General features: G+C 38.2%; 4 protein-coding genes, 9 non-coding genes and 1 pseudogene across 17 annotated transcripts; 8 read left to right on the top strand and 6 right to left on the bottom strand.

The window, feature by feature from the left end:
• Positions 1-4474: 4474 nt before the first annotated feature.
• Trim27 (tripartite motif containing 27) lies at positions 4475-22223 on the bottom strand. The gene is made up of 8 exons (XM_005341919.4): positions 21410-22223; positions 20124-20219; positions 17640-17870; positions 12217-12239; positions 10249-10364; positions 9977-10009; positions 8512-8538; positions 4475-6103 (listed from the first exon to the last, which is right to left on the bottom strand). Exons 1-8 carry the CDS (start codon positions 21827-21829, stop codon positions 5508-5510), a joined length of 1542 nt encoding a protein of 513 aa, XP_005341976.1. The 5' UTR covers positions 21830-22223; the 3' UTR covers positions 4475-5507.
• LOC120889435 (U6 spliceosomal RNA) lies at positions 15334-15437 on the top strand. The gene has a single exon (XR_005733324.2). It is a non-coding gene; the product is annotated as a U6 spliceosomal RNA (small nuclear RNA).
• An 8959-nt stretch (positions 22224-31182) lies between the features above and the next one.
• Trnal-caa (transfer RNA leucine (anticodon CAA)) lies at positions 31183-31288 on the top strand. Its single transcript has 2 exons — positions 31183-31220; positions 31243-31288. It is a non-coding gene; the product is annotated as a tRNA-Leu (tRNA).
• A 445-nt stretch (positions 31289-31733) lies between these two features.
• Positions 31734-31805, bottom strand: Trnaq-cug (transfer RNA glutamine (anticodon CUG)). Its single transcript has one exon. It is a non-coding gene; the product is annotated as a tRNA-Gln (tRNA).
• A 4511-nt stretch (positions 31806-36316) lies between these two features.
• Trnam-cau (transfer RNA methionine (anticodon CAU)) lies at positions 36317-36389 on the top strand. Its single transcript has one exon. It is a non-coding gene; the product is annotated as a tRNA-Met (tRNA).
• Positions 36390-38862: 2473 nt separating this feature from the next.
• Trnak-uuu (transfer RNA lysine (anticodon UUU)) lies at positions 38863-38935 on the top strand. The gene has a single exon. It is a non-coding gene; the product is annotated as a tRNA-Lys (tRNA).
• Positions 38936-43238: 4303 nt separating this feature from the next.
• Positions 43239-43311, bottom strand: Trnam-cau (transfer RNA methionine (anticodon CAU)). Its single transcript has one exon. It is a non-coding gene; the product is annotated as a tRNA-Met (tRNA).
• A 7057-nt stretch (positions 43312-50368) lies between these two features.
• Positions 50369-50441, bottom strand: Trnaf-gaa (transfer RNA phenylalanine (anticodon GAA)). The gene has a single exon. It is a non-coding gene; the product is annotated as a tRNA-Phe (tRNA).
• Positions 50442-50893: 452 nt separating this feature from the next.
• On the top strand, positions 50894-50965 carry Trnae-cuc (transfer RNA glutamic acid (anticodon CUC)). Its single transcript has one exon. It is a non-coding gene; the product is annotated as a tRNA-Glu (tRNA).
• A 3056-nt stretch (positions 50966-54021) lies between these two features.
• On the top strand, positions 54022-54103 carry Trnal-aag (transfer RNA leucine (anticodon AAG)). The gene has a single exon. It is a non-coding gene; the product is annotated as a tRNA-Leu (tRNA).
• A 6846-nt stretch (positions 54104-60949) lies between these two features.
• LOC101971108 (RAD9, HUS1, RAD1-interacting nuclear orphan protein 1 pseudogene) lies at positions 60950-61820 on the bottom strand (annotated as a pseudogene).
• A 4797-nt stretch (positions 61821-66617) lies between these two features.
• On the top strand, positions 66618-68734 carry LOC101966793 (cell division cycle-associated protein 4). The gene has a single exon (XM_005341918.5). The coding sequence runs from the start codon at positions 66686-66688 to the stop codon at positions 67409-67411; it is 726 nt and encodes a 241-aa protein (XP_005341975.2). The 5' UTR covers positions 66618-66685; the 3' UTR covers positions 67412-68734.
• A 10989-nt stretch (positions 68735-79723) lies between these two features.
• Positions 79724-91339, bottom strand: Znf311 (zinc finger protein 311). Its single transcript, XM_040282227.2, is given in 9 exon segments — positions 79724-81209; positions 81211-82700; positions 84499-84603; positions 85148-85274; positions 85795-85886; positions 89334-89415; positions 89771-89844; positions 89949-90043; positions 91218-91339. Coding segments are annotated over 7 exon segments (2013 nt in total). The 5' UTR covers positions 89780-89844; positions 89949-90043; positions 91218-91339; the 3' UTR covers positions 79724-81101.
• Positions 91340-96125: 4786 nt separating this feature from the next.
• Positions 96126-108945, top strand: LOC101970533 (uncharacterized). Of its 5 annotated transcripts, none has more exons than XM_021721189.3 (7): positions 96126-96228; positions 97204-97367; positions 97645-97792; positions 102361-102449; positions 102767-102893; positions 104024-104140; positions 105930-108945. In XM_021721189.3, exons 2-7 carry the CDS (start codon positions 97260-97262, stop codon positions 107426-107428), a joined length of 2088 nt encoding a protein of 695 aa, XP_021576864.1. In that variant the 5' UTR covers positions 96126-96228; positions 97204-97259; the 3' UTR covers positions 107429-108945. The 5 variants fall into 5 exon arrangements, with proteins under 5 accessions (XP_021576864.1, XP_040138149.1, XP_040138148.1 ...); XM_040282215.2 differs by lacking the exon at positions 96126-96228 and adding an exon at positions 96235-96369; XM_040282214.2 differs by lacking the exon at positions 96126-96228 and adding an exon at positions 96235-96424.
• The last annotated feature ends 6859 nt before the right edge of the window (positions 108946-115804 follow it).

The following is a 115804-nucleotide window of genomic DNA, read 5'->3' as shown; positions in this document are numbered from 1 at the left end:
AACAGAATATTTTAATAGGTTAAAAATGATAATACATATTTTACAGATTATTAAGTTCAACATTCAGGTTGAAAGGATTTTTATACTTCCTCAGTAAACTGCTTATCAAATTTTTATTGAGGTGTTCACCTTTTCTTACTGGCTCATAACTCACTTTATGAAAAATAAACTCTGTGACATAGTTTCTACTTACCAAGAACATAAGGAGAAATTCCCCTCATATATACTAACAAGAATTTCTTTAAGTTCCTTTGAACATTTAGTTTATTTCTATCTCATGGAAATTATGAGCTATAAAATAAAACAGGGTCCATCTTTAAAACCAAATTGTGGCCTACATTTAGCTTCCTTGGAATGTTAAGCTGTGCATTTACTTTTGTTCGTAGTATTTTTTTTTTTTTTTTTTAATTTGGTGCCACCCTGAGTCTTTCTTCCTTTATGGCATGTTAGGCTGTGGCTCTCTTGATTTTGCTGTAAATGGCTTTACATCTTCTTTGGAATAAGATGAGATATAATAAAATATGTAATTGTTTTTACTATTGACTAATAAATAATATTTATTATACAGTAGGACTCCCCCAGAGGCCATCCTATAATTTTATGAAAATGTCTTCTACAAGAGGAAATTTAAAGGCCTAACAAATTATTTAAAGATGGTGGTGGAGACTAAAAAGGAAACAAGCTGAAAGTGGTGGTCTACATAAAAACAAAACAAAAAAACACATATAGTAAGGGGATTGAACCTAGGGCCTCATGCATGTGTTTAACACTCTACCACTGAGCTATACTCCTAGTCCCTGGAGTGTCTTATATGAAATTCATAAAATTATCTTGCTTTCTGATATCTTGTCTAGGATTCACTTTTTCTCTTCTCTTCTCTTTTTTTTTTTTTTTTTTTTTGTGGTGCTGGGGATTGAACCTGTGCGTGTGGGGAAAGAACTTTACCAACTGCACTATATCCCTAGTCACCAGGATTCACTTTAGAATTGGGGAGGGAGAGAGTATCAAAATTGAGATGAGGTTATATTATTGATCATAAATTGATAGTTGAAGTTGGGAGATAGGATGGTGGTTTCATTATACATTTTCCCCATTTTTGTGTATACTTAAAAGGTCTCTATCAGGAAAGGTTCAATACAGAAGTAAAACAGTTGTGGACGGTAGAACACTTGTTTGCATCTAGAAGCACCAGGTTCAATTCCCAGCATTTCAAAACTGCAGAGGGAAAAAAGAAATGATGTATTATCTTATCAAAAGCATCTATGCAAGTTGTTTTGGCATATTATTAAAAAAATATGTTGTCCTAGTGACTTGGGAGGCTGAGGCAGGAGGATTTCAAGTTTGGAGCTAGCCTCAGCAACTTGGCAAGGCCCTAAGCAATTTAGCAAGACACTGTCTCAAGATAAAAAAAAAAAAAAAATTTAAAAAGGTGTGGTAGGGGGTAATAATCAGTGGTTAAAAAACCCTGGGTTCAATCCCCAGTACCAAAAATATGAAAAAATAATAATATTTAGGTTAAAAATGTGAAATCTTTCTAGACTAAAATTCATTCTCTTCACTTTTTCTATTACATTCTTTCGTACCACAAACTGAACTGGGTTTGGCATCACAGCCCATAAAAATCCAAATTCTATATGCGCTTTGAATGAAGAATCTGGTAGAGACATGAGTGTAACCAAAAGGGTTATCTTAACATGCTCTGCTTACATTTCAAATGGTCAAATGCAAAATTAAGGCAACAACTGAGCCAGGTATGTTTAATTTACACTTCTTCAACACAAAAAAAAGGAAATATAACTGGGGCAATACTGTCAAATACAAGTATTGTTTGCATGTCTTAATATTTAAAATACTTACTTGGCAGATCCAATTAATTCCCTTATAAAAATCCCACCAACTCTGGTTTGGTTTGGGGCTTTCTCATTATTCTTTGTGGAGACCTCATAGCAGGAATTTCTGGGATAAACAAGGTTCAGGATATTAACTCAGTAAATTAATTGCATAGTTAATATTTATTGCTGGACCAAGCTAGTGGGCATCAGGTCCTCACCCTCAAGAAAAAAAAGAGTACTAAGGAACCCATAGTGGTACACTGCTTGCTTTGCAGATTCAAGGACCCGAGTTCAATCCCTAACATAGTGCAGGATTTGGAATTTGGGGTGGGACTAAGGTACTAAGAAACGTAGACCTAGCATTTCAGCTTCCTCTTAAGATTACTGTGGTACACAGGGTCCTGAGATAATCTTTTGTTTACTTCTTTTTGTTATTTTTCCTTATTGACTTTTATTTTTCCAAGGACAGAAGCCATGTTATCTTGTATTCTCCCCCATAGTCAGGTTCAACTAGGATACCCAACACTGGTTTATTGTGTATTTGAATCAAAGGATCATTGTCTTCCATTTGTTGAACCTTTTGAGCTTTGTTTTATTTTTCTGGGAGATGTGATTTTCTCCTTCATATACCCTTTGTTAGAGACAATCAATGACCATAATAAATGTTAATAGATAACAGTAACAAATGACTTTCATTTACCATCTGACAGCAATTTGCTCTTAATTTCATAGTGTGCCTTTAAGTGGTAGGCAATTTTGACATAATCTCTCATCTTCTCTAAAATGTACATGGTAGAGGATAGGAAGCATACTCAGGTTCCTTAGTTTCTGAACATCTCTTCTAGGCCTCATCCGCTCTTGGGAAAGGTGCTCCTCTCTGCATTCTGGGCTATACCAGGAAAAATAAGAGCAGCTCAAGACCCAAGTGTGTGTGCACATGCATATAAACACACACATACAAAATTCTCCTCCATTAGTAAAAAGTTGTTGTTGTAACCCCAATTAAAAAATTTAGATGTTCCAAAGAAAGAAATAAAGAAGAGCCAGAAGAATCCTACTGAGTCCCATGTTTGTCTTTAGTGGCCCATATCCTCACTCAATTAATTCAAAGGTTTCTTATTTTTCTGCAGATGAGTAAAATTAGAATTATTTACAAGTTTATTTATCCCCAAACTAGCATTTAAAAACAAAACTTAAATACCTATAAACACACACCCCCAAATTAGAAGCTAATAACACATTATCAACCAATATCCTCTTCTTTTCCTCCCTTCCCCACATGATTTTTTTGTTCATTTAAGAAGGGTATCATAAGTATATAGTCTTTGAAGACTTTTTTCACCCAGCATTAAGATTTACCCTTATAGATATGTCCATAGCCTCATCACTGGGACAGTAAAAACCAGGAGTCCATTTCAAGGGCATATTTCCTTGAAAGCATACAAGTTATCTTTATTCTTCCTTCCTGCTCCAAGGGACTAAGTGAAAGTGGAATGTGATTTTTTGAATGAAAGTCTTGACTCCATTTTCCAGTTACAGAACCTGAAGTCTACAGTAAATAGTCATAGGCAGGCATCTCAGATTGATGAACTGGCACGTCAAGGTGTCCAGTCTCTGCTCTGCCTTTCCCATGTAAAAAGCATAATCTATGTATATATATACTATGTGTAAGAATCTGAAGTATGTGGTCATGTGTTCCATATCAGTTTGAATCCTGGCTCTGCTGCTTCCTAGCTATACACCTAGAGTAAGTCATTTACCCTGTTTCGGTTTCTTTATCTGTAAAATAAGGGCAACAATACACACTTCATGAGGTTGTTGTGTTAAGTCTGTTACTCTTCACACTATGTTCCAAGCATTGCTCTGTGAGTCATAATTTATATGCATGTATCTGTTATTCTATGCATTTATATCTCAGAATTAAATGGTAAAAGCTGATCTAGCCTCATGGAATCCCTTTTCTGTAATCTCTGAATTATTTCTCATAAAGCCTGATGAATAAATAAATGATACATTATCAACAACTCATGATAGCAATCAAACATCAATGAAAGGATATATAGCTAACAGAATCTTGTCTTCAGAAGCCATGTTCAGAAGTAGAAAAGATCAAATTCCTGGAAATAGAGCCTCGCTGCCTCATATTTCCTCCTCAGTACATGGTGACCAGGTACCCCAAGGGTTTGGGATGGTGGTTCTGTTAGGAAGCAAAATCTGGGCCTTCTGACATATTCCAAGCCAGTAATATCCAATATTACTTTTTTTTTTCTTTTTTGGTACAGGGGATTGAACATAGAGGGGCTCAACCACTAAACCACATCCCCAGCCCTTTCATTATATTTTATTTTGAGACAGGGTCTCAGTGAGTTGTTCAGGGCTTTACTAAATTGCTGAGGCTGGCTTTGAACTTCTCAGCTTCCCAAGCTGCTGGGATTATGGCCATGCACCACAGTGCCTGGCCCTAACATTACTTTCTCAGCACCATTAGAGTCAGTGTCAGGGCACTAAGAAACTAGTTTTATCACCCAGATGTAAGAAAAACATTGGCCAGAACAGGATTCTGAAACCATAGTGGAAGTTGACACCCTACTTGCTCCATGTGTGAACCCAATCTGACCAAGACCCACAACACAACAGCAATGTCAACATCCATATTTACTTTATTTTTTAAACAGAGGAGCATATTCCCAAAGAGAAGTAAGACCAAGAACCACCATGGGGCTTGCTCAAAGTAACCTGCTTTAGCCTTCTGATTCCAGAATGTCTCAAGATCCAGTGGCCATTTGGGATGGAGTTGCCCCTTGATGATACACACATTATGAAGGTGAATTTCCCCATCCCCCAGAGGAGATAGAAGAAGGAGGTAAAAAGGCAACAAATTTCTGGAATACTAGAATTCTTCCAGAGATAGTGTTTAACTGACCACCAGTCCATAGATGTGCCTGGGAGAGGATCTAGAAATAGTAGATGGTGACCTAAAATGATGTGCACCCAGCACTAGGAGACACTTGTCATTAGTATGAAGGGAACAAATAAAGCCCCAGAAAAGATTTAGAGGCAGAAACACTGATTAGAATATCCTCTCATGGTAGAGGTGGGACCATTTTTCACCATTATTGTAAAATACTGTAACTAACCCGAACACATACAGACCCTTGTTAGTAAAAAACTGGCAGACTGAAAATCAAGGGTAGACGTACTTTTCCAAGAAAAAATTGGAGTAAAGGAAGCCATGCTAACAGGGCCTTGCAGTTCCATTCTAGGTTCTCAGAAAGGATCCCTAGTCAAGAAATGGCAGTAAATTCCCATGATTATTATGTGGGCTGAGCCAGAGGAAGCCAGGCTAAGCCAAGATGGTTTAAGTAACTTGAGTGGCTCTCCAAATCCAAAGATTAATTTGCTGTTTATCTGGTTTCTATGTAAAACCAAAAAATGTGAAACACTGAAGGAGGACACCTGGTTTTTATTTTTGGGAAATATTGATACTTCTTGTTACATCTCACAATTTGCAGGGGAAGGAAAAGGATAGTAGAGAACATGGACATCCTGTCTGCCTCTGCAAGGGCATGGAAAATGGTACCCAGCTGTGACAGACAGGAATCGGCAAGGCAACAAGATGCCTTGTGCCTGGGGTACAATTATAGCCAACAGCCCTTTTAGTCTGCGTTCACTACTTCAAGGGGATGTCTCCATGGAATGACCATGACTCCCAACATGGCCAGAAAACCCATCGATCCCACTCATGGGGCAGATGATCAGAGGAGCTGCGCTCTTCCCTCCCGAGTAACTCAGACTGAAGTAGGGCCGGACAGGCCCACAGAAGGTAGCATGAGAGAAAGTAAAGGTGTGACACCTCTCTGTCACATTGTAGAAGGAGACCTCACCAGCATCATAGTCCAAGAAAATTCCTACCCGCTGGAGAGGGGTCCGCAGGGGAAGGGCAGTCATTGGGGACGTAAGTGCCCAGTATTCTTTCCCATACCACAATGACACTGCCCAGAATCCATTCTGGGGGGCTGAGGTTACTCCACCTTTTCTGCATACAGAGTCTTCACAGACACCTATGGTCCACTTGGCTTTATCTCCCACCTCTACCTCCCAATAATGTCTCCCAGCGATGAAACATGGAGAGCCCAAGACACAGGGAAAAAGATTGAACCGCTCAGGGTTGTCAGGCAAATCCTGTTGGAGGTAACTATATCGCACTTGCCGCAGATTATCAGAAAGGATCAGGCTGGGGTAAGCTGTATCTGGATCCAGAGTCACGTCCACTGCAGAAACACAAAGGGGAGAGTCAGCCTGAAGTCCAGGAGAGCCCACTCAAGAACCCCTAGCCTTTCTTCTATCTCCCTGGGTATAGAATAAGAGCTCCGTACTAAGAGGATACATTTATCTTATGAAATACATCTTAAAATTCACATTTCAAAAAACTACTGTTGGATTAGGTGGTTGCCTTCTATAATGATGATATAGTGAAATACTAAAATTTTACCTCCATTCCCACTTTTTTTTTTTTTTTTTTTTTTTTGGTACTAGGAAAAGAACTCAGGGGTACTCAACTACTGAGCCACATTCCCAGGCCTACTTTGTATTTTATTTAGAGACAGAGTCTCACTGAGTTGCTTAGCACCTTGCTTTTATACTGAGGTTGGCTTTGAACTAGCAATCCTCCTGCCTCAGCCTCCTAAGTCACTGGGATTACAGGCATGTGCCACTGCACTCTGCCCCCTTCCCTTTCTTTTACATCCTAAGCCACAACATCCATTATTTACCAAATTTGACTTTTTTTTATATTTTCACAATCACTTAATTTGAAAGCTATAGGGGTCAAAAGTTCCAAAGAATTGAGATTACAACAGTTAAGGTCTCGCACGCACCCTATAATCAAATATTAACATATCTGCTGTGAAACATCAAATGTTCACATGATATAGGATAAAAGCTCTAAAGAGTCTCACATAAATTCAGGTTTTGGTACCTTAATTAATTGGCTGCAAAACAATATAGGGGGGGGTAACAAAACTTTGGCTTTCAAAGAATTTGGAACTGTTGGTAAGGAACTGAGGAATCTGGACCAATTTGCCTACCTTCCCATTCACTCTTATTCATTCCATTAGGGCTTAACCCTGTACATCTGAATCATTCATTCTATTTTCTTCTAAGGCCCTTATCTTCCTCAGTTTTTCTTATTTACTTATTTATTTATGGTACTGGGAATTGAACCAGGGTCTCGATCACTGAGCTACATTCCCAGCATTTTTAATTTTTTTAAGACAGGTTCTTAAGTTGCCCAGCCTGGCCTGGAATTTTTGATCCTCCTGCCTTAGCCTCATCTGAGAGGCTGGGATTACAAGCATGTGCTATTGTTCCTAGCTCCCCAGTTTTTCTTAACCAGCCCACACCAGTACTCTTCTTGCTTTTAAATTTAAAACTGTATAATTCATGTCATCTCTTCTGTTATTTAGCACTACTGCCTCTTGCACCATATGGTACCTTCTTGCTTCAAAAGCACTGATGTAGTCTCTCATTTGCTCTTCACATCTTGTTTATGAGAAGGATTCCCAAACATTACCTCTCAGAAATCAAAACACAGTCAGACTAAGTGACTCCCAACAAAGGTTCATGACAGGATACCAGTAGAGTGACCAGAACCCTTGGTTCTTCAATCTGTTCACAATATACAATATCCACCCGTCCTTCCCTTTTTGGTGCTAAGTATTTAACCCAAGGCCTCACCCAGCTACCTGCTCTACCACTGAGCTATATACCCAGTCTTGGGCCTACCTCTTTCTTATGTCATGAGTATACCTCATATCTTCAACCAGACAATGTAAACTACAAGAACAGGGCAGTTAGTGTCTTACACTCTTTTGTTTCCTTTAAAGTACACAATGTTAAACTGTATGGTATAAAAGCAAAGGATTCAGTTAATACTTATTTAAAGAACCAAATATGGCTCACAATCAGTGCAGCACCAAAGATCTTTTTATATGTAGAACCCTTCTCTTCATGAAGAAGATTCCATTCAGCTTCTCTGAATTATAGGATAAAGGTGATTGTCAAGGGGAAGGGAAGTTTCAATCTTTTCCCATAAGTAGTGATGGAGGGCTGGGGTTGTGGCTCAGCAGTAGAGCGCTCACCTAGCACATGCGAGGCCCCAGGTTCGATCCTTAGCACCACATAAAAATAAATAAATAAATAAAGATACTGTGTCCAACTAAAAAATAAATATTAAAAAAATAAAAAATAAAAAAAATAAGTAGTGATGGAATGACCAAGATTCCTAGACTGTCTCTAGCACTAGAGTTAACAGCTGAGCTCAATCACTCCTGCTTATTGCAAACAGCATGTTGCCCCTGAGGCTGGGAGGCAGAGCAGTGCATTATAGTAGATGCACAGAAGTGTTCTAGTTTGGGGAACTGCAGTTGACACTCTATGATCCTTCTTATCACCTGAAATTGAGCCCATCCCACCACCACCACCAATGGTTTTAGCTCTGAAGCACCTCAGGTTGCAAAGATAACTGTAATCACACAGAAATATAGTGGATTGTTGTTATATGCCATGTTTACATATGTAACCTAAAGAATCCAAATTACGTTAATTCTCCAACAAATCATTCACAATAGTAGTTAGGTTCACTGAATTTTTATTCCTTTCTCCTGTATGTATCACCTACCTGAATATAACTGAGCCTCTCGCAATTCTGAAAAAACAAACAGAGAAGTTGTTATGAAAGCCATTTGAGTATTTCCAAGGAATACCTAACTCAAAAGATCTTTGGTTAGTGCACTCCACTAAAAATCTCAGAAATCCTGTTGTCAGCCATGCAGATTTCCTCATACAATGTATGACTTCATCATCTAGCTAAAGACGTTAAGAGAAGGGGGATTGAGAATCTTTGGTAGAAGGAAAACAACATGCCTAAGACTGGTAGAATATGAAATCAAATTGAACCAAGCAAGAATTCCAACCTGAAGTAAGCTGGCTAGCTCTGTAGAGCAAAACACAGTTCAAATCCCAAGTCATACACAACTCCTTACTTTCATAAGCCGTCTGTGCTCTAGGGGCTGAGTGGCTCAAGTGACTACTACTGTGGGGCAAACAAGACCATTCCCTTATATGGCATTTTAAAGTCATTTTCACATATGTTCTTATTGAGCCTTTTAAGTAGAAAAAGAACCAGACATTAATAAGAACCACATCAAGAAAAGCTATGTCTAAACCATCCACTGTATTATGGAGTTTCTCCCTAGCTGTCTTGCTTGTGAAAGACATTCCTAAATCTATATTGCTAGAGGCCCCAAATAAATATATAGCTAAAATGCAATAAGGATTCAGCATACATGATATGAGATTATCAAAGATTATGGGGGTTAGTACTTTTTAATAAATAAGAATCTACCTACTTGTAAGAATTTCCGACTCTACCAGACTGCCTAAAAATTTTAATATTCAGCATTTGGCCAACTCCTAAGTGAAAATGGTTCATGGGCAGAAAATTTTAGATTTAGAATACTAGGGATTGAACTCAGGTGCTCTATTATTGAAGTACATCCCCAGTCTTTTTTATTTAAGACAGGGTCTCACATAGAGGCTAGCCTAGAACTTGAGATCCTCTAGCTTTAGTCTCCCAAGTCCCTGAGATTATAGACAAGTACTACCATGCTCAGCAACATTGTAAACATTAAGTGACATAGGTGGGCCCACAACCTTAGCAGTCTGATTCCTGAATGCTGGCTCAAAAATCACTTCCTTGGTGTTATCTCAGTCAGTGCTGCTCATTCCTCCTGGCCTAGTGGGTCTCTGTGTCTACAGCTAAAAGAAATCAGTCAATTACAATTATAAATACTGGCTCATATGAAATGGATAGTGTATGTTCACTCTTTTTCCTAATTAAAAATTTTTTTAAAATAATCAATTTAATTCTGGATTACATTTTAAGTTGCCTATTTTTCTCTTCCATATAGACTGAGAACTGATTAGATATAGTTAACCGACTTCAAATGAGAACAAGAGGCTATTAAATGAAAAATTTAAGACTAAAAGGAAGATGTAAAATATTAGAGATCAACCATCTTATTTTCCCACATTATAAGTTCAGATGCTCTTCCTCTTGTCCAGTATGTAATAGGTGAATTTACCTTGGATTTTCTCCATATCTGACTGCATTTTTTCTGAGGAGAGAAAAGGAGAAGATATTCAGTTTGCATCCCACTATTTGGTTTTCTCTTTTTTTTGTGTGGTGATAGGGATGAACCCAGGGTCTTGTTCATGTGAGGCAAGCTCTCTACCAACTGAGCTATATACCCAGGCCCCACTATTTGGTTTTCTGAGAAAAATATAACCTTTTAGGCAATACATAGATTATAATAGTATAAATTAATTCCTCTCATGACCCTTCTCCTCACATTACCTGTGAATTGCTTCAGACTCTCCGTTAAGAATAGACATTTTTGGGCAAAAATGTGGATTTTCTCTTGCAGATCTGGAGGTGTGATCCAAGGTTCAGGGATCCTGATTCTTTCAGCCCTAAATTTAAAAAACACAAGTGAATCCCTCCCCAATTATATAGCCTATCATGGGCCAGAACAGATCCTGAATCAAACTTTTCAACATAGGCAGACAGTCTTTAGAAACAGCTACTGTAGCTTTTTATGTCTTCTCTTACAACTATAATCCTCTAAACCAAAACAAGGGAGATAATCTTACCCATTTTCATTTTCTGAGAAGAACCTAGCTCACAATTAGCAAGTCTTCAAAAAGGTTTACTGAACTAAATGCATTACAAAACTGATTATCAAAGGTGTAGATTCCATGATGAAGTCCTTGATATTTACAGTGGGCAACTATCCATAATCTGCAGGTTCCCAAATACAGGAGGAATAACATCTTTAGACAGACAGACATTATATGGAGGACAACACCCAATTTTCTCACATCTAAAAGGAAGTCTATGGCAAAGACTGTTAGTTGCCCACCCAGTGCCTCTTCTCCTTTTTTCTAAATTTAACGGCTCATGGGTCTCCCTCATAGATGGATATGACTTTATAACTGAGGTGGCCAATGAGAGATAAGTATCTCATATTTTGAAAATAAATTTGCTTAAAAAAAAATGTGATTTTCTTTCTCTTGGCTGGCATTCTAGCAGCTACTTGGTCAATATGAAGACCATACTTCAGAGATGATATAACAGCAAATGGGAAGAAATCAGAATTTATGAGGATCACTGGAGCCACTCTACCAGCCCTCAGGCTACCTACCTGCATATTTCTTATACGGCAACATATTTTTAAAATTATGTTGGAACCTTAAGCCAATGGAATTTTGGATATCCTATTTCATACAGCTAATCCCAGTCCTTAATATCACATACTATTAGGTCTGTGCGATCTAGGCCCTTATGATGGGTCAGAACTGGTTATTATCAAAAAGTACCAGATAGAGGCAATATTTTCTTGGAACATCTATCTGGGTCTGGTATAAGTTCCAACTTATCACCATCCTGAGGGCCCTCAACAACCTTATTCCTATCAACATGTTTCTATAACCATAGTCCTCCTAGCCAACCTACCCCTTATATGGAACCCTTCTCAATCTCCTCAATAGTAGCTTTCCATATAATTTCCACTGGAAGATTTTTCACCAAAAATTTAGGATTTTTAAATCAACTTCAAAGTTTTGTAAATGTTAGCTTCCTGAGGCCTATTAGATTCGCTCCTACCATCAATCCTACAAATAAAACTCTGCCCTGGTTTCTTGCCCTCTTCAAGTTCTCCCTTCCTTTTTGGTCATGTCCCCAGGAAGCTCTTCCTCATATTCCTCTTGGTGCTGGGGATTTGTGCATGCCAACCAGGTATTATACCACTGAGCTACATCCCCAGGCCTCCTCATCTTCCATTTGGTAGTATTATAGAGAAATAATGAGAAAAGTCAGAATTCAAGTGGTTCATCAGTAATTTTATACCTCTAGGCTCATTATACTTTCTTTAGGCCCAATTTCCCCCATTATAGCAAGAGAGAAAGAGAATGATAAATAAATTCTAAAATTCATATTAAGTAACAGCCATAATGTGTCCTTGTAATGTCCAACTCCTGTAAGTTCCCAACCTCTCCATGGAAGTGTCCTCACACCCACAAACACCAACACTCTCAAATGTGAATCTCTATCTTACCCCACCTCCACAATTTGCCAATAATTCCAAAGTTTTACAGAGAACAGTTGTGGTTAATCTAGTTCTTAGCACACCGGTGACTCTTCAAAGATAGGTAGCAATTCAGGAAGATGTCCATCTGGGGCCCTGGGCTCCTTTCAGGATTTACAAATGTGAGTGAGACAGTCTTCTTGTGCTTGGTTTAGCACTAGGAGGAGAGAAAACTATACCTGCTTAATGTATCCCCGATGTCCTATAAGAGAAAGGAAAAGGATACTATGAGAAGCTATTTATAATTTGAGTTTTCTTTCACGAATGTTCATTAAAAACCCAACTATGGGCTAGTCTTCCTGGGAAAAGCCAGAGAAAAGAATCATTGGAACATAACTCAGTTTAAAGGATCTAAAAATCAGGCAGAAGAAACTGAGATTTATTAACTCTGTCATTCTACTCTTGGATGTCAATAACTTACACCCATCTGCCTTGCTTTCTTTTTATTGTGAATTAGTTTCAAATACACAGAATAGTTGGCAGTGCAAAGTACTCTTCTACAGTCTTTTACCAGGTTTGCCAACCTTTAACTATTCACATAATTATTTAACCTTTCTCTTCTCACATATATTTATGACATATACATCTTCAGAACCACTTGAGGTAACTGTTTACATTCTATCCCTTTATTCTTTCATGTGTAGTTCCTAAGAACAACTACTTTTTAAAATAACTATAGCACTGTTATAAAATTCAGGAAATTGAACGTTGATACATTTATTCTATCCACAGCCGTAGGCTAATTTAATCAATTATTGCAATAATGTTCTTTATAGCTCCAACACCCCTACCCACATTCCACGTAATCCAGGATCATTCATTGCACTTAATTACAACTGATGTGTATTTAACTGGAAAAGATTCTCACAATTGACTTACCTTTCACATTACCATTATTTGATGTAAACTAGTTATTTTATAGAATGTCCCTCCATTTCAGTTTAAGACATTTCCCTCATGATTAATTCCAGTTATACCATCTTTAACTAGGGTATGTTATATCCTTCGAGAGTAGATATTTGCTTGTCTCTCACTGGCAATACTGATTTTTTTTTTTTCTCCCAGTACTAGCAATTGAACCCAGGGACACTTTTTATTTTGAGACAGTGTCTCACTAAGTTGCTGAGGCTGGCCTTGAAATTGTGATTCTCCTGTTTCAGCCTCCTAAGTCACTGGGACTACAGGCAAGCACCAGCATGCCCAGTGGCAAAACTGATTTTGATCATTGTACAGTTACTGTTTTTTCCTCTTGCAATTAATAAGTATCTATAAAATACTTTTCATTCTCATCAAACTTTTCCCCTTAGAGTTAGCATTCACTGACAAGTCTTATTAATTTTTACTATGATGGTTGCCAAAAGGTCATTTTTTAACTTCAAAATTCCTTCTATGTTTAATTGACATTCTATTAGAAAAAAAATTGCCCTTCCTATTTATTATTAGTGTGGACTCACAGATTATTTTATTCAATGTGCTATAATATATTACTGTTCTTATTTATTTTGGTGCTCAAAAAGTCTCTGAGACTTGGCAAGAAAGTCCTTTTTACTCCCTTCTCTGTCCCCTCCCATCTCATCTCTCCATCTCTATTAGTGTCTAGTTATCCTTTCAGATTCCTCTGCAAAAATAGCATTCACATGTACTTTCCAATCCCTCTTCCTTTCTTACACAAAAAGCAACATAATCTATGTTTTACATTTTTATTTTTTCCACTTACCAACATGTCCTGGCTTTTTAGTTCATAAGTATCATTCTTATGCTTTTTTACAGTTGCATAGCATTTTGCTGTGTATATATTCATAATTGACTAAAAAATCCTCTAAATTTAGAAGACAGACTATATCCAATATTTTGCATTTACACACATTGCTGCAGCAAGTATTCTTGCTGTGTATTTTCAAATATATTTTCATACTTAGGTATATCTTCAAGGTAAATTTCTAGCACAGATTTTTACATAGAGTTTAACTGCCTGTGTGTGTGTGTGTGTGTGTGTGTGTGTGTGTGTGTGTGTGTGTTGTTAAATATTGCCAAATTTTCCTCTGAAATGGTTTCATGATTTTGCATTTCCACCAATAATATATCTCTCCCACATATTTGCCAATGGCATATTATGCTAAAACTATATTGTTGCCAGGTGTGGTGGCGCACGTCTTGTAATTCCAGCAGCTTGGGAGGCTGAGGTAGGAAGACTGCAAGTTCAAGGCCAAGGCCAAGGCCAGTCTCAGCAACTTACCAAGGCTCTAAGCAATTTAGGAAGACCCTGTCTCCAAAAAAAAATCTATATATATCTCTATGCTAACTGGTAAGGGGTATCTTAGCATTTTAATGTGCATTTTCTTTTCTTTCTTTTTTTTTTTTGTGTGTGTGTGCTGGGGATTGAACCCAGGGCCTTGTGCTTGCAAGACAAGTACTCTACCAACTGAGCTACAGCCCCAGCCCCAATGTGCATTTTCTTATTACAAATGCAGTTGAGTATTTTTTCCTATATGTTCATGGGCCAACTTCTGTCCATTTTCCTAGAAAATTTTGATTCCCACCCCCACCTCAATTTTAGTAAGTTCTTTATATATTGGAGCTTTGGTACTATTCGTTGCAGACATTTTCTTTGAATCTGACACTGACTTCTGACTGGTTACAATGCCTGTGACTTTTTTTCTCTTATGCTAATACCAACTACTTTAATTTTACAGACCTTTGTATTATACTTTAATATCTAATAGGGCTAGTACCCGCTGGTCTGCTCAGTGTATCCCAGAATCTTTCTAAATTCAGAGAAAAAGCTTCTTGGTCTTTTTATTGAAATTACATTAAACATAAAAAACTTTAGAACTGACAACTTGATGCTGAGATGTCTTATGAAGAATATCTTTTTATTTCTTCACTTCTATTTTGTGTTTTTGAGAGGTGTTCCCTTCCACATAGGTTTTTATATAGATTTTCTCAGTGTATTTCCAAGTACTTTATCTATTTTCTTTCTCTTCTTGCTATGGGAAATGGTGTCCTCTTCCAATACATAATATATTTTCTAGTGGTTGTTATATACGCATATGGAGGCTGCTGATTTCTGTATGTTAACTTCTTTTCCTATTCTTATAACTTCAGCTTGTTTTCCACAGAATTCCATCATAAACACACTTGATTGTCATCATCAATCATTAGGTCCATGATGATCCCTCTTTCTTTTTCCACTTTCCTTATCACCCAGCTTTGGTTTCATTATCTGTATATTCAAAAATATTCTCATAAAAACCTTCTGCTTTAAAAAAAAAGTTTTAAAATTTTGAGTATGGTGTCTGCTTCAACAGCAGATGTAGAAAAACTGAAATAACATAGCAAAGATTAGCATGGTCCCTGCACAAGGATGACACAATTTATGAATTACTTTATAAACATTTAATGTTCCCAGAACCATTATTCACAATATTCACTAGTCTACAATGTGGATACATCCCAAATGTTCATTAAATGATGAGTAAACAAAATATAGTATATATCCATGCAATGGAATATCATTCAGCTATAGAAAGAAATAAAATATTGAATATGTACTACAATATAGATATAAACTTGAATAAATTATGCCAAGTGAAAGAAGCTAAAGGCTATTATGTGATTTTACTTATATAAAATATCCAGAATAGATAAATGCATGGAGCAAGGGGTAGGAGGCAGAAGGGAAAAGGAATGACTGCTTAATTATATGTGGTTTCTTTTTGGAGTGATGAAAATGTTCTGGATCTAGATAGTTATTGACAATTGCACAACATTGTAAATTTACTGAATGCTATTTTGTGCCACAGAGTTACACAAAGAGTGAAATTTATATTCTGTATATTTTACAAACATTTCTTAAAAGAAAAAAACAAACAAAAAACTCCAATTATCTTAGGCCTAACTTCTTTCTCAGTGTTTGCACCAGATCTGACACAAAAGCACAAAAGAAAATCACAACAGGGCAGAATGGTTCTACTATAAATGACTGGTTTAAATCATATCATTTAAATCATTCTATTATAAATTATCCTATGTCTCATGGACCAACTGGCTTTCCCATATTTTGAAATAATAATTTCTTCCCACGCAAGAGAGGACCTTCTGAAACTAACTTCTGAACATATGCTTTAATTCCCATTCCCCCTGCTTTCTCAGGGACAGCACGCTATCCTGAAACCCATCATAGCTTCGGTATCTTCCCTCACATCTGGATCCTTATAACAGACTTCCTCCCCACACAGACTTTGAAAATAAGTTTAACTGGTTTCTTTAAGCATCTCCTCCAGATAAAGCCCCACAAATCTACTTCATCTCTAAGTTTTTCTTTCATTGTCATTTTTTAAATAGTCACCTACTCTCTCATAGTCTCCATTCACCATTTAACTCTGGCCCAAAATTGTTCTACTGTGGCATTTCTACATAAGGTCATCAATGGCAGTCATATTTTAAACCAAATGGATATCAGCTCTGATATTATCGGACATCAAATGCATCGGACCCTGTTGTCCATTCCCTCCTTCCCAAAACAGTCTTTCTTCCTGATTACATTCTGCCTCTCTGGTCAACTGTCCTCTTTGCAAGCTCTGCCTGACAATTAAATAGCAATGTATGTTAAGAATTAAGCTTTTCTTTTTTTCTTATTATTTTAAAGTGAGAGTCAATAAATTTTTTCTTAAAGGCCCATAGTAAATATTTTAGGCTTTGTAAGTCTTTCAGTCTCTGTGAGCCATTCAGTCTGTCACCACTACTCAACACTGCTGTTATAATGAAAAAGCAATGATAGAGGATACATACCTGAATAATCATGGCTGTGTGCCAATTAAAAATGTATGGTCACTGAATCTTGATTTCATATAATTTTACCTATTGCAAAGTATATTCTTTTTCCAATTATCTTAAGTATTTGCTGATACTTGGTCTATCTCATCATCCCTTTTTATGGCCTTTGTCAACAACTGTAATAATTATTCACTTAACTAGCTTCCACACTGGAATATAACTCAGGGAAGCTTACTCACCACTTAATCCCAGTGGTGCTTAGAGCAGTGCCTGATCCACAGCAGACAATTAGTATGCACTGAATGAGCGAACACATGGGCAATAGCTCATTGCCTGCAGTCTTACACCTGGCTAGATCTACTGCAGCTCTCTCACTACATTAACACAGTAAAATCACAGGACTACCCAACTCCTGCTCAAGTGCTTACTATTTTGTAGCTATGGTAATATACATGTATACGTTAAAATTATAGGATAATGGAATGAGGCGCTCTCCAAATGGCATGTGATCCAAGCCTCTCTTATTGAAGTCACTAAGACCCAAAGATATGAAGAACTTTGCCCATGATCAGAACATTTATCAGGGCAGGCCAGGGCACCAGGTCTTCCCTTTGCCTTTTCTGAAACAATGTAACTGATAATCCAAGTTGTGTCAACCACAGCTTCTGGTGTATGTTTCTTTTCCAACATACTCAGTACAGAGTTTGGCACCTGTGCAACTCCTGCACAGTTAACCAGGAAACAGGAGGTCCTGGATACTACTTGGCAAAGGAAAAAAGAGGCTATTTTTATTGGAGGTGTCGTAGCAGGATTCTTCATGTCTTACCTGCAGGAGCTCCCTGGTGGGCTGCTGCTGCTTCTCTTCTAGCTGGGCAATCAGGCTGCTGAGGTGGGAGATGTTGCAAGAGAACTGGGTGATGGCACCATTGATACTGTTATAGATGGCCAAGTCTAGTTCCTCAAGGCGGGCCAGAAGGCGATACTCATGCTCCTTCAAGGAGTGATACAGTTGCTCAAACTCCCAAACAATCTTTTCCCTTTCCATCTGGGTTAGGCTCTGTGCAGATGATAGACAAGGGCAGTGAAGAGAAAAGGCTCATTTCTAGAGCTCTTTTCACAATTCTCCCCTGGTGACTCACCCCAAGTCAGTTTATCCAAAGATACTAAAACTTATTCATTATTTCACTGTGTTCACTTACTCGTTATTTATGGTCTTTACCATAATGGCAAGGAACTGAGTTATCCTAGTGATTATTAAAACACAGTTCCTGCTCTCATGTGCTACACAGAGTCATAGATGGGTAAAAACAGAGTAACAGGCTGCCGTGGAAGGAGGTAACACAGTCTTCACAGAATCAGTGTTCACAAAGGAATTCACCAAATGAGTAAGAGGAAAGTTTTCTAGGCAGAAGAAGTAGCACAGGCAAAGAAGTAGGGAGACAAGGCCAATGGTTCTGTCTGTCTGGAATACATAAGTTCTGAGGAATGAAAGCAGAAAAGTTAAGAGGAGATGAGAACATACCAGGCTAAGGAGTAAGGAATTTGTTGCAACTGAAAGCCATAAAAGATTGTCACACAGAGAAATGACACAATCAGACATGTGTCCTGTGTGGTACAGTTTGAAACAAACACAATTTCCTTGGACCCTTCATAATCCATGTCTTCTATATTTGGTTTTCAGGGGTGTTCACAAACTGCCCTGTCTCACAGGGCTTGGGGAAGTATACTGAGGTTTTCCCTGGTTCCCTCCTATGGCTAACTTGTTTGTCACAGCTTATCTATCCTTCCTTCTCTACTCCCATGTCCCACTGTCAGGACACTATTATCATTTTGTTCTAAGTCAGGGGTTAGCAAATGGCTTTAAAGGAATCAAGTAATGTTTTATTAGAATCCAGCCACAGCCAATCACTTATGTATCTGATATGGCTGCTTTTGAGATAAAATGGCAGAGGTGATAATTGTGACATAATCCAAGTAACTAAAAATATTTACTATTTGGTTCTTTATGTAAAGTCTACAAATACCTGTTCTAAATTCACCTGTTCCCCAAGAACATTCCTCCAATAACCATTCCTCTAATCACTCTTCTTAAGCATATACTCACTATGCAACTTAGTAATATGTACATACCTGGGTTTATAAATCCTTTTCATAAGCTTATAACTCTTTTCAGCTGAATAAATCTTTCAAAGACATAAACCATACAATAAATCTTAAAAACAGTAAATCAAAGCTGAAAGAAACCTTAAAGATCATATAATTCAGTATTTCTCAAAGGAGGTGTCATTAGAAGGAATAATTCTGCCTAGCATGGGACTGTTTCTTGCGTTGTTAAGACATTTACCATCCCTGCCTTACCCTTTCCAATTACTCTAATCCTCAGTCACAAAGAAATACCCACACACACCATTGTAGGGAAAGGGCAGTACTAGCTTTGCTGGAAAATCACAAGTCTAGTACAACTGACCCATTTCATTGATGAGGAAACTAAGGCCAAAAGAGGTGGTTGCACTCTATCCATCTAAAAAAATTGGCTAGTGTCAGAGACACTAAATATGTTCAGGCACCCTGATTCTCAGAGAAAGGTTGTCTCTCACTTTTGACAATCTTCCCAAAGAAGACATTATAATCATTTCAGTCTACTCGGTTTCACTGAGATATTTCATCCAAGGGGAGCTGAAGTCTCAGTGGATTGTGGGAAGTGCACGTGGTGGGATCTAAGGACACCAAAGGAATGAGTTCCCTAGCCAGAAGTTCTTTACCATATCCAGATCAGGACTAAAAAAATTTCACATAAGATTAGCTTAGACACTACTAGTCTAGAAGTTTGTTTTTTAGATGTAGATACCTTCAAAGAGTACAGACTTATTTCATTTATTGTTCAAAAGTAAATTTAAATGGCTGAGGTTGTAGCTCAGTGGTAGAGCACTTGCCTAACGTGTGAGGCACTGGGTTCGAGTCTCAGCACCACATATAAATAAATAATATAAAGGTTTTTAAAAAATCCCAAGATACAAAACAAGAAGAAAAAAAAAAAGATCTATAGACAACGAAAAAAATGTTTAAAAAAAGAAATTTAAACAGTTGGACAGTGGATATACAAGTGTATGTTATAAAAGTCTCTATATTTTTTTGATTTTTTAAAACAAAACTCCCAAATTCTTCTATCAGAATTAGCACATTAGCCACTTTTCAAGACCTTCAGAGACTGGAGCAAGAAAGCAGAGTGAAAAATTCAGAACTAGGCATTGTCAAGAAAGAGTAACATCTCTTGGCAGAAGTAATATCTAAGAATTCCAACAACCCTTACCAAGAGTTCAGCTCGTGCCTGCTCCCCCTGTGCCCGGCGTCTCTTCTTTAAGTCTTTTACTCTTTTTAGATGGTCCAGTTGGTTTTGGATTTGTTCCTAAAGAAAGCAAAAGAGTTGGCAGACCTTAGTATAAGCCTGGCTACTTTTCTTATCACAAATGGAACCCACAGTCTTGATGCCAAGTCCCTGCTTAAAGCCTGTCCTCAGACTATACTGCCATGCACCAGAGAAAAGCCTAAAGCTCAGGTGGCCACCAAAACTATCTTTTGGCAATTTGTGTTTCTTAAACACTGAGTTACCCACCAGTCCCTGGAAGGATGCTGCATGGCTTTGTGGAAAGGTAACTAGACTGGGAAGGAGCTTAAAGTTCAATTATAGCTTTTCCACACAGGCACAGAGAAAATGACTTCTCTTATTTTCTTAATGGGTGACATAGGTAAACAACACCTTCCCAACATACAAGGAATTACCATGAGTGAGTGAAATGATATAACTGGAAGTTCCACAAATGTTACAAGATTATACATGGATGCACTCACATTTAAACAGGGACATAATTGTGTATATATCCCTGCAGTCCTCAAAGTACAAAAAACACAAAACATCATGTATTCATTAAATGTCACCTAGAACTATTTCACGTTATACTTTATTTCCATGTTAGTTTAGCTGTCCAATGTGTGTTCAACAGTTCACAAAGGGTTTAAGTCACATTTCACTTAATCTTCACAATAAATGTTATCTCCTGAGTCCGAGTGGCTAAATGATTTACTCAAGCAGTAAAAAACTCTGTTCTTTTCCATGAGCTTCTAGAACAGAAGGGTTAAAGTGAAGTGCTGGAGAAATACGCGTACACCACGGAATGGGCACTGCTTCATGTACACAGTCAACGTCCAAATGTGTTTTGTCTGATATTATCGTGGAGCCGGTGGGAATACGAGTGTCTCATAAGCTTGTCGATGTGTACGTGTTTTTACGCACATCTTTTATACTGTCAAGAGAAGGCCTTCACAGGCCATCTTTATGCACAATGTGTGGGTGAGACAAGCTTACAAGGAAGGGAGTGTGGGGGTGGGGAGACTTATGTTTTCCTCGCCAGCTACAGGTTTTCTTCCCAAATCTGAGTGCAGAGGCTCTATAGCGGACAGAGAGGAAATGACGGCTGTGAACCACACGTCCGGCTCAGCCATTTTCTGGGCGGAAAAAAGGGAAGCCCCTTTGACTCTCCCCTCCCTTTGTCCGATTCGCGCTCCTACCCCTCCCCACTCTTCGCGCCGGACCCTCACCTTGAAGCCCTCCACCGCCTCCTCGAGCGGTAGCACGCTGTGGCCGCGATGCTCCCGGGAGCGGTCGCACACTACGCAAATGGGCATCTGGTCCTCCTCGCAGTACAGCTTCAGGGGCTCGCGATGCTTTTCACACACGCCCATCTCGCCGCCGGGCCCTGACGGTCGCTCGGTGCGCAGCTGCTTCACCAACTGGGTCACGTTGGCTAGATGCCGGTTGGGCCGCATGTGCCGCTGCGGGAAGGTCTCTCGGCACTGCGGACAAGACACGTTAGTCTCCGCTGCGCCCCAGCAGCGGGCTAGGCACGCGCAACAGATGTTGTGGCCACAATCGAGCATCATGGGCTCGACGAAGTATTGCAGACACACCGGGCAAGTGGTCTCTTGCTGTAGGCACTCGGCCACGCTCCCGGAGGCCATAGCGGGGGCCCGCGGGGGCGCACGGGCATGGGCCCGGGCGCCGAGCTCTGCGCGGAGCCCCACTCTCCTGTGCTCTCTCTGGTTCTTTGCTCCTAGGCGGCGAGGAGAGGCTAGCTAAACGGACCGAGGGCGGCGCCTCTAGAGCCCAGATTCCAGACGTGCCCGCGCGCTGGAGTCTCGGGATGGCCAGGCCTTCCCTTGAGCGGTTGTGCTCCGCAGAGTGAGCGTAGGAATACTACCGTCCCACAAAGCTTTATAAGCTGGGAGGCGCGGGGGGGGGGGGGCAGGAAGCGGGAGCCGGTGTCCAGGTTCTCAGGGCCAGGTGCGCTGGGCGCGTAAGACAACGTGGCCGCGTCCGAACGGATCCAGGCGGCCGCGTCTGCCCCACCCCGGCGCGAGCGGAAGAGGCGGCCCAGCAGGCGGGGCTTAGCCCGCGCCTCCAGCTCCCCGCCAGATTCCGTGGCCTCGGGGCTTGGCTGTTTCCTTCTGCAGACGACCGAGAGGCCCAGCCACCTGCCCTTGAGTGGAACGCGCCAGAACTGGAACCTCCAAGATCGGTCACACGAGCAGGTGGTGTCTGCTGTGCGCAGCGGTGACAGAATATCCCCTGCCAGCCTGGTCCGGGCCTACATCCAAGCTTCTGCGGCCGCACTGCTTGGACCACTAGTCTTTTGTTGGGTTTCCTTTTGGTGCCCAGGCCTCAGCCCCTGTAAAAGAAAGATGGCTTTGTGTAGGTAATGGGAAGCTCAGACTTCGGGCTTCCCATGAGGCCCAGAGGATAGGAATAGCAGATAAGCCCCACCTGTGTAAGTGAGACACTTTAGTAACACACCCAACTACAAGCACTCAGGATTCTTAGAAAAAGAAATGTTTAATTGTCACACAGTAATATTTCTATAGGTCAGAAACAGACCAGTGCATTTCTTCTACTTTTCAGTCAGATTGGTTTTCCGATCTAAGTCTCGGTTTCTTCTCCTCTGGAATGGGAATGATAACTATATCCTCACAAGGAAGTAGACTTTGTTTTATTTTGAACTAAGAGGATGTTGATCCATTACTTTCATTGAAATTATAATAAAATATCCAGTGCATTGAGTTGTTGTATTGAATAGAACCTAAAAAAATGCTCATTTCTTTCTGTAGAGAAACATTGAATGTCCTGTGATTATAGTTGCGAAAATCCATTCTCTTACCCAGTAGATGTCCTACTCTTACATTGCCCCCCCTCATCCCTTAGTTGGTATTTCCTACTTTCCTTGGGGATTTTCTTAGTATTGTTCTTTTATCTGAGCAAGAGGAACTTCTCCTTCCCAAACATCACTTAAGGGGATTCCACTCTGGTTCTTTTACCTATGGGGCAAGAAATCCAGGCATTGAATGGACTAGCCAACCCCAAGCCTACCTTTCCCTCTGAATCTTACTCTTGAGTACCCAGTGTTGAAACCTCAAGTGTAAATCACCTTAGAGCATTTCAGTAAAATGCCAGGCCACATCAAAGTTTTATCCTGGTTTGAAATTGGGTCACAATTGAAATTTGGAGAAATTAAATGTATTTCTACTCTGATTTACTCTGAAAAGAAGTAATAAAATGTCAAAACAGTGTATAAATACAAAAGATATGATGGTAGATAAGGCTGCCTATCATATCCTTATTTTAGGAACACAAGCCTGGAGATTGACTTTGTTTTTTAGGATTGATTGTGTAGTCCTGCTTCCCCACATGTTGAAGTTTGAGCATTAAAGAAGCACACTGAGGCAAGCAAATGAAGGGGTAACATAGACTTCTGTCCAGAAGGAAGAAGGGGCCCCTTAGCTGGTATCCTGGTATCCTAATAAGTGAGGTGTTCTGCCCTTTTTATATGTCCTAGGTTTCCTTTGTTTTCCTGCCTTTCCCCACTTATCTTTCTCCTTCCCGCATAGGTGACTAGGCTCAGGAATGCTAGGTAGGAGGGCCAGGGAAGGGCAGGATGGAGTAGCCAAGTACACATGAACAACATTATAGCTCCTTGTAGAGGGGAAATTCCTGGGACAGGTTACCTTGGCAACTGGTTGGAGCTGGGGCAGGTTCTTGATTAGGGTAGAGGAAGGGCTCTGAAGGAATTAACATTTTAATCCCTCAGGGGACAGTCTCCAATGTCCTTTCAAAATTGGCCTCCTTGATCCAACCTGACTCGATTTACCTATCTACACTGACTGCCTGTCTAATTCTGGCTTCATTATCTTAGCCCCTCATAACTTCTGGAGGCAGATGATCTAGAAGTAAAGAATTGAAGAACAAAATAGATTAGTGGGATGGTGTGGGAATAAAGGAAAGGGAAGATTTATATTCTGTAATCAGTATTAGTCCCCTTTCTTAAATGATTACTATCTTCCTTTCACCCTATAGATTTAATTCAGTTATGATTTGCTCTATTGCTCAACTTGCGTGTTCATTTTAATTTTTGTTACTATACCCTGACCTATGTCATTGAAACAATGTATCAGTTTGCAAATGTTTTTGAAAGGAATTTGTAGCCAGATGAATGCAACCCTTTCAGGTACTTGTCTCTTTGTAGTCTTTTTCTCCAATCCATTTGTGTATCACCTCCAAGGAGATAATCATCCTTAAAAACTATAGTGCTTTTTTCATTCTTTCACTTCTTATTCAGAAATCTTCAAAATTTCCCTTTTGTCTACAGAACATTGACTAAACTCTTTGATCTACAGGCCCTATAAATAATATATATGGGTTAATAAAATGTTTTAAAGTAATTTTCTATTTGCTAACTTTCCTCAATCTACATTGCCTAAGGGAACTAGTGATTTCTGTTATATTGGCTAAATCCAGGGAATGTTTGACAATCTCCATTTTGACACCTCACAGGCATTTGACACTGTTGACACCCTCTTTTGGATCTGTCTTCCAAGCAGCAAACTGAATAGGACTCCATGAGACAGAAAATATTTCTACTTCCTCTTATCTCCTCTTATCTACCCTTAGCCAAGAGATACTTTTCAGAGTTAGTCTGGAAAAAATAGGAAAAACACAAGGTACTGTTAGAGTCTGTAAACAAGTCAGGATGGTGCCTGGTATTTTGCCAGGGGGAGTGGTTTGTGAGGTGGCACCAGTGAGCCATTAAGTGTGGAGATTCCTTATTGGTTGACTGCTGTATCTAGTTTATGTTAATTAAGATAAGCTGTGTGGAATGTAGATATACCCCTCCTGTCCTACAATAAACAGCTCCCACTCCTGCTGTATCAATGTACACAAGTTGTTCGTCACCCCCTGGTTATTTTGCTGCAGCTGGACTGTGGCAAGGTACAACACATAATGTAAAAAATAGTCAACAGATTGATGGAACACAATAAGAAATTGAGACATAGACCACAATGTCAATAAGAGTTTAGTATAAGAGAAAGAAAAAAATTGCACATTGGTGCTGTACATTCAGTAAGTGATCTTGGAATTATTAACAAGCTATTTGATAGGCAAAAAAAAAAAAAAAAAAAAAATCACATCTCACTTGTTACACCAAAATATATTTTAGATCAATTCAAAAAACTTAAAAAAAAAAGTTTCAATTTAAAAAATTAACCCAGTGGGCTGGGGCTGGGGCTCAGTGGTAGAGCACTTGCCTAGCATGTGCAAGGCCTGGGTTCGATCCTCAGCACAACATAAAAATAAATAAATAAAATAAAGGTATTGTGTCCTACTACAACTAAAAATAAAATAAAATATCTTAAAAAAAAATCAACCCAGCTGGCTGGGGTCATGGCTCAGTGGTAGAGCCCTGGCCAAGCATGCATGAGGCACTCACTGGGTTCCATCCAGGCACCACATAAAAATAAACAAAATAAAGGTATTGTGTCCATCTACCATATATATGTAATACATATATATGTAATACATATATATGTAATATATATAATAATGGTATATATGTGTGTGTGTGTGTGTGTGTGTGTATATATATAGTATTTTATTTAGAGATGGGGTCTCATTGAGTTGCATAATACCTTGCTTTTGCTGAGGCTGGCTTTTGAACTCGCAATCCTCTTGCCTCAGCCTGAGCCGCTGGGATTACAGATGTGCGCCACTGAGCCTGCTTTCTGATTGATTTTTTTTTTAATATTTATTTTTTAGTTTTCGGCAGACACAATCTCTTTGTTTGTATGTGGTGCTGAGGATGGAACTCTGGGTGGCATGCATGCCAGGCGAGCGCACTACTGCTTGAGCCACATCCCCAGCCCTTGATTTTTTTTTTTTTTAAAGAGAGAGTGAGAGAGGGGAGAGAGAGAGAGAGAGAGAGAAAGAGAGAGACAGAATTTTTAATGTTTTTTTTTATTGTTTAGTTCTCGGCGGACACAACATCTCTGTTGGCATGTGGTGCTGAGGATCGAACCCGGGCCGCACGCATGCCAGGCGAGCGCGCCACCGCTTGAGCCACGTTCCCAGCTCCCCTTGATTTTTTTTTTAATTTTTTTTTTTAGTTGTAGATGGACACCATACCTTTATTTAATTTATTTATTTATTTTTATATGGTGCTAAGGCAAGTGCTCTCCCACATGCTAGGCAAGTGCTCTACCCCTGACTACCATCCCAGCCCAACCTGATTGACTTAAAAAAATTTCTTTCTAAATGTTACTCCAATCCAGAAGCCACAAATTGATTAATTTGATTACATAAATGTGGAGACCAATCTCACATGCTACTGAGTTAACTCCCCTGCTGGGCGATGTGGCATCTGGCACCCATGCTGCTAGACTGCCCTGCTCTTCTAGGGTTCCAGTGACTATCTTCCTGCTCTGCGTGTCTTCCTACAGCCCCATGGGTAGGGCTATGCTCACCTGTTTCTTTGTAATATAACCCCTTTCCCTGTTTAGGACAGAATCTTCCATGGAAGTGCCCTGTGTGTGTCCCCTTCCCTTACTGTGTCCTTGGGTGTGGCCTACCTAGAATGTCAGTCAACCTGCTGACAGTGGACATCATGAAGCTGGACTCAGCCCCCTGAAACCTGACCCCTTACCTCATTTGAATAGCTTCTCCTCAATAAAAGGGGTTAGCGCACATGCCTTTGTGTGTGTGTACGCGTGTGCGCAAGCTTTCTCTCTTTCTCTTCCTGCAGACCCTTAAGGTCCGAGGAGCCGTCACAGCAACCCCAAAGAAAAAGGTATTTGTGTGTCTTGTGTGGTTATTTTGTGCAGTCCAGTCAACCCAGTTTTCCTGGAGTGACACCTGAGCCTTTTAATGGCGAGAACAGAAACTCGACACATAAAATTAAAAATCAAATAATTTCTACATGAAAAAATACCTCAAAATATTTTAATGCTAAAGGAGAACTGGGAAGATATTTTCAACAAATAAGACCAGATGAATTTCCTTAAAAGATCTTTTTTTTTTTCTTTTTTTTTTTTTTTTTTCCTGTGAGAGCACCAGCTATCCTGAGGAAAACTTCAGGGGGAATCAGCTACTAGATGGTTAGATTAGTATTTACCCCTATACCTAGGTCAGACTACGAATTTGTGGATTTGCATGTCAGGACCCCTACGGACCTCCACCAGAGTTTCTCCTGGCTTTGGCCTGTCCAGGCATAATTGATCATCTTTCAGGTCCCAGATGAATGGATAAAGAAACTATGATAAATATACACACAATGGAATATTACTCAGTCTTAAAGAAGAATGAAATTATGGCATTTACAGGTAAATGATGGACCTGGAGTATATATCTTGTTAAGTGAAATAAGCCAATCTCAAAAAACCAAAGGCCAAATATTTTCTCTGATATGTGGATGCTAATCAATAATGAGGTTCAGGGGGCAAGGAAAGAATGGAGGAATATTGGATTGAGCAGAGGGGAGTGAGGGAAGGGGAGAGGGTATGGGACTGGGAAGGATGGTAGAATGAGACAGATACTATTACCCTATGTACATGTATGATTGCACAAATGATGTGACTCTGCATCATGCATAACCAGAAAAATGAAAAGTTGTGCTCCACTTGTGTACAATGAGTGGAAATGCATTCTGCTGTCATGTATAACTAATTGAAACAACAATAACAAAAAAAGACAAAATACTTTGACAAGTAAAAACAAAAAGAGAAGGAAAATGAGTAAAGTATATGAACAGATGGATCAAGGGAAAAGAATAAATGGCCAATAAATCTTTTTTAAAATATTTATTTTTTAGTTGTATTTGGACACAATACCTTTATTTTACTTATTTATTTTTATGTGGTGCTGAGGATTGAACCCAAGGCCTCGCACATTCGAGGCCAGCACGTGTCACTGAGCCACAACCCCAACCCCACCAATAAACCTTTGCATAGTGGTAATACTCCTTTTAATTTATAATGTTATCAAAGATGGGAGACCTTGACAATACTCAGTATCGTTAAGAAAGTGAAAATAAAGGGGGTAGGATGAGATGGGGGTTCACTGGATTGGACAGGGTGGCATGGGGGACAGGATGGGGGGGTGGGAATGGGAAAGACAATAGAATAAATTGGACATAACTTTCCTATGTTCATGTATGAATACACAACCAGTGTAATTTTACATCATGTACAACCATAAGAATGGGAAGTTATACTCCAGGTATATATGATATGTCAAAATACATTCTACCGTCATGTATAACTAAAAAGAATAAATTAAAAGGTAAAAAAAAAAAGAATGTGAAAATATTGATTCCAACACACAGTGGGAATATAAGCGGAAAGAACATCATTGAAAGCAATTTTACAGTAGCTAAGTTTTAAAAAATGCACATACTTTTTGAACCTTCTACTCCACTTTTCTTCCATTGCACAGGTGATTGTTTATACAAGTATTGTCCTTACAGCATTGTTTGGATTTGTAAAATACTGGAACCTTCATAAAAATAGTTCATTAGGGAACAAGTTAGTGGAAAATACTATGCAGGCTTACAATGGAGAGCTATGCTTTAACAAAAATGAACAAGTTAGATAAATATATGCCAATATGAATGGAGATCTGAAATTCATGTCTTCATTAATTCAACAAATGTTTGTTGAGTGTGCCAGTCATTGTGTTGACTATACCAGGCACTCTTCTAGTCTCCAGGACACTGGGGAACAAAACAAAGTTCTTGAGTTTCTGCAGTTACTTTTTAGAGCGAAAGACAGAAAATAAACAAACTAAGAATCAAATATGAAATAGTGTAAAAGATACCATGAAGAGAAATGAGGCAGGATATGGAGGATGGAAAGTGATGGGGTCTTATTAGGTGATCAGGGGAGATTTCTCTGGTAAGGTAGCCAAATGGCTACTGCAGTTTTGAGTCTCAAATCTGAATATTAATGGCGTTTATTTCAGAAAAATTAAAACATGTTCACACAATAATCAGCACAAAGCACTATTCATAACATTCAAGCTTGGAAACAACTGAATATCCTTGAATGGCAAGTTGTTATATCAACTATGGTATATTCGTACCATGGAACACTAAAAGTGAATGAACTTTTGAAACAATTTAAATGGATCTCAAGCAAATTGTGCCAAGTAAAAAAATAAATTTCAAAAGGTTACATATAATCTGTATTATTCCACTCATAACATTCTTTCTTTCTTTTGACATGTCAAAATTATAGAGCTAGGGAACAGACTAGTAGTTGCTAGGGTTTACAGAGGGGAAGGAAAGAAGTATCTGAGGCTTTAAGATGGTAGCACCAAAGAACCTTGCAATGGAACAGTTCTGTCTTGGTTGTGGTGTTGGTTGTGTGCTATTTACATATACAATAAAATTACATGGAACTAAACACACAAACACATGAGTGCATATGAAAATGGTGAGAAATAAATATCAGTAGATTATATCTATATCAATTTCCTGGTTGTGGCCTACACCTATAGTTCTAGTTACTCAGGAAGCTGAGGGAAGATCTCTTGAGTTCAGAAGGTCAATACCAACCTGGGCAACATTGTGAGACCATTTCAAGAAAAAACAAAACAACTAACCTTAACCTTAACCCCAACCCTAACCCTAACCCTAACCCCAGCCCTAGGATCTTCATTTTTGATGTTTTGTGATGACATGCCTCAAAGGGTTGCCTTTCTACATATTATTCAGGACATTTGGTGGACTTTAAATCTGTAGATTTGAGGTCTTTAGTTCTGAAAAATAATCTTATATCTATTGTCTTTATCTCCTTTCCTTCATTTTCTCCTCTTTTCTGGAGGCCCCAGTAGAATGAGGGTATATCTTTTATTCTACACCATTATTTTCTTATTGATCCTCTTCCATTTCTCATTCTTCACCCTACTTTCTAAGAGATTTCTCCAACTTTATTTTGAAATTTACAAAAATAATTCTGCCATTATAATATTAATTTTAAGAGTTTCCCTTGCCTTCTCTTGTTTCATTAGTGCAATATCTTCTTTCTTCTCCTTGAGGATTTAATTGTAATTTTTTAAAAAGACATCCAAATTCTTGCATTTGTATTAGTTTCCTCTTAGATCCTCCCGACCTGTTTGTATTCATCCTTGTCTTTATTGTAGAAATATTTCCAAAAAGATCTGGTTGTCCTTGATTGTCATTCATATTTAACATTATGAATGAAAAATCTGATGCTGAGTGTTCTGTAGATCTGGGCCAAAATTTTGGACTGGAGATTCTTTAGATATCACATTGATACCTGGCCATTTCTTCGGAGGACCTTTATAAATGTCTGTGTCTGTTGTTATCTCTAATACTAGTTTCCAGTAGCATGCACCTCAGCAGAATGAACTTGTTTGTCTAGTTCTGCAAGTTTAGTGAAGGGATCTGGGGATGTTGGCTCTCTGTTGATATTTCCTTCTGCCATTATGGTTTTTCACATCAGCTCTTCTCCCTCTTTCAACTCCCGATCAGACCAACTCCTGTTACATTTACAGCCAGTCTTCCTGCTCAAGGCCCCAGACCCCTACTCATCCTGCCATTGTTGTCTACATCGGTTTTCTCACATGGTCCATATCTCTGGACCACTTCCCTGCACAACTCGCTTGATTTGCCATGCAGCATCTCGGAACCGAGCCCGTGCTTTGTGTTCTTTCACATCACGGATGAAGGGGACTTTCTTGCCTAGTCTGGAGTCAGTGCCATGTTGTTGGGATCTTCACGCTTCTGTACACTGGGCATGGGAGGAAGTGAGGGGAGAGAAACTTTAAATTTTAGTCCGGATTAGGAGGAAAACCTCCCGAGTTGCTCAAAATTTCTGATTTTACTAAGAAAGAGGATTCAGTTTACTTATAACGACTAGTATTTCTATTTCTTAGGTTAAACTATTTTTTTTTTTAATATGTACTAGTTTACACTGTGTGGACATTCATTACAATTGAAGAATATAATGATTTCAGGAAAGTCTACGGGTGTGTCAGGATGGCCGAGTGGTCTAAGGCGCCAGACTCAAGCTTTGCTTCCTCCTGTTGAGGATTCTGGTCTCCGAATGGAGGCGTGGGTTCGAATCCCACTTCTGACACAGCTTCTTTTATTTATTTGAGGTCCATAATTTCAGCCATTTCTTCACTCTTATTCTATTTTTTTTTCCTGTTTAATATTAACTAAAATGACGGACCTTTACTGAGATCTGTCCTCTTCCTTTTCCTGTTTGTTTATTAATCACAAAGCTCGTTGTGTCCTGTTCTCTGGCCAGTTCATTAAAGTCACATTTACTAAATTCGCTCTAACCTGGGATCATCAAGGGGGAGTAGGAGGTACGAAATTAGTGTGATGGGAACAGAAGAGCTCATTACATATATTCGGTGATTAAAGACTGATTCAGAATCCACTGATTACTGGGACTGCATATCACATATCCTTTTCTCATCGTCAGAGCTCATCAAAATCTAAAGACTTGGAATTCAAAAGGCGAAATTACACTGTTTGAGACCAGAGAAAGAGAAGTAAAATTCAAACAATATGAAAGGTTCCACCGAGATTTGAACTCGGATCGCTGGATTCAGAGTCCAGAGTGCTAACCATTACACCATGGAACCCTTCCTGACAACCTTCCGACACACTGTCCATCTGAGGTCTCTTTGTACTCTTGAAAAAAATGAACTATATCAAAGAAATTGAAAATGAAATATCACTTTAAATAAAAGCTCTATATTTGCGTCCTAATTAATGTAAAAGAATTTTTACAAGGGTATTTTTTTTTCCGGATAGAAAATATCCCCACTTTCCAGCGGCCGGGCGTTAGAAACGCCAAACGTAGGTTGGGAGGGGGAGGGGAGGAGTCACACACTGTTTCCACGCTGCTTCTTCCCAGGTTTCTTTCCCTCCATCTCAGGAGCAGGGCGGGATTTGATTCAAGAATATTGTTACCTCAGGAGACTAATTTCCTTTCATTTCCGACCCCTGAAAGGGAAAACTTGATTTTAGCCCCACCGTTTGAAAGGGAACAATGACATATATAACAATCGCCCTTTTCCCGCGTCACTGACGCATTTTTTGGGTATCTGAAGACACCTAGAGCTAACTCCGTCTATCTTAGTGCTTCCCCTCAGCTGTAATCATGAGTCTGAACTTTTAAAATCTATCTTTCCTCTCCAAAGTGCCGTAATTACAGGACAGAACCTTCACTCTTCTTTAATATAGCCCAAGGTCTGGTACATTAAAGTTCAGTGTTTGTTCCATGAATGCATAGATGAAAGGATGAGTGAATAAATGAACCAACGAAGGGCGGATGGATGGACAAATGAATGAATACTCAGTAGGGTAGCCCAGCCTCAGATTTTTTTGGAGAATTTCTTTTTGCCTTCATTCCATAGGCTAATTCTGACAAGTCTAAAGGGAGTTAAATCCCCCTTCTCCCCTTCCTCTTCTTTTTCCTTTTCATTCTTGTCTTTCCAGGTCCCAGCACCAAGTGGATACTCAGGAACCCTGGAATCATTTTCTGGCATTCATTCTTTTGTTATGTCTTCATCCAAGCAAGGTGCCTGTTACAAATTAGTCAATTAATAGAGATGGAATTGAATAGAGTTTTGGGAAATAGTGTAGTGTGAAATCCAAAGACTTCTAGATAGGTGATTATAAAGTCCTCTCAGGTGCGTACTCCCTCCCTTTGTAAACATAAACTCTCCATACTATCCGCTGGAATGTCCTAGCCTTAAAAGATGGTTTGTACTATCTCAGATCTAGTTAAGGTCTTTCTTCTCTAGCTCTAGTGGCACCCTTTTTACTTCACAAACACTACCTTGTATAAGAAAGAAGGAAAGAAAGAAAAGGAGGGGAGGCTAACTAGATGGGGATGTAGCTCAGTCATGGAGTGCTTGTTTAGTATGCACATAGGCAGATCCCTAGCACCAAAGGGGTAAGGGTGTTCATTGGTTTAAATATGACACCAGAACCTCAAAAGCCTACTTTTGAACTGTAGGTTTTAAATTTCCCTCTAAAGAAGGAAAAAGGGAGTAAGTCTAGCTGACTATTCTCTCTTTCACCTTTGGAACATTTATCTTCTGGAAAGAACAATGAGTAGAGACCTGGAAAATTGAGGGAATGGGTGGATTTATTTATTCTTGAGTTTGAGGTTAAGAAGGCTTAACTCTTTTCTTGAAATTGCCCATAATTGGCTCACAGATATTGCAAAATGAATGCAAACACATGAAAGTCACCAAGGAGAATGAGTAGGGGAAGAGATATCTGAGTTCCACAATCTAGAAACAGTTGTTTCCTGGTAATCTAAGTAAGAATGGTTTGCAGTTACCTGGTAGTAGAGCTCAGTCCACGAAAAGCATACTTGCATACTTGCTCTTGGTATAATCAATGATCTGGAACCTAACTCAGCAGGAGTGTCCTGTTGGAGGGATTTAATAACACATAATACACCTAAAACTTAAGATATCATTGTTTTCCAGGCTCCTCATCTCTGTATGATTTGCACATTTCTCAAATTGGAAAGACATTGTTTCGTGTATTTATCACAAAAACTTACCATAGTACTAATTTTTATGACTTGGGAAAGAGAAAAATGATTCCGCTTTTGACAAAATTTATAATGTATGGGAAAAAGCAGACAATTATAGAAAACTTTCCAAGAAGTATGGTTAGTGCTAAAATAAGTGATGGATTGAGTGATAACAGAGTGTACCCAAAGCATACCAAGAGGAATATCCAATTAAGAATAGGTAGTATGATTAGAAGCTGCCAAAAAAAAAAAAAGATGATTGAGCCCAGATCTGATTTGTGTTCCCAGCATGCTGTCTTTCTTCTTTGCTGCACTAATCAGATTGAGTTTTTAAAAAATTTCTTTATGAATTTATTAATTCACTTATTGAATTTGTGAAATAAATATAAACTCATTTTAACAACTCAAACAAATTGTTAGAGTCTGTAAACAAGTCTGGATGGCGCCTGGCATTTTGCCAGAGGGAGTGGTTTGTGAAGTAAAGCCAGGAAGCCATTAAGTGTGGAGATTTCTTATTGGTTGATCTAGTTTATGTTAATTAAGATAAGCTGTGTGGAATGTATAAATACCTCTGTTGTTCTACAATAAAGGGCTCCCACTCCTGCTGTATCAATCTACACAAATTGTTCATCCCCCCCCCCTTATTTTGCTGCAGCTGGACTGTGGCAACAAATGTTGAAAATAAAATTTATAATCTCTTTTCCTCTCTCCTGATAACATCACTGGTAACAATCTGAACTGTGCCCTTTCTATACATTGTTCTTTTGTATTATTTTGTAGCACTCTTTTTTTCTGGTAACAATATATCTCAATATATCTCAGATGTCATTCATAGTGTTTTTTTTTTTTTTTTTTTTTTTTTTTTTTTAACAGCAATGTGTCATTTTAGGGCCATCATTAAAGGCTTATTTCCTCCATTAGGCTCCAGGGCAGAAATCATCTTTCCTATCCCCCTCATCATCCTCAGCTGCTAAATGTAATCCTGAAACTTGTGGGAGGGAGATTTCAAGCTAGGCTTCCAGGAGAAAGCAATTTCTAGGGTGAGGCCTAGAGGATGAAGAAAAGCCAGGAGGATGGAGGCAATTGCTAGCACTGGCCCCAGAAAGAAAGAGACGCACGGGGAGACTTGAGCGCCCCTAGCTAGTGGAATGTAAAGGGGCAGTCGGGAGGCGAAGAATGGGGTCTTTTGCAGAGTCGCCTCAACTCAGATCAGGGTAATCCGGGTTCAGATTATGAAATGATTATATATCATCGCCGTGGCAATACTAAGAATAGGGTCTTCTCCGGGATCTGACAGATTTTTTTTTTCTTCAGTGGTGTAGGCAGGACCTGTCTCAAGGTGAAAGCGGATTCAGGGAGACTGAGGATCATCTCTTTATTTAATAATAGAATAAGGAAGTACTGAGGTTTATGCAGGCCTAGATAAGTAACTGATACATAGTAGGTGCAAAATAATACTTTTAAAATAAACAAATGAATTAAATAAAAGCCTGTTATACTTGGATAGTTTTGGGTGATGAAGTACAATAATGATTAAGGGATATTACACAATAGGTACTCAGTAAGTATTCGTTAAATGAAATAATTAGTTGAAGCCCTATTACGTATCAGCTTTAGAGACAATAAATATGTGTGACCTCTGGCCTGGGAAAACAGGTGATGGAAGGAGAGGAACCTGCCTGAATAGGGAAGCTGTGAGAACTGTCTATTGGCTATGAAAAAAGATAAAATGGACCAGTGTCCTTGGGATTCGTACCCACGTCCTTAGTGGGGTGGAATCATTCTTATAGGGACTTAGACAGCTCGGCTAGTACTTCCTCCTTACCGAGTTCCTGAAATATTTTGCCTATTTCCAGTATTTTCTCGCCTACCTTTTCCCACTCTCTTTTGCTAATTAGTGGCAGGCCCTCCCTTTAGCTCCCCATCACAACCCGGGAACTCCCTTTCTCCCAACTGCATTCCGAGGTGACTCCGGACCCCACGCCGCAGGAGGAGCGGGAGGGAGGCTCTCGGCAATCTCCAAAACCGGAGGAAGGTGTTACACTTACTGAGGTTGGACTCGGTTAAATAAACTCTCGGATTTCGAGCGTAAGCAAGTCTGGGGTCGTTGGTTTGAACCGGTTGCTGCTAGAGAAAAATAAGAAAGAATCGTGAGACCTTTTAAAAAATCTGTCCTCTTTCATTCGCTGCAGGGGAAAAAGCGCCTCCACCGCAACCACACAAAGAACGCAAAAGAGTGCAGTCTTGCTATTTAAGTCTTGTTTTCCGTTTAGAAGGTGTCGCAGCTACCTGATCTTGGAGTGAAAACCCCTGGCCAAGCAGTAAGACAAATAATCCAGGGCCCGGTTCAGGACATGTGTGAGATCTGGACTCAGTTGCCCTTACAGTCCTTAGAGTCTCCGCAGAAAGATTCGCAGGGAAAGGATTGAACTTGGATGTCGGTCCCTGCCTTTTCTGCCTGTCTTTGTCATACAAACCGTTTTAGACACTAATTAAACCGCAGTTTCACATTACTTTCGAAAACTATGATTCGGAACATTTATAGTAGTTTTTTCCAGTAATATTGGTAAATTATCCGTGTGAACGTGTAGCAAGGTTGCCTCCTTAGCGCAGTAGGCAGCGCGTCAGTCTCATAATCTGAAGGTCCTGAGTTCGAACCTCAGAGGGGGCAACGCAAGCTACTTTTTTCTTCTGCCTAACATAAAGAAAGGAAACCAGTGAAGGAAGCTGCATAACCTCCGCCCCCTTTTTTCCTCTCTACCTTTTTCCGTAGGAAAATGTACTATACGTCTTTTCTTAAAAGCAAGACATAGGCTTTAATGATTTTTGAAGGGGTAGTGTGCTGTTTTCCTGAGAAATGTGATGTTAAGTTAAAAAACGGAGACTTTCACTAAGGATATTCCAAAATTCATTCTTTCTTTTTTTTTCTTTTCTTTTTTCTCATAGCAGTTGGAGATGGAGGTAGGAGAGTTGAAAATGACTTTCAGGTGTTCTTTGTTACAAAATCACTAAGGTCAAGAAACTCACGGGGCCAAGAGTGTGAAGAGAGGGATGAGAGGATGGATGGAAGTTGTACTGGAATTGTGGAAGGTGTTGCATACTATGAAATATGTTGCATTAATTATTGATTTTTTAAAAACCAATCCTCTGGAATTGTTTATCACCATGTCACCACTGATGACCAAACTCTCTCTCTCTCTCTCTCTCTCTCTCTCTCTCTCTCTCTCACACACACACACACACACACACACTTTACCAAAGCAAAACAACACAAAACTTTTCCCTCAGTCTTCTTGCATTGAATCGTTTTTTCTGCCCTGTTGCTGGTGGCTGGAGTTCTAAATTATTCAAATTATAAGATGCAGAAATGGTAAAAGAGAAACAAGAAGAGGTGAAGTAAATAAACTGGTATTTAAGATAAGCACCCAATTCAATAATGAACAATATCAATATTTAGTATCCTGCTTTCAACATCTCAGTTTATGTAGTAGGAAGTATTCAATAGATTTTCATTTCACACTTAGTATGCACTGTTCAAGCCTGTGTTTCCTACGGCTCAGTTCTTTCAATGGGCACAGTGGTGCAAGCCTGTAATTCCAGCGACTTGGAAGCCTGAGGCAGGTCACATTCAAAACTAGCCTCAGCAACCTAGAGATACTCTGTCTCAAAATAAAAAAATAAATAGGGCTGAGGATGTGGCTTAGTGGTTATTCGCCCTTAGGTTCAATCTCCCATACCAACTCACCCAAACGCCCCTGCAAAAAAGTATCTTCTCGCTCAGCTTCAAATCCGTCTTCCTATATGCTGTTCTGTGATGTTGGGGCTGGGTGTCTACAAATTACTTTTTTCAACTCTGGAAGACTGAAGGAAAAAGAAGGGACTGCTTTTTTGATTTTTGCTCTTCGTGTCAAGTTGTTCTAACAATGGCAATTGACTCCGCCCAACTTTCATTCTCTTTATGGATTCCCAGAACATCCCATTATTGAAATACTAGCAGCAGAGGTAACAGCAGCTGGCCAGTAATTTGTCTTCAGAAGTCCCAACCTCTTCCTTTTTGTTCCCCCAGCCCTGAGAATGAGTAGTTACTTCCTGCAGTTATTATGTCTGAGTTACCATATTGTATCCAGTTGAAATGCCTAGTGTTATTTCTTTTCTTTTTGGTACCAGGTATTGATATTAGGGGTGCTTAACCACTGAGCTACATTCCCAGCCCTTTTTCTTTTGAGACAGGGTCTTGCTAAGTTGCTTAGGGCCTTGATAAATTGCTAAGGCTGGCTTTGAACTTGCTATTCTCCTGCCTTAGCCTCCTGAGTCCCTGGGATTACAGGCACGTGATACCATATCCCCAGTTTAGTGTTATTTCTTAACTGGACCCAGTCTGCTAATAAGTAGTTGGAGGTATAAGACTGTGCAAAAGCTCCTGCTCTCATGGGTTTACATTTTAATGGAAAAATGGGGAATGACAGATAATGAACTCTTAACCAAATATATGTCAGTAATACATGTTAGGAAGAAAAATGAAATCAGTGGGAAAAAGAATACAGAATAAAGGAGTAGGGAATATTTGATAATAAAGAGTGACTAGGGAGGTCTTTCTGATAAGGAGACATTTGAGTAGAGAACCAGAGGAAGTGAGTAGGTGAGCTATGAGGCTATCAGGGGGAATAGAATTGCTTGTTGTGTCTATCTACAATTAAAAGTTCTTGAGGAAGCAAAACTAAGCCTTTTGATGGCCACCTCTCCCTTCAAACGTGTGAACCCCATAGGGTTAAAGACGGTCCCTATTCACTGCTGTGAACTCAGGGGAAAGCAGAACACCTTCCTCAAAATAAATTCTCAATACCTATTTGTCCTGTTCTCTTTTTTGTGGCAAGCATTCTGAAAATCATGGGGAGAATGGGGCATAACCTTTGAACATGGACAAGACTGTTGTGATTACTTCTCTACTTATGTAATGCTTTTAGAAATAATAGTTAGGGTTACATTACATAATTCCACAAATTAGGGAAGAAATAGTTGGGAGACATATTCAAAGAGGCAAATATAGAGTTTAGAATAAAGAAAAGACAAATAGAATGAAAAAAGCCAAAGCTTTTCCAGGCAGTTTCACACTAGGAAATATAGAAAAGCCCCTCAGTTAAGGGGCCCGGATAGCTCAGTCGGTAGAGCATCAGACTTTTAATCTGAGGGTCCAGGGTTCAAGTCCCTGTTCGGGCGCTTTCCTGTGTTGACCTTTTTGAACATCAAATTCTGATAAAATCTTTGGAAAAACAGTTTGAAACTTCCATAATGTTCTATGGAAGGTTCCATGGGTGGCGAAAATGACAGAAAACAAAAACTTTAGGGCTAATTAACCAATTATCTACAATGTTGACCAAAGAAAGCTAGGCAACTACATGGAATCCCTGCTAGAAAAGGCTCAAGACCTTGTGAAGGAAAGTAAACTTTGAGGAGTACCATGGAGTACATGGCTTTGCACCAGAACTGAGTTTCTTTGACTGTTAATTCCTTTTTACTGTAACAAAGAAATAAAACAAAGCCAGAGTGAAGTTACTACATCCTTATTGTAAAGGATGTGTTTAATCATTTGTGGAAGTTAAGTACAAGTGAGCTACTCAAGAGTTGAATGGAAAATGAGTAGATGAAGAGAATTTTTCTGGACATCCAAGTTCAATAAAGTAACAAGATAAAAATTAAGTATTACTAATACTATTTATCTGACCAGTGGTATTATAACCTTATTTAGGAAAATGACACACTATATAATCCGAACTGTATGTTTCCATCTCAACCCAGGGTCAAATACATGGGACAACACAACTTTTAGTTGTTTTGATTTGGCTTCACTTTTAACTGGTGAATGTTCCAGGCTATCATTGCTTGATGTAGTCATTAATATTACTTTATTTCTGTTACTCTGATTATAGCTGCACAGAACAACTTTCTATTATTTGCAGAGTTTATTTTACATAGGAAGTAACAGGCTGATCCACCACTGGTATAGGTATATGTTCACGTTCTGACTTGCAACATCTTTGACATTTGGTTATTGTGAGTCATTCTTGGAAGTCTGAAATGTTCATGGTGAATTAAAATATAGTTTCTGATTCTGCAAAGGAGAGGAACAAATTCTGAATGGTAATGGTTCCAACAATGATTAAGCATTCTCTGAGGAGCTGCCTGAAAAGGTTGAGGCCTTTCCTAAATCCTTAACTGCTCCCTTTATCTGCAGCATATGCAAATTCCTGGAACCAAAGGCTGAAGATTCAAATGACACTTTTAAGATGTTCCTATTAGATGCCTACTAAAGTCTGCATCAGAATAAATTGAGAGACCTATTCTGAAAAATATACCACCAAGGTCCAGACAATTTGAAGAAGCTGCCCAAGGTGAGAGGTATTGTCTACAAGATGAATTTCATTGTGTGTGATTCCTGAGGGGACTACTGGAAATAATACAAATGTAATGGATTGCAGTAAGATAGTTACAAGGAATATGAAAAGAAAACAATAACATTTAAAATGCTAATTAATTATTGACTGAAAATAATTATTGACTGATGCGAGATATTCTTGTTGTTTACAAGATACCATACTAGGTGCTGGAAATTTGGGCTGGGAAAAACAGACTCAGAGATGACTCTAGTGGAATTAACAATCTAGAAGAATGTGTGAGAAATAGAAAAAAATTGTATTAAAGAAATAAAAAGACAAGGCAACTTTATAAAGTTTCTATAAAGAAAATAGAACAGGTTGAGATAGTGTGATGGGAGGTCAGTGAGTGAGGGTTGGAATAGTGTGTTAGTCTTCTAGGACTGCCTGAACAAATTACTACAAACTGGAAAGCTTATAACAACAGAGGCTGATAGTCAAAAATGAAGGTATTGGCAGGGTTGTGCTCCCTCTGCAGGTTCTAGGGAAGACTCCTTTATTGGTTACTGAACATCCTTGATGCTTCTTGTGGCAGCACAAAGTCAGTCTGCGCTTGTCTTCAGGTTACTGACTTTCTTCCCTCTGTGTGTCTGTCTTCACATGGTCTTCTTGTAAGGACAATATTTAGGAGCTGTACTAGTCTACCATGACCTAATTTTAACTTATGTAATCATATCTGTAAATACATCACTTCCAAATAAGGCCGCACAGTAAGGTCTCGAAAGCCAGGATTTTTTTTTCCCCCAAGCCAAACTGTATGCAGCTTTATGAAAAATACTTTTCACAAAATTATGGAATTTCAGGCAGGATATGGGCAAATAATTGGTAACAGTATACAACAATTTTTAAATTCTCTTCTTGGATGGGCTATCAAAATCAGAAAGCTATGATAAAATCCAATTGTTTGGCATCACCCTTCTGTAGCTGGTCTGTTTTGGTATCTCCATTTTCAGCAGGTTATTTCCATCCTTGCCTGCATCAGCTTTCCCTGTTTCCCCTTTGGGTACCTTCTCTCCCTTGTTTGTGGGACCTTTTTTAGGAGGGATGCAGCAGCGCAAGTTTGGTAGGGTCATTCTTGTCTCTTCTTCAACTACATCAGGCATTCTTTTTATTTTATTTTATTTCAGTTGCAGATGAACACAATACCTTTATTTTACTTATTTATTTTTATGTGTTGCTGAGAATCAAACCCAGTGCCTCATGCATGTTAGGCAAGCACTGTACCACTGAGCTACAACCCCAGCCTACATCCAGCATTTTTGAAGAACATTATTTAATTAGGTATAGATGGAAAAACTAGGACTAGATTATATAAGGAGGTCATGGCAAGGCAATTTTATGTATGTAAGAAAAATAAGAATAGCTGGGAAAATTGAATATCCAGTTTTTATCTATCTGTCCACTCTTTTTTTTTTTTCCCCAGTGAAGTAAGTTGCATGGTAAAATGCTGCCCAAGAAGGAACTGAAATCAGAGGAACTTGGGGACAAAACAGCTTGTCCTTTGAGTGGAGAATGATAACCAATACATTACATATCAAAGATAATTGTAGAGCCAGGCGCAGGAGGCGGAGGCAGGAGGATTACGAATTCAAATCCAGCCTCAGCAAAAGCAAGGCACTAAGCAACTCAGTGAAACCCTGTCTCTAAATAAAATACAAAATAGGGCTGAGGATGTGGCTCAGTGATTGAGAACCACTGAGTTCAATCCCTAATAACACCCCCCCCCAAAAAAAAAGATAACTATAGAATACCCACCAGAACTAGGGAAGCAAACAAAAAGAAGAAAGTTGAGACTTTATTTCTTTGATCACATAAATCCAGTTCAATGGTCTGGATTTATAGAAGTAGACGCGTACTCAACTATAGCAGAAACTTTATTTCTTTATCCCTGTCTCCCTGCCCCAGAATTGTTCTTTATTTGTTCATTATAACTACTCAGGAAGCCTTGGGTGACTTTCCAATATGGTTTCATGAAAGCATTATAGCCAGAGATGCCTCCATGCCTTTCTCCCCAGTTTTATGATTTCTTGTCTTTGGCTAGTCTTTAGACATATCTTTCTGACAAAGCAACATTTTAAGGTCTTTAGAAAATAAAAATGTACAAGACAAACCTTTTATATGAGGGAGGGCACAGTCCTGCAAGGAAATAGATATGTGTGTACAAACCATTACAATATAGTGAAGTGCAACAATATGGGGCAGATCTTTGAGGAATATCAAGACATAGATATGTAGGGAAGAACTACCCACTAAGATAACCAAGAAGACTCAGTGGAGAAAAGATGAAGAGAAACAAAAACTGATGGATGGGGTGCAAAGACAGGATAGTCAATGGTATTGTAGGAAGGTTAACCAGGTTGAAGTCTGAAATGCATATATTGGGCTTATTGATTTGAAGGCCAATATCGATTGTGTTGAAGGTAGTTCAGTTAAGTAATGGGGGAAGAAAGCCAGAAAATTATAATCTGAAGAGTTAATGGGCAGTGAGGAATTGGAAACTGGACAGAGTGTGTGTGGTGCCTCAGCATATACCAAATGATCTCCATCCAGGAGCACCTGTACTTGGCCAAGCAATCCTCCACAAAGTTCAGGGTGATGGAAATACTGAAGACCTAGCTCCTATCCCAACAAGTTCTTAATTCATCTACTTTTTTCTTGCTTTCTGTTCCATGATGATATTCCCCAGGGTTACAGAGCCACTCTTTAAATATACTGCATTGAAAACTGAGTTGGCCAGATACAAGTCTTTTCTTTCATTTTTTCTTTTTTTGCCCAAGATAGTGAATATGCAAACTCTTGAATTATTTGGAATCTTCCTTTGAACTTAGTTCCCAAAGGAAAATTCAAATCAAGTGTCAAATTTCTTCTCCCATCCTGCCAGCACACTGAAAGATAAAGATATTTTATTCCTTTTAAATGCATTACATTTCTTAAAGTCTGGTCTCTACCACAAAATGTTTTCATTCATTCATTCCTTTTTTTTTTTTCTTTCTCTTTCTGCAAAAAGAGTTCTTTCACTGGAAATGAATCCGTGGCTACTCTATCATCCCCAGCCTTTTTTAGCAGGACTGCGCTTAGTAAAAGTGAGCTGCCCCCTCTGAGGTTCGAACTCAGGACCTTCAGATTATGAGACTGACGCGCTGCCTACTGCGCTAAGGAGGCAGACAGGTACACACGCTCATCATATTCTTTTTTTTTTCTTTTTTCTTTTTTCCTTTTTTTTTTTTTTTTTTTTCCTTTATGCTAGCAAGTGCTCTACCACGGAGCACAACCCCACGGCCCCTCATCATATACTTTTAACCTATACAGATGAAGAAAGTCGCTATTGATCCTGCTGTTTTTCACCCCCTCACTTGAAACTGATAGCCGCCTATTCTCACGTCAGGTGAGAAATTTCCCGCTCAAAAGACTGTATATTTTTCTCTATGGAAGAGGAAACCTGTCCGCTTCCTTCCTCATTATCCCTCTCTCCTATACTGGATCCTTCCCACTGGGAAACGTCCAAGTGTTTGCTATCTTAAACAACAAACATTTCCTTTGAAAATGTTACCGCTCTATCTCATTTATTCCCTCACAAGTCAAATTTGTAAAGTAGTCTGTCTTAATTTTAAGAAAACACCACCGCAAGTTTCATTGACTTCTTAACTGAAACTTCCTGTGTCTCTCAGGAAGTCCACAAGAGTTCTTACACATTTGGGACTTCATAGTTTAAAGGATACAGTGTTGTTGATGCAGATTCTTGGGAATCTGCTAGCGAGTAAGAGCGGTAGTAATAGGAGCAGGAAGAGGTGAAAAGCTTGATTTACTTGCTTCCTGGGTTTGCCAAGAGATCGCTCTGGTTTAGCACTCAAATTCCCACCTTCTAGGGTATCTATCCCTGGAATTTGAAAAGTCTACGTTTTCAGTTTTCAGCATAAAGGTAGAAAAAAATCTTGTGATAATTGGTCTCTCCCTACCCTGACCCAGGGAAAGCAACACTGACTTTTAATATAAAATGGGTATGGTTTAGCTTATCTGTCCTCCGTTAGTTGTTGCCTTTGTTTTTCCCGTGGTCACAATAATGGGACATTCAGTGTTGCATTACTCCCTGTCATGTGACTTAAATGTGAGACTTCAGTGTTTGTACTAGTAAGAGTGAGCAGTTAGGGTTCATCTATACCTGTGTCTGTGGATAAACTATTGTGCTAGCTTCTATCAAGATGGTGCTGGTTTAATTTCCGACAGATCCACATTCTGTAAGAGTTTCATAAAATGAAAATTAGAACAATTATCATGTAAATGCCAGCATGACCAACACATCTTTGAAAAAGTCTAAATGATTGTCTTATTTTAATAATAAATGGAAGGACACATACAACTGGACTTGTGGAATAGATCACCCAAACAGAGCATACTGCACAATATGCAAGAAAGAGTATGGATGTGAAAATGCATAGGGAGAGTAAAATTCACAGGATGAGACAGACAGGCAAGAACTTTGGAATTAACCAAAGGTTTCTTCATCTTTCAAAATAATCAATGCTCAATTGAAAATGGCATTGGTTAACACACAAGGAAAGAATATACTTCTTCTTCTTTTTTTTTTAATGGTTTCTTTATACTCATTTTGTGATTCAGAAGTTTCAAGCCATAGGTGAAAAGAAAATTTTAACAACCATTTGTTGATCCCTTACAGTGCACAGCTGATTATGTCAGATGACCTTGCTCTCTACAACATATCAATTGATGTAAAATTAGGCCAACAACAAGAACAAAATGTTTCTCCTAGTTCTCACTTTGATTTAGAACATGGCCTTGAAAATTATCTTCTTGATTTGTATGAACATTTAATGAAATAACAGAAAACAATGGATATCTTGGTCAAATACAAGCTCATCTATTTGAGTATTTGGCAGACAGTGCAAATGCAAATTTTGGCAAATTCCATTTAGACAAGACACTTCTTACCAAAGAAGATGAAAAGATTGACATGCTAAATGTCCTGTACACAATATTGCTAAAAATAATTTTTATATGCTAACTTATGATATTGAGACTTTCCAGATTTATTGAGGTGTAGAATCACTTTTTAATTTTTTTTTAGTTTTAGCTTTTTCAAAATATGCAGAGGAACTTAAAGAGATGTTTGACCCTATGGAAATTGAAGAAGATAGTCTCTATAAACATGTGTCTGCAACATGGCTATCATTGTTTCCAGTCATAACAAAAATGTTAAACTACTGGCCTGCTGTAAAATCATATTTTCAATGTGTGTGGCAAGAGAAATGTCCTCTTCTGATATGGAAACACTTTGAGGGTGAGAATAGAAAGGACTATAGTAAATCTTAAATTTATACTTTCATGTTTGATGTCAAAGAACAAAATTTCCAAAAATTTAGTTTAAAAATTGAATTGTCTTCCTGAATTGACAAATTGGTGGCATCCCATCTATGAAACAGAATGGTGCTCCAAAGAATTAATCAGGAGGTAGACTTCACAGGCATAGAAAGCTGAAAAAAGTAGAAACAAGGAATAAAAAGTGCATTAGTCATTTCAATTTTTATGTTAAAGCAGAGAACATTCCTTATTATGCTAGCTTAGGTAGACTGGTCATCTTTCTATTGTTGCTACAAATTTCCAATGTTTTGTTCATTTGTTTGCTTGCTTGTTTAACTGGATCTTTGTAAAGCTGAGTTTGATTACTTAGCGCAAGTGACTCCAGTATAATTTGGTCTGGTCTGTTGGGGCAGGAATTAGCTTATTTACAAATACTCACTTCCCATAAATTTTATTTAGTAGTATATGTCATATAGATTGTGACAAAAACACACATTGGAGGAAAAAAAAAAGATTTTTTTTTCTTTTTTGAAATAAGGCTGTTTCAGAATAACAAAAACAAAACAAACTAAGAAACAAACAAACAAACAAACAAACAAAAAAACAGGGCAGACTGGTTAAACAAGACATATTTATTCGGAATCCAGGTTTTATTTTACAAGTTCAAATCTGTGCTTTAAAACTACAGTCCCTAAGAAAGAGTGGTTTAACTTATGATGACATTCAATACTCAATGTTCTCTGTAGTATTTAAATATTATAGGGCATTTTAGACATGAGAGTAATATGATGAGAACCTAGTTGTTAAACAGCTGGTCTACCAAAAGTGAATTTGTAGATACAAAGTGCATGTATATTTTGGAGGAGTCTAAAAACCTGAACTTGCTGGTAAACAAAATCCTGAATATTTAATGCTTAAACATTTTTTTTTGAGAAGATATTTAGCTTGATTTTATCATACAAGGAATCTTGAGTTTTATGGGCTTGATAAGAGCAGAACTGCAAGTCAGAATGAATTTTACCTTTTCAGCTTTAACACTACATTTAAAAAAAAAAAAAAAGGCCTGGTCTAATTTTGCAAGCAGTTTACAGTAATGATATTGGAAAAAAGGAAACAGGAAGGAAGGGTAAAGATATCCTACTGAATCATGTACCTCTAAAATATGTATCTGTTTTTTTTCTTTTTTTTTTTCTTAAGTGACATATGAACACAATATCTTTATTTCGTTGATTTATATTTATGTGGTCTGAGGATTGAACCCAGTGCCTCACACATGTGAGAGGCAAGGGCTCTGCCCCTGAGCCACAACCCCAGGTGTTTTTTTTTTTTTTTTTTTAACTAAATATAGGTAACATGTGCATAAGTAGCATTATTGCATTTATGTTCTTTTGCATTGTTATTGTATTCAACATTCTTCTTTGTATTTGTTTTTCGTACATATTTTAAGGGTTTTCTTATGTATCTTGAGGGTCCAAAAAAGAGAGAGAGAGAGAAGGGGTGGGGGTTGGAAGGAAAATCAGAATTTTGGGGTCCCACTGTAAAACTAACAGCGTTACAGACTGAATTTTAACGAGATCTTCAGGTGATTTCCTGTACACAATGAATTTTAGAAGCAAGCTCAACACGCCCCCTTATTAAATTTACTGCCTTTTCTCCTCCCTTCCCCCCCCCCCGCAAAGATTCCGAGGACAATATTCATTAATTCATTCTCATTTCTGCCAGTGGTTTCTGCATCTCTTCAGCCGGGCCCAGCTTGCAGCCGAAGTCTCCAGGATCTTTGTGCAGCCTCATTCCCCGCCGGGCGCGGTGGCGCGCGCCTGTAATCCCAGTTTCCCGGGAGGCTGAGGTCGGTGGATCGTGGGTGCCCGGGGGTTCGGGGCTGCAGCGCTTTGTGGAGCGGGCGTCCGCACCGGACCCGGCACCAACATGGTGCTCCCGGGGGAGCCCAGAGGCACCAGGTTGTCTAAGGAGGGGGGACCCGGCCCAGGCCGGACACGGAGCAGGTCAAACTCCCCGTGTTGGGCGGCGGTGGGACCGCGCCTGTGAGCAATGCCTGCAATTCCGCCCGGGACATCCCACGAGACCCGGTCTCTTTTCTTCTTCTATTTCTTGTTTCAATTTTTCTTTTTAAAAATCTCTAAAGTATTAGATGCATTCTAGATAGGGAAGAGGGGTGGGAGGGAAAGGGGGGGGATTAGCAAGGATGGTGGAATGTGATGGACATCATTATACAAAGTACATATATGAAGACTTGAATTGGGTGTCAACATACTTTATATACAGAGATATGAAAAATTGTGGCATATATGTGTAATAAGAATTGTAATGCAAAAAAAGTACATGTATAAAGTCATAAATTGGCATGAACATACCTTATATACAGAGATATGAAAAATTGTGCTCTATATGTGTAATAAGAATTGTAATGCATTCCACTGCTGTCGTGTATTTACAAAAAATAAAATAAATAAAAGATAAAAAAATGAAATAAAATAAAGATAAAAATCCCCAAAGTGATGTTTGCATACGCAGGGCCACGTGACTTCATGATTAAGGACGTGTGGGTACTACTCTAATTAGGCTCCATCTCCAGATTTTGCATGTACTACATCTATCAGAATGGTTAAAATAAAAATAGTTTCAATACTAAATACTGATGAGGCTGAATACATTTTGGTGGAAATATGAAATGGTGTTATCTACTCTAGGAAACCAGGGGAAGTTTCTTAAAAAAATTAAACATGCAAGTACCATACCACCCAATAACTGCATTTCTGGGCGTTTATTCTGGAGAAATGAAAATTTATGTTTACACAAAGCCTGTACACAAATGTTTATGGAAGCATTATTCATGATAGTAAAAAACTGAAAACAACCCAAATGTCCTTCAGTGAAACTGTAAATTCATACTGTAAAATGCTACTAAACAATAAAAAAGGAATGAAACATTAATGACTCAATAACCTGCATGAATCTCGGAGAACAAGGGTGAATGAAACAACAACAACAATCTCAATAGGTTATATGTATATGCTCTAGTTTGGGAGTATTTTGTCACTCAAAAGTTCATGTGTTGGAAGATTGGTCTCTAGTGTGATAATGTTGGGAGGTGGTTCAACCTCTAAGAGTGGAGCCTAATCATGAACTGAAATTGATTTCCATATTTGAGTTTGTCGGTATGAACTCAACTAGTTTGTGTAACTATAAAGCTCTAATTAAAAAATTGCACACATACACACACACACACACACAAAAAAAAATGGAGCCTAAGCAAAGTAATTAGGTCATTGGAGGCCTGCTCTGACAAGAGATTGTTACTTCTCATGGGACCTGGGTTATCCAGTGATGTTTTATAGAAGAATCAGATTGGCCCCTGATCTTGCAAGGTCTCTGACTTCCTGTCTCCTCAAGTAAGATTTCCCTCATCATGTTCTCTTTATGATGTCATCTGTCATGATGTGATCTAGCCAAGGAGACCCTCACCAGAGGTAGAACAAGATGGGGATGGCCAATCTAGGATTTTTAGATTGCAGAACTGTGAGCTAAATAAACTTATTTTATGATAAGGGATCTTAGCCTCTGGTGTTTCATTATAGCAATGGAAAATTAACAAATATGATATGAGTGTATTTACATAACATTCTTAAATGGCAAAATTATCAAAATAAAAAAAGATTAGTGGTTGTCAAAGATGTAGGCCTCATGAGGCAGGAGAGAAATGAATGTGGCTGTAAAAGAGCAACAGGAGGGATTTTTGTGATGATGCTAATGTTCTATACCTTGACTTTATCAATATTAAGATGCAAATGTTCTGTATCTTGCCTTTATCAATATCAATATCCTGATAGTGATATTGTTCTATAGTTTTGCAAGGTGTTACCATGGGGAGCAACTAGGTGGAAGGAACATGTTATGTCTCTGTATTATTTCTCATAACAGCATGCAAATTTATAGTTATCTTAAAAATTTTAAATTTAATTTAAAAAATGAAAGTGAGGACCCTGAGAAGCAATCATTTCTAAAAAGTCCTAGAAAGGAATGGGGGAACTGAAATGGAGTCCAAGAAAATATGAAGATAAATGAGAGAGAAGAGATTAATCTCAAGGTCTAAATTGCTTCATGAAGGAATGGTTGTCAATAGGTTTGCCTTCTGTGCAAATTAAGTGTAAGGAAAATGAGCAAACAAACAAAAAGCCCATACATTTGAAAGTAGGAAGTTGGTGGTAATGATCTCCTAGGAATGAGAGACAGACCTCAGCTAAAGCAATTGATAAGGCAAGAAGTGGATTCAAACACTGTTCTTGGAATAAGTTTGGAGGGTGGATGGAAGGAAAGCGTGTAGAGAGGATACATGAGGCAAGACCCGAGAGCCTGTGTTTCGTTTTTGTTTAAAGACAAAGATTTAGCCATTCTGTAGTTTGAAGTGAGACAGGTAAGGTCAAGAGAGATCAAATGTAATTAATATTCCTCATGTTAAACTTCTCTCTTCCATATCTCTTTGGATTACCGGTGCCTTTGTGTTAGAAGCTGTCAGAATAAACTTAAAAGGGGAGAAAATGTTTGTCAAGTTCTTTGGAGCATCTGAAATTGGCTTATAGATGTTGAGATAACTCCATGGAAATAAAGAAGACGTAGAATTGGTGCAAAAAGAATGTAGAATAAGTGAATCAGAGCTCAAATCAAGAAAATACAATAAACATAAAGATGGACCAATGCATTTCCTTTAGCACATTTGTCACGTTTCTTCCTATCTAGTAAGGTGTAGAAGCCTACGCCTTAGCTTCTCCTATTGAATCATTTTAAGAAGAATTTTGCCCTTTACTTTGGTTCAAGGGAGTATTCCTATATTTGTGGGAAGGTCAATATTCAATTATAATGTTTAAGGAAAAGCAATGGGCGGTTTTGCCGAAACCCGGGATCGAACCAGGGACCTTTAGATCTTCAGTCTAACGCTCTCCCAACTGAGCTATTTCGGCTCCGCCCACAAAGCTTCAAAATAAAATATAATAACTTTAATCACTATGTCTTTGCTAACAGAAATATGTTTAAGAAGCACCATGACAGACATTCTGAGGGAGCCTAAGATAAATTTAAAAACGGGTTCTGTTTTGGAACGGCTGTTTTGCGAGGAGACAATTTCAAAGTATTGTCATAAGAACTGCTGTAGAGATAGTTAAATGCTACAATTTATTCCCGGCTCAATGCACGCATCAAAGTGCAGGAAGCCTAACTGTTGAGCTATATGCCTTCTGAATTAAGTCTTCGGTGGTGCCACACTTTTGCGCAGTCCAGATTTTATCGGTTGTTGTGGGATTTGAAATTAGTGAGAAGGAAAAATTGTTCTAGTTCCCTGGGGAAAAAAACCCCAGAACTGTGCATGTGTAGCGTTCTCTCTTCACATAAGAATTTTGGGAGAGCACCACCACCTTCCCTGGTGGTCTAGTGGTTAGGATTCGGCGCTCTCACCGCCGCGGCCCGGGTTCGATTCCCGGTCAGGGAAGTCTGATGCTTTTTCTTCTCACTCAAGATAAAGAAGAAATATCTCATGACAGTAAACATTACCTTGTATGTTAACCATACGTTATCCTTTTATGCATTTTCTGCCTGGAAACACTGTTTAGGTGTCACATTTCAAAATGTCAAAAATCAATGATTTTAAAACTTTTGTTAACTATACTTTTTTTTTTTTTTTAAACTAGTTCAACTGAGTGGCTTACTGAGAAATTTCGGAGATAATTGAATTAACTGGAGAAATTGAGATTAACGTAATATGTAGAAAAGACAGTATGGAGACAAGAGAGAATAAATGGGAAGTCATTCCTCTGAGGTTTGATTTAGAACTTGCTATATATACTACTGATGGCACCAAGTTTAAAGCTGGAATTCCTCTACGTGTATGGCAATTGTTGACAAGGTCTCCTCCATGTACATAAGTGGGTCTTAGACATTTTCCCGGGTTGTTCGACCCAGGGGAGTTGATTTTAAATTTTAAAGAGAGGACCTATCAGAGTTCTTTGTTCAATTCCCAAGACTCTGTGAGTGGTTCTAAATCTCATGTTTTAACCAACAAGCCAAAGAAGTTGGGCTGAATCTGTCGGACGTTTGACCGAAACAGGGTCAGCCAGAGGGAGACCGACCTTGTATCCTGGAGAGCACACACTCAGTGGGTAGAGGTGGTACTAAGATTCTCTCCAGGGACCAGGAAGAGGGATACTTACATCTCAATTAACTTGTTCAGGTTCGGTGTGCCGCCTGCCTTTAGTCTTTCCTGGGGTGAGCTCTTGGGCTCCAGGTTTCTCCCACTCTTGGTGTCAAAGATCCAGAAACGCTCAGCCAGCCGCAGCTCCCAGGCGCCCCCTACCGCCCACCGCCTATAAGAGGGGTCGGTGGAAATTGTGGGAGAAGTCTTCCGTTCCCTTCTTTTTTTCCCACGTCTTTTCATCCTTAGCTCATCCAGGAATGAAGTTTTTCCTCCCTCCAGGAGGAGCCTGGAGGAGGGGAAGAAGAGTTCCAAGGGTTCTCTGGTTGCAGGTCCAATCTGGCCCTGCCCGCGGCACCCCAAAGTGTTTTTCTTTAATTAGGTTTCTAGGTACTCTTGTTTTCATTCCCTACCCCACTCCTCAATGCATTCGTAAATTCCTCCATGTAGACCTTTCCAGATCTACACTAATTTGACTCTCTGAGGTATGTGACCCCAGCTTTCTCAATCACGACACGTGAAATTACATAATCAGTATTACCTGTTAGTTCTGTGGGTCCTCTAACTGAAATAAAACCAGCAAAAAAGGCATCTTGTAGGTGTCAGTGTTTTTCCTGAATACCCAATATCCAGGCAAATGAAATGAGCCAATGGATTCCTGATGCCCACTGGTTTATATAATTTTTCCTCAAATCATTTTATGTTTTTCTCCTTTTAGTTTATCATGCAAAAAATGCAAACACTCAGACAGAAAATGAGGGCCTGGATTGATGCCTTTGATGGAGCAAGATGATGAAGAATTGAATCAATTAACACCTAGATGGAGGGTACTCTTGCTCTGTGTTCCTGAAGGTTAAAGTTGTCAAGGTGGTCAATCTCCCTTAAGTTATGGTCAACTTGCCCTTAAAGATCTAAAAGTGGTAAAAGAGTACATAGTGATGAGCATAATAGTGGCAAGGAGGCTACAGTTGTTGTAAGGGAGGAACACAGAGATAGAAGAATTCATGTAGAAAGCTCAGATTTACACACCAGGTGAGAAAAGAGGCTTTGGCTTGCTTGGAATATATAGAAGGACAGAGGAAAGTGAGACTTTAGGGAGGAAGAAGAATAGGGGTTAACTATGTTGCTTCTGCTTTCTTGGGAATCCTTTTTCTTAGTAATTATCTCAGTTTCTCTAGGATATAGATCTGATAATTTCTAAAAGTTGTGTAACTACAGATGTGAGATATTACTGAATCAGAAAACTTTTGAGTTTTTAAGGAGATCTGTATCTCATAAAGCAGTGAGATATTTCTAGATGCTGAACTTAAAAAGACTATACCAAGGTGGCCACAAGCCAAGGTATGCCAGTTACCAACAGAAGCTGAAGAGGCAAGAATGATGATTTTTCTCCTCCAGTCTCCTCAGGGAGCTGGACTCTGCCTATGCCTTGATTTTAGTTGGAGGTACGGATTGGATTTCTGGCCTCCAGAACTGTGAGAGAACAACTTACTGTTGTTCTAAGGCACACAGTTTGTGGTAGTTTTTACAGTCACTTTGGGAGACAAATACTGAGGCACCATGCAGTAAATTCCAGATGAGCAATTCTTGAGTATAGTTCTCATTGAGATCTTGGATAAAAATCCAAGTTCTTTGGATCTTAGTTCAAATCCCACAGCCTCTGGATCTTGGTTCCAATCCCACAGCTGCCAAGGTTTTTTCCCTCCTTCTGCCCAATATTGGCTTTCTTGGAGATAAATGGAAAAACAAACAGAAAATTCAACGTTGCTTAACTTCCTTTATTGAGATTTTATTTGTCATAATTCGCATAATGTGTTTTTATTTTAGAACTTCCTTGACAGAGTCAAAACTTTTGGGTTGAGAGTCACCCATGCCATCTACATTAAGAAGAGAAACACGGGGTCGACTTTGTCGAAGTATTGCTTTATGGCGGCAACCTCTTATCATTTCCAAATGAACCACCCTACGCCTTTTGCCTTGGGGTATTTAAGTGGAGACCACGCGCCGCTAGATCTTTGCCTCTCAAGTGTTCCCTTTTATTTCTTAGCGTTCTCCGGGACAAACCCACTACCAGCCTCTGCAGAGTCTAAGTTCTAGTCCGACGTCACCTTTCATTGCTACAAGCAATCCATAGTGTTTCTTGGATGCTTACGTTAGTGACAAAGGCGTGAGCATCTTGGATCTGCTGGTTTCCTCTTGCACTACTCCCAGCTGTGTAGAAGCAAAGCATGGTCGGGCAGGTAGGTGGCTGAAGGCCAGTTTCTCTGTTGATATTGGAAGCAACACCTAAGAAAGGGGCACAGAGAAAAGACCTAATTTTGCAATAGGAAAATTAGAAAAGGAACACATATATCAATGGTAGCGTGGCCGAGCGGTCTAAGGCGCTGGATTAAGGCTCCAGTCTCTTCGGGGGCGTGGGTTCGAATCCCACCGCTGCCAACGCTTTTTCTCTTTCCTATTTATTAAAGGTATGGATAAACAAAAAACACTCTTTCCCGCCAGATTATGCAAGGGCCACTCATGATGTCCACAGAACCATCTTCTTCCGTTTCCGAGAAGCCAATGTAATTTAGGTGCTGTGGGATATAATTAATGAGTGACTATGGGATGTGTATCTAGCTCGATGCATGAGACCTATCAATTATGAATGAACATCAGGTACTTTACAACCTGATCCCCAAGTTTCATTTGATTGTGGATTAGGAGAATCCCACCAAAAAAAAAAAAAAAAAAGGACAATGATCACTCTTCTAGAAAGAGAAGATACATTGAAAGAGGATTCCAAGCTACTAGACTTCCAGTGACTTGGGGAGATACAAAATCATTCACAATATCACCAATAGCTAGCTGTTGGCTCAAATAGGGTTAAAATGTACTCCAGAAAACTTAGTTACTGCTTTGATTGTTAAACTCACACAAAACTGTAAACACTTTGGTCTTAAAAATAATGTTGTTCTATTGTTATACCCCAGCTATGGAAATTCAGTACAAACTCCTTAACTTCTAAAACCCATTATAATATCTGGGGGGTTTGCTTCACTGAAATTGTTATATACTTACAAAAATATCTCATGCTACCCATTGTTGTCTTAACAGGCTAACTGTATTCTTACCATCCCTACAAGATTTAATAAGCCATCACCCTGCATAATGTATTCATAAAAGGGCTAATTCTCTTGATAAAAACTGTGATGATTCAGTGAGCCTTCTCTCTAAGGCAAAATTTGACGCTTTTACATTTTCCTTAGTGGGTATACCTGGACTACCTGTTGGGGCTGACAGAACCATTATAAAACTGAACTGTGCTATGGTAAATAATATAAATCATACCTCTATGGCAATTAATATGCTTCATGAAGAACCAAAACAACATTGTCAAACCATACTTGACCATTGGGCTACAATTGATTATTTGCTATTATTACATCATAAAGGATGTTCAGGAGTTTAATAATGTGTTGCTTTAACTTAAGTGATAACAATAATTCTATTTTAAGGAGTTACATTACTTTAATGATGTCATTGATAAGGTCCGACAAGATGATGGAGGTTTAGACTTACTGGATTGCCTAACTTCATGGTTACCCAACTTAGGTCAAACAATTATTCATAGGTGGATATTTACTAATACTGAGATTGTTATGTTGTGCTTGCTGTTGTCAATGCCTACCCTATTTTTTGCTTCCACCAGCATTAAGAACAAAACAAATATTATTCATTGAAAGGCCTTAAAAAAAGGGCTTTGTGTTTGGGATTGGGGTCCCTGATAACTTCATTGCTGTGGCATGCTAAGGGCTATAATTTCTGTGTAAAGGCATAGGATGCCCAGTTGCTATGGTAATGCCCTCCATGCTAGAGTCTTATCAGTTTCGACCTTAATCTTAGGCACATAACTCCTGGGAATAAAAGAACTTGCTTGTTTGATAACTACAATGATTAACAAAGCCCCAGAGCTCCTGGAGCTGCTCGCCTAACAGTAACTTTGGACAATGGCCCTTCTTGAGAACTGCACAAATCTCCTAACATTACATATTGTAACTTTTAAAATGTAACTGCAGTATAAGCAACATTGCTGATACTCTAAATAATATGGTTATGGTACTAATGACCTAATATAACCTATTGGTATAAATAAACATGGCCGGTTGGACAAAGAGGCACTCTGCCACCTTCCCTGTTTCTACACCTTGTCTGTGACTCTGCCTCCTCTTTATTATTATTCTTTACACCAGGCAACTCTTCTCCTGTGACTTCTGGGTATGTCGTCTGCTCTGAGGAGTTTCTCTGCATACATCGTGAGTCCTCATTCTCCAGGGCTTAGCTTGGAAATTGTTTCATGTTGGAAGCCTTCCCTGATCTTGTCCTCTTCCTCTATCAGTTCCAGATTTACAATTAGGTAGGATAAAGAGAGGAAGGGAACAGCACAGAGGGACCCTGTTTTTATGGGATTTAGAGTTTTGCAGGGTTTTCATGGGGTTCACAAGAATTAGATAATTTCTTGTCCAAATACGGTGTAATCTGTACTTTAAAAAAGAGATAGCTTTCTACGTGTAGGCTTTGAGTGATGTTCCACATTTAAGAGAATGAAGAGGTTAGAGAATAATGCCTTTAATGATATCATTGATAAGGTGATGATGGAGGTTTATACTTATTGGATTGGCTAACTTCTTGGTTACTCAACTTTACTTAGATCAAACAATTATTCATGGGTGGGGTTTACTAATATTGAGATTTTTATGTTGTGCTTGCTGTTATCAATGCCTACCCTATTTTAATAATACTAACCTTCTATCTATTATTGACATTGTAGTTATCAATAAGAGATGGAAGGTTAATCACCAAATGATTCCCAGTGATTACTGTTGAGAGTCAATTTTCCAGGGGTCTCTCTGTTTCTGCATGTACTATGAATGAGTCTCTACTGTTTTTACTCATCAACAACCAATTTTCTGATTCTCCATGCACACCAAGTGGGTATTCAACAATTCCATTCAATTCTGACACTCCTGGGAGTTAGTGCAGGCCCTACAGGTTAAAGGCTGTCCTCTACTTCAGACACCAGTGGTTAAGTCTCAGTTCCTATCTTGTACTTCTGACTAACTGGTTATAAATTGGGGTTACCCATGACTCCCTCTTTAGGTTTGATAACTTGCTGGGACAGACTTCAGAACTCAGGAACACACTTTTTATGTTATTTATCAGTCTATTATAATGGATTCAACTCAGGAAAAGCCAAGAGGAAGAGATGCCAAAGTGTGTGTAGATACTCAAGAGATTCCATGCCCTCTCTGAGTGAGGCGTTTTCCCAGAACCTCAATCTCTTCATCAACCTGGAAACTCTTTGAACCCTGTCATTTAGTGATTATGAAGGCTTCATCACCATAGCCATTGATGGACTATTAAGTTTAGTTCCTCTTATTCCCTGGGGAGGTGAGCATTAGGAGTGAGAGTTCCATACTTCTAACCAAGATTTGATCTTTCTGGTAATTGTTAAAGTCTGTAAACAAGTCAAAATAACACCTGGTATTTTGCCAGGGGAATGTTAGAGTTCGTAAACAAGTCTGGATGGTGACTGAGACAACAAACTGTAATCTACAACAAATTGTAACTCAATATCTTAGCAAACGGTGTCATTGCTGGTATAATTTTTCCAAGGGCTTCTTGCACGGAGCCATCAATTGGCTTGGTATTGTTACATTTTGTATCCTCCCTTTCTGTTTGTAGCAGGTTATTTATGGTGTTTGTGTAAAAACCACTATGGTCATTATTTAAATTAAACAAAAGGGGGATATGTTAAGGTCTGCAAACAAGTCATAATAACACCTGGTATTTTGCCAGGGGAATGTTAGAGTTCGTAAACAAGTCTGGATGGTGCCTCGCAAAATGCCAGAGGGAGTGGTTTGAGAAATAACAGAAGCCAGCCATTAAGTGTGGAGATTCCTTATTGGTTGACTGATGTATCTAGTTTATGCTAATTAAGATAAGCTGTGCAAAATGTATAAGTAGCTCTGTTGTCCTACAATAAACGGCTCCTATTCCTGCTGTATCAATCTACAAGAGTTGTTCGTCCCCCCCCTAATCAGCCCTTGAAGTTATCTAGAGGTCCACTGAGCATCATCTCATTAGAACAAAAGAGGCTCCTATCACTTAGGAAATTCAGCATGATGGAGAATTCTAGGGGAGAGTTCTCCAAAGAAAAATCACAATAATTTACACACTTAACGATTTAGAAAGGAGCATTTAGGAATTTCACAGTTCTTTTGGAGAATTAGAGAGTAATATGCAATAGTGATATAAAGCTAATAAGATGAAATACAAGGCAATTAATGAATCCAACATAATCCAACACACACACACACACACACACACACACATATAGAGTAGTATATGTTTTAGTATAAAAAATACATTGCATTGAAAGGATGGAAGATAGCTTGGGGTCAGGAACTGGAGACAAGATACCACAGATTGATTAACTACCATTTTTTTGAACTATATTTCAAAGAAATTTTTAAAGAACAACCTTTGAAAACAGAGATAGCATCTCATCTGAAGGGAAAACTAGGCATGCTCGCTCAGTTCCTTAACTTCAGAATTTCTGTCTTGAACTGCTATTTATTCTGCATGCAGACACCTACATGGGCCCATCTGATTAACTCTGTGGGAACTGCTTCTTAAGGAATCTGTTAAAAGGCTGATAAATTTTGATCCTATCATTGCTGGATCTCTGACTCAGGAATCTTTTGTGTTTTACCAGAAACCATGAAACAGTGTTTGTCTATTTTGAAATAAGTATAGTAAAATATCATATTGTCCATAGTTCTTGATAGTTACATGTTAATAGGTAGAGAAAAGGAGACAAAGAGTACTGTTTACATTTTACTCTGATATTTAGATTATTATCACATGTGTACGTTGCCATTCAAATTTAAGAATTGCAATGCTCTGAAAGGATAGATGTAGGGTGCTTCGAGCACACAGTAGGCCTCAGCTAAAATAATATATTTTGTTAGGAACCGTCCATAGGTTGCATGTGGGTCACCATGCATGGAAGCCTAGTGGATGGAGATATCTGGTGTCTGGGGATGACCAGCGAACACTTTCTCTGGTCAATTGCTGAGGTACAATGTGAATCTCTCTCTCTTTTTTTTTATTGGTTGTTCAAAACATTACAAAGCACTTGACATATCATATTTCATACATTAGGTTCAAGTGGGTTATGAATTCCCATTTTTACCCCAAATACAGATGACAATGTGAATCTCTATCCCACTCTGCTGTGGCCCACAGAGCATGTGAGATAGGTATGACCTGCCAAGATGTCAATCAACCTGCTTACTGCAATATTTTATTAACTAAGACCCTGCCCTTGAAACCTTATTCCTGCCTTAGATGTATCCCCTTTAATAAACCACAGGAGCCATTCTTTCTTTGTTTAGTTCCAGAGCCCATGTGGATTAGATCTATCAGGGGCTTCACCTTTTGTAAATTTATTTCTGAGTATTTGTGTTTGGTTATTCACTGATTATTTGAGACTTTAAGTTTTAGAGTGGCTTTAGATTCCCCTGAGCAGGAAAAAGAACCCCCCAATGAGATGCTTGCCATCGACCCAGACAATATTTCTATTGATATTTCTTTGTTTATGTTTCTAGACACTTTTTTTTCCCTATTTTGCAATTTGAGAATTGTCTTCTGGTACTACTACTTCCATATTCCACACTTTCAATACAATGTATTTTTTTCATACTAAAACATAAACTATATGTATTCATATATACGTATATGTATTCATATATATAACAAATTGGATTACGTTTGATTCATTAATTGCCTTGTATTTCATCTTATTAGTTTTATTTCACTATTACATACTAACTACTCCCTAATTCTCCAAAAGAACTGTGAAATTCCTAAATGCTCCTTTCTAAATGGTCAGGTATACAAGTTATTGTGATTTTTCTCTGGAGAACTTTCCCCCCAAATTCTCCATCATGCTGAGGTCTAGACTGGTTCCTGGGTATCTAGAATCAGGGGTTTACTTTGCCTCCTTCTTAAGGTCTACTGTAAAGTTTATATAAACCACAGGAAGCATTCTTTTTTTGTCTAGTTCTAGAGCCCGTGTGGACTAGATCTATCAGGAGCTTCATCTTTTGTAAATTTATTTCTGAATTTGTGTTTTGTTATTCATTAATTATTTGAGACTTTAAGTTTTAGGGTGGCTTAGATTTGGGTGAGTTTTATGATAAAATATAATTGTGATGTAATTTTTGAGAACTTTCATGATTAAAAATGTTTACTGATTATTCATACTTTATTATTCATTTAGTTAGATTCACAAACCTAAGTTGAAAATAATTTCTATTGCAATGTCAAAGGCATTGTCTATTAACATCAGTGCTTTTTTTTTTTTTTTTTGGTGGTTGTAGGCAAGTACTCTACCAGTAAGCTATACCTCCAGTCCTTAAGTGCTATTTTTTATTACTATGATTCTGTACTCTATTTTCTTTTCCTTTGTATTTGATTTTTTTAGTTTTTTTTTCCTGACTGAAAACTTTGGGTTTTTGTTTTATTCCACAGTATTCTGTAATTTTTCATTGATGTATTTTCATTGACTCCCTCATCCCATTGTATTCACTAAAACAGGGCTTGCTCCATTTTATTTTGCTTTTTCAAATGAGTCCAAGTTGGAGAGGTGACACTCAACCATAAAAAGTCCAAGTTCGCTTTGATTTTTTCCATCCATTAGGTCAAAGAGGATGCTGCCACTGAGCCTCAGAGTTAGTACTCAAAATGTGGGCTGAACTGGGGTTATAGTTGCTCAGTGGTAGAGTGCTGACCTAGCATGAAGGAAACAAACAAACAAAAAATCCCAGCACTGAAAACAAAAGTGGAATTGGCTTAAATGAGATAATTAAAGGATTAATTAGCAGTGATTAAAGGAAATGAGACTTTTTGTGCATGGGCAATATTGCCACAATACTAACAGAAGTAAAATTCTCTAAGAACTTTCTGTACCTCTTTATTTATGTACATTTTAAACAGTTACTTCAAGATATTTAAAAATTTTAAACAATACAAGAAAAATATGAACAGTCATGATACTAAATTCAATTATTTATAAAATCTTAAAAGTCAATCTGGGAACTGAATTCCCTTGTGACTCTAGGGCTCTAGTTAAACATTTGTTTTTCCTGTTGATATTATTTCTATTTTATTCTTTCAACTTTATGAAAATTAGCAATTTTTGAGACTGCTGATGAGAGAGGATGATGTTGAGAAATCCAGTCAGCTTTTTACAGGGAACTGGCTTCTGCTCAACTTCCCTCTTTCCCTAAGGTAAACCAACAGGTGCCTTGTCTTCTCCATGTGACTTTTATCCCATACTTCTCCTCAGGGTTGTCTTTAACCAGAATAGGTCCAGGTTCTAGGTGGGTAAGAATACCTATGTGAAGGACACAGCTTTCAAGGCTGTTTTCCCTCTGATCTGGGAAAATGAAGTCCTCCTTCACAGAAGATGACCCTGGGGTCTGGATATTAGACCAAATGAACACATGAGGAGAGCTCTGAAGTGCATGTGCTGAGAGTTCCCCACAACTTTGTGGACTGAGCACTGGAATGAAGAGCTTTCTGGAAATGTCTTCTTCTGATTAATTGTGACACCCTATTGATTATTAAGGGGATCCCCAATATCTCTGAACTGGAAGATAATTGTCATTTCTCAAAGATTAGACATGGAAACTTGCAGGTAGATTTACTGCTTGAATGTCTTGCCTGATCTTGGTGATGATGTTTCCGGTGGGCTGATAACCACCTTTCTACTATTGTGTCAAACTGAGGTGTTACTCAAGAAGTGATGACGCTGTGGACAGTAAGCTTGCTGGGCACCTGTTGAGTGTGGGTGATGGGCCTCTTTGGAGCTCATAGTGATTTTTGGGTCCTCCAGTGGTTGTTGGTGGAATAACAGAGGAGCTTTGTGTTTTTTTTTTTTTTAATTTTTTTTTTTTTGGGGGGGAGGTATCAATAGGTGAATGAAGGGCAGCTGGTAACCACATGATGCTGGTTGCCATGGTTTGTAACCATGCCTGTAGAAAAGAAACAAAAGCTGCCCTGCAAGGCTGTGGCCATTGCTCCTTTCAGTGCCTTCAAGTTTTTTCATTTCTTTTTAAAACATTTTTTATCATAATTTATTTGTTAGTTTAAAAGCTTCGCTCATTGCCTGAGAACTACATGATAGTTGGAATTACAGTTTAACTGGGATCAGTCTTGAAATAGAATTCAGTCTTTTAGAACCTCTGTCTAATACTTAACAAAAGTATTGGCCGTTTCTTTCTAATTTAGCATTCAGTCTGAATGGGACAGCCCATACATCCATATTCTTCTAAATATATAGGTTAAATTAAGATAAATCCAATTTACAAATACTTGTAAGTTGTCTACTGACCAAAGGAGAGATCAACAGCATAAATTGTTGAATTCTTTCCAGACACAGTGTTTTAGTCAGCGTTTGCGGGGCTGTGATAAAAGGACCCAACGAGAACAACTGTAGAAGAGGAAAGGTTTATTGGGGGCTCCCAGTTTCAGAGGTCTCAATTGATAAACAGCAGGCCCCATTCCTGGGGCTTGAGGTGAGGCAGAACATCATGGCAGAGGGGTTGGGCAGATAGAGAGAGGGAGGGAGAGGGTGTGGGGGGGAAGAGAGAGAGAGAGAGAGAGAGAGAGAGAGAGAGAGAGAGAGTTCACTTGCCAAAGGCATGCCCCCAATGCCTCACTTCCTCCAGCCACACTCTACTACCTGCTTTCAACTACCACTCAACTAATCTCACCAGGTGATAAATTCACTGATTGGATTAAAGCTTTTAGGACCTAATCATTTCCCCTCTAAACCCTCTCCCATTGTCTCACATGTGAGCTTTTATGGGACACCTCACATCCAAACCTTAACACACAGGCAGAAGACAAAAGTGGTTCAAAGTCAATTGTGCCAAATAATTAAAGTTATTCCTGATATTTTAAATATTCATCTGTTTTAATAAATTTTCTTCTTTTATTTATTCTTTTTACTTATACATGACAGTAGAAATGTATTTTGACGTACATACGTACATGGACTATAACTTTCCATTTTTGTAGTTGTACATGATGTGGAGTTACACTGGTCATGTACTCATATATGTACTTAGGAAAATTATATCAGATTTATTCTACTCTGTTTTCCATACCCATCCCTCCTCCATTCCCCCCACTCCCGACCTCCAATCTGGTGGAAACCACCCTATTGTGAGTCAGCATCTGTATATCAGAAAGAACATTTGGCCTTTGGTTTTTGGGGATTGGCTTATTTCACTTAACATGATAGTCTTCAGTTTCATTCATTTACCTGCAAATGCCATAATTGCATTCTTCTTTATTCGCTGAGTAATATTCAATTGTGTATATGTACTACTAGAGTTTTTTCACTGTTAATAGATAATAAAATACTTTAATACTTATATGATTTCCCTTCTTTTCTTCTGTTAATGTGGTAAATTACCTTGATTTTTGAATGTTATTAGAATAACTGACTTGTTCAAATTACATCATCTTAAAAAATGTATATATATTACTGAATTCTGTTTGTTAATATTTTAACATTTTTCTCATTATATTCATTAATACTTATGGCCTGTAACTTTAATTTTGTTTTAATTTCCTTGTTGGGGTTTGTTATCAATTTAGGTAGGCTTTATAAATGAGTTTGTTTAAGGTTGAGTTATTTTTTTCTTACATGTTTGGCAGAATTAATTGGTGAAACCACCTGTGCCTGGAGTTTTCTTTCTAGAAATGTATTTTATAGATTCTACTTAAATAATTGATATCAGATCATTCAGATTTTATATTTCTTTCCTAGGTTGATCTTGACCTTGTGATCCTCCTTCCTCCATTTCCTAAGTCTCTGGAATTAGATGTGTGATGATAGCTTTTTTTTTTTTTGTTGTTGTTGTTGTTTAAGAAAAGTCGTTTCGGGGCTAGGGATGTGGCTCAAGCGGTAGCACGCTCGCCTGGCATGCCTGCGGCCCAGGTTCAATCCTCAGCACCACATACAAACGAAGACGTTGTGTCCACCGAAAACTAAAAAATAAGTATTAAAAAAAATTAAAAAAAAAAAAAAAAAAGAAAAGTCATATCACTTATGTTATGGGCCAGGCTATATGGGTAATGACCAAACAGACTCCATTTTACCCTGAGACTCCATATCATGTAAGAAACGCTTCTCCCGTGGGAGAGCCCCACCTCTGTACCCATTAATAGTTACCTGCATAACATACTTGGCAACACAAAATAGTAATTCTTATACAATGTAAAATTATTCTCTTTGCTTTCCATTTTTCTTGGGCAATGTACCTTGTCAGAGATTAATTGTCTAGATGTTGGTAACCATTCACTAACTTGTACTCAACTAGGGTCATTTTGACCCACTTCCCTTCTGCTTGCTTGCTGCTTTGCCAATCTGGAAAGTCTTGTGGGTGTAATGCCAGATTCATTGGAACCCAGTAGACTTCCAGGAGCTGAATCCAATGCAATCACCCAAGAGTCTTTATTGCAAGCTCGAGCCTGGACTCACAACCATTTCTGATGCAGCGGTCCCAGGGAGTGAGTCCCGGTCCTTTGTTCAGTGAGATTTTATAGGTTTTGGGGGAATACTCTATGTGTCACAATATCACACAGCAAATAATTCCCTACCTTGGGAAAATCAAGCAACAACTCTTAACATTGATTAGCACATTCACTGGCGGGAACAAGTTGGGTAGGGGTGATTGGTTAGTACAAGAGGAGGATTCCTTTGAACTGATTGGTTTAAGCCATGAGGGGTGTAGTGCTAAGCTACATGGTTTCCCAACATGTTATCAACCACCATAAACTACTGAGGGGTCATCTGGCATCCCAGATATTTTCCCTGTCTCATGCTGATTGGTGGTTGCTACGGGGATGCTATGGGTCCTCATCTAGCCTAACTGAGTCAGGGACACCTGGTGCCACAGATCTTTCCTGTTATTTGTGTTTTTTTAAATTTTTAAAATTTTTATTGGTTGTTCAACTTTCCTGTTATTTGTAGACAAACAACTCAGCAGGGTGGGTATGTGCTTAGGAGTGCTCTGTGGGTTTTTCCCAGGACAAGGGTCACGACCCCTTCCTTAGAACAGGCTTTGAGGTAGAAGCTGGTTTCTCAAAAATGGAGTCACATCAGTTTCTCATGGGAAGTACCAATGTACCCATTGCATTGTTCTAACTGCCCAATCCAGCTGTATCTGTATCCAGCTGTATCTGTATCCAATCCAATCTGTATCTGCTTGCTTATAGCTACATCAATCCAGATGTAGTTTTTGTCTTTAAGTATCCTAAAATGCTCAGGCTTGGGGCTGTTCCTTGCAGAGACAGCCAACTGGCCAGCTGAATAAAGACTCTTCAATTTAGACAAAACTGGGACTTGATGTGTTTTCTGAGTGACCTGGCCCATGACATTTGGAGGCCCCCAGTGGGATCTACCTTTCTCTCATCTCAGAGATTGCTCAGGACCATCCAGGGAGGTGCAGTGGTGGAGAGATCGCCTTGGAGAAGGTCTCTGAGAGACATTTCTAAGTCCTGGGCCATCCCTCTATCAATTCCCACCCACCTAAAACTACCAAGAGTCATCTGTGTTTCCCCGGAAAAGGTAAGTCTGATCTGTGCAGATCTGTGTCTGAAGAGGCTCGAGGGAAACCTGGACACAGCATTATGTCCCCGGATCCATGTCTAGCAAGACATTGCTTAGTCCTCTGATCTGGTTTTTACTCAGTCCTCTGATCTGATTCTTGTTTTTACTCAGGCCTCTGGTCTGAGTCTGGTTTTATGTCAGTTGAATTTGTCTTTGGTGCCTTACCTGTTGTGTGTTTTATTGTCTGTCTTATGTTTTTGTCTTGTCTTGATTGTTGTTTGTTATTATTTGTCCTCTTTGTGTTTTGTGTTAATTTCTATGTCAGTTTGTTTCTAATATTAAAAAACAGTTAAAAAGGTTTTAACGGTGCTCACTAAAGCTTGCATTAAAATGTAAATGGCTCCAACAGGACTAAAAAAAAAAAATGTCAAAAGTAAAAGCTAAAGGTAAAAGAGGCATTCTAGAGATTGCCTTTATTTAGGAACTGGGCCAGATGGCCAAGGGGGTAGTCCATGTCAGTTCCTATAGAAGGCAGATTAGGACTAAAGTATTTTATAAAATTATTATTTTTAAATTGTATAACAAAAAGCACAATTTTGTCTAGGAAATTTGGCTTTTATCTCTCAGTATTTGCAAGCATGAATAACTCCTAACTATTAACATTGGTCCAAAGATTTTTCAATGTCAGGCTAAAATTTAGTGGACACTATCCAAAAAACCAGAAAAACCAGTTTAGAGTCCTGGGGGGACTCTCCCAGGGAGACCAATGGAGCTGCCTCTTTGGAAAGTTCCTTCAGGGAGGAATAAGGCCCAGTCATTTATCTATGTTCCCTTAACTCTTTTTAGCTTTGATGAACAGGACCACCTCAGGAAGAAGGCCAGGAAGGCTTTTAAAATTCGGTAATTGTTAAATTCACAATTTTGATCTGACATAAGTAGGTTAATATGTTTTTCTGATTATACTCTGCTTGTTCTAAGGCCAATTTACAAGGGTTAACTCTCAATCTAATAGGTTTTTTTAAAAAAACCTACAAGGCTTTTGTTTGTCTGTTTGTTTTGTGTAGGTGCACTGGTGTACTATCTGTCTACATGTATTGCTATGTCTACATATATTTGGTACCAAAAATTGACATATGAGGTCATCAATGAAAATTTAAAAAAATCCAAATACTTTTGGGTCATTTGATTTAAAAAGTTCAGTTTAAAAATTGGATAAATAAATAAAAGTAAAAATGCCTTTAAAGTTACTAATGTAGGCCGCGCAGCAGCGCCATGGCGACCCTTTGTGGGCGCTGAGCGGCTACCGGGCTCCGAGCTGAGCGGCGGCGGGCCTGGCGGCGCAGGGCACAATGTTTGCACGAGGACTGAAGAGGAAATGTGTTGACCAGGAGGAAGACGGGGAGGGTGCCTTGGCTGGCTTTGGCACTGTTCCTGCCTATAGCCTACAGCGACAGTCGCTCCTGGACATGTCCCTGGTCAAGCTCCAACTCTGCCACATGCTGGTAGAGCCCAACCTCTGCCGCTCAGTCCTCATTGCCAACACAGTCCGACAGATCCAGGAGGAGATGAGCCGGGATGGTGCGTGGCGAGGGGCAGCACCCCAGAGTGCAGAACGGGTGCCGCTCGACCGCCTTGTGTCCACGGAGATCCTGTGTCGCACAGCAAGAGGGCCAGAGGCAGGGTGCCCTGCTCCTGACCTGGGAGATGACCCCTTGCAAGGTCCAGTTTCTGAACTTTCCACAGTCAGCTCAGCACAGGTGCCAAGGAACACTCAGAGTAGCCTTTGGGATACAGGCAACCCTCGAGAAAACAGAGGAAGCTTTCAGAAGTCTCTAGATCAGATATTTGAGACCCGGGAGAACAAAAGTCCCAGCGCTGTGGAGGAGTTGTTCTCAGACGTGGACAATTCCTACTATGACCTGGACACTGTGCTGACAGGAATGATGGGTGGCACTAAGCCAGGCCTCTGTGATGGGCTCGAGGGCTTTGCCTCGGCAGCCTCACCTCCCGGCTCCAGCTGCAAGTCCGACCTGGCCGAACTGGACCATGTGGTGGAGATCCTAGTGGAAACCTGAGGCCCCCGGTGGGCCACGGAGAAGGCCACATGTCCCAGAGAGCTTACCTGATATACTGTGGCCCATGTAGAAACGCAGGGCACCAGTCCTGTGCAGAGTTCTCACCACTGCAGCCTGCGTCCTGGCCCTGTGGGGCAGTCTGTTGATTCTGAGAGTGTCCTGGGACAGACTCAATGGCTCCGGCTCTGGCAGCAGAGGCCGGGGCTGGGAGCTGGAGCTTTCTGAAGGCTCCTCAGCCCTGGGCTAGGTGGCATCCTACAGCCCCAGGCCCTCCCTGTGCTGGCTGCACCTCCCGCGGAGATGTCGAGCCACAGACTGCATTCAACCAACCTCATTAAAATCTAGATAGGTGAACTTTTAAAACTCAGTCTTATACGTTTGGGGCAATATTTTGTCTTTTAAGATATATTTTTAAAAATGTTTTATACTCTTAGATTTTTGCAGCTATTTTCTTAAAAGTCTATTTTTTGTATAAACATCATTTGCTGCTACATTAGAAACTTGTATAACCTGAACAATTGCAGTTGTGTATTTCATTGTTTGAAGGTTTAAATGGTCATTTCCCACACTCTGATGCAGCAGCGTAAGTGTTCTGTTTTCTACTTTGGTTGTTCGCAGGACCTTATGTCATGTTCTGTGTTACAACAGAGGATGCTTAAAATGAGAACTACATGCATTAGAACCCTCTTCATTAGACCTGCTCTGAAACTGTGTCTTTTTAGACTTAGTGAAAATAATGGAGGGTTCTATTTATGCCTATTTATATATGTAAATGCCACTGGAGGGGAAGGTTGGGTATTTGTGTGAAATTACAGGCACCATTTGATCTTAAGAGTCTGGTGTCTCAGCTGTGTCTTCCTTGAGGTGGTCACAGAGGGCACCTCCCATCTGTTCCCAGCACAGTCCTAGCAGAGCTGCGTGCCCTTTTTAGAGCATACACATGGGCTGCTGTGTGCCAGGCATGTGTGTTTGGAAAGAGCGTATGCCTGTGTGCTGTTGGTAGAAATGCTTACACCTGCTCTATTAAATTGGTGCTAGAACAGAATTGTAAGGTTAAATTTAAGTCCAGAATGAAAGAACTCTGTAATTCATGTCCTCTCAATCCGAAGGGTCACACAATGAAGGGAGCTGGTGTGGCCCTGTGCCTGGCTGTCACATCTCCAGATCCTTGTTGCCTGCCATACACGGGTTTCCTCGTGCCTCTTCTGACCTCCTATCTCTGAGCCTGACAGGCATGTGGTTTTCCTTTGTGCATATGACCATATTTGTTTGTATCAACATGACAGTGATGGATGTAAACCTCACTTTATTAAAAATATCCAGCACACACACACACACACACAAAAAGTTACTAATGTACAGTTTTGTTTCTAAGAGGTCAAGCAGTTGTTAATAAAATGTTAATGTCTACAAAAAGTCTAATATCCACTGTCTCTAGGATTTTTCTTCAGAAAAAAAATGACTAATGCTGTTCAATGCACTTGTCTGACATCTTGCTATTATTATTTTTTTAAATAAGTAAATTAGATCTGACATGTATGAAATTAATCATGGATGTGTTCGTTAGAGACATCTGATTGGTTTACAAAATTTAAATGTTACCTGTTAAATATAATATCAAGTACTCTTAACTCCTTAAACTCCATAAGGTAAAATACTTAAACACTATTTGTATGTTCATAAATTGGTAAATTAAAAAGGAATTTAAAATTACTTTGTGTTATTACAAAAACAAGGTTACTAAAAGTTAAAAGTCCCAACAGGTATAATTCTATATACAAGAGATCAAGAGGTTTCAACTGCATTTCAATTAGAGTACTATAAATAACAAAGTATTTCATCTTATTAAAATGGATTAATTTATCTAAATTCAGAAATTTATAAGGGTTATTTCAAGGTATAAACAGAAAGAGGGATCAACAGATTAAAAAGTATTAAAAGGTTCTAAATATAAAAATACATTTAGTAAAAGGCAAAAACATTGAAGTAAAAGGCAACAATTTCGCTGATCAGAGGGCAAAGGAAGCTGCCTTAATACCTGTGGTGCCACTCACCCTTTTTCCGGTCAAACCTGATAGAAAGCCACCACACAAGCCTTGTTACTCTGATTCAGATGTGGAACAATTTAGCCTATTAAAGGTCACCCAAAATCCACAAGGGTGGTCCATCCTGCCAGATGGAAAAAGCTTTTTGCCTGAAATTCTGGGACATATTCTCATCCAGCAGCTTCACTGAGGTTCCTACCTGGGGGAAATGAAACTTTTGGAAGTTTTAAAAGAAAGATATTATTTCCCAAAGATGTCCCACTGGGTCCATCAGGTGATCTCCTGATGCACTCCTGTCTCCAAGTAAATTCCAAAAGAACCCCACATAACCAGAATGGTACCCGCTTCCGAGGATCTTTTCCAGGAGAACATTGGAAAATGGACTTTACTGAGGTAAGCCCTGGACCATATGGATACAGGTACCTGCTTGTTTTCATAAACACTTATTCAGGATGGACCGAGGCTTTCCCAACCAGGTCAGAGACAGTCCAAATTACCATTAAAAAGTTCATTTATGACATTATTTCTAGATTTGGAGTACCTTTATCTATAGGATTGGATAATGGTCTGTCCTTCACTGCTAAAGTCACAAAATTGGTTACAAAGGCTCTAGAAATAAATTGGAAACTTCTCTGTGCTTATAGACCCAAAGTTCAGGACAGGTAGAAAGAATGAATAGGACCTTAAACGAAACTTTAACAAACTAATCATAGAGACTGGTGAAAACTGGGTAGATCTCCTTCCCTTTGAGCTTTTACATGTGCACTGAACCCCTTATAAAGAGGGAATCACCCCCTTTGAAGTGATGTTTGGCCAACCACCCCTTTGGTTCCAATGTTAAGTGATGACATTGCTCAGAAACTTGCTAATGAACGAACATCTTCTCAGTTTTTTACAGGCCCTGTACCCCATCCAAGATCACATAAAACAAGTCTTTGGATAGGGCATATCTCCTGTGGCTCAATCCTGTGATCAAAAATCTCAACATACTCTATAGCCAGGGGACTTGGTCTACAAAAAGACACTTGCATGCTTCGCTAGAACCTCGCTGAACAGGCCAGTGGACAGTGCTCTTCACCACCCTGACCACCATCAAAATAGCAGGAAAATCTGCCTGGATTCATTGGACTCACATCAAACAGGCTCCCTTACAGGACCAGAGTGATCAACTGGAAAGACAGACTGTTCACAAAACCTTAGATCTGCTAAAGATAAGATTACAAAAAAATTTGATCTTCTCTTTGCAAATTCTCTATTTCAGTTGATAAAAGCCAACTCCAACCCTCGTGCCCCGCAACAGTTCAGATGGGAATTATGGGATACTCAGAGCGGTTCTCTTATTAAGTCTGTAACCATAGTTAACCAACAATTACCCACTTTTAAACTGGATATATGTGATTTTACTAAGTATATGGTCCAAAACATTTGTTTGCACTGGTTCCGTAGAGACCTAAGGGGAGTCCAATTCTATATATGTCCAGATGAACAAAATGCCAATTGTGAAGGACCTAACAGCTACCATTGTAGAAACTGGGGATGTGAGACTATAGCCCTCTGGAAAACAGAGGTAGACTCAGATCTTCACATTATCTATGAAAATTCCCCCCCCCCACAAATTGTGATACACATTTTATTAAATGTCCTCCCTTTTACCTTCAAATAAAATCCCACTCCACTTCCTGGCCTGAAGGTAAGACATGGGGGCTCAGAATACACAAATCAGGACCTGACCTTGGGATAGAGTTTACCATATAACAGTACACTGAAAGGTCTCTTAAGCTAAAACCATTAAGCCCAAGTGTTAGAGTCTGTAAACAAGTCAAGATGGCGCCTGGCATTTTGCCAGAGGGAGTGGTTTGTGAAGTAACACCAGCGAGCCATTAAGTGTGGAGATTCCTTATTGGTTGACTGCTGTATCTAGTTTATGTTAATTAAGATAAGCTGAGTGGAATGTATAAATACCCCTCCTGTCCTACAATAAAGGGCTCCCACTCCTGCTGTATCAATCTACACAAGTTGCTCCCCCCGCCCCGCTATTTTGCTGCAGCCGGACTGCGGCACCCAAGTGTTCCTCTATATCCAACCTCAAAACTCCCAATTTTAAAGCTACCCAAATCCATGCATGCTGTACCTCCAAAGAGTCCCCAAAGTCTTAAATCTACTCTCTTTACCCCTTTACGATACACCCATAAAATAATAGCAGACAGTTCCAATCCGGTCTCTCAGAACCCCTTAATACCTTAGACACAGTGTTCTTATTCCTGAACTCTATTTCTCCCAATTTGACTTCTGAATGCTGTCTCTGCCTAAACCCAGAACCACCTTTGCTGCGCCCCTCCCCTGACTCAGGCAATGGCAAGGCCCTACTGAGGTGGATGGCGCAAGGCGTCCATCCTCTGGAGGAGCGCAGTATGTTTCTGGGAAATGGGCTGATTTGTTTTTGTATTCCTTTAATAAGTATAGTTTCAATTTCTCATATGACCATTAAGTATGAAGGAAAAATCACGACTTTCCCAATTAATTCAACTACTTCTAAAGCATAGATCTGTTTGCTCTAAATGCAATGATTCAGCTGTGGAGTGTAAATTGTTAATGTCTAATGAAAAACTCCCTGTATTCATGTCAAGGAAGTTTTTGAGAAATTAAATTAAAATCTAGAGAAGAAAAATTAATGTTAAGAAGACAGATTAGTGCTTAGTACTGGGCAACTTGTTCTTGTTCCTGTGCACAATGGTTTGTGCTCTTACTTTTGTTTGATTAAAAGTAATAACAAGTCAACCACTTGCCGTAACCATGGCACCGGTTCCAGTCAGTAAGTCAAGAAAGAATAGTCAAGGTATAGGCCAATAGTTTGGGACATTTCTAACTATTATTAAAAGTTAACTAAGCAGAAACAGCTCAAAACAAAACTCGAACTGAAAGTACAAATGCTTGCTTATGCATAAGCCAAGATACATTCTTCTATTCTAATTGTAGCTACGTAATATTTTGTTTCTTTGAATAATGATTCCTGTTTTGTAACCACAAAGTACTGTGAGCCTGCCAAAATGAAAAGTATATATGATCAACTTCACAAGTAAAGACTGGGATCAACACCTTCACTTTGGTGTCTGTGTTGTTTCTCCACCCCTCTTTCGCCGACTCCTCACCATCCGTTCGTCTCCTGAGACCCCCTGTTGGAGCTGGTCTCCGACACACCTTATTGTGTAGAAATAGGAGCCAAAGTTTTCATTCAGGATTTACAAAATCTCACTACTCTAGATGATACCATCTGTCATTGGGGTCACTCCCCCAAACTCACCCTAGGGGACTTACAAGATAAGGATTCATGTTTAAAAACCCCATCATATGACTTATACACTTCACCCTATCAGAATGCCTGTTCTGAAGTATAAAATCTGACAGGGGTATCCTCGAACTACCTTAAAGTGCCCCCAGGAACTTGGTTTGCATGTCTGACAGGATTGACACCTTGCTTACCACAAAGCTTGTTTGATGCTAAAACAGAGTTTTGTGTAGCTGTTCATATTATGTCCCAAGTTTATTACTATAGCAGAACTGCAGGTTTTGAATATTTTGAAGCACTAATGTCAAATAGATATAAGAGAGCAGCCCCCATACTTGTCCCTTTCCTAGTAGCTACTGGATTTGCTGGATATACCACTATTGGAGCCATTGCCCTAATTTTACAGGATCAGAACTTCAAGCTTCTTAGTTCTCAGATAAACTGAGACTTAGCATAGTTAGAAAAATCAGTGTCTAGGTTAGAAGAGTTCCTTAACTCATTGGCTGAAGTAGCCTTACAAAACAGATGTGGTTTAGATCTCCTATTTCTGAAACAATGAGGACTCTACATGGCCCTTGGAGAAAACTGCTGTTTCTATACAAATCATTCAGGGGTCATTAAAGACAGTCTTGCCCAGATGAGGAAAGGATTACAGGAAAGAGAAGAATTAGGTACTAAACAGGAAAGTTGGTATAAAAGTTGGTTTTCTTGGTTGCCATGGCTAACCACTCTTATTAGCACCGTAGCTGGCCTCCTCCTCATCTTATTGCTGATTCTCCTGGTTGGGCCGTGAATATTAAATTTCATCAGCAGATATGTCCAAGACAGAGTTCAGGTTGTTTGCCTTATGCTTTTGCACAGCCAATATGAACAGATAATGGATACAGAAGACAACCAAGAATCTAACAATTGACAATAAGTTTTTATTGTTCTACATAAAATCAGTGGGGAATGTGATGAGACAGAAGTCTTGACTATAGTGACTCCATTTTGTGAAACAGCCACACAAAATAGAAAGGTCATGACTGGGGCAAGTTGTTTTCCCTTTTGTTGTGGAAACCCTCAAGAACATAGAACTATCTAAGCACAATCTCCTGTTTCTGTAACTGGGGTAACTGGGCTTATTTTGATTGGCTAAGCTTCACGCCACCTGACTGCAATCTCCCACTTCTGTAACTTGGCTTGCTTACATTGGCTAAACCCCCAAATGTCCCTTTTATGGTTTTTTGGCTTAAATATGAGGCCAGACTGAAGGGATGTGTGTCACTCTGACCATTTTGCTTTTAGAGAGTACAGTGTCCATCGCTGGCCAGCAATAAAAGCTTTATTTGCATAAAACTGTATGATCTGAGAGTTATTTGAGGGTCTTGTTGTAACATTCATCTCAGTATAACCTTTATAATTAGAAAAAAGAGGGGGTTTGCTAGAAAAATATACTTGAAAAATCTTTTCATCAGAAAGTGAGAAAGCAAGAAAGCTTGGAAGACTGCTATAGCCATGTAATAAGAGCTCAGAAGATAAACTCTAAAGACTTGTACTGATGGGTATGAAGTTGTCTTACTTCATATGAACATGTGTATATGGAATGCCAGTACCTATCACCCCCTCTGTGAAGGCAATGGAGTCAGGGTCACTCTGTGTGAATTGGGCTTACAACTAAAAGACTATCTAAACATAGAAATACCTCTTTTGGGATCCAGAACACTGGAGGGAAAGGTGAACAAGGGAGGCAAGAGAATGAGTGCACCCCAACCCCTGCTTTTATTTAGGGGAAAGATATTCAATAAAGAATTCCACCTAAACAAGGCAAGGAATTGTGTTACAGCAAACATGGGGGCATAGCCCAGTTCTATTGGGTGAAGTCCACTCCCAGAGCTGCACTTCCTTGTGGAGTGAAAGTGAGGCCCACCTGCCTTGCACTGCTTTGGATGCCAGTTCCACACCCCCATCACTCAAGGCTAAGGGGGCTGCTCAGCTCCTGTTCAGGGCACCCCCTACAAGTACTTCAGCCTGCTTTCTTCACTTGTCTCCCAGAAAGTTGAGCATCAGGACTTCAGGCAAGACTAGAACAAATTTTCTGTGAGAAATCTAACCAGGAAAATGTAAAGATACATAAGGAGTTTCTCAGCAGGTGACCCACCCACATAACCTACAGTGAAGATCAACAAATCCAAGTCATGCCATATGAGCTTCCCATCAAATCTAACTGGAATTTGACAAAATCCCCTAGATATAGTTACTAATTTATAGGACATACAGTAGTATAAGAACATGTTAAATGCCACCAAAGGAGTGTAATAATTAAACTCCAAACTGTAGGAAATGCTTTAGCACAAATAATTTAAGCCATTACATAAACTGCAAGGGAATAAAGAAAGAGTTTGTGGGAAAATTTATGTATTACAAGACTCAAGGCACACACTGACTAAATACATGTATAGACCTTACTTGAATATTGATTTTCAAAAAAGTAAAAAAGAAAAAAATGGAGACATTAGAGAATATTTGAACACTGAATGATGATACTGATAAAATAGGTTATTTTAAGTATGATAACAACTATATCATTTTTTTTGTTTTGTTTTTGTGCTGGGAATTGAACCCAGGGCCTTGAACATGCTACACAAGCATTCTACCATCGAACTACACACTCTGCATTTTTAATGTTCATTTTTTATTTTTATTTTTGCAGAATTGGATTGAACCCAATGATGCTCTGCAGAGATACATCCCCAGCCTCCACTTTAAACTTTTTTTTTTTTTTTTTGCGATGAAAGTTCTCACTAAATTGCCCAGATTAGCCTCAAACTTGTGGTCTTCCTGTCTCAGTCTCCCTGGTTGTTGGAATTAGAGGTGTGATGTTAGTTTTTTTTTTTTTTAAACTCCTTATAGGGGGCTGGGGATATGGCTCAAGCGGTAGTGCGCTCGCCTGGCATGCGTGTGGCCCGGGTTCGATCCTCAGCACTACATACCAACAAAGATGTTGTATCCGCCGAGAACTAAAAAATAAATATTAAAAAATTCTCTCTCTCTCTCTCTCTTTAAAAAAAAACTCCTTATAACTCATAAATATTTTGATAAAATGCAATTTATGATATCTGTTTCACAATAATCTTGAACGGGGTCAGGGGAAGAGATATAAACAAAGATTAACCCTGAGTTAATAAATATTGAAGCTGTGTACATGGAGTTAATTTTTCTATTTTCTCTATTTTTGCATGGGTTGAACATTTTGTAAAATAAACTTATTCCTTAAATAAGGGAGACTATAATACTGATGGGAAGCTCTGATGACATGATTTGGACTTGGTGATCTTCACTGTAGGTTATGTGGCTGGGTCACCTGCTGAGAAACTCCTTATGTATTTTTAGGAGATACATTCCCTTGGTTAGATTTCTCACAGAAAATTTATTCTAATCTTGCCCAAAGCCTGACCCTCAACTTTCTGGGGACAGGTGTGGAAAGCTGGCTGGTGATGTGGGCATTTATTGAATGCACATGTTCATTCAATGCTCCTTTTTCAATTAATTCCTGCCCTCAGTTGCACAGCCCACATCTTTTGTTTTTGCCTTTTTCAGAAAATAAGGTTCCAGTCTTCTGTGTATAACACTTATAATTAAAAAAAAAGGGGGGGGGGTTCCTGGAAAAAATATACTTGAAAAAAAAAAGGGTGAGGACCTAGGACTCAGCTTGCTTCCTAAATAGTTGACAATTAATTCTCATTTTAGTCCCTTCATTCTTACTTTCAGGGTTACCTGGTGTCACTCATTCTTGAACCTTTTAAGGATTTTTTAAAAAATTAACCTTTAATTAATTAATATGTGGTGCTGAGGATCGAACCTAGGGCCTCATCCATGCTAGGAAAGTGCTATATCACTGAGCCACAACCCTAGCCCCAACTTTTTAAGGATTCTATGATGCAAAATAGACTTGTTCTTGTCTCTTGCAATAAAATTTGGCTTTGTGGATTTGATTAACATTACTACTTATCCACTTTTCAGTTCCCCAATTTTGTACTTACCTCTTCCATCATTATTCCTGTGCATAAAAGTGTTTTTATTTTTTAAAAGAAATTCTTATTTTAAAATATTTTTAGTTGTAGAGGGACACAATGCCTTTATTTATTTTTTTATGTGGTACAGAGGATTGAACCCACTGCCTTACATTTGCTAGGTAAGTGTTCACTGAGCTACAACCCAAGACCCTAAAATAAATCCTTTACTGTAGCATCAGTGCAGTTTTTAGAGGGAGCAAAAACAGAAATATATATTCAAGTTACAATTGTTACCAAGTTTATCACCCTTTTAAAATTAAATGTTTATTCTCCACTTCTGTGAAGGTAAAGATCTCATACATTCAATGTTTTTAGTGAAAATTTTCTTTACATTTAGAATGTAATTAGGTTAAAAAATGGAGTTTTACTTGGTGATTTTTGTTTTGGTAACTCTTCAGTATTAGAACTATGGATACATTAGGGTTTTAAGCAACAGGATTTGCTGGGTTTCTGTTCTCTCGGCTAAAAGGCTCAGGGGTCACTCTAGTTAAACTGGGCTAACTGGGCTGCACGAAATAACCACACAAGAGACACAAATACCTTTTTCTTTGGGGTTGCTGTGATGGCTCCTCCGACCTTAAGGGTCTGCAGAAAGAGAGAGAGAGCACGTGCTGACCCCTTTTATTGAGGAGAAGCTATTCAAATGAGGCAAGGGGTCAGGTTTCAGGGGGCTGAGTCTATCTTCATGATGTCCACTGTCGGCAGGTTGACTGACACCTGGGTAGGCCACACCCAAGGGCACAGTAAGAGGAGGGGACACACACAAGGCACTTCCATGGAAGATTCTATCCTAAACAGGGCAAGGGGTTATATTACAAAGGAACAGGTGAGTATAGCTTCACCCATGGGGCTGTAGCAAGACACACCCATTTCTGTGACTGAGCGCCTCAGCACCCAGCTGGGGAGTGTAACTCAGTCACCCATAAGGTTGGCCTCCCACAAGGATTTATTTTTTTGTGTATGTGGTACTAGGGATTGAACCCATGGACACTCAACCACTGGGCCACATCCCCAGCACTTTAAAATTATCATTATTTTTAAAAACTTTGAGGACAGGGTTTTGCTAAGTTGTTGCTTAGGGTCTTGCTAAATTGCGGAGGTTGGGCTTGTACGTGTAATCCTCCTACCTCAGCCTCCCAAGCCGCTGGGATTACAGGCATATGCTGCTCCCAGCTAACACTAATGGGTTTTATTATCTATTATTTATTATCTGACTCATAAATTCCTTAAAAAGTATGCCTACCAAACTTAATACTTTATGGCAATCTATTCCAGTTCTCTTTTAAATGTACAGAAATGTCTTTTTGTAGTTTCTACCCATGAATTGTAGTTCTATGTCCTTGGATAATTGCAGAACACAATTAACCCATTGCTTACAAAGTAGTCCTTCAAAAACCGCAAAACAAATCAAAAACTTCTTTTTCCACCCAGTAAAATACCTGAAATTTTCTCAAATGCTTTCTCACTAGATTTATTTTAAATGTTCTAGAAACATCAAAATATTCCTGGATGTCAAATTAGTAATTTGAAATTTCTTACACTAAGACTGATATTTAATCAGGGGTTTTAAAAGTTAGTATCAGGATCATAGTAATATTTTGGGGTGACAATGGTCATGTTGAAAATGGATTGAAGAAGGTAGAATTTAGAAGCAATCTGTTTTGGGTTCCATATAGAGGTTTCTTAACTTTCATAACAGAATGTTAATTTGTCACCTCCTCCAGCAAGCTGTGTCTGAAGGTTTTGACTCTCCAACTAGCTAAGCTATCTAAACAAAACATCAACATTTCAGGATGGTCCAGAACTTAAACTGGAATTTCTAGCTTGATAGATTCTGATAAACACTAACTAAAGAAGTGATATTAAGGGATATACTATATGGTTCTCAAGCAGGGCTGAGGATTCTGATTTCAAAGTCCAAATGCACAACAAAGGAATATTTTCCAAAAGCATATATATGCATCATAAATGATCAAAACTTTACACTCTAGAAGAGAACATTTCATCATTAAGCATCAAAGCACAACTACCTCCATATGTGCACACATGGGGGAAGAGTGTGGTCTGTGAAACTTGTTGGTCATCAAATAAAAGGTTCTCTTATAAAAAATTATGGAAAACCATTGCCAATTTCCAGACACATTACATTAAGTTCTGTTCTTAAATCATGTTTTATCATCTGAAAGCCAGATATACAGTTTTATGCTTTATAGAAACAATTTTAACTGAATACATCCTAAATGTTTTCATCAACAAACAATATAAGAAGTGGCCATATAAAACTATTGCTAATTTTCTGTAGATACTGAATCTGAGAAATAATGCTTTCATTTATAACTTTTGTATAATAAACCATAGTTCACATTGGAATTTGTTACTAGAAAATTTTATCTCTTGAATTCCTTGTCTATTTTACTAGATATGTAACCATTTTCCAAAACATTCTCTGTGAAACAAAATAATGCTCCCCTAAACAAAGATTCTATGGTTAATTATTTTTGGAAAGCAATGCTTTTATAGGTTCCTAGTGGACAATGTTTTTATAGATTCAGAATGAACATCAACATATTATAGGCCTTCAGAAATTTTTTTTTTAATTAGTGTGTTTTAATTATACAGAAAAATGGATTAGGCCCTGAAAAATCTTTAAGGGAACAACAACAAAATGACAAAACACACAACCTTACCTAATCAGAATTTCCTAAATTTATTATTTTTAAGAACAATAACTTATAAAACACTTTCAAGAAATTCTGAGAAATGCTGGGTAACCAATTGTTCATCTCTTTCTTTTAAACTACTATGCGGAGGATGAAACCCAGGCCTGGAACACACTAACTAAGCACGCTGCCGCTGACAGTGTTCATCTCTTTACCAGTGAGAGAACTTAGGCTAAGTTCTCAATGATGTTAATAAAAACAAACAATTAATTTTTAACTTCTATTTTAATAGCTTTATTATGTCTTGGTATTTCATTCTATCTGCAACAAAGGACACATAAAGTGATAATATTTAGAAGAGAAAGGGAAGGATATGAACACAGAGAATCTTGAAATATATATAAAAATATATTTATAAGAGTGTTTCATATGCTATGCAAATGAACATAGTAATATTTAAGAAATAAAGTTAGAAAAATTTTGTTGTATTTATAAGACTTCACACTCTTTCCTAAGTAAATTGCTACTTAACACTGTATTGCTGACTTACCTGTAATTCCTAAATCTACCCATTTTCTCACTTCCATTTTCACTCTGAAGCTTAGGAATCCTGATATACAATACAGAGAAGTACCAGTTTTAAGTTTAATACCTTGGCAAAAAATAATCAATGCTTATCAATTAAAAATGTTTTGTGTTGAACTGAGGTAAAACTTCATGCCAAAAGATTTGGTGTATGCATATGGGAATTGCCTAGGTAAGTCTAAACACTTGGGAGATAATTTGTGCAGAATTTATTAGTCATATGATCCTGGACAAGTTCATTTCTTTTGGTACTGGGGTTGAACCTAGGGCCTTGCACATGCCAATCAAGTGCCCTACCCCTGAGCTATCTCTGGCTTTTTTTTTACTTTTAGATGAGTCTCACTTAATTGCCCAGACTGTCCTTGAATTTGGGATCCTCCTGCTTCAGCCTCTCAAGTAGCTGGGATTACAGGCGTTGTGCCACCTTGACTGGCTTTAAGCAAGTTTCTTAATCTTTCTATACCTCAAATTCTTCTTTTTATAGGAACATTGTATGGATTAAACAAATTATTTATTGTTATCTAGAAGTGTTTGACAGTGAGAGCCAGGCATGGTGGTGCATGGCTGTAATTCAAGTGGCTCAGGAGGCTGAGGATTGTGAGTTCAAAGGCAGCCTCAGCAACTTAGCAAGACTGGAAGCAACTCAGCTAGAACCTGTCTCTCTCTATATAGGGTTTGGGATGTGGCTCAGTGGTTAAGTGCCCCTGGGTTCAAACCCCTATATCCCTATCCCCCCCCCCCAAAAAAAAAAAAAGTTTGATAAACCCTTGAAAGTGACTGTGCTCACTGAAAAACAAACAAATATATATATATATAATTGTTTTTAAGAACACTAACTTATAAAACACTTTCAAGAAATTTTGAGAAATGCTGGGTAACCCATTGTTCATCTCTTTCTTTTATAAATTTAGTGAATACGTAAGATAAAGAAAGGATAAAGCCTCTTGGGGGGGGTGGGCGTGTCTCACAATTAGCAGTCAGGAAAACCCTATGTAGGAGAACAAGAAGGACCAGTCTAAGAGTTGGTAAGGAAATGGAAAGTTGTGAACAACAGAATCATTATAATCTGGCATGAATGGTCAAAATACTGATTACTGAGAAGGTCTGGGAAATGTTTACTGGAGAGAGGGATTTCCCATTCTCATCAAGCTCATGGCTTCTCCATACTCAAATGTTTTCTTTTCTTATGTCCAGTAAGATTGGAGCTCACCCTGAAAGCTTTGCCACACTCCTCACATTCATAAGGTTTCTCTCCAGTATGAAGTCGCTTATGTCCAGTTAAAGCTGAGTACTGACGGAAAGATGTGCCACACTCATAGCACGTATATGGCTTTTCACCAGTGTGGATTCTTTTGTGTTGCTTCAGTACTGAATTATGATGAAAGGCCTTTCCACAAATCTCACATGTGTAGGGTCTCTCTCCAGTGTGAATTCTTTGATGATTGGTCAAGTTGGACTTCCCACTGAAAGCTTTGCCACATTCCAAACATTTATAAGGTTTCTCTCCAGTGTGGATTCTTTGATGGATGGTAAGGCAGTGCCTATCCTGGAAAGTTTTCCCACAATCTCCACATGGATAGGGCTTCTTCCCTGTGTGTTCTAGTTCATGAGCCCTGCGCTTACAGTTATGACGGAAGGCTTTTCCACACTTCTCACACTTGTAAGGTTTCTCCTCATTGTGGATTCTTCTATGCTTCCTGAAATCTGCCTTGATACTAAAGGCTTTTCCACACTGAGGGCACCCAAAATGTTTCTCCTGAGTGTGGACTCTTCTGTGTTTGCTTAGGTCTGAGCTTTGACTGAAGGCCCTCTCACACTTGTTGCACTCATAAGGTCGCTCCCCAGTGTGGACTCTTTTGTGTTTGGTGAGATCTGAACTCCCCCTGAAAGCCTTCCCACATTCCTCACATTCATATGGTTTCTCCCCAGTATGGATTCTGCCATGGACAACAAGGGAATGCTTAAACTGGAAGTCCTTTCCACAGTCATTACATTTGTAAGGCTTCTCCCCAGTGTGGACTATCTGATGCACACTGAGACGTGTCCTGGTCTTGAAGGCCTTCCCACAGTCCTGGCACTCATAAGGCTTCTCTTCACTATGGACTTTTTTATGTCTGCAAAGAGCTGATCTGCTGTTGAAGGCTTTCCCACAGTGTGTACAGTTAAAAGGTTTCTCCCCTGTGTGGATTATGTGGTGTACAGAAAATTGATTTCTGGTCTTGAAAGCTTTCCCACACTCTTTACAGACATGGGATTTCTCACCAGAATGAATTTGATCATGGAGAATTAGGTCTGAATGCCAGCTGAATTTTTTGTCACATTTCGCATATTCATAAAGTTTTTGCTTTGTAAACCCTCTATTATATGAAATATGTTTTGAGTTTGAATTAAAGATTTTTTTAAGTACCTTCTGGTTCTTTCCCTTTTTGAAGGTCACTTCTGTAGAGCCTTCTCTCACTTCTCTCAGTTCTCCCCTTACGAATGTTTCCCATTGATTTTCTAGTTTGACATCCTGCATACAAACTTCTCTAACCTCAGGATCCTGGGAAACAATATTTAGAAGACTCTTACATTTCACCCAGAAGACTTCTCTGTTTTCAAATACCTCTTGTTCTGAAGGTGCCTTCTCACTCCCAGGCCATATCCTGCCTGTTGGTACTTAAAAGAGAAAATAAGACTGTCAGAGGAGAGAAAATAAGAAAATAAGATAGGAGAGGTGAAGCAATGTGAATCTGTTTGAAGAGTAAATGACATAAAAAATAAAAACAAATTAAAAATTTTCATAAACACAAAAAAAGAGCAAATAACTTTCATGCTAGAGAAGTTACTACCATTGTGTCAAAGGTCAGGACATTATATGACCATTTTGTCACATTAAAGGGAAGAGACTGAAAGCTTCTCTATCATTCACCTGAGTAGGCTGAAACATTGAGAAGTATGAAGACATTTTAAACTTGGCAAACTTTATGTAAAATCTTTACAAAAATACTCGTTTTCTACAGTCTCCTAGTTTAGTGAGCAGCAACTTCATACACCTAGCCACACTTCATACACAAGCCAGAAAACTGAAAATCATCTTTATTTCCTTCTCCCTCCCCTCATATTTACTCAGCTAACATTTTACAAATTCTAATTTTGAGGTGATGTGCTAAAGGGGTGCTGAAATCCCGATGCAGTCCCCTTTAAAAGAAGTATCTGCTTTGATTCTAAGAGTGGGTTCTGGATGGCCATATTTCTGCTGTGTGACTGTCCATTTGGGTGGGAAGGATTAGAGCGGGATAACACTTTGATCCAAACCAAGCTAGATTCTCTCATCTTAGCCTTTGGAATTGTGATCTGAGTGCAGGTAAGATCAGGCTCTGAGAGAAGTGGTGGCAGGAAAGTATGTGACACAGGGGAGGGAATGTTCTGCCATTTGCTCTGAGGGGCAAAAAAGATCAATTTGGCAGAAAAGAATGAAGAGAAACAGTTGGAGAGATAGGCCTGATTTAGGTGCTATGGCATACCCTGAATAAAGAGTTTATGTTCTTTTGCTTAGAGTAAATTTTTATTCTTGGCAACCAAACAATCCAAAATCAATCTCCCTTCTCCATTTCCACCTGTGCATTCTCACTAGCTATCTGTAATACCCCTCAAATGTCCTTTAGTCTGGTTTCCATTTAACATATACTCCACACTCCTTCTAAACCATTTTTTCTAATAATGTCACTCAACTTAAAATACTTCAAATGGTACTCCAGAGTCACCCAGAAAGAAAGGAATTAAAGCATACAGACAAGAGCCCTAGCTGGGCTCAGATTCTAGTTCTGATACCTAATAAATGTGTGAACTTGGAAGGATAACTTCAATTCTCTTGAGTCAATAACTTTATCTGTAAAATGGGATCATCTGTCCATAATTACATGAGTTAATGTATATAAAACACTTGCCACACTGATGTACTTAACCAATGTTAGTTACAAAGTTCAAGGCATGTAGCTTATCAAACACTCATAGAAAATCCTTCAAACCATGATCTTGCTTTTTTCTACTGCTCCTGAACTTTCTCTACAAATTACCCTAAGTTCTTTGCTCTGGTCATACTCTACTAGTCCAAGTTTATTTGTTTTATTCCACAATACTTTCTCACATGTTATTCCCTCTGCCTCAACTACCTCTCTCCTCCTTCAACTTATTGCTCTCTGAGCCCTGCAATAACTCATGTACAAAGAGGAAAGCAATTTTCTGAGCTTTTTAAAAGGGCTAAACTGCAAAAGGTTATTAGATAGATTGGAGGGGACCAATTAGATAATGAAAGAATACTACCCATGTTTGTTGCTGTTGTTTTCTTTTTCTTGAGTTGTAAATGGATTTCATTTCTGGGACCTTCAGGATGGATGAACTACCACTAAGAACAAGCTATAATCATTTTGTACATGGAAGACGATACGGAACTAAAAGCTTCATCATCACTCACCTGGGAAGGAGCAGCTCAGGAACCTCCCATACTGTAGATCCTGAACACATGGCTCTGCTTCTCGCTCCAGATGGGAGATCAAAGGAGGTTTAGGAAATGAAAATCCTGGTTGCAGAGAAGGAATGAGACTGTGTAGAACAACAAGGAGCTGTTCTTACACTTGGCCCTAATCCCTCTGTTTGTGTAAGGAGACAGGAAAGAAATACCTACTTAGGTAGAGAAAAGGGTTTCTTTAGCATTCTGGAAACAGGTACAAGGATTTGTTTGGAAACTGTCTTAGAAAAGTCTTAGAAGGCTACTATTTTAGGCCCCTAGAAGGCAGTTCACAACTAGGAGCTGAACACATGCCATTTAATGGAAAAACTAGGGAGCTGAAGAAGCAAGAACCTGAGGAAAAGAGAAGCTAGGTATCTCCCTTTCACCCAGACAGAGTACCATTCCAAAGAATTAGAAAACAATAACAAAAATGCCTAAAAGGTTACCTGTTGTACAACAAAGGTAAACCAAAACTTTTATTTTTAGGCAAGATCCTGATGGTTAAGAAAGAGGACTCTAACTTTCAATATGCGAGCCTACACACAACAAAATGAGCATTTTTTTTTTTTAAGGATGGAGAAAGCACTAAGCCAAGTGCAGAAAAGGTTCTTACCAAGGGATACCATGTTTCCATAATTTTCCAACATCACATCTTTGTAGAGATGCCTTTGAAAATAGGTCAGACTCTGCCACTCCTTACTAGTGAAGTTCACAGCTATATCCTCAAATGTTAGCGATGCCTGAAACAATAAGTTCCTGTTGTCCAGGAGAAAACCCCACAGTTTCCTCAGGAAACAGAGACAGAAGAAAGGAATTTATAGGGAGAAGGTTTATAGAAGTGAAAGACTGTTACTCTTTGGTCGATATTTAGAAATGAAGTGAAAGGGAACACAGGCTTTTAATAACTGAAAAATAACAAAAGAGGAAACAATCTACAAGTGGTTTGTTCTCCAACAAAATGTTCCTTATGAGAGGGAGCATCTTGGTTTGAGATTTGTGTAACCATATAATATAGTGAAAATAAGACCAGGGGCTGGGGGTGTGGCTCAAGCGGTAGCACGCTTGCCTGGCATGCGTGTGGCCCAGGTTCGATCCTCAGCACCACATACAAACAAAGATGTTGTGTCCACCAAAAACCAAAAAAATAAATATTAAAAAATTATCTCTCTTTCTCTTTAAAAAAAAAAAAGAAAGAAAATAAGGCCATATTTAGGAGGTATTGAAATAGTTTCAGGAAGGATGAAAGGTGCCTCAGCTCACTTGGGACCAGCTCATCAGTGTGGCATCTGTTTCTAGTAGGTTTTCTTGACTTCCATCTTTAGTGAAGACAGGATATTGAGAAGCTGGTAGAACTGAGGGAAGAGAAATATGCAAGAGTCAGTTTAGCATAACAAAACCTGCTTTAATCTCTTCTTCACCAAATGCAGAAGCACAGCAGCTCTAACCTAGGGGTCAAGCCTACTATCATATGATATTCTCTTCTCCACTATTTCTCTAGGCTTAGCTTTCAGTGTTGAGCTATCAGCACTGGCATGGCAGCCAAGCCAGCTTTAAGTACATTCTCTCCCTCTCTCACTTACTACATAATTTTTTTCTGGTTTGTCTTTGTCTTTGAATAATCTTACCTCTCCTCAAATAGATCAGGTAAAAAGGCTTAAATTACTGATTCTCAGCTTGTATAATAACATTTCTTTCTGTATCTGAATACTGAGGTCATTTCCTCCAAAAGACTTGTGGGGAGAGAAGGGATATATGGGGGAACAGGAGATGTTGAACAGTAATATCCAGTAACAGGTCAAGTTTGTTTCTATAGGTAACTAAATGGCTGGTCTAACTTTTAGTTTATTAGAATAAAAAATTTCCTTGTTTTACCAGAGAAAAATCACTTTTTTGCTGATACTGAACCCTTTTCTTACTAATTTCCTACTATTAAGCCATCTTCTCCACATGAATGTGGTATTGCATGCTTGGCATTTTTTTTTCAGTATTTTTTAGTTGTCGACAGACATTTATTTATTTGTTTATATGTAGTACTGAGAATTGAATCCAGTGCCTCACACATGCTAGGCAAGTACTCTGCCACTGAGCCACAACCCCAGCCTCACACTTGGCATTTTAAAAGATTATATAAACCTAAGAGAAATGATAGTATTTTTAAGATGAAAAAGGAAAGCTTATCAAAATGTCCAAGAGTCTAGGTATAATCTATATGAATTCGGCAAGAAGTACAGCTTCATATTATTAATTAATGGGGTCTTGCTTTATTTCTTGAAGGTCATTTCAACCTTTCATAGCTTCAATGTTTAAGGTGACTTACGTTTCTTAACAGTTTATCCCTAAATTAAAGTCTGAATGAATTCTTTTTGCTATTAACAAACCAGCAATGTTGAAGCCATCTGTTGGTAAGAATCTAGGATCACCTTTGGTCTTAGGCATCCAAAATTATTATTCAAATTTGACCAGAACTCTATTTTAGAACTAGATTTCTTCTCACAGAAATTTCCTAAGAACACCCACTTTGGTCTAGGTTACTCTTGAGATTTTGACCAAGACTGAGGCTATGTCTTAATCATGGTGGTTCCAGTCACTTTTCCCACTGTCTCTCTATAAAATTGCCAAGTTATTCTCCCTCAGCCCCAAGCTCACCTAGATAGTACAGAGCTCATAGCAAATATATATTTTGCCTATAATGTTATATAAAAGTTCTTTTTCTTATAACATCAACAAACTTAAAGCTCTCAATTGGCTTTTTTTAATCAACATTTTATTATGAATGTTTCCAAATATCCAGAAAAGTTGAAAAATGTAAATATCCATTTATCAACCATTTATATTCTATGATTAACATTTTGCAGTATTTGCTTTTTTATCACATATCTAAATTCCTCTATCTGTACTTTAATCTATATTTTGATACATTTCAAAGGAAGTTGCAAACATCAGTAACTTCACCTCTACGTTCTCTAGCATGTATATTACTAATTGGAGTCAATATTTGTTTAATTTTTTTTAGATAGAATTTACATGTAATGAAATATACAAGCCTTAAGTGTAACATTGGATGAATTTTGACAAAAGCATACCCCTATATAACTCAAATTCTCCTCCACATACATATTGGGCTAGTTTCTCAACTCATAGTGATGCTTAAGCTTTATTTTTTAGCTTTAGAATTTGAAAGGTCAGTTTCTCCTCTCTAGTTAAAGGAGGACTGGAAGACTCAGGTCATGAGTATATTTTATTTATTTTTTAAATATATTCTTTTAATTATTGATGGACACAGTACCTTCATTTTATTTATTTATCTTTATGTGGTGCTGAGTATTGAACCCAGTGCCTCACACATGTGAGGCAAGCATTCCACCACTGAGCTACACCCTAGACCATGAGTATATTTTATTTAAAAAAATGAAACAAAATGGGTGGGAGTTGTACCTCAGTGATAGATTGTTTGCCTAGCTTGTGTGAGGCACTGAGTTGAATCCTCAGCACCACATAAAAATAAATAAATAAAATAAAGATATTGTGTCCATCTACAACTAAATAAAAATTTAAAAAATGAGCACCTAAGTTTGGTAACATCTATTATTTTCTACTTCTAAATTTATAATATATCCTACTATTAATTTTCATTTGATTTCTTATAAACAGAGTACTTCTCTTATACATATACATATTAATTTCTTCTTACATATAAAAATATATTTTCCTTTTTCTTTTCCAGGTAATATATACTAAAAAGCTTACTTTTGGGTGTGCCTAGTACTCTATTCAAAAGTTTATGGCTTTCTGGGCCCAATTTTGACTCTAGAATATCATGTCCCAGCAATTATCTCCATGAACTCCTTTCATACAGATCTTCACATATCATCAAAGCAGAACTTTGATTTTTTTGGTACTGGGGATTGAACCCAGGGGCAATCGACCACTGAGTCACATTCCTAGCCCTTTTTTTGTATTTTATTAGAGCAGGGCCTCACTGGATTGCTTAGTGCCTTGCTTTTTGCTGAGGCTGGCTTTGAACATCCAATCCTCCTGCCTCAGCTTCCTGAAAATGCTGAGATTAGAGAATGTACCACATGCCCAACATCAAAGCACACTTCTAATGCTCAGACTCCCATTAGTCCATTTTCCTTCACTTGCCTCAAAGGTTCATGGGACAACATTTATTCTTTCTTTTGCCACTGCTCTTTTATTTCTCAAGTATTTATACTATAATTAAATTTTTCAGGGTTCTTAAAACATATATAAAGAAATAAAATTTAATATATTTTCAAATTGTATATGTTTGCAAAACTGTGTTTGGCTAGAAGTTACTAAATTATACTACAAAGTTTTTCTTCTACTTTTTTATATGTGTAAATATTTATGTACAAACATGTATACCATTTATCATATATATTGTTATACAGTAAATGAGTGGATGCATTAGACTTCTTTGATAAATTTCTTTATAGAAAATTTTCACAAAAAATTTGTATCTTTTTTTAATGGTGCCAGGGATAGAACCCAGGGCTTTGTGCTTGCTAGGTAAACACTCTTAACACTGAGCTACATTCCCAGCCATTTTTACAAATCTTTGTTTTTTGCCTCCCAAGCCCCTGTCCAAATGTGATTTAAGATTAGGGCAGAAACTGAATAACTAAATTATTCTAAATACTGATCCAAACCCAATACAGAAACATGAGAAAGCATTCTATAAATGCTCAATAATGAATAGATTTTTGGATCTGGGAGGACCCATGTCCCTACTCTATTTTCAGCTGCATGACTCCTGTTACAATAGCTGTGCACCTCACCTTTTTTCTGAAGGAGCTGGGTATTGCTGGGAATGCAAAGTAGCTGGCATGGTGATCCTGGACTTTCATCTGAGAGCACAACCTATTGCAGAATGAAAAATGAATTCAGAGAGGTTATAAGAAAAATACATGGGAAGATGCATCCAACCATTAAGGATTTATCTGTAGAAAACACCTCCCAGAAATACCAAAAGAGGGAAGAAAATCAAGGACTCAGTTCCCAATATACATTATGAAAAACAAAAATGGCACCCAGTTATTCTCTAAAACTGAAAAACTAATAATCAGCAAGTAAAGCAGGAAAAACAATGTCAAGAAGGAGAGACCTTCACAAGGTCAGTCTAGGCCCAACACACTCTCACTGCTTTCCTTCTTTCTTGGACTCACTTCTCTTTTCTCCTCCTTGTGATGTATATTGTAGCCTCCCCTCTTCTTACCTGCTGCATCTTTTTACTCAGCTTTCTTTTATAGTCTTCTACCACTGTCCTTATTTTCTTCTTGATGGTCAGATCTAGTTTCCAAACAAATAGTAATGAAATGGCTTCTGTATTTGCCAGTCTCCTTTTGGGGACACAAATCTTGGTGGTACCAGCAAAAGGAAACTCCTTGACTTACAGTGCAGCTGCTATCTGACTTGATGTTTTAAACATTGCTCTGGATTTCAGGTTCATCATCAACAAAAGTCAGGTGTGAACTCACATCTTGCTTTTCTACATATTTGGTGAAGGAGAGCAAAAAGAGAGGAGAGTGACCACGAGAAGGGGAAAAAAACAGAATCACTGAGGACTTGGTGCATCTGTGGAGATGAGGGAGCACAGAAAGACAAATTGAAAGTGTTAATATTCTTACAATAAAATCTCCATTGCTAACACCTTGGCCTGAGCAACCATTATTATCATTCCTTCCCTCCATTACTTCAATAGCTTCCTAACCAGTCTTCTTGCTTCTATCCTTGCCTTCCTTTTGTCTCTTCTTAATACAGCTGTCTGAACATTCCAATTACAACTTAAGTTGGTCATTTCATCTCTGCTCAAGACTCTCCAATTTTACTGAAATGAAAGCTGAAGTCTTTTGGCACAGGGCATTAACTCTTCTGCTCCCCCAAGATAAAAGCTTCAAGTTTTTTAGCAGTCTATAGGATGTGACCATTATCTCTGACATCTTCTTCTACTCTTCTCCCCTTCATTGAATCCCATTCAGCCACAGTGACCTTTATTTATTTTTTATTCCCCCCCATCCCCATTCCAGGCACATTTCCATCTTAGGCCTTTCTACTAGCTGTTCTGTTCGCTTCAAGCTATTGCCAAATGTTGCTTATATGTCATCTTCTCAGGGAGGTCTACTTTACCTTATTTAAAATTGCAACCTACTTTCTCCTTCTAGTCCTGAAATACTTTACCTTGCTTTATGTTAATTCTTCTCTAGGCACTTTATCACTTTCCAATATGGTGCATTAGTTCTTTATATATCACAATCATCATTTATTGTAGTACTACTCGCGCTAAAATGCAGGCTCCTAGACTCGATGAGGATAGGGAGTTTTATCTGATTTGTTCACTTTTGTAATCCTAAAACAGTATCTGCGTTTGTAAATTCTGGATTAAAAATTGGCTGAATGAATGGATATATGAATGGATGCTAGAGATATGAATATAAACAAGAAGTCAGAATACCTTGGGAGCTAGAGTAAGAGGAAGTGAGAAAGAAATCGGCGAGAAATGCCAAGACTAAAGGAGGAAACCTGCAATGCACCTCATCTGACAGCAAAGCACCGCCCGCTCCAGGCCGGCGACCTCAGGTGACCCCAAAACGGGCTAGCGTATTTAAGAAAGGCTGGGAGCGGCTCCCGCTCTTTCCCACTAGCTCATTAGCCAGTTAGGGCACCTGCGGTGGCAGCTCCGGAGCTCCTGGACTGAAGACTCCGTCCCACGCTGCACAAAGGCCCAGACCTTACCGCGGATACTCTCCGCAACAAATGAGAAACGCAAACACACACTAGCTCCACTTCCTACTCGGCCTGGATCATCACTTCCGGCGATTTTCTAGGAAACGCCTAGACTCTCTGGTTGAGCGGTTTCCTAGAAATTCTCAGTCCTCGGGGTTCCTATTTCGAGGAGCTTACTCAAGTTTGTGGAGGGTGGAGGGTCAGTGTAGCATTGACTTACCGTCAGTTAGGGAAATCAAGATGGGAATGGACAGAAATTTTGTGGCAAATATATGAAAAAAGTCAACTTAGGACACAAATAATTGTCTTTTCCCCAAACAACAGTTTCTCTATGACGATTTCAAGCTCACACAAATGTGGAGAAAAAAGTATAAGGAACCCACATAAACTCATCACTCAGAGCTAGTTAAGATTTTGCTGCACTGTTTCATGTATTGTTACCATTTTTCTGTTGAAATATTTAAAGCAAAACCCAGACATGTTATTTCAACTTCACCTCTTAAACGACGTGGACATTTTCTTACAGAATTACAAGACCATTATTCCATGTAGGAAAATAATCCCTGGTTATCACCTAATATGGGCTCCATATTGAATTTCTCTAAATATATCTTCTTTTTTGACTCAGGATCTAAAATCTACACGTTTAATATGGTTATATCTCTGAATTCTTTTGCCTATAATAATTATTATTTTTTCCAATGCTGGGAATCAAACCTGAGGCCTCACACATTCTTAGTTCTCTTTTTAAATCTAGATTTAAAGTAGTTCCTTCCTTCCATCCTTTTCCCCCAATATAATCAACTCACTGAACAAATTGGGTCAATGTTAAGTCGGTGCCGGCAACTTGGTGGCGACTTAGTGGCAACTTAGAACAAAGCAGCCTGCCGGAAAAGAACATCAATTAGATGCCGGCGGAAACGCCTGTCAATCAGCCAGATCTCCTGACTAACGCCTGTCAATCAACAGGACCTCCCTGGCCAATCCTGGAGTTCAGCCAACTCCCCTGACCAACTTCAAGGGGGCAAGGGACCCTAGAAACACCTTTTCCTGTCCCACGCCCTTCCCTTCCTGCAGTAAGCCCCATAAAAGTCCAGTCCGGTGGAGCTTCCACTCGGTTTCTCCTCAGACCCTTCCCCTGACCCCTCTGTGGGTCTGATGGAGTTCCCCGGGAGTGATATCTCGATAAAGCCTGTTCAGCGGCCCTTTTAAATCTGCCTCCTTTGGTCACTGCCTGCCTCGCCTGATCTGACAGTTATCCTAAATGTCTCATTACTGGCTTTGTTAATTTGTGTTCTCATTCAATTAATTTCTCTAGCCATGTATTTCCTGTAAGGTAGATGTTAGCAATAAAGGTTTAATTAAAGTTAGATTTAAGTTTTTTGGTAAGGATTCTTCTCATGTAGTGCTATGTACTTTTTGCCACATTTACTTCACTCTTTGTCATGCTAAATTGATCAACCTTTCATTTGATGGTTTCATTCATTGATAATTTTTGCCAGTATCAACCATTTCATTAGGGATTATAAAACTGTGATTTGGGGCTGAGGTAGTAGCTCAGTGGTAGAGCGCTTGCCTTGCATGCATGAAGCACTGGCTAGCACCACATAAAAATAAATAAATAAAATAGAGATTGTGTTCATCTTCAACTGAAAAATAAAAATAAAAAAATTGTGATTTTCCTAGTCTAACATTCACCCCCCCCCCACATACACACTTACTAGCCTGAATTCCTCTGTAAAGAAGGCCTTACTTTAGGGGTTGGGGTTGTGGCTCAGGGGCAGAGCACTCACCTAGCATGTGCGAGGTCTTGGGTTCCATCCTCAGCACTACATAGAAATAAAGAGATAAAATAAAGATATTGTGTCCAACTACAACTAAAAGATAAGTATGTTTTAAAAAAAGAAGGACTTACTTTAAACCAGTTTAATAATCTAGTGAGATAAATTTATTTACACTATTTGTTCTTGGTTAACCCCAATTGTTGTTAAGATTTCCTAAAATAATTAATACTGAAATTTTGCCAGGAGTCCATGTCAAGCTTTTCAGCCTGTTAATTATACTGTTCACCTTTTTTTTTTTTTTTACTTTTTGAAAATTTGGATATTTGATACTCTTGGGAATTTGTTCCATTCCTCAGAAATGGCCTTCAGAGGGTCCTGTGGCCAATCTGATTTTAGGACTCTTCAGGCTAGGCATGAAGACCTGAACTCATTTAGGGCAAGTATCTTCCTCATATCATTATTTGTCCTACATTCCCAATTTGAAAGTTATGATTATTGGTGGAGAAATAAAAGCTTATGTGGTATTAAGTAATTTTATAGGTCCCATGGCCATTATTAAAATTATCAAGTACACTTTCAGGGGCTTTTGGAAATATAGCAAATATATCAGGCAGACCAAGGAATAATAGAAGGAATACTCAACACCTAGATTAAGACATAAAATATTACAAATACAATTAAGTTCTTTGGGTATCCTACCTCCTTGTTTCCCAGATTTACTGTTATCCTGATTTTGATGTTATTATTCCCCATCCATATTTGTATATTTTTAGTACATACATGGGTAGCCACAAATATCATGGTGTGTAATTTTTGTATTTTACAAATTCTGTAAAATTAGTTTCCCTCCATACATATTTTTTTAACCTTGAAAGACTTGATTTGATTTGGGTTCAATATTTTTGGCAAAAATTGGGTATATTGTGTACATTGTAATCAACTTTGTGGTTTCAAGATTTATCTTTTTTTTTATACATATACATGTTTTTGTTGTAGGTGGACACAATACCTTTATTTTATTTTTATGTGGTGCTGAGGATTGAACCTAGGGCCTCATGTGTGCCAGGCAAGTGCTCTATCACTGAGCCACAGCCTCAGCCCCTCAAGATTTATCTTTAATGAAAAAAGTAGTTCTAACTCATTTTTAACTGCCATACATCTTTTCCATTTTTTTCTTAATACTCTTATTATTTAAACTCAACTAAGAACTTTAGCAAGTATTTGCTTTTTTTTTTTTTGTCTTTTTAAAAAATGTTTTTAGGTGGGCTGGGTATGTGGCTCAGTGGTAGAGTGCCCCTGAGTTCAAACCCTGCTACCAAATAAATAAATAAATAAATAAAAATATTTTTAGTAGTAGATGGACACAATACCTTCATTTTATTTATTTATTAAAGAAAGAGTGAGAGAGAATTTTAATATTTATTTTTTAGTATTTGGCGGACACAACATCTTAGTTTGTATGTGGCGCTGAGGATCGAACCTGGGGCGCACGCATGCTAGGTGAGCGCACTACTGCTTGAGCCACATCCCCAGCCTCCATTTTATTTATTTTTATATGGTACTAAGGATCAAACTCAGTGCCTCCCACATGCCAGGCAAGTACTCTACCATTGAGCTAACAGCTCCAGCCTTTTTTTTTTTTTTTTGGTCTTTGATTTGATATAGATTCAATTATACTTATATTCATTGTGAGTTTTTTTTTGGTAGTGCTGGGGATTGAATCCAGGGCTTTGAGCATGCTAGGCAAGCACTTTACCTACTGAGCTATTTCCACCACCTGGTTGTTGTTGTGGTTTTTTTTTTTTTTTTTTAAATAATTGTTTTCTTGGAATGTCTTCTTCTAAAGGATAATTTCCCAGAACTTTTATGGTAGACAGTTAGCTTATTTATTTAATTAATTTACTTTTTGGTGCTGAGCATTGAACTGAAGGCTTCAACATGTGCTAGGCAAACACTCTACCCCTGAGTCACCTAGCCACATTTCTCATCTAACATAGGAAAGAACAATCCAAAAAGCATTTGCTATGTAGAGTTTAAATGTATATAACTAAGGGTAGAAGCCAATCTTAAAAGCTTACATACTGTATGACTTCAGTTACATTACATTCTGGAAAAGGCACACTAAGGAGACAATGAAAAGGTCAGTGGTTGCCAGGGGTTGGGCAACAGAGGATAAATAGGCACAGCACAGAGTATTTTTAGGGCATTGAAAGCACTTTGTATGATACTATAATAGTAGTTACTTATTATTATACATTTGCCCAAACTCATAGAATGTTTAAACCAAAAGTGAACTTTTATATAAACCATTGATTTTGGGTGATAATGATATGTCAATGCAGGCAGCTCACTTGGAAAAAATGTACCACTCTGGTTGTAGATGTTGATAGTGATGGGCTGGCCTGTGCATGTATGGCAATAAAGGGTTCATGGGAAATCTCTCTGTGCCTTTAGCTCAATTTTTCAGTGAACCTAAAACTGCTTTAAAATATATCATCTATTAAAAATATTTACCACTGCCTCAAACTTTGAAATATATCTTTTGGGCTTACTCTTACTATTTATGTATATTGAATATTTTCCGTTCAAATTTCTTCTGCTAAACATTATGTTGAACTATAACATAATGAAGATATATTATTGAAAAATAACATATTAGAAATACATTTTGGAAAATAGGATACATTAAAATGTTTGTGACTCTTTATAATTTTAAAAATTATAACGTTTAAATATAGGTGACACAGCTACTGAGAAGAGGCAAATCTTGATATCAGTCAAAACTGCTTTGCAGTAATTTTATTTTCAGACTCACATTTAAGTTCATCCATTCAACAAGCACTACAGTAACTGTTCTATAGGTTTGAAATACATGAGTGGACAAAACAGTTCAAATCTAATTTTAACAGTTCAGCTACTAATTCTGATTAACTAGTGCTTCCATTTTATTTATCTTTTCTCTTCGTACACTGAAGAAGATAAACATCATATTCAACCTGATCTGTACCCCAAACATGGCGAGTTTTCCCAACAAACTAAGCTGTGATTCAGACAACAGTTTCAGGGTCTACAGGGACGAATCAAAGAGAAGAGTCCGCCACAGGTCCTAGAAGGGCAAGAGGCAGGTTACCATGGAAACCACGGAGTGGAACGGCTCAGAGCCAAGGTAGTGTGGGAGCTGGGGTGGGGTCGCGGTTTCTTTTATTTATTTCACTTGGAACTGTGGGGGGCCTTTGGACTCCCTCGGGCCGATTGCCCGGAAGTCCGGACCTGAAAAACCAGCGGAAAACAGGAGGCTTCAGGGCAGGTGGGGGACTATGGTGAAGAGCGGCTCGCCCGGCTCGCCAGCCCTGCGGCGGCGGGTGAGATGAGGTGGGGTGCGGTGTCGCGGGTTCCGCCTGCCGACGCATCTTTTTCGTTTCCCTTCTCTTCTGTTTTTCTCTCTTCCACTTGCTCCTCTTTTTAAAAGCCATCCTTTAATATTAAACGTTTTTTTAAAAAATTTTTATTTGGCAAACACTTGAATATAGCGCGCTTATTTCTGGGTCAGGTCTTGTGCTTTTATATTAAATCAATGGATTTAATTCTTAAAAATCCAGTGTGTGTGTTGGAGGGGTATCTGTCATTACCCTGGTTTTTACATGCGCACACTTAAACCTAGAGAAGGTAATAAACTTGCCTATGGTGAAAATGCTGGTAAACTGAGGTTAAGTAAACCTATGAGGGCTGGTGCCACCACTCTGCGTTCTTAGTCACAATACTAATCCGCCATCACCAATCCCCAAATTATTATTAGAACTGTACTTTTCTTCATTTTAGCCAATATCTTTTCCTTTTGGACTGCTCTAGTCATTTGTGTCTTTAATTATTGATGTGGTACTTTTCTTCTGATATTTTCTCAAGAAAAGATAATAATGCGAAATGCAGAGCAGAGCCTCTGAACTTTCCTGGTGTTGAAAGTCATACTGCCAATGGACACAAAATGCAGTGTAGTTCCTGCTCCCTGGTTCAAGATGTCAGCTACTCTGGAGAAACTCTTTTTTTTTTTTTTTTTGGTGGTTCTGGGGATCAAACCCCAGGGCTTTGTGCATGTGTGAATGAACTATATCCCCAGCCTGAAACCATTTATTTTTTTGATCAGTGTTCACAAGGGGTTTGGCTCACTTGAGGAGCCCTTTCTTCTTGAGAAGGACCAGGATGTCTTCCCTGGAAAGACAGGATTGGATGTGGATACAGGATTCTCTTACCAAAGAGGAGGTCATAGGAATGAGAGGAGATGGAGAACAAGATCTGAATGGAGAACAGGTAAGAGGAGACAGTGTCTCTACTGACCAGGGGAGAGAAACAATCAAAGTTATGTCTTTCTTCAAGGATAAAGGAAGTAGGGGCAAAGGTTCTCTGTTGAGATTTTCCCATAACCTCTTTGTTTTGACTGTATTGATTCAACTTTCCAGTTGAATGCTTTTGTAGGAAAGAATATGAATATTCTTCTTATAAGATGAAATAAAAATTTTATTTCCCTTTTCTCTGCAGTCCATTTAATCCTATATTTCTTCCTTTTTGATAACATTTCTACATCTAGACTCTATCCAGTGCCCAGGAAGGGAAGAATGTAGCACATGAGAAGATTTTGGCATCAGCCTTGGATTCACCAGTTATCCGGCATTGGCCTGGGGTTATCCAACCTGAAAATGTCATCCCTATTTCTTGGGTTCTACAAGAAAAGACAGGTGGGGAGCTAGCAGGCATGCTTCTGTTTATGGGAGAAAGTTGTTGCAGTTCAGTGGAAATGAGCCATGGCATAGTACCAAAGGATGATATAAATAACTAACTGATTTCTAGATGTTACACATATTAGAATTTTAAAAACAAAACTAAGCAAACATTGGCCTGGAAGTGACTAAAAGCTACTCCTTAGATGTTTCTGAGGCAGTCCCACCCTGCTTTGGAGCTGGAGACTGCCCACCTTATTTCCTAAGGCAGGGAGTTGGTAATTTCGAGCCTATAGAACCAACCACTTCTTTTTGTATGGCCCCTCAATTAAGAGTGTATTTTATGTTTTTAAATGGTTGGAAAAAAGCCACCACAGAATTATAATATTTTTAAGACATTGAAAATTATGAAACTTCTAATTTTAGTATCCATACATTTTACTGGAACACAGCCGTGCTTTTTTTTGTTTACATATTGCTTTAATGCTATAATAACAGAATTGAATTACATGGTGGGCTTATCTGATCAGTTTAGGCAGGGATCCTTTGCTTAGGACCCAACCTAAGTGGGTTGTTTTCCTTCTATCCTCATAGGACTTCTTATTGTCAGAATTCTTTCAGAGAATTAGACTAAGAGAAATTTTAGTTGGATAATTATTATTTTTTAGAATAGTAAATAAATGATCTACACCCAATGGTTTTTTTAAAAGATAAAATAGTAACATGTGTAATAAAATTAAATGTATTACCAAACATTTGATGAAATTCAAAAGCCCCAAACCTTTGATGCAATTGAATGTGTTCTGTAGTCCATCATCTGGTGGACCTTTGGACTAATTAGGACTCACATATCCAAGAGAGGAGACACCAGCTTTCAGTTAAATAACTTTTCTTGTCTTGTACACTTGAAGCAGATGATAAACAATTTATCCATTTATTTATTCATTCACTTAATTCATATGTTCATTTGTAGAGCACTTACTGAATGTATTTGGAGTGTCAGATAGCTATATGGGCAGTAAAGATGCAAAATTGAAGGCTATTTGGTTCCTGCCCTAAAGACATTTTAGTCCTTTTGGGAAAACAGAAGAAAATTTGGGAAAAAAGAAGAAAATCTGTGACAACAGTCCACTGTGAAAGAAACATGTACAGGATGCTGTGGGACTGGGGATAGAAAGAATAGATGGTCTTTGTGGCTGAGTATGGATATAGGGTACATAAGAGAGAATGGTTCATAGCTTGGATAACTGAATAGATAGAAATGTGCTATTCACTAAGTTTGGCAACATAGATTGAGGTAATGATCAGTTTGAATCTAAAGAGGAATTTGCAAAGATGAACATGCAAAGATGTCCATGTATTCAATACCTGAGTTTTAGTTTAGGAAAGTGATTTAGATTAGAAAAATGGATTTGAGAATCATCTGCTTAAGTTGAAGCTGCTAATGTAAATGAAGTAATGTAGGGAGAAATTGTTGAGTGAGAATGGCAGAGGGGCAAGGATGGATACCTTAAATTCACTTAAGTTTAAGAGATGAGTAGAAGAAAAGCTACTGTTGAAGAAGACTAAGTAGGAAAACAGAAGTAGAAGGAACTTTAAAAAAAATTCTTGTTTAGTTGTAGATGGACACAATACCTCTATTTTATTTTTTTTTCATGTGTTGCTGAGGTTTGAATCTAGTGCCTCACACATGCTCAGCAAATGCTCTAACACTGATCCCCAGCCCCAACCCAGAAAAGTAGAAGGAACTTTATGAAACAGCAAGAAAGAAGTCAGAAGGAAAAAGGAAGAGAATGGTCCATGGTGACATATATCACAGAGGTCAAAGAAGGGTGACACTGTACTGGTGGTAGATGAGGTTCTACAAAAGTGTTTGAAGAAGGAGCCCAAAATATGATTACTGAGTTTGATGCCTTCACTTTGAGAATATTACTATTCAGACCTGAAGAGAGGCTAGATAGATGCTAAATTAGAGTTCAGGATTTGTAAAGATGTGAATTTGGAAATGAAAGTGTGGAATAATGTTAGTGTTTGAATGGGTTTCTAAGTTCCAGAGATAGGAAAATGATTGATTGTGGACCAGTGGACTAACTAACACCTGATAGGTGCCAACTGTGTTAGTCACCTTTTTGTCACTGTGACAAAATACCTGAGAAAATAAATTTAGAAGAGAAAATATTTATCTTGGCTTACAAGATTCAGAAGTTTCAATCCATAGTCACTGGATATCATTGATTCTAGGCCTGTGGTGAGGTAGAACATCATAACAGGCAGGATATGGTAGAGCAAAACTTATTTTATGGCAGTAAGAGAGAAGGAAAGGGTGAGGGAGAAGGAAGAGGGGAAGAAGGAAGAAGAAAGAAGAGAGAGAAAAGGGCCAGGAACTTCCAGGCTGTGCCCCCACTGACCTACTTCCTCTAAATAGACTCTACCTCCTATAATTTCTACTGCTTCCCAATAGTCCATTCAATTAGGAACCCATCAGTGGATTAATCTGTTAATGAAATCAGAACCTTCATGATGCAGTCACTTTCCCAAAACCTCTGAATATTGCTGCTTGGGGGACAAGGCTTCAACACATGAACCTTGGGGGATATTCCAGATCTAAACTATAACAGTGACAATGAAGTATAAAACAACTAATAAGTGACTCTTAAGGGTTCAGAATGAGCTAGCCATACCAAAATGATGGTGAGGGAAAAAAGGAAGTTCTTCAAGAAAGCAATTGAAGTTTTAAATTCTGTAAGGCTTTTTGAATAGCGCATGATTCTATTACATACTACTTGGTATCTCTTCAAATTTTAATAGAAGAGGTTATGCCACAGTAGATGTAGAGAGGAAAGTATCCGATTAGAAAAGCAAAGGAAGGAGATTGATGCATTCTAGGATGCAGATAATTCTAGGAGTTTGGTTTATGAAGTCTGAATTTTTATAATGGACACTGTCAAAGATAACATAGCCAGATATAAGTTAAAGGGGTGAAAATGTTTTATTCAGTAATTACTGACAGTAGGGGAAAGGCTGAACTCCATTCTGACTTGGGTGTTTTAAGCATGTGTGTGGGGTGGAAAGGGGATCAGTGGAGCTAGAAAAATGAAAAACACAAAGGATTAGTCACTGTAAATAAGATTAGGACAGCTGTTTTTTCAGCTGGTACCATCAAAGTTAGAATTCTGGCCTTATAATGTAGTCTAGGAGACACAGGAAACTCATTCATTTTTTATTTTTTAATTCTTTTGTGGTGCTGGGTATTGAACCCAGAGCCTTGTGCATGCAAGGCAAGCACTCTACCAACTGACTTATATCACTAGCCCAACTTTTCCCTGTTGATGATAACATTAGGAAGGAATGGGTCTCTGGTCCTTGAGAGATACTTCTGAGTTGCAAGAGATAAAATTTTAAATCTTTTTGTGGTAAATGCCCTAAGGGATGTTGGCACCTATTACCAGGTTTTAGCTGGAATAAATAGTAAATTATCCTGGCAGTGTTGAGTTTTCTCAGGCAGGCATTTTAGTAGGGAGACAGGGTCATCATAGAGACATATCTTCTGTTGCTGGAAGCTATGCTAGAGTTTGGTCAATAATTTTATGCAGGGGTAACGACCTTAGTCCTGAGAATTCTGTAGTTCTCAGAAGCAGTCACTTGTTAAAAAAAAAGTAGTGGCCATCTGGCCAGTGAGCTCTTTGCTTGAGGGCTACTCCAGGAGAGCATACTTTTTTTCTGCTTTTTCAGAGGAGATGTACTGTGAATTGTGTGTGCGGAGGGATATAGAAAGTAGAGGGTTAGGGTATGGATAGAAGAGGAAAGGCTTGTTGCAAATGGCAAGAGGACTAGGGACAAAGCCTTAGAGGAAAATCCTTAAGCGTATATGTGAGGGTTGGTGATCATTTTAGCTTTAAATGCAGATTGAATGCTCTGATGAAAAATGGGGTAAGAAATTACCAGAGAAGGGCTGGGGATGTGGCTCAAGCAGTAGCGCGCTCGCCTGACATGCGTGTGGCCCGGGTTCGATCCTCAGCACCACATACCAACAAAGATGTTGTGTCCACCGAGAACTAAAAAATAAATATTAAAAAAAAAAAAAAAATTCTCTCTCTCTCTCTCTCTCTCTCTCTCTCTCCTCTCTCACTCTCTCTTTAAAAAAAATTATAAAAAAAAAAAAGAATACAACAGTCACTAATAAGCCATTATGTAAAAATGTGAGTATGTAACAGAAGTGAGTCTGTATTATGTATTTGGGGAGTACAAAACCCAATTGAGTCAAATGTATGAAAGATGATATGTCTTGAGCTCTGTAATGTTTTGAACAATCAATAAAAAAAAAAAAAAATAAAAAAAAAAAAAAAAAAAAATAAAAAAAAAAAATAAAAGTAAAAAAAAAAAAAAAAAAAAAAAAAAAAAAAAAAAAAAAAAAAGAAATTACCAGAGAAGCAAATTGAGTTGAGAGTATCAGTGGAGTTTTAGTTTTAGTTTTTAGAACACATTTGAATAGGGTTCCTGGATTCAAAGGAAATTTATTGGCAAGAGGGACTTTTATTGAACAATTGGTCCATATTGACTACACTGATTACTTTCGTTCCTCTCAGTGTCTTCCACCCCTGAATCTGCCTTAGATCATGAGAACTGCCAAGAAGACATAGCACAGGAAGAAGTGCCATTGGTCAGCAATCCCCAGGTGAGTTTTGGTTTCCTTTCTTCTGGAGAGTATTATTCTCTGAATAAACCAGTTATAATCTATACCTTCAATCAAAGTGGTCTTTGACCATATAGCTCTAAAATTTAGATGTTTAATCCTCACTTAAAGAAGGTTTATTTGATTATTTAAGCCTGCCTTTTGATTTTATACCAATCCCTCTACTGTTTTCTCTATTGTCTCCTGCCACTCCTTTCATAATCTTAATGAAAGTGATAGCATTTTAACAAAATCTCCTTGTTTATTTTATGAAGTCATTATGGGATTATTCCCAAGACAGCAAGTATTTGTTGTTTCAGAAGCTGGTGATGTTTGAGGACATAGCTGTGTACTTTACGCAGAAGGAATGGATGTGTTTAATTCCTGCTCAGAGGGACCTCTATAGGAATGTGATGCTGGAGAATTATCAGAATTTGCTTTCTCTAGGTAAAGAATTTTATTCACTTACTTTGGTTCTGCTTTACTTTTTCAACTCATCCAGAAAGAATTTTATTTTCTTCAGTAAAAAGTGGATAGTCGAGTTATATGTGTCTTTGCCTTTCAGGGATAGGAAACTGATTCTCTGATTTGGTTTCCTTCTGCCTTGTGATATGTTTGTATACTTTTTTGTTGTAGGGTGGTTTGTCGGGAATATTATGTATCCAGAAAAGTAACATATAAGTTATAAACGTGCAGTTTGCTGAATTTTCAGAGTAAAAACTCTCCAATATAGTCACCCAACATTAAGAAATACAACTTTGTCTGAACTTAACAAGCATGTCCCTTTGTGTCTGCTTCAGATAGTACTTCTACTCTACCTTCCTACCTCCATTTAAGTTAACAATTTTACTGACTTCTAACATGATTGATTAATTTTGCCTGTTTTTGAATTTTAGATAAATAGAATTAAACAACATGTCATCTTTTGGGTTTTGCTTCTTACATTCAACACTATATTTGTAAGATTTATTAATTTGTTGCCAGAGATTGAGGTTACTCATTCTCATTACTTATATTATTCCATTGTGTGAAAATTTTACTGTAAAGAAAGAGACATTTGAGTTATTTTTAGATTTGATTCTTACAATGCTGCTGTGAATATGGCTTTTCTTGAAAATATACATGTATTTTTGTTGTTTATAACTAGGAATGAAATTGTAGGGTCATAACATATGCCAAACAAAGTAGTTGTACATATTTATATCCCAGCAGGAATATTAATGCTTGGTACTGTCTTTTCATTTTAGCCATATGGTGGATGTATAATGGTATTGTGTGTGTTTTATTTGCATTTCACTGAGTAATTAAGTTGATCACTTTTTATTTAGATTTGTTTTTTGAATACCTATTTTGCCACGTTTATAATTAGTTTCTGTCCTTTTTTTTTTTCTTGATTTGTAGAGTTGTTTATATGTTTTGCTCTGAGGACATTTTTAGTCCATCTATTACTTTACTCCCAGCTTTTCTATCTCCTCTGATCTTTATTGACCTCTTAACTGCCTGTAAGTTTAGGATTAGGCTTTGGAGTGGTTTTATTTTACTTTCTAGGTAATTGTATCTTGTTATCTCCTTGCAAGGAGCACTTCAATTTCCCAAACCTGTTGTGATCTCCCAGCTTGAACAAGGTCAGGAGTCGTATATTCTTGATCCACAGGGAGCTGGGTTAAGAGTGGCCCCAAGAAGCTCCTGCATAGGTATGTGAACCATAAAGAATCTGAGAGTTTCTACCTTATCTTTTCCTTTGTCTTTTTACCTAAGAACATATCATATAGCTCCTTCCCAGTTATATCTTTCATTTAAAATCTTTAGGAGGAAAAACCAAAAAACCTATACCCTGGTTTCAACCTGTATCTTTAAAAGTATGTGAATCCCTTGCATCCTGGCTGACTGTATTTTTTTACCACTTTAGATAAAACTTTATAATCTCCATTTTGTTCATACTCTTAACCTACAATTCTTAGTGTAATGGGATCTTCAATTCAGTCTTCTTTGATATTCTCCAGCTTTGCTTTCAAAAACATATTTGGCCTATTATAAATTATTTTTCTGAGTGACATCTAAGGACCACCTACATATGAAACAATGGGAATGCTTATCGACAAGATATTACCTGGGGCAAGCTAGAATCTGTACTTTTATGAGCTTCCAATATGATATGCCCATTAAAGTTTGAAAATCATTATTCTAAACTATGAGCTTCTTGGAGAGGCTGTAATCATCACCAGAATATATGCTGTATAATTCATGTTTAATAAATGTTTATTGTAGGACACAGAAGAAGCCCATAGGTATACTAGTTTCTTAATCTAGGTGTGAGGGCAATGATTAGAATTTATGGATATGATCATTGCAATGACATTGTCCATATGTTAAGGATAAACCTATTTTGGATTTTGATGAAAAGATTATTCATGGACATAAAATAGGTAAAGTTTATGGTAAAAAAAGTTAGATAAAATAGATACATGACCCAATTATCTGAAAGTTAATAAAATAGTATATATAACTATTTAGTTAATACAGGGTAGCAAAATACTTTGTAAGAGAATTAAAAAACAACTCAGTTCTGGTTTGACCAGAGTTGAATCAGAGTTAATCAGGGGAGGTTTCCTGTAGGAAGGGAGTTTAGTGATTTTCTGTAGGAGAGAAGTTTTGAATTATATTTTGAAAGAAAATACTGAAAATAATCTAGTAGCTTGAAGAGATTGTGTTCAAAGTGAGATATATAACATTAGGGTTGGTTGAACTGATTTGTTGAATTTTATTTCATCCTGAGTCCTTATGGTGGTATCATTTGAGATATAACCTATAATTTTAGCTCTACTAAGTTCAATTTGGAGGGTACTCTGAAGGTGTAAATCCCTAATTTTTATAAGCTTAGATTTTTCCATTCACCATTTTGCCTATATGTGGGTGTGTGTATGTGTATGTATATGCAGCACAGGTTGTGAATATGATGAATATGGAATATGTATCTACACACATATACATATATATTTGCTATTACTTACATGTATATGTAAATTAGAAATATATATATATACATATATATATTATATATATACTTTTTTTGTGATAATGGGGATTGAACTCAGGTCCTTATACATGCTATGCAGGTATCTACCACTGAGCTACATCTGTAGCCCTTTTTAAACATTTTATTTTATTTTGAAATAGGTTTCACTAAGTTGCCCATACTAGTCTTGCCATCATCCTACCTCAGCTTCCTGAGTAGCTGGGATTATAGGTATATGCCACTGTGCCTGGCCTGACCCAGTATTTTTAAAAATTAATTTTGTCTCAATTCTTTCCCCATAGATTCAAACAATATTTTGGTTTGAAATTTTTTATCACAACTCATGGTACTTTTTCCACATAATCAATCTTTTATTTATTTATTTATTTATTTATTTATTTCTACAGCTACACAAGTGCGATAAACAAGTGACCTTCCCCCCCCACCCTTTCCTTTCTTTTTTAAAGATCCAGGTATTAGAACCAAGATTGGGGATGAAAAATCAGCTGAAAAACTTGAAAAACTAATGTTTGAAAATAAGGAGGCACACTGGGTCATGAAAAGTACCCAGAAGAATCAGTGTGGAAAATCCATAGGAGAAACACTGAAAAATAAGAATGAAAATTCTAGGAAGGTGAATGACAAAGCTAAGAAAATTATGATGGATGTGTCAGAACTAAAAGGTAAAGATCTAAAGGAAAGTTTGACTGAAAACTTGGAATATGTCATATGTAAGAGAGTTCCTAATGGGTGTAGTTTCTGTGAATGTAGCACAGGTTGTGAAAATAACTGTTGGCAGTCAGACCTTATTCTTCATGAGGAAATGCATGTCAAAGAGAAAGCTTGTGAATGTGATGAATGTGGAAAAGGTTTTAGGGTGTCCTCAGCTCTTACCTTACATAAAAGAATCCACAGTGGTGAGAAGCCTTACACATGTGATGACTGTGGGAAAGCCTTCAGCCAGAGCTCTGCCCTAACCCAACATAAAAGAATCCACAGTGGGGAGAGACCATATATGTGTGACCAGTGCCACAAAGCCTTCAATGGGAGCTCAGATCTTATTAAACACAAGAGAATTCACACTGGAGAGAAACCTTATGAATGTGGGGACTGTGGGAAGTCCTTTAGGAATATCTCGGCCCTCACTGAACATCACCGAATCCATACTGGAGAGAAACCTTTCGAATGTAATGAATGCTGGAAGGCCTTCAGTAGCAGGTCAGCACTTTCTCAGCATAAAGGGATTCACAATGGAGGGAAGCCCTATGAATGCAGTGACTGTGGGAAAACCTTCAAGACAAGGAATTGTCTTACCATGCATCAGAAAATTCACACTGGGGAGAAGCCTTATGAATGTAGTGAATGTGGCAAGGCCTTCCAGTTTAGGCACTGCCTTACCATGCATCAGAGGATCCACACTGGAGAGAAACCCTATGAATGTACAGAGTGTGGGAAGGCCTTTAGTGGTAGTTCAGACCTTACCAAACACAAGAGAATCCACACTGGAGAAAAGCCTTACCAGTGTGCTGAGTGTGGGAAGGCTTTCAGTTGCAGCTCTGACCTTACCAAACATAAAATAATTCACACTGGGGAGAAACCATATAGTTGTAATCAGTGTGGAAAGGCCTTTGGTGGGAAGTCAGACCTTACCAAACATAAACGAATCCACACTGGGGAGAAGCCTTATGAGTGTCAAGAGTGTGGAAAAGCCTTCAGTTATAGCTCAGGCCTTAGACACCACAAGAAAGTCCATAATGGGGAGAAACCCTTTGAATGTAATGAGTGTGGGAAGACCTTTCATCAAAGTTCAGAACTCAGTGTACACAAAAGACTCCACACGGGAGAAAAACCATATAAATGTGAAAAGTGTGGGAAAACTTTCAGGGTGAGCTCAGATCTCAATGGGCATAAAATAAGAAAGCATACTAAGGAGAAATCCCCTGAGTTTGTAGATGAAAAATCATAGAATCCAATATGCTTTCCTCAACCTTATGCACATCTACCTCCTTGCAGCAGTTGATACCAAGGAGACCTTACTTTTTGGAGATATAACCCTGATTAATATTATATCTTGCTTATTGTTATTCTCATTGCTCTTACCTTACCCTACTTTTCCCCCATAGCTTCTAATAACTAGTAATATATTTTATTTATGCTATTTATTTGTATGTATATTATCTTACTACTTTGATAGAGTATAAACTCCATGCAGGCAGGAAACCTTATCTTTTGTTAACTGATGTATTATTATTCTAAGCCACTATTATCTAAGCCTGATAAATGGCAGGAGGTTGTGGGGGTGAAGTGGAGTGGGGGAGGAGGAAAGAAACTCAATAAATAGTTTTGAATGAAATTAATTCCTTGGTTTCCATGATATGCTGTTTCTTGGTTCCCCTTTTGTGTTTCCAACTGTTTTTTCCCCTTTGTCTTTGTTGACTGCAATTGGTCCCCTCATCCATAAAATGTGGCTGTATATCATTATGCTCTGTTATTTAAGAAAAGTCTTCATTGTCTTCATTGCCTAGTTGCCTGTATATTCTCCTAACCTTCAAAACAATCTTGTTTGACAAAATATTACTCTGTTCTCACCTTTATGTCTATAATGTGTTTAATGTAAATAAACTATACACATGCTATTTCTGTATTAGATTGGGCATTTCAAGGCATTATCATGGAAGGGAAAAAATAAATGTGTTTATGCCATTCACTTATCTGAAGGTCAAGAGGTTCTTTTATCTCAAGAATGTGAGCAAAAAATATCAATACTGTATTTAAAATCTACACTAAATCCATTTTTTTAAAAAAACATGTAGGTGGTTCCCTGCGTGTACTATTGCATCCTTATAGTATGGACTCTAGACACACTTTACAGAGCAGTCAACAATATTCTTTAGAAATGCAGATTAGGTAATGTACTTAAAATTCTCCAGTGGCTTCTTGTTACTTTTTCCTCCTTTTTAAATGGAACATTTTGTCACATTTGCTAATTTCTTCCTGAACCATTTGAAAATAAGTTTAAGATATACCACCTATCCCCAAACACTTCAGTATGTCTCTCCTGAGAATAAGCATATTTTTTCAAAATTGTAATGTCACTTTTATTCCTAAAAATGATTTATAATTCTTATTGAATTATAAATTACAACAAATATCTATATTCAAATTTCCTTGTTGTCCTTAAAAGTCTTTTAAGCTGTTTTTCCCCCCATCAGAATTCAATTAGGGTATACACTTTGCAACCACTACATTTTTTTTTTTTAGTTTATTTTGATCTAGAATCATGCTGTCCAATACTGCAGTCAATAGCCACATGTCTGCTGAGCACAAATGAAAATGGCTAGTCTGAATTAAAATGTGTGACAAGTGTAAAATACATAATCAGTTTTGATTTCATGTAGAAAATAAAATTCTTAATTTTAATGTTGATTAATGTTGATATAATAATTTGGATATGTGGGTTGAATAAAATATAATTAAAATCAATTTCAGCAATTTTTACTTTTGGCACTAGAAAACTTAAAATACATATATAGCTTATAGTTGTTGCTTACATGGTATTTCTATGGGATATTGTGAATCTAGAACAATGGACTCACTTTCTCTTTTATGACATTAACTTTTTGAAGAATTTAGGCAAGTTATCTTGTTAGAACATCCCATATTCTGAATTCTCACTCTTAGAATAAAAATCATGATCTATAAAGTAAAAGGCGCTGCCTGCATTGTTGTTTCTTTTCCTTGCTGCTTTTATTTTAGGGAAACTTGCCTGCAAGCAAAGCAAAAGGTACAGAGGCAAAGCAAAGCTCCTTGCCTGAGCTACTAGCTTTATTTATATTCATAGGTTATCTTAGGTCATTGGTATGGTTAGTATATATTGTTAATTGTATCACTAGGCAGGTTAGAGAGTTAGCAACATTATGCAGCTTATTCCTCAATTACATACTAAGTTGCAATGTACAAGGTTAGGAGCTCTTAAGAAAGTTCATCATTGGGGCTGGGATTGTGGCTCAACAGTAGAGGGTTCCCCTAGCACCGGCGGGACCTGGGTTCAATCCTCAGCATCACATAAAGATAAAGACAGTATGTTGTGTCCATCTACACCTAAAACATAAATATTTTTTTTAAAAGAAAGTTTATTGTATAAAGTTACTGTTAGTGGATAGGTTTAGGTGCAGTGAAACATTGTGGTTGTCTAATAAGAGAACTGAGTGTCTAGTGTCAGGGCTGATAAGACTCTAGCGTAAAGCCTCTTCATGGAGGGCATTACCATAGCAGTTAGGCATTGCACATGTATTAGTTATCTTACTAGTTCCTGGGAGAAACTGCAGAATATTCCAAGTATGGAAAACAAAATGCTTGTTATCCTTCGGATTTTGCTCACCAGAGGAAATTCACTGTCTTATACATTGAATCCTTACACTTGCCTATGATTTTTCACATAATCCACACTAACTTTTTTGCTGTTCAGCAAACAAAACACATTACCATTTTTACAATTTCCTAAGAATTTTTCTCCTCATGATTTTTACAAGACTAGTTCCCTTAGGTCTCTGCTCACATATGATACTTAGAGACACTATCCTGGCCATCTATAAATTAGCACTTTTCATCATTCTCTTTACCTTTCTTTATCTTTCTTAGTAACATTTATGACTACCTACATTTTATTGTATATTTGCTTATTGCCTGAGTTATGGATTTAATTATACCTGCCCCCTACTTATACATTGAAGTTATAAAAGTGCCAGTATCTCAGAATGTTACCATGTTTGAAAAAAAGAGTAATTGCTCTTGCAGTCATGATGAGTCACTAGAGTAGGCCCCAATCCAGTATGACTGGCATATTTGTAAGAAGGGGAGATCTGTATATAGACAAAGGGAGAGCACCGGTGAAGATGACGGCGGAGTCTGGGGTAATAATACAAATCAGATTATTTCAGTGATTGCTAGCAAACCTCCAGGAAAGAGGATTGGACTAAAATTTCCCTGATAGCCCCAGAAGGAACCAGTTTACTAAAACCTTTATTTCTAATTTCCAGAATTGTGAGAAAAGAAATTTCTGTTTTTTAAGCTGTCGAATTTGTGGTACCTTATTACAGCAGACCTACAACAATAATCCATACTTCTGCATAATATATATTTTCTACTATGTGTCTTAAAGTTGGGAAGATTTTTAATTTTTTCAGCCAAGAAAGGCTAGCTATTACTAGCATTGAACCCTTGATAAGATCTCTTTGAGAATAATAACCATTCATTTGGTGGCAGGTTAATCACTTGGGACCTTCTCTACCTTTCAGTGGGCAGAGACTCATCCTTACAGAGATTTATATGTATTCCACTATGGTTTTGTCTTCCCTGTTGCTAGTAGCTCAGCTAATATCATCACTAAAGAACTTAGAGTTTCTGATATATTGAAATGGTATCTTGACTTAACATCTTAGCCCTAAAGGATTTGTTCTTGCCATATTACATATTATATATGGCCAGTCTGTTTCCCCATAACTTTGCCAACAAAATAATTAGCAAAACTTGTAAATTATATGATGCTATATTTTAGGAGGAGTACACAGGTGACTGAAATTGGAACTAGGTGGGAAAGCAACTGGAGTAGTGGAGACCTGCTAGCTCTTTGGAAACAAAGGTACACATGAGTTATAAGGGTGCAGGCTAGAGTAACTGTTGATATGACTGTAATTCATTGAGGGTGAGGTTTTGGTACTTTTTTTTTTTTTAATTGCCAAAGGATACAGAATTGACTAAATCTATCCCTGTCAATCACTCTGACATTCTGCTTTATATGACATTTGTAAGGAAATTAAAAGGAACAGTAGCCAAAAAGACTTATTATAATGGTTAGCATTTATTGAACACTTAGTATCCTAAATATTTCATTTGTTATATTTTGTTTAATCCTCTGTGGGGCAATGAACAGAATATTAAAATATGATCTTGGGATCTCACTCTAGATTGCCTAGGAAGTGAGCTAGTGCACCTAACCTCAGCTTCCCATAGACCAGCACCTTACACTTCCTAATAGGAGGGGCTGAAATTCCCTACCAGATAGATAGTCCCCAGGTGGTAAGTAGATATCTTCAGATGCTTCCTTCTCTTTGCTAATGTCTAAACCCAGACAGCCAGGCAATCATGTAGTTTGCTTATTATTTTACAGCAAATTGGTATTCAAGGCTGTCCTTTGAGAAGGCAGAACAGTTGGGTCAGAACTAGAACACCAATCTACTTCATGTCATATGCATGGCCTTGGTTCATCTCTGTGGGATTATGAGAGGACTCCACTGGCTTTTGTGCCTGACTCTTGGTTTTAAGTTTCCTCAGTAAATTTTATTTCTTGGTTTGTACTATATGATATTGTAGGTTTTATCCCAAAACCCCTTGTATCACATCCTTGCAATAAATTTATGAGTTAGAGATTACCATTTATGTTTTCAAGGCGAGGAATATGAAGCATAGATAAGGTCACATAGCTAGTAAGTGGTAGGATTTGAAATTGGGTTGTTTGATTTTTGAGCCAATGATGTTAAAAACTTTGTTGAATAAAAGGGAACTGTCAATTTATAAAGAACTGAATGAGCACTCCACTATTCAAAGAAGCATCAATGGAGAAGGTCAGTTCTCATGCAGAGGTTCCAAGTCTGAGTTGGAGCATGTAACCTGGCTTTTTCTTCGGTGGTGACTTTTGAAGTTTAGGCTCATGTCATCTCTGGCCAGCTCATGGAAAAAATAATTTGGGAAAAAGTGACAAGTAAGATAACTGGTCTACTGAGAAGCCTGTCTCAGTGCCTTGGCTCAGAGAAGAGGAAAACCAAGACAAAGCATGGAAGATGGGTTTGTGTCTTTTAAAGTATGAAAACACTTTCCATAGTAATCAAGACTTTGTTGATGTCCTGGAATTTGACCAACCAGATTAATAGTACCAGTAGCTAAGAAAGGGTCAAGTTGAAGCAGTTCTGGTCAGATGGGGTTGAGTATTTCCTTCCCCTTATAGTCCATTGGATTGTTTTTTAAAAGAATATACTCAGGCTTGCCTTAAGATTAGTTCTAATTGTCTCACTAATTTTTCTATGTCAATTAGCAACAGCTGAAAGGACAGAAAGATCATGTACCTTTGATTAATTTCTAGAAAAATCTGGTTCAGGGCCAGAATTAGGAGGATATATCTCAGGAGGTTATAACCCAACAGATTGCCAATAGGACTTGGGAATTAAAACAGTTTCCAAGATTGTTTTACAGAGAACTGTCAGATGTGTACTTGTTGGCATTCCAATAGAATATTTATTCTACTGTCCAAATTCTCATTAACTCATCCTGTAATTAGAAAGAAGGCAAAAATGTTTTGATGAACCAAATAACACTATATAATTTTTACTGACATGACATGCAAATGCTTGTTTTTCAGATTCCTTTATTATCACTTCAGAGATTTTTAAAATTAAGCTTCCTTGTGTGCTTTCCCAGTCACAGAACCGAGTCATTGGTATCCAAAGCTAAACCTTGTCCAGATGCTAATGCTTTTGTGCCACAGTCCGGCTGGCTGGGCAGAATAACTGGGGGTGATGAACAACTTGTGTACGTTGATACAGCAGGAGTGGAAGCCGTTTATTGTAGGACAACAGAGGTATTTATACATTCCACACAGCTTATCTTAATTAACATAAACTAAATACAGCAGTCAACCAATAAGAAATCTCCACAATTAATGGCTCGCTGGTGTTACTTCACAAACCACTGCCTCTGGCATTTTGCCAGGCGCCATCAGACTTGTTTACAGACTCTAACATTTCTCTGGCAAAATGCCAGGCGCCATCCTGACTTGTTTACAGACTTTAACACTTTTGAATTAATGTAGATGAAAGAATTAATGTAGAAAGAATCCTCTCCCTGAACATGTCCCATGTATTGGGGATTGAACCCAGGGGCACTTAATCATTGAGTCACATTCTCACCTCTTTTTATTGATTTTGAGACAGAGATCTTTAAGTTGCTTTGGGGCCTCATTAAATTGCTGAGGTTGGTTTCAAATTTGCCATCTTCCCTGCCTCAGCCTCCACAGTCACTGGGATTATAGGCAGCTGTGCATACAGTGCCCGGCAATATATAGATTTTTAAAAAATTTCTCTTAGTTTTCTAGTTTCCAAATATAAATATTTAGCCTTCGGTATCTCTTGGATTCAACCAATGCCAATTGAAAATATTTGGAAGAAACTTGCATTTATACTGAACATAGATTTTTTTTCTTGTCATTTCCCAAACAGCACAATGTAACAACTATTTACATAGCATCTACATTACACTAGATATTATAAGTAATCTAAATATGTTTTAAAATATATAAAAGAATACGTGTAGGTTATATGTAAATAATATGCCATTTAATTTGAGGGAGTTGAGTATCCACAGATTTTAGTAACTTAAGGAGTCCCCACAGATATTGAGGAATGACTGTACTTAAATATACCTTCAAGAAATGCTGTGAGGATTTGATAATATTATGCATGTGAAAGAAAAACAATATTATCTTTCCCATTTCCTAAGTCTTAGGTGTTTTGTATGTCTTCAAAGTTAACACAAACTGAAGTTGTTGCTCCAGTATTAATCATTTAATAAGGATCTTATTTATTCTGCAGATTCAATATTTTCATGAAGATTAATAAAAATATATTCATTTATTAATTCTACAGACATTTACTGTTTTAATTCATGTCAGAAACTGATTAGACACAGCAAAATCAAACACTTATTGTTGAAAAGCTCACCAATGCTTTTCCCTCAAATACAAATACAAACAAGTAACTAAAATAAAATGGGATAATGCCATAATACTGATATAATCAGGATTTTAAGGGAATTAAGAGATAAATTAATGATATTTTGGAGGACTTTTCAGATGATACAAGATTTTTAACTGGGTATGAAAGATTGAGTAGGAGATTTTAAGTAATACATCAAATGTCTTATCAAGATTTGGGATCAGGTGTCATCACAAAGGAAAGTTGAAATCGTTTATAATATTCACAATTTCACCAGTCTATACTTTATTGCCTTCCATAGTCCTAATAACACCATAAAGTTTATATTTCTTCATGCTTTTCCTGTCCTCTTTTACCATTTATAATTCTTCATTTTTATCAAGGCTAACGTGACTGAAAATTTAAAGTTATCTGCAAAGAGGAATTACATTACAAGGAAGATATGATGTTTTCATAATGCAAATTTGAAAGAGAAGATCATAAACTCTTAATGACTGTCTTTGAAATATCACAGCAAGGGCATCTTTCACATGAAGAGAGGATTTCCAATCTCTGAAATGGCTGACTTGTAGAGAAGTGAAGCAGTTTACTCTCCAGCCCAGGGATTTCTAAATTTGAATGTATTTGGTAGTAAAGTGAGAAGTGGGGGGAAATCACAAGGGTGCTAATTTTTTGTTTTGTCAATGAAGAACATCAAGCTTCCTTTCAAAAATTTACCATGTACTATCACCATCATTCAATACAAGAAAGATCATTATAAAGCCAAATTGCATGAAGGGTATGGTATTATTAAATGCAACCTTTGTAGTGACTTCATTTAATCATGAGTGAAACTTCTTATTTTCCTAATTTTTCAAGATTTGTGGTGGTAGTGGTAGTGGAAAGTCTCTCATGGACTGACTCTAATCTGGAGTCCAACATTAAGGATATTTATCTAAGAATTCTGATTGATATCTATGTTCTTTTCCATATCTACCAGGAAGGAAAAGAATATAGATATCAAGGACATTCATTAAAATCTATAAAACTATGTTAATTTTCTGTTATGAGACACTTGATATCTCCCTATTCCCTACAATAGTGGTTCTTAAACTTCTGCTTCATCATAATCAACTGGGAGCTTATTTAAAAAAATGTAGTTTGCTAAGTCCATCCTCAGATTGTTGACTCAATATTTCTGGAATGAGGCTCAAGAACGTGCATTTCTAATAAGTTTCCAGGTGATGCTAATACTTCTGGTCCCAGGACCCCAGTTTCCTCCATGATAAAACCCAAATTCCTTACCAGGTCATATAAGGGTTAGAGTTAAGTTACTCTAATAGAAAGCCCCCCAATACAGAGGCTTAATTAATATTACAAACAATGGAAGAATTTTTTCCTGTAATGGTCTGAAACTGTTGCTCTGCCAGTTACATACTTATTACATTCTTTCTCATGGGTTCTGTTTCCATTTGTGTGGTCCAAGTGAGATACCCTCCATATTCACATTCCAGCAAATAGGAAAGGGAGTAAGGAAGGTGATAGAAGTAGATTCATGTGAAACCCATTACTTTCCTGACATTGTATTGGTGGAGACC

This window comes from Ictidomys tridecemlineatus, chromosome 8, assembly GCF_052094955.1.
Source record: "Ictidomys tridecemlineatus isolate mIctTri1 chromosome 8, mIctTri1.hap1, whole genome shotgun sequence".
NCBI classification, from domain to species: domain Eukaryota; kingdom Metazoa; phylum Chordata; class Mammalia; order Rodentia; family Sciuridae; genus Ictidomys; species Ictidomys tridecemlineatus.
The sequence above is the reverse complement of the archived record's forward strand: the minus strand, read 5'-3'. Positions and strand labels throughout refer to the sequence as shown.

Bases quoted from the DNA above. Each gene is read 5' to 3' on its own strand.
- Trim27 (XM_005341919.4), bottom strand. From the start codon at position 21,829: ATGGCCTCCGGGAGCGTGGCCGAGTGCCTACAGCAAGAGACCACTTGC. The intron at 20,220-21,409 runs GTGAGGGTCCGG...TGCTTTCTTTAG, and splicing joins AGGCGGTGGAGGGCTTCAAG to GAACAAATCCAAAACCAACT. The intron at 12,240-17,639 runs GTAAGACATGAA...TTTCTCTTATAG, and splicing joins CCACCAGGGAGCTCCTGCAG to GACATCGGGGATACATTAAG.
- LOC101966793 (XM_005341918.5), top strand. From the start codon at position 66,686: ATGTTTGCACGAGGACTGAAGAGGAAATGTGTTGACCAGGAGGAAGAC.
- LOC101970533 (XM_021721189.3), top strand. From the start codon at position 97,260: ATGTCTTCCCTGGAAAGACAGGATTGGATGTGGATACAGGATTCTCTT. The intron at 97,368-97,644 runs GTAAGAGGAGAC...TTCTACATCTAG, and splicing joins AAGATCTGAATGGAGAACAG to ACTCTATCCAGTGCCCAGGA. The intron at 102,450-102,766 runs GTGAGTTTTGGT...TTGTTGTTTCAG, and splicing joins CATTGGTCAGCAATCCCCAG to AAGCTGGTGATGTTTGAGGA.